The sequence below is a fragment of the Nuphar pumila genome, chromosome 1 (genome assembly GCF_984573655.1).
Source record: "Nuphar pumila chromosome 1, dmNupPumi1.hap1.1, whole genome shotgun sequence".
In the NCBI taxonomy this organism is placed as follows: Eukaryota; Viridiplantae; Streptophyta; class Magnoliopsida; order Nymphaeales; family Nymphaeaceae; genus Nuphar; species Nuphar pumila.
In genome coordinates this window covers 39,845,164-39,970,960 of record NC_143249.1, presented here as the reverse complement: position 1 = coordinate 39,970,960, position 125,797 = coordinate 39,845,164, and the positions used below count along the sequence as shown (strand labels likewise).

Below are 125,797 nucleotides of genomic sequence, written 5' to 3'. Positions count from 1 at the left end.
CTAAAAAATATTAAAGCTATTAATGATACATCACAAATATGGGTTGCCTCCCATAAAGCGCTAAGTTTTACGTCCTCAGCCAGACGGATCTCTGGAAACCCTTCATCGTCCATGAGATCAATGGACGTGAAGTCATGCTCAATCAAGCTCTCTGAGAAAAAGAGTGTCATCTGTGACACTGATCACTGTGTTCCCGCCCACTAGACCCCTAAATGTAATATCATGACTCTCACTACATGAAGAACGGAGGTTAGTCTCCTCTAAGAGACTACTCTCAAAAGGAGAGTCTAGGACCGACCAACTATGAATGAATGCAACTTCAGCCAAGTGGTGAATATGATTTGGCTTGACTTGATCAAGCACCTTCTGCATCTGTACCTCTTGCTTACTGAAAGCAATCGGTGATCCTAAAGACTGAGAAAATGAAGCTCGGTGAATATATAATGGCAATACGAACTGTGGGCCTTGCCCCTTCTCCTAAGGCCTAATGGAGGAGATCGACTGGTCAATGGGTACGATATTGGGGTCATGAGTCGATTCCTGAATGAAGTGATACACCTTCCCAACTTGAAGGGATGTAACAGATTTGACCTGCGCAGGATGTGAATCCGTGGGGTGTAGGTCAAATGACATGGAATCCTCTCCCTTGGGGATGACAACAGGCTGACTAGATAGGTTTCCCTTGCTTTGCCTGCTGAAGGCCTGTGTCAAATGTCCCATTTGAGTCTCTAGCTTCGCTATTGACTGCGTATGAAAACAAAGAGTGACCTTAATATCAGAAAAGACCTCTAACATCTTCTCCTGAAACGATGTGCTCGATGTGGGCTCCTGAGGAGAAGGCAGACTATACTGGGGGTGGACCTGTGAAATGACGGGACGTGAGTAACTTTGTGAAAAGTTACTCTGTCTATGCTGTGTCTGGGAGGGTTGATGGGGTGGGCTGATGGATTGGTTTCGCCATCTTGAGTTATAGGTGGGTGCAAATGAATCATGCCTGAGTCTAGCGAAACCTTGGGCAGCCTTCACCTGCTTCTGAACGAATTCAGGATATAGCGGTGCTGTCGGACACTCTGAAACACAGTGTGCAAGGCTAGCGCATAGCTCGCACACTCTCCCTACTGGGCTTCACAAAGAATTGGCTAGGAATTGATCTAATTTCCTAGTCAACAGGTCGACCTTAGTACGCAAATCTAACTCAGACCCTACCTTGGAAATCTCATCTTTCCTAGGACCACTAGGCACAGATGTAGTCCTATCGAGCCGTGAAGACAATGCATGATGCATCGCGTTTTCACTCAATGTCTCAAATAAAGACCAAGCTTTGTCCTCACTCTTGAGCATAAAAGTGCCTCCACATGATGAATCCACCATTCGCATGTCTTTTTCGGTCAGGCCATCGTAAAAATACTGCACCAGTTGCCAACGGGGTACCTGGTGGTGGAGACACTTGCAGAGAAGATCCTTCATCCTCTCTCAAGTCTCATGAAACATTTCCCCCTCTATTTGTGAAAAGCTGGTGATGGCCTTTCGATACTGGTTCGTCTTACCAATTGGGAAATATTTTTTTAAAAACTCTCTTTGCATATGTTTTCACGTGGTAATTCGAACTGTATCTAACGCCTTCAGCCAATGCTTGGCTTTATCCTTCAAAGAGAAGGGGAATAGGGTTAACCTCATAGCATCGTCTCTAAAATTATTGATTCGCACTGTCGAGCAAATCTCAAGAAATTCATCAAAATGATGATATGGGTCTTCATTTCTAAGGCCATAAAACGAAGATAGCATCTGGATCACACTGGCTTTTATCTCAAAATGGTTCGCTCCTACATTAGGTCTCGTGATGAAGGAGGCGGGAGTATAAGTGTTAGGCATGAAGTACTCCCTAAGGGAACGAGTCATCTGCTGATTCTCAGCCATGGTTGCAGATCTTTGGGCTATCCTAATAAGGGACTCTAGGTCCTCAATCAGCTCTACCAGCTCGGGGTCGAGCGAGCGTCACCCTTGCATACACCTCGAAGTGGACCGGTGTAGCACGCATCCTATTGTGAGGTTTTCTACCTAACTAACATGCTAGCGGCCAAACCACAAGCGAGCAAACTAAAAAAATAAGAACTAAACAAACACCATGCAGTTGCACACAGCAGGGATTATGCAAAGAAAATGAAATCTATGTGTACGGTACCAATCGAACACAGTCACCTCTAAGGGGACCCTAGTGGGTGGGCTGTGTAGAAAAGTAAGCTTGTCTCTACGGTATGCACATACGTGGTTTTAAAACCTAAATGCAAAACAAACACTAGGCAATAAAGTGAATACTCGTATTTCGCCGTTCCCCGGCAACGGCGCCAAAAAATTTGTGTGAGTTTTAGGAAAACCCTTTTCAAAACAATATTTTTAATGAAAATCTAGTGAAAGCAAACACCAAAAATATAAAAACCGGCTTGCACGAGTGGTGGAGTCCGGGTCGATCTCAGGGAACGGGAGATACTTGTATTCAACACACACAACTACACTACTCTTTATTGCCAAGAAAAAGAATTAATTAAATAAATGAATAACTAAAGAGTGTTGCCCTACGCAGAGGGCTTAAATGAATAAAAGAATAAAACAGCCTTATTACAACCCAATGAATTGAATAAATAAAATCCTAGTCAAAAAAAAGAAAAGAAAAGGCTTCAGTGCTTCAAGTCCTTTTGTCCCTTCTTTAGGTAATGTTGTTTTCTTGAACTTTTGCTTTTCTGAGGGGTCAAATCGCTTCTCTCGCACGTTTACCCGTCTCTGCAAGAAACACAAACAAAACACAGCAGAACGAGAAAAAAACTAACACAATCTAATACTTGAAAATTAACAAAATGAATTGAACTAACCTAAACAAATTATACTAAAAGACAAATTACAAACTAACTAACTAACTAATGTTGTACTGTACTTTAAACTACTAATCTAAAACAAACATGAAATGACAATGAAACTAACTTAGCTAATGATAAACTAAAAAGAACGATGCAACTGACTCCTATTTGCTCTATTTAATACAATAAAGAAACGTAAAAAAAAGAATGAGTTAATGTTAATTTGACTAAAATAGTTAAGAGTACATAAAAACCAGATATAAAAAGTATTCTAAATTAACTCTTAAACAAAATCTAACCTAAATAAAAATTACTATACTATGTAACAGCAAAAGACGTTGTTGCACCAAACAATTCAACAACCTAACCTCTATAAACATCAGCTTAACCTATTGACTCCACCAATCTAACTACCTTATTGACATTAATTGACAACACACACACATATAAACTCTAAACTAACCTATTGATTAATTAGTTATAAAAGACTATATAACTACTGAATTCTAAACAACTCTACTGGGTACTAACATTAATTTTGTGAACAACGTCTATTGAAATACCTAAAGAATCTAGGTAACTAAATCAATCAAAGCGTACCTAATTCATGACTCTCAACTAAGTCAGACGTGAGTTCATGCACATCCTCCTATTGTCTTGCACATAGCTACCTCCACACAATGTCAATGACGTTGTGGTGGCTGAACGATGTTTAACACAACGTCTAAAACAGAAAGATGTTGAACCTAACAAGAACGCTGAATGCAATGGAGAAACTAAAAGACACTACTGACAATAAAATGAAGTACTGTATGCAGAATGACTGGACAATGAATTAGATGCACAATACTAACACGCTAATGACTGACGACTGGATCTATTGCTGAAAGCATGCTGATCAATTAAAACACACAAACTAATAACGTATGACTGAATAGACTAAACAAAAAAAATAAACACAACGCTGGACCTACAAACATAACCACAACGCTGAATCTAAAAAAAAAAATGCAGAACCTATGAATCAACAAAACGCAGAGCCTATGGTACATCTTTTTTTTTCATTTTTCTTCTCTTCTATTCAGCAAAGACAATAATGAACTGATCTGAGATACGTAAAAAGAAAGGGGAGCAGAAGAAGAGATTACCGAGTGGCCCGGCTGGAGTGGTTGCAAAGAGAATGGTCTCTCTCCATGAAATCAACACGCTGCCTTGTTGTGCTGGAAAAATAGAAGAGGCTACTGGCTGGCTGGTGGAGAAAGAAGAAGAAGAAGAAGAAGAAGAGAGAGGGGGGGGGGGGGCGTGAGCTTCAAAGTGGGCAGACTTCTCTTTTTTTCTCAAACATCCTATTTATAATGTTTTAATTAGGTTTTGGAAATTTTTTTCAAAAAGAGTTTGTACATTTTTCAAATATTTCAAACAACTCCATTTTTTTAAAGTATTTTCCAAACACTTAATTAATTTCTTAAAAAGGCTCAGAAAGGATTCACATTACTCAATTTAATATTTGATAAAAAAAACTTTGAAAACCTTCACAAACAAGCATTTTTAAGCAATTATTGACATGATCATGCATAAAAAATATATGAATTGATGTGTAGAAACTATGCATAATCAGTTGTCGATGCTACTATTCCTACCACTCGTGCTCTACCTACAAGATGTCATAGGGAGTCTGTAGAGATATCATATTTAGATGATGTTGAGAATAACACACGTCATAGGAAGATGACTAGCGCAAATAAGATGATTGACATTCAAAACAAAATGTATGAGGCGATGGTTGATATACAAAGGAATACAAGGTTTAAATTTATAGGTCAAGTAATTGAGCTTTTGAAGAGGATAAAGGGTTTGGAGAGACAGAGTCCTCTTCACGTATTTGGTCATAGACTCCTTAGTAACAAGGAGAAAGCTAAAGTATTCTTGGCTCTTCAGAGTGATGAAAGTCAGATTGTATGGTTGAAGGATGAATATGACAATCGTTGACACATTGATTTATGGGCATGTAATAACTTTGATATTTTTATGGTTTTTGTTTATGATAACTTCAACACTTTGATAACTTTGATGTTTTGATACTTTTATTTGTGGCTCTTCACGATCATTGATTTATGGGCATGTAATAACATTGATACTTTTATGGTATATGTTTGTTTATTATCATATGGTTTGAAGATGTTTATTATGGAGTAGTTTGTGTTATAAGTATGCATTTATTAATCATGTGAATGCATTTAACATTGATATTTTTATTATGGTTTGAGCATTTATTAACCATATTAATCAGGTTACTGGACTTATGGTATCATTTGTAGTAGGTCTTTATGGATTCATATGATGAAACATTAGATGATGAGAGGTTTGAAGAAGATTTGTTAGCAATTTCATCAATAGGTTGTGCAATGACATATTTTTTGAATTGTATGATAAAAGAGTTTGTGCATAACTCGTTCATTCATGGTATTCATCATGTGTATCATATACTCGGGAGACCACTAGAGACTTGCTTATGATACCATTCACATGAGGAAGCATGTCTTCAAGAGACTGTGCAACTATTTTAAAGACAATGGCTTATTGCGTGATAACAGTGAAATCAGGGTAGAGAAACAATTGTTTATATTTCTCGTCACTATAGCTCACAATGAGAGGAACATAATGGTGCAATACATGTTAAGTCATTCAAAGGAAACCATTAGTAGTCACTTTACTAATATGTTGAATGCAATGATAACTTTGGTTAGGAGAATGATCATTCCACCATCATCTGAGGAGACACCTAGTTATATTTCTAGGTCAACAAAATATATGTCATATTTTTAGATAATTATGCTCTTATTTTATAGTTTATATGTGATCATCCCATCATAATTTGATTTAACACCTGGTTTATTTATATATATTTCACATAATCTAGAATTGCACCAGAGCACTCGACGACACACACATGCATGCCATTATATCAAACCATAAGCAGGTCTTATATATAGGACGGAAAGGGATATGCACCAAAAATGTGCTTGCAGCATGTGATTTTAACACGAGTTTTATATTTGGGCAAGCTGGGTGGCAAGAGACGACGAATGATTCTTGGGTTCTAAATAATGCAATCAATACTAAAAATATAGATTTTTTAAGTGCCCTTCATAGTAAGAAGTTATGCCTTATAAGTATACAAATATACATGATTTGTCATATATTATACATGTAATTATAATATATAATTGCTAGAGAAATATTATGTTGTTGACTTTGGGTATACCAACAAACCCAAATTTTTAGCACTATATAAAGGGGTTACATATCATCCATAGGACTATCAGAGACAGACCCCAATCATGAAAAAAGATGTTTATAATCACCTACATTCGTTCTTGCGAAATATCATAGAACACACATTTAGGATGTGGAATAATCGCTTTTCAATTCTACGATAAATGACTTCTTTCTCATATTGCAAGTAGGTGCAAATTGTCACTGCAACTATGACAATCTATAATTTCATTAAAAAACATACTCAGAAGACCTGTGGTTCAACCAATATGAGAACGATGAGGTCGTACCTGACATGAATGAGGATCTAGACCAGGGTACATGGGAGGTCCAAGTGGATGTGTCTCCAATAGAGGAATTAGAGATGCATAATATTCGAGAAGCGATTGCAGATGAGATTTCTCATGATAAAGGAATTGCTTGACTTGTTGTCTTTCCTTAAATATGTTTTTTTTTACAAGTTTTTCCTTCTATTTGTTATTAAAACAATAATGATCATCATTTGCAAAAGAATTTTCTATAGCCGTACTTCTGAACTTTACTCTATACACATCTTGTAGCATTGAAGCATTTGTATTTGTAGGATTGAATTTTTGTTAGTTGACCACTTCTCATAGCATATCTTATTATGAACTGCTATAAATAAATAAAAAATTTAACCCCACCATTGACATGTCGACCAATGTCAATCTCCAGTCTGAAAAAAGGAGGAAAAACTATTGACCATTGTCAGTTTACAATCATTCTTGTAACACCCACCCAACTGAGTGATCCTACCTAACTCTTTGTCAGGGAGCATTCTTGATAAAGTAATATGGAAGGCTTCTTCTACTGTAATGTGCATTTAACCCTTGTTTACAACTTGTACAGTCGGCCTTTGTATTTCTGATGTTCTTTTAATAAAAAGAGGGGGCCTTAATTCACAGAGCAAATCTAGTAATCTCGCCCAGATACTTTACAAAGTACTCGGGCCACCCAAAATATATAAAAAATTATTATGCGTGTGTCAATTTTTTGTGTTTTGTATTTCACACAGAAAATCATTGTACACCTAGCAATTTTCTCCGTTTGTGTTTTACAAGAACTGTGCAAGAACTTTAGTACAAAAAGAATAGTGAGGTTTAGATGCAATAATCATCTCACACTATAGTATTAGTGCATTCTCTTTGAAAATCATGCTATAATGAGCATGAAATTTATTGATCATAGTATAAAGTGCAATGCCCCAGGGTTTTAAAAATGCATACAAATTTAAAAAAATTCTTTTCCTTTCAAATAAACAGCGAAAATGGTTTTTGACTTTCGGTTTTAAACCTCGGGCACGTCACATTTCACAATGCATAATACGAGCAACATTAAATTTACATCAACACATAGCTTTTTTTACAAGGCTTAGAAAATAAAATATTTAAGATTAAATTTAAAATAAATCCTAAATTAATCCTAGGATCTTGAGAATCTGGGTTCTTCGATGCTGCTCTTGTTCAACATCCACTACATTATAGTCTATTCTATATCTAAACCTGTAATCCCCATAAAACAGGGTCAGACTTATGACAACCAGATAAGTTATTAATCAAAATCAAACAATTCAAATATTAAGCATGATTTTAATAATTTAAATTCAAATAAAAATGCATACATCAAAGAATACTTATGTAATTTAAAACATGATTATGTGTGATATTAACATGGAATATTTTCATATCAAATTTTGTGGAATAAAAGGTCTTTGTTTCGATGCTTAACCATCCTCCTGGTATGGTGGGGGACATTTACATTTTCAGACTAAGTATTTCGAAGATAGATTATTTTAATGTGAATTACCTAGATACTGACTGAAACAGACTCTCAAGCAAGTGGTCAATGACTGAGAAGAGTCTTGCAATGACGAGCAAAAAGAAGAATCGAATGCATTCATTGACTACGGTAGTATAAGGCTCGATGGCCTCGGCCTCCTCAACCCGAGTGACAGGAGGCCCCAGAAAATCTATCGCTCCAAAAAATCATCATCATAATAATGTCACTCCTTGGTGTACTACTACCCCTTCCAAGGTAGGCTAAGACCTAAATGGGCTTGAAGGGTTCTTTTATAGGACTTAACATTTTCAAAACTAGGCTCAATAGCCCAAATATTCATTTAGAAAAAATATTAAGGTCATATGTACCCAACTCATTCAACATTTACTTCAAAAGAAACGAGCACTCGCCTGTGAAGGCGAAACTTATTTAAGTTTGTATATAGATATGACTCATGCAGCAAATGGGTGCCTTATTGCTCCTTTTTGGTTTAGAAAGTCTGCACAATAAAATTAACATGCTACACATAATTTCTCTTTTTATCAAAATCGAAAATCATCTAAGACTTAATCATAATATTTATAAAAATTTGAACAATTTTAGTTCAAACTCATAAATTTCAAAATCTTGTCATTCAAAACAGATATTTAATTCATGCATATATTAAAATATGCATTTGATCATCAATCAAATTTAAATAATCATGCATGCATCAAAAACATGTCCAATATAAAGATTATAAAATTTTGATAGAATAACTTACCTTGATTTCTGATAGAACGAAGGAGAACAGAATAAAGCACTTGTGCTTTGATTTATTCTGCTAAAAATTTATTATATTAGATAATGTTTTTCTATTGAATTTTGGGCACTATTTGCCCTATAAAATCTAAGAAAGTTCTTTTTAAAATCTAAAAATTATTTAAAAATAATCTTAAAATTTTTATAGAAATTTTTAAAGAGTTCTCTCTAAAATAACTCAAATGTTCAAAAAAGGGTTCAAACTCGAATCCGAGTTATAAAAATTTGAGCATGACTTTGCGTCATAAATATTTTTATAAAGTTTTTCAAAAAATTTGACTTAGGTATTTAAAAATGATTTTGAAAATTTTGACAAATCTCCTTTATAAAAATCATTTTTTTCTAAAATAACTATAAAAATTTTGACATAATTTTTACTAAATAAACTCAAAATTTTTGAAATATCTGGAAATTTTTTGCCAAAATTCTGATTATAAATTTTCAAAAATTCAAAGATCTTTTAGAAAAATTTTGTTAGAACTACTGCTATACTAATTCTATTTTAAAAAATCTTTTCAAAAGATTTTGCCAGAATTTTTATTAAAAAAACTTTAATTTTCAAAAATCTTTTAGAAAATTTTTGCCAGAACTACTACTATAGTAGTAGTGAGTACTTAAAATTATAGATTTTTTTTTAACAAAACCTCCCATGTGTAGAGGCTGGGCTACATTGAATTTTGGAAAAATTGCCAAAATTTAAATCCAGAGAGAGAAGTCCTAGGGTTCAGAGGGAGAATAGGAGGTTTTATAATTAAGAATTTGAATCCAAAAGAAGAATTTGAGTACTTACCCGATTTAGAGAATTTGGGCAGTGCTTTCATGGTCTAAATTTGATTTTTCTGCTAAATTTAGCAGAACTTCTGCAAGCAGCACTCTTGAGGCTGAATCTAACTCGCCGAAGTTCCTACGAAGGAACATATCTCATCTGGGGTGTAACGACCTTAACTCATACCCCGTAAAAAGTACAGATGTTTTTTAAACCTTTGAAGAAACATTCTCAAAGACCCGGGGCCTTTACAGTTCCAATCACCATTGGATAACTCAACCAACCACAATGGATCTTACACTTATCATCCAAACTATAACAAACCAAATTTTATTAATTAAGAAATAGTAGTTTTGAGACAATTGCATAAAAAAAATCAGAGTGCATGAACAATTAAATATAAATAAAAAGCAAGGAAAAACAGAGCCAAGCTGTCCATCTGTGAAGTTGTCTAGCAAACATGTAGCACTCGTAGCTCTCCCAGAAGCGAGTCACTTTACTTATGTAAAAAAAATATTGTGAACCTGGGTCGGATCTGGATTCGATCCGGATCCAAGCCTGTCATGGGCTGACGGTGGGCCACCCGAGGCATATCGAGGGGCGCCCGCCCCCCTTCGTCTTTAAAAAGATACAACGGGGGAAGCATTCAAAATCCCCCCCCCCATCTTCTCTCTCTTTTTTGCTCGACTCCCCCGATTTCCCCTCTCCCCCTTTTTTCCTTCTCTGCTCCCCTCTCCGGCGAGCTTCCACTCCGGTGACCTCCCCTTTTTTTCTTTCTCTATTCTCGTCTCCCTCTCCTTTCCTCTTGCTCGTCTGACGATGTCGAAGCCAACAACCTTCTTCCCCAGGTGATGCTCTTCGTCTCTCCTCCCTTCCCTTCATCTCTCTTTCGTTCTACCCTCTGTCACCTAGCAGGCCAATGGAAGGGGTCGAGACCCCCCCGCCCTCCCCCCTTTCGCTTGTTTTGGGGTTTTTGGTAGGGAGACCCCTTCTCCATTTATTTTTAGGCTTCGGCAAGGGCCAATGGCCCTTGCCCCAATTTTCTTTGAAGTCGGTAGGGGCCATTGCCCCCTGCCTCGATTCGTTTCAAGGACGACAGGAGCCATTGGCCCCTGCCTCCTCCTTTTCAAGAGCCGCAGGGGCCTTTGGCCCCTACGCTCCCCCTTCCTTCTCGATCCGACAAGGGCATTGCCCTTCTTTTATTTTTTGGCAGGGGTTGATGCCCCTGCCCCTCTTTACAATTCGACAGGAACCAACTCCTACCCCTGTTTTTAAAAAGCTGGCAAGGGCCATCGGCCCCTGCCCCCTCTTTTATAAACTGGCAGGAGCCATAGACTCCTGCCCTATCCCTTTTCAAAAACCGGCAGGGGCCATCGGTCCCTGCCCTGTTCTTTTTCAAAGTCGGTAGGGACCATTGGCCCTTGCCTTGTATTTTTGAGAAGCTGAGCCTTCTCCCAGCTCTCTGTTCCTCGTTTCCTAGATTTCTAATCTTCGCGCATTTACAGTTGCACAATGGAGCCCGTTCGCGCCCCGCGACCCGAACGGACGATCACTTACGCTCACAGACGTCTTCTTTCTTGCGATACTCCGAGGTAGGGGAAGTTGCACAAGGACTTAAATAATTGAATCGAGCTTAAATAATTAAAGATCGAAAAGACTTAATTATATATTTATATACATATATAAGTACACATTTAATTTAAGGATGCAGTTTTGCGATCCTTGTCCTTTGCTTTCGCATTTCCTGTTTGCCACCGCGCTTTATGCCCAAGCTTTTGCTTTCACATTTACTGCTTTATGTCTTTTGCTCAAGGATGCGGTTTCGCGATCCTTGTCATTTGCTTTCGCATTTCTTATTTCCTGTTTGTCGCTACGCTTTACGCTCAGGCTTTTGTTTTCGTATTTACTGCTTTCTGTCTTTTGTTCAAGAATGCGCTTTCGCGATCCTTGTCATTTGCTTTTACATTTCCTGTTTCTGTCATTTTTCTTTGTAGTTGCGCTTCGCGCCCAGGCTCTTGCTTTTCGCATTACTGTCTTTCGTTTTCGCCTTGCCATCACACATGCTTCTTCCTGTTGCATTTCTTCACATAGAATTTCATGGTTATGACCTCATGGAATGTGCTTCGGCCTCCACCACTCTCACTCTCGCAATTGTGGTGGATTTGAGGCTTAAACGGTGCAATCTTGAAGTTAATTGGGTCCTTTGCGAGGTTTTCAGTTCTTCGATTACGCAGTTCTGTCAATAAAGATTGAGCCCCCTTTTTGTGTGATGCGTTGTTGCATCTAAGCCTCCCCTACTCAGCGTATTCGGGAAGAGTGCCTTTTCTGCTAGTTCGTATGCCCGATATGTTTTGGGGAATCCTTGATCTGGGGCAAGATCAAGTTGATGAGCAAGGGTTCTTTTGCGAAACCCATTTACTGAGACTAGTGTCGAGACTTGCGTAGCATGCAAACACTGCGTTATCGGATGCGATATTTGAGAAAATCGCATGCCATATGTAGGCAAGTTGTTGATCGTTTCGAAAGATTTAGAATGTTAAAATAAGTTTTTAAAACATTATATCTTTGCAAAACACACTGCTGAGACTCCTATTGAGGACCTATATCCCTTTCCTCGTAGCGTACTCTTGGACATGCGAGGCATGTAAGTACTACAATGATTGGAGGAGATGGTCTTATGACCTCGATTAGTGCTTTGTGCACATTGCTGAAAACACATAAAATGGGATTGCCTTCACAGGCAAGATGCTCATTTGGTCAAATGACTAGAGCATATAGAATGGGTCGTCGGTTAATTTACCCCTAACGCACTCATTCGCTTCTTGTAGTCTGTCAAGGGAGATGACGGATCAGTACACACACTCCAATGGACAGGTTGTTAACAACCACCCACGGGCAAAGATCCAGCTTCTCGAGTCATTGGAGTTAGGGGATGGAACTACCAGACATTATTCTAGGTGGTAGATCACATAGACTTCTGCAGAAGTAGGATGTATCCGTTGCCACTTTCCAGCCTTTGAAGAATCCTCTCTCGGCTGAAAGTTGTCCCCTTTAGAGCGGACTCAACTAGCTATTCGGGTTATTCAAAATACATGGAAAAACAAATGTCCGAACTAGTCTCAGTTGTTTCTACGATTCTCGTCTGCGCGTACCGCAAGCCAACTAATATCGAAACTTAAATTAACCTGTTCACACTTCTTGATAAATTGTGTTGTGTTAATTTTAGCACAAGACTTGCTAGTTGTTCAGTAGTTTTTAGCTTACTACATGATTATGATCATTCCTGCATATTCTTGCTAGTTCTTCACCTGATATGTATAATGTCTATATTAGTCTCAGATATTTAACTGCTTACTTGTTGCATTAATTATTTATGCCTTATTCAATTCTTTCTATTATTGTGCTCACCTACTAGTTTTTCGTGAAACTAACCCATTTCATGGGTACAGGTGATGAATAGGTACATAACAGGTGGTGACATAACTACGAGATGATCTCAGGATCCACTGTTTCTGCTCGTAGTTCTTCTCCTGAACATTTTGGGTTTTTGTTACGGTTTTCCCTAGAGGAATTCGAATTTTGTACAAACTTGACACTTTCTTTTAATAGAAGAAATGGTTTTCTAAGTATAATTGCATATCATACATGGTAAATCTTTGTTCTCTCGCTAACATGTCCAAAGTTGTCAAACTTGCCATTTTTCTTTTAAAGAAATCATTTCCGCTGATTTTAAAAATAAACTCTATAAAGATAAAGAATTTGCCAACTATTTCAAAAGGTTTATAAAGTTTGAAATTTTGGGGCTTTACAACTGATCCCCTGAGGCTGTAAAAAACAACAAAAGTAGGGTGTCAAAAATCTGAGGAATTCTGCGTACGAATCTCTCTAATGAACCAAATAAGCATAAAGAATACAGATAGGAATTCATGCAATAACTTAGAGGAAATGCAATTACGATAAATCCATAATTCAATTAAGCATTTATGCAATAGAGACAATTATTAAGCATGAGGGAACATTTAATATATAACAGTGATACCAATTTAAGCAGTACAACCATTTAACATGCATTAGGAAACATCATTATACACTCACCAACATTTAACAGTTAAGGGGACATGCAAGCATGCATGATCTAATGCATAGCAGGAATATGCATGGCTTCAGTGCAATGCATGAGTAAATTATTACCTCTTATTAGAATTTTCTTTTCATATGCATGTCCCTATTAAATGCTCACAATTTAAGTTTCTTTTTTTTATTGTCGTTGCCCACAGATACACCAAACGGGTAAAGTCTTCGAGGTCAAGTTAGGTTCTCAGGGTAGCTTAGCACACAATTTATATTTTATTACTGGGTTTCAAACTTAGCCCTCGACCTAAATAGCCTTCAAAACATTAGACCAGTCATCTAATATCGGAGACACCAGGGACCACCCATCTACAAGTGCCACTTTTCTTGGTATACTAAAACAACAGTTGTGTCTACACATCACCCCTAGGAAAAGCGGTAGACTGTCCCTAAAATCGTGGCCAGAAGAAAGAACCTCAATATCGGGTTAGGGGTAACAATAACGCACACGAAGTTTTTGTATCCTCGTGGTCTCTCAAAACTGAAACTCTAAGATTCTTATTCTGACGATGGGAGATCTCAGAACATCTATTACATTGTTCTTTTATTTTTATTAGATTATTATTATCTCATTTTTTAATTTGTAATTCAGCATGCAAAAAAAGGTAATAACTCGCACATTCCCCTGCGAGAACCATCACGGGACCACCGCCCGCGGAAAAGCATAGAACAATGCAATATAGTGCAACAACATTACTGTGAGTTCTGTGATGCATTTATAATAAGTCAAAGAAGAGCTAAACCAAGGCTCATCAGGCCTACGATGATTCATTCGATCATCGATGCACCGTATGCAAAAATCATGACAATGTGCAATATATGCAATGATGTCAACATGTCTTCAAATACACATCCATATATACCAATTTAACCAATTAACAATATGGATAAAATATAACATTCATATGCATGTGTACACCATTTAAGTACATGTGAACATTTATGCAGTATTGTACTTGCTAAACACACATCGATTTCATGTATGCACATGCGTTGGAATAACTTTCACAATAGCATAATGTTTTGTTACGTCACATAAGTTCAAGAATGTGAAATCTTCTACTTTTAGCATGATTTAGAATAAAAATACGTTCACATAGTAAATCTAGAAATCATCATGCATATTACTTTCAAATTCCATATTCAACAAACACAAGGTATCAAATATACATTTTTTTTTAAGGGCCACATGGCTGCCCAGCCGAGCCCGGCTAGGCTCCAAGAGCGTAACAGATCGGGTCAACTGAATGATTTCAGCTGGGCCGACGGCCTGTCAAAGTGTGACCAGACCAAGCCACACCTGCATCCCCAAGTTACTAGCAGACTGCCCATTCATGATTCACAACGGTGGATATTCATGCAACTACACCCATGTAAGCCCACATGAAACTCATGTATCCACATACATTATACTCAAGCTTGTAATTAGCATCCTACTAAGGCATGCCACACCCCATTAAAGCACGTGAAAGGAATTATGTTCATAAGGTGGATAAAGAGATCAAAGTGTATGCTCATAACAGAGTTGAAAACTTGTATACACATTCAAATCAATTCCCCGGTTTAAACCACATCTAGGGTTAACAACATACATATTGAAATTCTCTTTTTTTTTCTTTGAGTACTATACCTCTGAATTATGCCCAGCCGACTGTCAGTCGGTTGGGTCTAGAACTCGGCATGCACCCAGCCAACTGTCAGTTGGCTGGGGTTTAAATAAAAACAAAATCCTCATTTTTTTTAAGAAGGTTTACACCCAGCCGACCTAGTCGGCTGGGATCACAACATGACCAACCGACCAGGATCGACTGGGTCTGTTCTGGGCAGACCCTGGTCGGGCCTGACAGTGGACTGTCAGGCCTGTCTCAGTCCAGTCTCTGCCAGCCCTGGGTTAACCAAGCTAGCCCAGCCGAACACATCGGCTGGGCCTGACAACCCATGCACAGGCCCAGCCCGGGCCTGTGTGTGTGCTGTGAGGGCTGGACAACCCACCAATATATATATATATATGACCTGAAGCAGCTCAGCCGAGTCACTCGGCTGAGCCCTGTGGCTTGTCTGTCCTTGTCAGGCCGGCTGGACTGAGTCCAACCGAGCATGGCAGACCTGTCAAAGCACCGACAGGTCTGGCCAGACCTGACCAGCCAAGCCATGTTTGGCTGGTCTTGTTCTGCCAGACCGTGAGACAACAAAAAAAAAACAAAAAAAATCTCCTGCACTACCCAGAAAAATAATTTTTTTTCTTTAAAACCATGTATCGACAATGCATAGCTCATGAATAAAAACATATTGGAACCAAAATTAGACTTTCACAGTCATGCATCAACAAGATTTATAGCTCAACTATACATGATAAAGCATGATTACATCCACATATGCTTACAAAACAAATTGGAGCAAGGGCATGTTCAGAAATCTAACATGAACGTTAAGCTTGCTTGTGAGTACTTATTCAATAATGCATGCATATTCATTTTTTTCAACAAGCCTACCATTATTCATACTTCTTTCTGGAAAATACATGCATACAACATGGTTTCACATATATTTTCAGGCACCTACTCAGTCCATAGCATAATCCATTCATAAAATTCGATATTCATCAAAGAGGGTTCTAAAAGAACCACTCCTACCACCAAATAAAATTCTGTCATCACATGTATAGAATTTTATTTAATGGAAAGATGAAAGAAACATCAAGCATACAGCCATGGGGAAAGGATTCATGTATTTCTTTTTTAAAATCATCACATACACGTTTTCCATGGATTTTCATCCAAGATACAACATAGCATCGAACTGGCATTCGATTTCTCACTTGAATCCAAAAGAGGAGACCCGTACCTTTGCAAAAATCGGAAAAAATGATGAAGAACAATGGTGAAAAGGGACTAGTTGGCTGGAGAAGAAGGTCCTCCTCCTCCTTCTTCCTCTTTCCTCTTTCCTCTTTCTTTCCTTTTCTCTTCCTTTTCCCCTCTTTCTTTATTTCTTCTTTTCTTTGTTTAAATAAGCAAAGATGGGGGTTATGCCCTCCCCCTTCTCCAGCCCTCTTTAAAAGGGTTGGAGAAGGAGTGTTTCCAAAATTTTGAAACTCTCTCTCCCTTGTTTCCAAATTTTTAAAAACTCTTCGTTGTTGACTTTTTTTTTCAAGTTTGGTATTTTTAAAAGTTTTCCTAAATCTCTTTTAGGTAAGAATAAGGACTCTTTTAAGAAGTCCTACTCAGCCCTAAAATGAAATTCGAAATTAATATAATATAATTAATTAATTATTAAATATTAAATATTAAATATTAATTAATAAAAAATTATCTAAATGCTTTCAAAAATAGCCAAATTAACCCAGAAAGCTTCTTAACCTTATTAAACCCTGAATTAAAGTTTTTTATTGAATTTAAAGTCAGAAAAAATGTTGGGCTTGGACATGGATTCGGATCCAAAATCCAAACCCATTCCTAAAAAAAATGGATCAAGATCTGGATTAAATCCAGATTAAAGTATGTCTTAAATAAGATTCAAATTCATAACAATTCGGATCATATGCATCGGATCCAACTCGATCCAACTTCGGATCCATTTCGACAAACTGCTTCATCGATGGGACCTGGGCCAAGCCAAGACTCAAAGACATCAGTCTAAAAACCGAGCCCCAAACGATTTTTCTTTCAGACTTAGCCAATTTTTTGAAAATCTTCAAATTTAACTAAGTATGAAAATACATGATATTACATGGGAAGAGTGGGAAGAGGCTAGAAGGGGTTTGTCAGAAAAAATTTAAGTTTAGACGGAGGTGTGGGCTTGAATTCTAGAGAGAGAGAGCTTAGGGTTAGAGAGAGAAAGTAGGTGAAAGAGAGAGCTTAGAGAGGAAAGGGGTCTCTGAACTTGAGAGAGAGAGAGAGAGGGGGTGAGGGGGGTATTCATACGGGAGAGAGGAGGTGCCGCCCCCCTCTTATGGGCCCACTCAAGTGACATTTGTCACTTAAGTTGAATAAAAAAATAATTTTACATAACACTTGTCATTTTTGTATTAATTTATTATTTTTTTCTTACATTTGTCAAAAAGAGAAAGAGGCTGGGTGTCACCTCTTCACTGTGAGGTGACACATGTCTGCCCATGGTTTTGGGCCAATGGTTTTCCAAAACCATGGCCTTTTGAATAAAATAATATAAAATATTATATTATATTTGATTTTTTATTTTTTATACATAGATTGTCCCTGATCAAATCTCATCTTTTAGAAATGTCATATGAGAATTTAGAAGTTACTTCATTACCCTTATGCAGTTCAGAAAATTGTTAGGCCTGCCATTGGGGGTAGAAAATTATTGTTTTACCCCTAACAAGTTTATTAATTTCTGAAAAATGCCCCTAAGATAAAAATTATGATTTTACTTCTATATAGTTGAGAATTTTATCGAAAAATGTCACTGGTTTGTCAAATTACTATTTTGACCATGACAACTTAATTTATTATAAAAATATCCTTGAATTTCGGTTTTTGAGCAATCCTCTACTTAATTTTATCAAGATTTCAAATATAAGTTCAAGTCTTCATTTTGATCAATAATTACATCAGAAATCAGGGTTTGAAAACTATAACTCATATCCAGAATAGATCATAATAAAAAACTTGAATTTTCCTCAGAATTTATTAATCATTAAAATTTTTGGGTATTACAAAAAAAGCATGAAAGAATGGTGTGTGTATGCCAACATTTGCTTAAAAAGCATGCTATAAAGAGCAAATAAATGATTACTGAACATAGTATCAGTACATTATCTTTATATGATGAAACCCTCGCTTCTTTTTACCTGCAATGAATGTCACACATGTACCAATTTACTTATGTACTTATCCACTTATGTAGTACTCACTGTGAATAACTTTATAGAAATGGCTTCAACATTTTGTCTAATATGGGACATCACTTCTTTTATCATGTTGTAATTTCTATTTCCATAAATTGGTTGAACATTTTGGTTTTTAGCTTATGTCATTAATTTGCTTAATTGTCATATTTTACCATGGGATACATCCTCTTTGTGCATTGTTCCATGCATAGCATGTTGCTGTCATGCTTAGAACCCGTTATAACTTTGCATCAATTATTCTGCTCTTTAACACTGCCTTCCAATTTAGCTGTCTCTTTTTTTATTTGTCTAACTTATGGTTTATTTTTTTATGGATATGTAATAATTTTTATGCAGCTATCTTTCTTGGCTTATTTATGAACTTATTATGAAGCCATATTGTTAATTTTGTTATATCTTGATATAAGCATTGCAGGTACTATATAGTATTTGAAGCAAAATGAAAAAATGAAAAAATAGTTTTTTGCTATTGTGGTGCACGATCCTTTTTTAATACGGCAAAAATGGGACCACATCAGGGTGAACAATTTTATGGGTGTAGACTATAGTGCGAAAACAGATGCCACCAAAAATGCAAGTATATTAAGCTGATGGATGGTATTGGAGAAAGCAATGCCTACATTTCATCCACTACTTCTGACACTGGGATCCAACATGCATATATGTTTGAATCCCTTAAGTCAAGAGTGGAGTTGTTGAAAGAAAAAATAGACAATCCATATATGGAGAGGGCAAAGATGACGAGTGAAAAAACACCAAAGTTGAAGAAATACCATAAGATTTCTATTTGTCTCGCACATCTCATCATATTTTTTATCTGGTTACATTAGATATATATATTTATAACAATTGTATTTGATGTGAATCAATGTTAAAACCTGACATTGATCCACATCAAATATGTAATGCCTGGATAGAGAGACACAACCCTCTGGTAAAAGCGAGACAGACAGGGGCACTGCCCCTACCGGCAGGGAGGTCTCGCTTCCTCCCGTATCAATCATGAGGCAGGGGGTTCTCGTCCCCTGCCGAGGCAAAATTTCTCGGTAGGGGGATCTGCCCCCTGTCAGGCAAGGGGATTCACCCCCGGCCGGGCAAAAAAGACAAGGGGTAGGGAGGCTTCGCCCCCTGTTGAAATTATCGAGAGGGGGGTGAAGCCACCCCCTGCCAGGAAAAACAAAAGGGCAGGTGGCTTCTCCCCCTGCCGATCATTCTCCGACAACGGGCAGATTTTTTTTTAAACAACAGAAACAAAAAATATTATAAGGTTAAGTATTCCAGAACATTACAGTGGGGAGCAAGACCAAAACATTTATTTCATTTCATTATTAATGAATAATAACATCAGAGTTTCTCAAACTATCACTGGAACAGTAAATCCAAAATCTCGATACGACGCTTCATCCCGCAGTCGCTCATAAGCTCTACTCTTCACCTGAAAACTGATATATTTATAGAAATTAGACTACAACTGTCTAAGTAGGAATTACTGTAATTTTTCTTGCAGGTATATCATGTGTCAAGTATGTGGTGCGGGTGCCGAGTGTGAATTTCAGCATATACAAGAATAAGCAAAGGTCTACGCTACGACAATCAACAATTTATCAGAAGCTAACTGGCAGGTAACATCATTAGCAGCATTTAAATATCCTATAACCACAGATACGAATTCATGCAATAATTCAAAGGAATGCATTTATGACAATTACATAATTCAGGTAAGCATTCATGCAACATGGTGCATCTATTAAGCATAAAATAACATTAATCAATACCATAAATTACAATTCAAGTAGAACGGGGCAGTTAACATGCATTAGAAATTAAACATCACGCATCCACCAAACATATAACAATTAAGGAAATAGATAACATATGCATGTTCTAATACATAGCATGAATATACATGATTTATGTGCAATACATGAACACTTTATTATCTTTCATTAAAGTTTATTTTTCTATATGCATGCTCTATTAAATGCATACAATTTAAGTTTCTCTTTTTAATTAATTACCGTTGCCCGCGGATACACCAAACGGGTAAAATCCTCGAGGTCAAGTTAGGTTCATAGGGTAGCTTAACACACAATTCGTATTTTAATACTCGGTTCCAAACTTAGCCCTCGACCGATATCAGGAAACATCACCATCCATCGAAACATTAAACCTCCACATCTAATGTCGGAGACACAAGGGACACCCCACGTTCACAAGTGCAACTTCCTTAGTATACCAAGACAACAACAATTGTGTCAAACACACCACCCTCAGGCAAAGTGACAGACTCTCCCTAAAACCGTGACTAGGAGAAGAACCTCAATATCGGGTTCAAAGGAAAGGTAAAGCACACAGAGTTTTTGTATCCTCACAATCTTCCGAAGATCGAATCTCTAAGATTCTCATACTCCAGATGATATATCCCGGAACGTATATTACACTGTTCTTATTCATTATCTTTTTATTAAAAGCCAATTATTGAGTTTTGCAATTCAGCATGCAAAAATAAGGCAAAAGCTCGCATCTACCTTTGCGAAAACCATCACGGGACTCCCGCCCGTGGAACCACATAGAACAGTGTAATATAGAGCAATAAAATTACATTTGCAAATCAACATGCAAAATTAATAATATAGGCTTGCAAATAAACATGCAACCATAAGCTCACAAATCAGCTTGTGCAGCTCTTCACGGTCTACCACCCGTGGCAAGAATAGAACAACGCAATTACAATAATGGTATAAATGTGATTTTTGTGATGCATTTAAACAATTAAAGAAAGAGCAAAATAAAGCTCAATGCTCTCCAGGCCTGTGATGCTTCATTCAGACCATCGATGCATCGTATCATAACAATATGCAATTTATGCAATGATACCAACATGATTCCAAATGCACATTCATTCATACCAATTTAACAATGTGCATGAGCTACCACAGTCATATGCATGTGTTCACCATCCATGTGAAATTGTTTTCATGTAATCACCTAATACACATGCATTCATTCATGATTCATAAGTACATGAGAACATTTATGCATGATTGTACATGCCAAACACATCGATTTCATGTATGCACATGCACTTGAAACCAATTCATAAATGCACGATAATTAAACATGTTCTATAAATGTAGGCACATGAAACTTTTCATTCATAATATATGTTAACATCCACACACACACGAACATAACCCGAACCTAGGAATTGAATTTCAAGGTTGCACACATTCATATCATGTATGTACCTGTACCAAAACAAACTTTGCAATAACTTATTAACAGACATGCATTCATATCCATCAGGCTAAATCCAAACTAAAGCATAAGGAGAACTCCATTCATCAGATTAAGTCCACCATACTTATGTGCACATACTTCCAAAGTGCATAAAATTCATGACATATTTGACCATGTGTAACCGAAATTTGATTTCTATACAATACATTTAAAACAGAAATCAGAAGTTAAATATTGAATTTACACTACATGAATGCATGCCACACTTTTCAAAAATCACTTCGTAGGGGAAAGCACAAAACAAGCATATTAATTTAGATCAGATTTATGCATCTCAAATTTTTGGAAATTTCCCCCACAATACCGATTAGTAGTTCATCCAATTCATTCTTGGTTTTGTTTGGTTGTTCAATAAATTTCAGCATTCATACAGCTTAATAGGCATGTAAGCAATCAAAGATATCCTATAACCACAGATACGAATTCATGCAATAATTCAAAGGAATGCATTTATGACAATTACATAATTCAAGTAAGCATTCATACAACATGGTGCATCTATTAAGCATAAAACAACATTAATCAATACCATGAATTACAATTCAAGTAGAACGGGGCAGTTAACATGCATTAGAAATTAAACATCGCGCATCCACCAAACATATAACAATTAAGAAAATAGATAACATATGCATGTTCTAATACATAGCATGAATATACATGATTTATGTGAAATACATGAACACTTTATTATCTTTCATTAAAGTTTATTTTTCCATATGCATGCCCTATTAAATGCATACAATTTAAGTTTCTCTTTTTAATTAATTATCGTTGCCCGCAGATACACCAAACCGGTAAAATCCTCGAGGTCAAGTTAGGTTCATAGGGTAGCTTAACACACAATTCGTATTTTATTACTCGGTTCCAAACTTAGCCATCGACCGATATCAGAAAACATCACCATCGATCGAAACATTAAACCTCCACATCTAATGTCGGGGACACAAGGGACACCCCACGTTCACAAGTGCAACTTCCTTGGTATACCAAGACAACAACAGTTGTGTCAAACACACCACCCCCAGGCAAAGTGACAGACTCTCCCTAAAACCGTGACTAGGAGAAGAACCTCAATATCGGGTTCAAAGGGAAGGTAAAACACACAGAGTTTTTGTATCCTCACAATCTTCCGAAGATCGAATCTCTAAGATTCCCATACTCCAGATGATATATCCCGAAACGTATATTACACTGTTCTTATTCATTATCTTTTTATTAAAAGCCAATTATTGAGTTTTGCAATTCAGCATGCAAAAATAAGGCAAAAGCTCGCATCTACCCCTGCGAGAACCATCACGGGACTCCCGCCCGTGGAACCACATAGAACAATGTAATATAGAGCAATAAAATTACATTTGCAAATCAACATGAAAAATTAATAATATAGGCTTGCAAATAAACATGCAACCATAAACTCGCAAATCAGCTTGTGCAGCTCTTCACGGTCTACCACCCGTGGCAAGAATAGAACAACGCAATTACAATAATGGTATAAATGTGATTTTTGTGATGCATTTAAACAATTAAAGAAAGAGCAAAATAAAGCTCAATGCTCTCCAGGCCTGTGATGACTCATTCAGACAATCGATGCATCGTATCATAACAATATGCAATTTATGCAATGATACCAACATGATTCCAAATGCACATTCATTCATACCAATTTAACAATGTGGATGAGCTACCACAGTCATTTGCATGTGTTCACCATCCATGTGAAATTGCTTTCATGTAATCACCTAATACACATGCATTCATTCATGATTCATAAGTACATGAGAACATTTATGCAGGATTGTACATGCCAAACACATCGATTTCATGTATGCACATGCACTTGAAATCAATTCATAAATGCACGATAATTAAACATGTTCTATAAATGTAGGCACATGAAACTTTTCATTCATAACATTGTTAACATCCACACACACACGAACATAACCCGAACCTAGGAATTGAATTTCAGGGTTGCATACATTCATATCATGTATGCACCTGTACCAAAACAAACTTTGCAATAACTTATTAACAAACATGCATTCATATCCATCAGGCTAAATCCAAACTAAAGCATAAGGAGAACTCCATTCATCAGATTAAGTCCACCATACTTATGTGTACGTACTTCCAAAGTGCATAAATTTCATGACATATTTAACCATGTGTAACCGAAATTTGCTTTCTATATAATACATTTAAAATAGAAATCACAAGTTAAATATTGGATTTACACTACATGAATGCATGCCACACTGACATGTTTTTAATGGCATCGTTTTCAAAAATCACTTCGTAGGGGAAAGCACAAAACAAGCATATTAATTTAGGTTCGATTTATGCATCTCAAATTTTTGGAAATTTCCTCCACAATACCGATTAGTAGTTCATCCAATTCATTCTTGGTTTTGTTTGGCTGTTCAATAAATTTCAACATTCATACAGCTTAATAGGCATGTAAGCAATCAAAGATATGCAACATAACAATTAAAAACATCATAGACACGGTCAACATTACAGAACCAATTGTATATCAAGTCTAGGTAGAAAAAAGAACCAAAGATGTATTTTCAAAGCAAGATTTTCCAAAACTTTACAAAAAGGAACTTTGAAGATCAAAATAACACAGTCCCTCTCTGGCTGTCACTTAACACTGTAGCTAAAATGAACATTTTCAGTAATATGGAAAAATTTACATTTCATGACACCCTACTCTCGCACGCATTACTTAAATCAAAGTACCAACATAACCGACTGAACAAAGGCATCATGTATCAATTTTTATCAGAAACAAAAACCCACCGAATAGGGGTTTCCACGTATGAATCAAGGCCAAATCTTCATCTGATTATTTAACTTGTTACAAATTATTTTCAAGACTGGCCCTCCATATTTGATAGCATTTCAAGTATTGCTGACAGATTCTATCAACAATGAAAACCACACTATAGGAGTCTCAACCTATTATTCAACATACAAATATACATTGGGTTTTGCACCATGCATCTATTGACATTTAGCCATAAGTCCAGAAATAACAAAGTACAAACTTCTCATATCGCCAAAATATACATAAACAACCATAGATTCCACGTTCAGAAATTTCCATGGTATTCAGTTTATAACCTCCTTCCAGTGACCCGAAATCCCCAAATCAGTTGATTTGGGATTTTCATCACCCTCAGCCCCAAACCCCCTCTTTTTTTTCTTCATGGCAGTCAAAACCATGGCAAAAATCGAAACCCTTCTATTTTTTTCCAGAAATCCAACAAAGACAAAAACACTCCTCATAATGAAAATCCGAAACCCCCAAATCGTAGATTTGGGGTTTTAGGTTGACAGAACCCCCAAATCGTGGATTTCTTTTGGTTTCCCACACGCACACACCCGGCACACTCGATACTCCAGAAAAATTTACAGAATCCTACCTTTTTATGATGATCAGAGGTTGTTGTTGCGGGCGGAAGGTCGCCGGCTCCGGTGAGGGTGGCTGCCGCTGCGAGAAGTCGAGACCGGAAGGAAGAGGAGAGTGGGAGGAAGAGAGATGGGATACAGAGAGAGACGAGCGAGAGAGGGGAAAAGAGAGCAGAGTGAAGAGGGCGAGACCCTCTCCATCCCCCTTTTTATCGAACCAAACCCCCTCCCCTCTCTCCGAGAAAAACGGAGTTGGTTACACCTTCTATAACCCCCCCCCCCTTTCGATCTTTGCAAGAATCGTGCCCTAGGCACGATTCTTATTTTCGTTGTTTTATAAAGAGCAGCCCGGGTCCGAACCCCGTGACCCGCGAGTCGGGATCCGAATCGGGATTTAGATCCGGGCTAATTAGGAATGTGGATCCGGTCATGCAAATAACGGTGGATCCATGGGTTGGATCCAATTGAGTCCAACTGTGGATTAACCCCCCCCCCCCCCCCCCCAAATAATAAATTTCTTTATTTTATTATGATTATATATATATATATAAGGCGGATCTCAGACTCATCTACGCACTATTTTAAATAGTTATCACTTGAATAATTTAATTAGTTAAAATTATTGCACTTATATAAGTTTATACGAGATAAATATATACATAAGGATTTCTTTATGGGTCCTAGATCCGAAACTTGGATTCCAGGCCCAAATCACAATATTATGAAATTTGTATATAATTTTTCTAAATAAATGCCTAAAAAATTGCGGTTATTACAAAATACATCAAATACAGTTGCTATTATTGATGCATTGGAACAAGAAGAATCAAGATTTGTAGGTGAAATTGTTACATAATTCGACAGATTCAAATATTGATCTCAGAATTAAAACTTGTATAATGCAGATTTCAAAATTAAAACTTGTAGACTGAACCATTTGTGGTGCAGTAATCCTTTTCATTTTTAGGTTAGGCTAGGTGGGTTTAACCTATACCCAACCCACACCCGACCAATTTTAGGTTAGGTTTGGGGTAGGATATGGTTGGCTTTACCCATGACCCGACCTGACCCACCTCAAGTTGGGTTCATGTTGAGCTAGGTGGGTTTAACCTATACCCAACCTACCACAAGTTGGGTTCAGGTTGGCCCGACCTATGACCTTACCCAACCCGACCCACCTTGAGTTGGTTTAGGTTGGGTTGTGTGGGTTTAACCTATACCCAACCTAGATTTGACCCCCCTCGATATGGGTTCAGGTTGGTCTGACCCATGACCAGACCAGACCCACCTTGAGTTGGGTTCAGGTTGGGCTAGTTGGGTTTAACCTATACCCAACCCACCTCAAGTTGGGTTCAGGTTGGCCCGACCCATCTCGACTTGGGTTCAAGTTCGGTTGGGTGGGTTTAACCTATACCCGACCCACCTTGAGTTGGGTTCAGGTTGGGTTGGTGGGTTTAACCTATACCGGACCCATTTTAGAAGGTCGAGGGTAAGTTGGTCTTTTACTACAAAATAGTGCTTTAGAAGGACTTCTTAATTAATGTGACACACTCTTAATGTTTAAATTCAAAGTTATAGTTTTCAAACAACTTCTTTGTCCAGTAGATGAACTTCTAAATTTAGTCATTCCCAAGATGAACTTCTACATAAGTTCATCCACAATGTGGGGTGCCAAAGGAAACCCTAAACACCAACTTGGCTATGCTTGTCTGGTAGGAGCAGTAGTGCACGTCACCTTGTGTTTGGATGTTGAAGGTTCAAAACCCAATGGTATAGTTGTATAAGTGGTAGGGGTCTGCCTATGAGTACTCTTAAACATGTAAAGAAAATTCAAATTCTTACACTAAATTTAGTGCATTAGCTATAACCTTCAATTATTATTAAAGGTAAATGAACATATGGCATAAAATCCATCCAATGCAATAGCATGTTAAAACACATTCCATGTTTGGATTCTTCAAACGTACAATGTATGAAGAAGATCAACCATGCGGATTGGAGAATCGTACTTTTTTATCTTTCTAAATTGAACCCCCCAAAAAACTTCATGCGCTTACCCCTTGCCTTGCCCTGCTAGGACAATGATTGTAAGTAAGACAGACAGAGCCACCGCCACTAGTTCTTTGATCATGGGGGCGGTTTCTCAGTGTAAAAAAAAAAAAAAACCTCCATAAATCTTTAGTTTTGCTTATCTACATCATTTTTTTACTCGGAAAAACCGCCCTAGACACAAGGACATAGCTACGCTCAGCCTTCCATACTTATGTTGGTTGTCCTGTCAACGTAAAACTCCGAGGGCTTACCCCTCAACCCCGGGGAGTCGCCAAGCTTTATCTACATCATTTGCAAGGTTAAAATTTCAAAATATCTTGTTGTATCACGTGGACACAATTGATTTCAGCATTTGACACAGGACCTTGGATCTACTCAGACCCGACCCAAGTTAGCGTGACATGCCTTATATGAAGCAAAAACTGCTAGTTGCTTGGGACACAAGAGATGCTGGGTCAGATCCACGTGCATCTAAGTCTGGATCTGCATCTTGAGAGAAAACAACTTTCTTTAAGATCATCCTTTGCAGAGAAAATCAAGAAACTGAGATTTGTGACTATGCGTTGAATCTAACTACTCAACATTTACTTAGCCCATAAAAGCTCTGGTCACCCAGCAAGGTAACTTGTAAATGTCATCAAGTAGGGTTTTTCTTTTTTTGAGAAAAGGCATTGGATAGAAATGATTGGAGGAGAAGGATTCATGTGGAAGACCCAGAATGATTTTCTTTTTTGGTTCATATCGCCGACCCCAATTGTTGTGAGATGAAGGCGTAGTTGTTGTTGTTGTTGAGAAAAACCTTTTTCTTATTTACATTGTTTTATTGACCCGAAGCTGATACAGTTATGAGAGAGTAGTTGAGAGTTGTGGCGACCTGATACAGTTATGAGTATGAGTATGACAGAGAGCGTAGGAGGGAGATGTCATGAATTGAAAACTATGAGAGAGAAAGAGAGAGCATCTCTTGATGTAAGGTCAAAGCTGAGTGTAGTAGGCAAGGGTCAAATTTTACCAACCAGAAGCCTGTCAAGGTGCAATCAGTAGTGGTGTCAATGGGTCGAGTTTGTTCCGAATTGACCCGTGCCAAACCCTATAGGGTCCGAGTATGGTAATAAATAAGAAGACTTGATTAAGACTCGGATTTGGACCTGAAGATTCAATTAATATATGGACCCAAGTATAATTTATGAAATTTTATACCAGACCTGACTCAAGTTCCGATTAAGCCCTATAAAAAATATTGTTTACGGGGTATGACCCGTTTATAGTTTATGTAGTTCTTATGGGGTGTGGGTATGGTTTCTCTTATGGTGGGTCTGATTAGACTTAGGTCCAGATCCGATACCATATTAAAAAATCAAGTCCAGGTCTGGTTTTACATGAGTCTGAACCAAACCCGATCGGTTGACACCCCTAGCGGTCAGTAATGGAGGAATTTATCTTAGCCTAGCCGACCAAGAGAGAGAGAGAGAGAGAGAGAGAGAGAGAGAGAGAGAGTCTCAGTATATGTGTATTAGTTCGTCGGATTGAGTAATGCGTGAGTACATGTCCAAACCGATCCCGACCCGTTTACACATGGTCGGTGGGCTGGACAATTGGGATATGGACGATTGAAAAAGGAAAAAAGACGAACTTTTTTATTCTTTTCAACCTTCAGGTGCGCGTCGTCGATCAGAAGGCACTCAAAGGCGACGACTTAACGCGAGGTAGAAGAACAGAAGAAGAAGCGAGTAAAACAATCGGAGACGAGGATCAGAGCGCAGCCCTACGACGATTTTTTTTTTTTTGCACTTAATCGTTGCTTGCGTTTTAAGGGGAAGCTGTCAAGATGGTAACGCGCCCACTCATTTTAATTCTCAACGACGACGGTGAAAGTTGAAAGAGAAGGACGGTGGGATCTGAAGAAGTCAGAAGAGTAAATTCCACAGAAGGTCCACAATTTTAAAAAATTAGAAAAAAGGGAAAAGATTTTGGTTTGTTAGTTGGGCAGCAAGATTTGCATGTTGTTCACAATCTACAGAAGACCGCATTCGAGACAATTGATGTGTGTCAGCGGTAGAAGAGGGATTAAAATCTAGGGCACTGCAAAAAATTACGTGTGTTTCTTGATCGAATCGGATCATGTGCTTCTTCTTCGGCGGTGGGAATGGTTGGTAGAAGGAGAAGAAGAAAGCGGTTGTGATGTTGAGAAACGAGCGTTAAGTTTGCTCTATTTGGGGATTGAAGAGAGGGGTAGAGAGATGAGGGACATAACGGCGAGTATACTGTCGTACAAGGGTATGTCCTCGGACAATGTGAAGGGTTTGGTTCTGGCGCTGTCCTCCAGCATCTTCATCGGTGCCAGCTTCATTGTCAAGAAGAAGGGATTGAAGAAGGCCGGCGCCTCCGGTGTCCGAGCAGGTATGCCCTTCCTTTTCTATCCGATACGCCTCTTTTTTGTCTTTATGCGAATTAGGTATGTTTGGGATTACTGATCTGATTGGGATGAATTAAATTGTTGCGGATGGGCGGCTTCGATTGTCTGTCTTCCGTCTGTTCAGTGTTATTCGTCGGGAACGTGATTGGTTTGTTTTTTTAGTTTTTTGGGAAGGAACTAGTGCAGTCTTCGTTTTCACATACATTTGATTGTGCTTCATTAGTATGCGAGAATTTCTCATGCAATGGCTCTATTGTTTCTTTGTTTGTTATGGTTTCTCTGGATGCTTAGTTCAAGGTTTTTTCCATAGAATGCATTTCTCCCATTTACAAAAACGATACATTTAGGACTGGTCCCATTTAGTACGAGTGCCCCACCATATGGTATTTCAAATTTGTTGTCCAAATAACGAGAAAATGTACCATTTGTTCAAACTTGAATTGGTTTAGCTCCTTCAACATAGGTCAGAGAATGGATCTGGGACAACCCACAGAGCACATAAATCGTGATCTTTCAGAAAATTGATTCCTATTCAAAGAATGCGAGACCGCCCTTGCAACCCATCAAGGTATCATCTGCCAGTTTCTTTTGTGGGACCAGAGAGTAACTGCGATTTGTCACAAATGACAAATTAGATTCAGTCACCTGCTGGTTGTTGCATACTATTACTAGAGCAGCCTAGAGAGTGATTTGCACCAAGGCTGCCACACGAATGCTCCACTATATTCACATGTACGCTGCTCTAGATAGAGATGAATCGGTGTAATTTAGGTTTTTACATGGAATCCATTTAGATGATCTCAAGTCTTTGTGATCAGCAATTCATGGAGGAGATTGGAAGTAAAGTTTGTTAGTAATCATGAAAACATACTATGACATGAATGTTGTTTGTTAAGGTTGATGTCATAAAGGTTTGATTCTTCAAACCATTATCTGTCTTGTACCCAGAAGTAAGCAAGAGAAGTTGTGGATGTACTTGGGACAAAGACATACGGGTATTTGTATGCTAACCGCTTTCCGCTAACGACCACTTATTTGAAGCGCTATTGGGCATGGGTGTGAATAAATGATCTCATTGAGTAATTATGTAGGGAATCTTTGCGGTCAAAGAACTTTGCCAGGTGCGTATGCATTCCTGTGGCTTACTCTAACTGCTGTAATAGTTTCATTATAGCTGGTAGCTGCCAGAAACGAGTCTTTATGCACCAGGTTGTGATCTAGATAATGATTTTGCATATCCAACTAATCACTTTAAAAATAGTTTTCTAATAAATGGGAAACCATCGTGTTTTTTGACAAGTCATAAAGGATAGAAGAATTTAAGGTTGGGTTTCAATCTTCCATTTCTCACCATGCATATGTATTGTGCTTTATCTTGTTAAAATCTTGTATTTTAATTCCAATGGATCTCTCTGTCCGAAAGTAATCATTTTCTACCACATTTTGCAGGTGTTGGTGGATATTCTTACCTATATGAACCTCTTTGGTGGGCGGGCATGATAGCAAGTGAGTTGAGTCAATATGTTCTCTAAAAAATTTTAAGCTGGTTATATGATTTTTGCATCATGAGTTCATATTTTTCAAATATCAGTATTATAGTCTTACAGGAAAAAAGAAATAATATGGGCTGAACATTGTCTTTTTCTTTTTTCTATAAAATCCTTGTGGATGAATCAAAACTTAGGTGCTTGGCTTGTTATATGCACTTTATGCTATCCTCGATGGCTGTTTATTCAAGAACGCTAATCGATCTTCTGTTCTCACAAATAGATATTGTTTGTATACAAAGGCTTGGGCTTCAATTGGATTTATGAATATTATGAACAATGCTTCTTTGAGTTATTAGACTTGTATGTGGTCCTATATGCAAAAAATGTTTAACACAGGAGAGACTTCAGCATAAACTTTAATCTTTAGACTTTGGGTTTTGGCAGTAAGTTCCATGTTTATTTCCCAATAAAGAAATTCTATTTCAAGCTATTCATTGCCAAATTTAAAGCTATGCCAATTTTCATGATAGGAGGAGCATGATCTTTTGCATGCATTTTTTTTTGACATTGTGAAGTTGATGAGGGTGCTTGCTGTTGAAGGCTTCCATCAGTCACTTTCTTGTGTTTGTCAAGAAACATACCTTTTCATGTAATGCCTGGGAATGGTGCCCCACCATCTGTTCCAGTGAGGAGCTAACTCTTTGATTGATTCTTTCCTATTATTGTTTGTGAGGGCCTAACAGTAATGCATTTTTTCATGCATGAACATGACTGAACTGTGCTTATGGAGAACCATGGATGCTGTGTTCATATCCTCTTCTGGCTCATGAACACACTGTTGCTGTTTCCCACAAAAAGGACCATATCTTTTGATTTACTTGCAGGAGTGCCCTTTTATATAGCACTGTCAATCACAAAGAGGTGGTTCGGTTTCACAGGGTCTCTTGTTTGAAGCTGCTAGAAAAGAGTTAAAAGGATAATATGTGTTTGTGTATGCATGCATGTGTGTGTGAGATTACAAAGAAAACATGGAAAATAAACGTTGTGTTCATGCACACAAGCATGAGCGTGCGTGCATGTGCATGCCCAATCAGATTTTATACCTAGATTTTAGGTGCATATCAAATCAGATTTTGCACCTAGATCCAACTGGGTTAAGCTTGTGGACATGTCATGAAATCACTCATTTCTATATTTATATCAAAATGTAGCAAATATGGGTTCTGTACAACTTGAAAATTTATACTTACGTCGTGGTATTGTTTCATTATTTAATTCACTTTAGTTATTTCACAATCAAGTGATACATGTGATGCACATGCACACTTGATCATTTCCATTTAGGGCCTGCTTGGAAAGTAGTAATGGAGAGAAATGATGCCAACCAGAGAGAAATGGCTGATGTGGCCATCTAATCTGTTTGGGAAGGAAGAACTGGCAGATCCCATGAAAATAGGGAGGTAGTACATGTCTGCTATTTCCTTTTTTCCCCCTATTTTGATATTCTTCACAGAGAGGAGGTATTTGCCAAATTGTTCTTGGTGAAGATTTCGGTTGAGGCAGGAAACCTCCAGCCATTAAATAGGGATGGTAAATCCTGCTACTTAACAACTCTTGCCCTACCTACTTTGCCAAAATTTCTACCATGGATCCTACTTGAAACCAAATTTTCCATCGTGGAAAATATACCCAAATTATGCTATATGTGAAACACTCATTTTTATTTCATGTGTAACATTTTCTCAGTGGTGAGCAATTATAATTTATAAATCCACACATAGAAATAAAAATTGTGGTTGGATAAATCCTAATGCAGGCCCCAATGTGATATATATATATATGTGTGTGTGTGTGTGTGTGTGTGTGTGTGTGTGTGTGTGTGTGTGTTAGAATTGGTAGCCTGAATCCTTGGAGAATTGGCAAGGTGCTGTCGATGAATCCATTTCCGTTCAATACCTTCCAAATCCATTTCCCCATTTCCCTCCAACTCATCTTCATGGGTTGCTCTCAATTGCCTACTCCTAGACAGAGCCTTAGTGAAGTAGTATCTACAATTATAAGAACGAGTTTTGGTTGGCAAACAACATTTATTTTGCGTGATTGTAACCTATTCTCAGGTTATTTTCATCAAAGTTCCCCTATCTATTGTTTCTCCATTTTCAGTTACAAAAGATGTTGGGAAATGATAGAAGCTTGAAAACTTCACTTTGTAAGGGATGTTAGTATGAATAAAGCTGCCACTATATGTTTGTTGGCTGTAAGGACGGCAACTGGTGGAGTTTTAGGCAACGTTCTTCTGATTTAATTTGACTTGATACTCTCACTGGGTTGTGCCACTCAGGTTTGATTAATAGGTCCTGACCCAGATCCAGTCTGGGTGTTTTCCTGCATTCAACTTTGACCTACTAAGGTCCACCCTTTTTGCATAAACTTTATTAGGGAAATATAACTGTTATGATACTAGATTGACCCCGGTTCCTTCATACCAGAAGTTTTGGACCTTTCTAACCTGGATTCATCTGGATCTGGACCTGGACCTGGACCTGGACCTGGACCTGGACCTGGACCTGGGCTTACTGCAATTATTTATAGTCCTAGATGTTGACATAATACTTGATTATGCTCTTCGTTTGTTAACAAGCATGTTTCCTGAAATTTATTTATTTATTTTGTAATGGTATTTTCCCTCTATGTTTTCTTTAATTAGTTTACAGTTTTACATAGGGGTGTCAACGGGTTGGGTTTGGTTCGGACCCAGGTGAAACCAGACCTGGCTTCAATTTTCGGGAATGGTATCGGGTCTAGAACCAGGTCTAATCGGACCCATCATAAGAGAAACCATACCCCATAAGAACTACATAAACCAGACCCAGGCTATACCTGGTAAAATACTATTTTTTATCATTTTTACATTGAAAAAATGCAATTCTTAATCGGAACTCAGTCTGGCACGGGTCTGGTATAAAATTTCACAAACTATACTGGATCCATGTATTAATTGGACCTTTGGGTCCGGATCGGATCTTCTTATTTATCACCATACCCAGACCCTATAGGGTTTGGTACGGGTCAGGTCCGGGTAAACCTGACCTGTTAACACCCCCTAGTTTTACACTATAAAACGCTTCTCTGACTAACAACTAGTATTTTGAATCAGTGATTGTGGGAGAAATAGCTAATTTTGCAGCATATGCATTTGCACCAGCAATTCTTGTGACTCCATTAGGTGCACTCAGTATAATTATCAGGTATGTAGTAGTTTCATCAATCCTAACTTGTATGTGATCTTTTAGATTATGCATCTTCTTGATAAGCTTTACTTCTGTTTATATTCAGTTAATATTATCAAATTTTACAGTGCTGCGCTTGCACACGTTATTTTACGGGAAAGGCTGCACATTTTTGGAATCCTTGGTTGTGTTCTTTGTGTTGTGGGGTCAACAACTATTGTCCTGCATGCTCCGCCTGAACGTGAGATTGGATCTGTGACGGAGGTATGGGACCTTGCTACCGAGCCAGGTAATGTTTTCCCTGTTACAGTTTTCCTCTGTTGCATCTTCTCAATAGCCTCTTTTCCTCACTATTGATTTTGAATGCATATTCCTATGATCTGGATCATACTGTGTCTGATATTGTTTACCTTCTGCTTACATTAGTTCTTTTCTTCTTTTGCAGCTTTTCTATCTTATGCATTCCTGGTACTAGTGGCAGTCTTTGTACTTATATTTCATTTCATCCCAGAGTATGGGCAAACACATATTATGGCGTATATTGGGGTCTGTTCACTTGTTGGTTCCTTGTCGGTATGTTATTTGCAATGATTATTTACTATATATCGGTTCTGCCAAATATACTTCACTATAGCAGGGTTTTTTCTGATAGTGCTATTTTCCACCTGGCAGGTAATGAGTGTTAAAGCTCTTGGAATTGCTCTAAAATTGACATTCTCAGGAACTAACCAGCTTATATACCCTCAGACATGGGCATTCACTATATTTGTAGCTGTTTGTGTTGTGACTCAGATGAATTATTTAAACAAAGTAAGTGATTGTCCTGGACACACAATATTGTCAATTAGAAGCTTCATTGATAGCTATACCATTTCTGTTGAATTATTATTAGCATTTGCAAGTGGATGTTTGCTTTCCAGGAATGCCATATGTTTGTCTTTCTATATGTATATAACTTTGGGTTGTATGGCAGTGACATGTTGCTTATAAACATGGTAAATAACTTCAAGTATCAATCATGAGAAATTGTAGCAGGTTGCTGTGCCTTTGGTCTCCAGTTACTAATTATTCTTTTGCACACATTTTTATATAGTGAATAGCATGAAATTTCCCTTGGTGTTCTGCTTATGTTGTCAACTTCGGTGTTTGACACAGTTTCTTTTTATTGAACCTAATTACTTGATCTACCATCAATTCATGTATACCTGAAATACACAGACATATGTGTTTATATGTATGTATGTACATGCGTATATAAATGAGCACTTGTGGGTATTTTTGTTTGTATATTTGTGTGTCATGGTTTTAAAACTCGTTAACTCGTCACTCGGCTCGTCCTTGAATGACCCGTGACTCCTCCGGGTCAACTCGGTGACTCGGCCGCGTCATGTTAACTTTATATTTTATATAAAATATATAAATATATGTATATATTATGTATATTTTATAATATTTTATCAATATATTATATATAATATTACATTATGTGATATTTTTATAATATATTTAATGTATAATTTTATTAATATATGTATAATCATCTATATATAATATTTATATTACATTTCATATAATATATGTAATTATATATAATATATTATATATTAATATATATGCATGACTCATCCATGACTAGGCTGACTCGCCCCATGACTCGGTTGACTCGTCCATGACTCGGAGGGGTCAACTCGATGACTCGGCCGGGTTTTGTTCAAAACGAGTTTGTACTCATTTTTGACCCAGTGACTGGGCGATCCGGGCCGAGTCAACCGAGTCACCAGGTTGACCTGGCGAGTTTTAAACTATGGTGTGTGTAACAATTAATCTAACAACTTAGTCGGTGGCTTGTGTGTCAACATACTCTTCATTGTGCAAAAGAGTCTTAACATTTTAAATGAAGCCTGTCATTCCCTAGTCAGCATCTTTAACTGTGACATGGGCAGGTTTAAGGTGCTGTTTGATATAAAATGCAGGAATTTGGAGGCATGCAATATTGGGAGATATTCTAATAATATTTGGATACTAGTATCTTTGCCATTTGCTTTTCTATTTTTTGGACAACTATGATGGAGCTCTGCCTATTGGCTAAGATCAGGTGTAACTGGTGTTAGATTTGATCTTTTACTAGGAAGTTTTCTAGTTTATAATCATGTTGAGTGAAATCAGATTTAGATGCTAGTTGTGATTATAATCCCTCCTAGAGAAAGAATGGACGTCAATTTTTTTATTGGCTTAAAGGTTTACTACTGGGATCAACCTTTCAACCTTTGTTATTTCTTAACAGGACCTTCATACCAATAAAATTTCTTGGATGCCTTCAATTTGAATTTGTGAAGTTTTTATTACTTGCTTAAGATAAATAAAAGGACAGAAAAAGATGTAGGCCTGGTAATGGCAATATTGGCACTGCTACAGTTTGCGTATGAAGTAGGCAGAGTCATTTGACATGCTTCACTAATTGAATAAGTGATAGATCATAGATGTTTACAACATGAGAAGCTGTGTATACTTTAGGAAGATAAAAAATCAATTTCCCATACTCTGATTTACCAATACTCTAACTTGTATATAAATAAAAGAAGAAACTAGAGGATGAAGCAGCTGTGAACCCTGACCTCTTTTTTTATTTTTTGAGAGGCAGTATGTGTCCTTTGTTTATTATTAATAAAGGGTTAGTTGCGTAAACATGATTAATCAACAATCTTACAATATTGTTACTACTAAAACATAATAAATAAGACTAAATTAATTACAAATTGCAAGATTGTTACTACAGGAACATAATGAATTACAAAAAGTTACAATATGCTGTTAAAGACATATCTAATACTCCTTTTCGAGTTGTACATCATATTTAAATTAAATGTGAATTGCTTGTCCTTTAGAAAATTGAACGTGTCTATGGAAGCCCCTTTTTGAGAATAATGATGACTTGATGTGCAAAACTAACAAAATCAACTTCTTCAGCTTTCTTGTTATCAAAGTGATACTGTTTGAACCAGTGTTTTAAAACTCGTCGAGTCAACTCGTTGACTCGGCTCGGCTCGCCCCTCCAGCGAGTCAACCCGGCAAGGCAAACTCGGGCTTGACTCGGCATGACTCGGCCTGACTCGACTTGACTCGGCCTGACTTGGGCTAGTTTTGGGATGTTTGAATTTTTTTTTTTGAGTTTCAAATTACAGTTTTGAAATATATAAGTACATGTATTTTAACAAGGGTTACCCCCAGATTTTGTATAAAAAAGAAAATAAAAATCATTTAAAGATAAAAAAGCATTTAAATCCATAAAATAAAATCACCATGTTGTTCGAACTACTGTTCACCCTGTGTTATCAACTTATTCTAGCAAAATATTTTAAAGAAATGATTCTCACTATATATGGCGGGTCAACTGTGCCTATGGGAAGTCACATTTAGGTTTCACCATCCATTTGTTATGTGAACAAGCATTGTACATATTCAAATATTAGTAGTCTTTTTATAGTTGTGCCATTAATATATTTCCTGCATAGTTTTATACATGAGAAAATTGCTTATTTATGTTGATATTGGGCATTCTGTAAACTTTCAATATGCACATATATCCCTGTTTGACATTTATGGATTTGTTAGAGAGGGAATTAAAACTTTTAAAACAAGCTAGCATATATGATTGGCCATTTTAGGAACCTTAGGTAGTAGCAGACTGAACTCATGGTGACCAAATCCTCTAATTCAAGTCATGAATTAGTCAAAGTGCCTGTATAGATATCAAATTCAATTATTCAAGTAAACCTCTATAGCTCTTTGCAGTTGTTTTTATATTCTTACAGACATTTGGAGACTATGTTTACTCAAAAACATGGTTTCAGACAAATTATATATTATTTTTCTTTTAAAATCAAAAGTTAACAAAACCCGGTCCGAGTCATCGAGTTGACCCGCCGAGTCACGAGTCAATAAAGAACGAGTCGAGTTCCGAGTCACGGGTTTTAAAACCTTGGTTTGAACATGCTTTGAGTGATCTTAAAAAACAAGATTAGCAGCTGATGCCTACACATTTCTGTTATCACATTATACTATAATTCTCCAGATTTTCATTCCAAGAGCCACAAGAATGCTTTTAATCCAAAAAAATTCAGGAACAATTGTTGCTAATGCTTTATATTCGGCTTCTATGCTTGAATGAGTTATAATCCAAATATCTGTATAATAAAATAGGGCTCACGATCTTTGAACCAAATTTACGGCAGAATAAGAAGGAAAAGAAGGGAGTGGACAAGTTTATTTTTCTATATTACATTCCTCAAGAGAGGGAGACGTGTGGGCTGACCTTCTTTTATAATAACAGGCTTCACACTTTACAATATTGCCCCAATGTTTATCTCTAATATAATACAAATAAAAGGGCAAAAGAGTAACACAAAAAGTTTACAATATAAAGGACTCTCTATGACATGAAATGAATTTGGACTCTCAACCATATCTAGATCTGGATCTTCAGGTTCATGTCTCAATAGCCTCCCTCAAGTTGTACATGGTATTCACCAGAGTTACCAGAAGCATCATATGGAGTGCGGAAGCGCACTTCCCCGAAGTGCGTTTCGGAAGCGCGAAACGTTGCACTTCCAAAACACGTTGGGAAGCTTGCTTCCCCTTTTTTTATTTTTTTTTTATTTTTATTTATTTATTTATTTTTCTCTTTTTCGCTTCTCCCTTGCTTCTTAGGTCGCTTCCTAGGTCGATTCTGAGACGATTCCTGATGCACTTCTAAGTCATCTCATGCTTCCCACTTCCTAAAATTTTGAAAGTGCCTCGCTTCCCGCTTCTCGTATCGCTTCCCACTCCTGCTTCCTCGACTGGTAACTCTAGTATTCACCATGGACAACTTGTTCTTCAAATACCAAAATCTTTGAACTGTCAGGCTATTTGTAAAAATATCTGCAATCTGATCTTCAGTTCCAACAAACTTAGTTTTCAACTCTTTTTCTTCAATCTTCTGTCTAATGAAATGTTGATCAATCTCAATATGTTTGGTTCTGCTCTGTTAGACAAGATTTATTGATATTTGAATTACACTTTGATTATCACAAAACAAAACGAACCTTGAGACTTTTTCTCACAATTCTATCAGGAGAAACCTAATCCATGTCAATTTTGAAGTGACTGCAACCATAGCTCTATATTCAACTTCAGTGCTTGACCTGACAACTGCTCTCTGTTTTCAACTACTCCATGATATCACATTGCTGCCATTAAACACACAATAACTAGAAATGAATCTCCAACACAGTCAATATAAGAGAATGCTAATAACACCAACATATTTTCTCTCTTTTATCTTCTTTTATACACCAAGCCATCTCCCATTGTACTTTTTAAATACCTCAATATGCGCTTCACTGCCTCCATATAAGTGACCTTTGTCTCATGCATAAACTGAGACACTTGATTAACTGTTTATGTACCGCAAGCAAAAAACAACCAAAAGGAAACAAAGAACAAGAACGATCAAACAAAACAAGGAAGAACACACAGATTTACATGGAAAAACCTCTCCTCAAATCCGAGAGAGAGTAAAAAACCACGGTTGCCCAGAGAGAAATCTTATTACCCTTTTCGACAGTTACAAGATAGAGAAAGAAAAAAGAGAATATATACAAGGCAAGGGCGACAACCCTAACCCTAACCAAATCGGGTCTGATCCATAAGAAACTGGGTCTCAAACATAAGCCCAAAAAAAAAATTCTTTGGGGGGGGGGGGGGAGGGGGGCGCTGCCCCCCTATAACCCCCGCCAGGGGCGGCCCCCCTGGACCCCCCTTCCTGCAAAGGCAAAAACTATGAATCAAGCTCCACAACTCATCAATATTAAGGCGAGTAAAAGTATGGTATTGAAGCATACCTACTATGCTTCTATATTCAGTGGGGTCTCTATATAAGTCTCCATCTGTACTACTCAATCTTTGATGTACATGACTTGGCATTGATATTGGCTTGCAGTCTTTCATACCTGTCTTTCTTGTTAAAATATATGTACGTACCTATATATATAAGTAGGGTATTTTGGTCTTTTTACATAGTTGTTTCTAGAAACAACTATTTTAAATGGGGTAGATTTATTTTGTATTTTTTTTCTTTTTTCTTTTTTGTTTTTTATAATGCATTGGGGGTCCCAACATAGAGTCGTTGGGACCCCCAACGGTAAATATGACTGTTGGGGGCTCTCAACGACACTATGAGGGAGCCCCCAATGGCTCCTTACTTCTTTTTCTTTGTGTGTGTGTGTGTATATATATATATATATATATATATATATATATATATATATATATGGGACTTCTCTCCTTGTATTCTTAAGCTTTTAGTGAGCTCTCTTGAATAAAGTTCTTACATTTTTTACTTGTTTGTATAGCCTTTTTAAGGCTTTTTGTATTGTCTCCATAGTGGACTTCTTTCTTATTTCTCTCTTGTGCCTTCGTGCTTGTTCATTATTGGACGTTGTGAATGCATTAGCATTCTTGGGTTATATTTCCGCATACTTCATTACATGGTATGACAACCATAGTGTTCTTGGATAAAAGAAGTTGAAGTCGTGACAATGCCTTCCTTTTCTCACTCCTTCCATTATCTTGTCTGCACAATGAAATTCAAGATTGATCTCTCTTTTCAAGCTCAATGGTAAGAATTATATGATGTGGGCATCCGCAATGGAGAATAATCTTAAAGGGAAAAAGCTTTGGGGTTATCTGATGGGTTCTATTCCTAAACCTCAACTGAAGCTCACAAAGATACGAGGTCAAGAGAACCTCACGGCCATCGAAGAACATAAAAAAAAGTGGAAGATTCAGAGAGTAATCATGCAAAAATTCTTGCATGGTTCATAAAAAATGTAGAATTCAAGGTATGTGCTAATATTGCCAAATCTCGCAAGGCCAATGAGACTTGGTTCTGTACGAAGGGTACATATAACAAAAAAGATCTTGCAAGAGCATATTTGTTGCAAGAAAAAGTGAGAACCATCAAACAAGGTAATATGAGTATTCAAGATTACTATAGTGCTTTAAATCCCTTATGAGATGAATTAGCACTCTTAGAGCCTAAATGGGTTGCCATTGAAGATGTGGAACTTAGTCAAAGACAAATAGAACAAGAAAGATTTTTTCAATTTTTATTTGGGCTTCGTCCCGAATTTGAGCAAGGTAGATCTTCTCTTCTACATAGATCTATTTTTCCTCCTTTGAAAGATGCTATTGTTGAAATTATCCAAGAAAAAACTCGGCTTGGTATGAGTAAGAGTGTTGATGAGGTCTTAGCCATGTCTAAACCCGACAATCATGTTAAAACATATAAGCCTCCAAACTTTGGGAGGCAAAGTAACTATAGTAACAATAATAACTATAGTGGAGGTAGAAAGATGATTATTTGTCATCATTGTAATGAGTCGGGTCATATTAAACTCGCTTGCCTAAAGTTAAATGGAACCTTCAAACATAAGGTTGCTTCCATTGAAGAATCAACCACTAAAAAGGAAGAAGGCAAGAGTGGAGATCTTAAAGACACTTGGACAAATTTTATGGCTCTTCAACAAATTCTCAAAGCAACTTCCTCTATATCGGGTGCCGCTATTGCCTCCACATCCTCACCCGATACGTATTTTTGGATTCTAAATTCGGAGCATCTTTGCATATGACTCTCCATGAAAATGCTTTAACCGATGTATGCACCAGTTCAAAAGTATCTTGTGTTTGTACGGCCGATGGAACCTTTTTAAAAATTAAGAGTATAGGAACACTAGATTTCAAAAATTATCAAAGTTATTTTGTTCCAAAAGTTAGAGTTGTTTACAAACTAAATTTAAATCTTTTTTCGGTTTCTCAAATTGCCGACCATAATGTAAAATATCTTTCTCATCTAATGGTTGCTTTGTACAAGATCTACAGTTTGGGAAGCGAATTGGGCAAGACCATAGGAAGAGAGATCTTTACTTTATGAATTATTTGACTCTTCCTTTAAACTCATTTTGTACTTATGTCCAAGACAAGATTATTAAAACTTGGCTTTAAAGACTTGAACATTCAAGCTGCTCTAAAATATATCTTTTTCCTTTCGGGAACAAATTTTGTAATGAAAAATATATGACTTGCAAAGATTGTATTCTTGGAAAAATGAAATCCATTCCATTTCCAATTAGAACCTTTGTTTCAACAAGACCTTTTGAATTTGTGCACTCGGAAGTATGGGTTCCATCTTCGGTTATGTCTAAGGTTGGTTATTCATATTATGTGACATTCATTGATGATTTTACTAGGTAGGTATGAATCTACTTTCTTAATTTTAAATCGAAAGTTTTCTCTTTCTTTAAAGATTTTTTTATGAAAGTTAAAAATCAATTTCAAATCAATATATTTATTCTTAGATCGGATTCGATTGTAGAATATCTATCTAATGATTTTCAAAATTATCTAAAGCTAAATGAAATTTGTCATCAAAGATCTTGCCTTAGAACACCACAAAAAATGGGCTAGCGGAAAGAAAACATAGGCATATTGTAGAAACCGCTAGAACATTACTTATTTCTAAAAATATCCCCAAAATTTTTTGGGCCGAAGCCGTTTTAACCTCCACTTATTTAATAAATTGCATGCTATCATCTACCTTGAAAAATATCTCTCCCTATGAAAAACGTCTCAACATGACACCCGACTTCAATCGCTTACGAATTTTTGATTGTACATGCTTTGTACTTTTACACAAAAGAGATAAGTTGTCTCCAAAAGCGATTGAGTGTGTTTTCGTTGGATACAGTGAAAATAAAAATGGATATAGATGCTTTGATTTCAAGAATAACAAACTTTATGTTTCCAAATATGTGATATTCTTAGAAGATGAAAATGGATTTGAAAATCTTGATAAGAAAGAGAAATTTGATTATATGTTTTTGTATGATCTCTTCCCAAGGGAAGATATGCATCTTAATGATGATTCATTGAATCATTATGAAATAATAGATGATATATATTATGAAAATTCTAATATTAAAACATCACCAAGTAGTGATGACATCATTGATAATTCTAAAAACATTCAAGTTTATACTTGGTGTGAGCAAAATAAACCTATTAGTGCATTAGAAAAATCTTCTTAAAACAATTAATCTTTAGAAGAAACTTCTCTTAGAAGATCTAGTAGAGAATCCATTCCACCAAATAGGTTTGTGTCTTACGAAACATTATGACCTAATTATAAGACTTGCTTAATAACTTTACATTCACACCATGAGCCGTCACACTAATGAAGCCAAAAACATTTCACATTGGATTGAAGCCATGAACATAGAACTAGATGCTCTTAAGTTAAAACTTGAGAAGTAGTTAAGCTACCTCCCAACAAGAAGCCTATTGAATGCCGGTGGGTTTTTAAAGTTTAAACTAAGAGTGATGGAACTTAAAAACGATATAAAGCAAGATTAGTAGCTAAAGGATACTCACAAGAATATGGTATTGATTATGAGGAAACCTTTGCACCCGTAGCTAGAATGACTAGTGTTAGGACCCTAATAGTTGTTGCGTCAACTAGAAAATGACTTATATATCAATTAGTTGTTAAAAACATCTTTCTTAATGGAAAACTAAATGAAACCTATATTGATCCTTCGCCGAAATTTAATATTGAAAAGAAAAAATCTCTTAAACTTTTAAAAGCATTGTATGGTCTTAAGCAGGCTCCCAAGGCCTAGTATGATAGATTCAATGATGTCATGACTAGTCTGGGTTTTCGTTCAGGGTTTTCGTTCATGCTATACTGACACTGCTCTCTTTGTGAAAAATAAAGATACTAGCATTGTTATTCTTCTACTCTATGTAGATGATATGATTATAGCAATGAATGATAAAATTAGAGTTAGTAATGTTAAAAATGTGTTAAAAGATAATTTTGATATGTTTGACTTAGGATTCCTAAGATATTTTTTAGGAATTGAAGTTGCACACTCTCCCAGAGGGTATATACTTTTTCAAATGAAACTTGTTGCAGATATATGTGCTAAATCTGGAATTTCAGATGATAACAAGGTGAAAACTCCTGAAGTGGTCAATGCTAAATTAAGACTTGAAGATGTGACTCTTCTCGAAGATCCCACACCTTACAAACATCTAATTGGCTTTCTCACTTATCTGTCCATTACCAAACCAGATATCGCTCATACCGTTTACTCTACTAGTCAGTTTCAGCATGTTTCTACAACTGTACACATGAGCGTTGTGCTAAGAATCGTCAGAAATATCAAGAATACCATCACTAAAGGGCTATTTTTATCCTCATCCTCATCATTAAATTTATTTGCTTATATTGATGCTGACTGGGGAGAAAACCCTAATGATAGAATTTCAACTACTGGTTTTTGTGTCTTTTTAGGAGATTCTTTGATTGCTTGGAGATGCAAGAAGCAGTAGAAGATCTCGTTATCCTCTATTGAGGCCGAATACCGAGCTATGACAACTACAACTATGAAATTAGTTTGGTTACGAAATCTTCTAAAAAATATGAGTGTAGACATCTCCAGTCCTTCAAAGTTGTGTTGCGATAACAAGAGTGCAATTTACATTGCCAGCAATCACACTTTTCATGAGCGCACCAAGCATATAGAGATGGACCGCCACTATGTATGTGAAGAATATCTGAGAGGAACTATTACATTACCATATGTCACATCAGAGTATCAGTTGTCGAACGTTTTCACCAAAGCTCCTTTCTGCTCCTTGTTTTATTTTTCTTCTTAACAAACTTTTGGTCATCTCCCTGTAAAGTTTGAGGGGGTATTAAAATATATGTACGTACCTATATATATTAATATATATATATAGGTACGATATTTTGGTCTTTTTACATAGTTGTTTCTAGAAACAACTATTTTAAATAGGATAAATTTATTTTTGTATTTTTTCTTTTTTCTCTTTTTTATTTTTTATAATGCATTGGGGGTCCCAATATAGAGTCGTTGGGACCCCCAACGACCATAAATATGACCGTTGGGGGCTCCCAGCGACACTATGTGGGAGCCTCCACTGGCTCTTTACTTCCTTTTCTTTGTGTATATATAAGGGACTTCTCCCCTTGTATTCTTAAGCTTTCAGTGAGCTCTTTTGAATAAAGTTTTTACATTTTTTATTTGTTTGTATAGCCTTTTTAAGGCTTTTTGTATTGTCCCATAGTGGATTTCTTTCTTATTTCTCTCTTGTGCCTTCATGATTGTCCATTATTGGAAGTTGTGAATGCATTAGCATTCTTGGGTTATATTTTTGCATACTTCATTACATTGCAAAGATCCGTGGTGTACTTATGCTGAGTCAGAATAAGACCACCATCACCTGTGCTGTTTATCTCAACACCCAAAAAATATTTCAATTTCTCAAAATCTTTCATATGAAGCCTTACGCTCAAAAGAAGTTTGATGTTTTTGACATGACTTTTTGAATTTCCTATAAATATAATGTCATCAACATAAATGAGTAAGAGAGTAATTATCCCATCTGTCTTGAAAATAAATAAGGAATGATCCAATGAAGATGTCTGAAAACCATGTTTCTGGATTTCTAAAGAAAAAACTTTCAAACAAGGATCTTGAAGCTTGCTTCAATCCATATATAGTCTCTTTTAATCTGTAAACATGAGCATGTGGATCCATAACATTATATCCCACCAGTTGTTACATTAAGACTTTTTCATTCAAGTCACCATGTAAAAATGTATTCTTTACGTATAACTGATTTAGAACCCATTTATGATCAACAACAAAAGACAAAATTAACCAAAAAATACACTTTTTAACATGACTAAAAGTCTCATCATAGTCCAAACCGTATTCCTGTCTATAACCCTTCACAACGAGCCTGACTTTATACCTTTCTATAGTACCGACAGATTTATATTTTAATTTATATACCCATTTTGAACGAACAACATTTTTATCATTTGGTCTTCACACTATATCCCATGTTTGACACTCTTGTAAGGCTCTCATCTCATTCATAGCCTCTACCCATCTTTTATATTTGACTGCTTCATTATAAGATTTGGGCTCATCGTGTTTAACTATTTCAGTTAAAAATAATTGGTGTTCTGCAGAGAAACTGTCATAACTTACCCATCTTTCAACTGGATGTAGAATCCTTGCCGATCTCCTTGGCTCAACAATATCATTTAGAACATGTAGGGTTTCTCCTAAGGCTGGTTCTATGCTTGATCCTCTGGGCCTTATTGTATACACACCACCTTCTTTGTACCTTTGAGATTAGGTTGGTGGCTGTACATCATTAGGATCGCTATCCTGCACATTAGGTTGCAGCTCTTCATCATTTAAGTTAGATAAACCTTTAACACATTCCTGTGCATAATGTTCAAGGTTGGGAAAGGCAAAAAGTTCAGCATTCAGCCACAGTTGATAATATTCTATATGCAATGCAAATTTATGCGTATCTTGAATAGATTTATCTTTGGTAACATTCTGAAATAATAACTCATCAAATACGACATTTTGGGATATTCTAATGCACCTTGCACCACTATCATAACATCGATCCCCCTTATAGTTATCTGCATACCCAACAAACCTGCATACATAAGCCCTTTCATTGAACTTGGTCCTAAAGGACTTATCTATGTGCACATAGCACGTGCAGCCCCATGCTTTTAATTCATCATAATCTGGATTCTTCTCGTATAACTTGTAAAAGGGGGATTTATTTCTCAACCTTTTCTGTAACGCCCCAAAATTTCGACTTGTGATTTCGAAAACCTTATCGAAAAACCTTTCAAAGATTTAAAGTTTATTATTTAAAAAACAACAGCGGAAGACATTTAGAAAGGGACACAAGTCAACAATCCTGGGTACGTTAGCTGAAAAACCATCATTCACATGTACAACATCTTAAAGGAATTTAAGAAATAAGGCAATCGATTAAAATCTGCAGTTTATTACAAAATGGGTCTTTTATTCCAAAGTTCAATAAATCTAAGAAAAACTCCAAAAAGTCCCAGAGCCAATCCGCCAGCAGAAAGGAAATGAATCTTGATCCACGTTGCACCACGCCATCGGCCGCCAGTGAAGTCCTACTCCTCACCTGCCCATGAAATGGGTCAGTTTCATAACAAACTAGTAGGTGCACAAACAGATAAGTAGAATGAAAATAAAACAGGACATTCATAAGATAAGCAATTATGATATTTAAGCAGTTAAAGCAGTTGTATTCTATTCTAGCAAATGTAATAAGTGCCAAGAGAAGCAGTGTAAGTCTCAGTCATCTATATCTATTCCTGAATATATTCTTTAAGTTCTGATATTAACTGGCCTGTGGGTACGCACAGACGCGAAACGTAGAATCAGCCGAGACCAATCCGGGGGTTTATTATGTCAGGTGTTTTCATTAACCCGGATGGCTGACTGAGTCCGCTCCTAAGGGGACGGTCAGTGACCAAGAGAGTAAATCCCTAAAGGCATTCGTGGCCCATGGATGCATCCAACTTCTGCAGAAGTGCCTGGGAGTTACCACCTAGGATAATTTATGGTAATCCCAATTCCCCTAACTTCGATGACTGGGGAAACCGAGTCTTTTGCCCGTGGGGTGGTTGTTAACAACCTGTCCATCGGAGTCTTTGTACCATCCATCCTCTCCCTTGATGAACCGTGAAGATCGAATGGGTACGACGGGGGTTTCTTAACCGCCGCCCCATCCTACATGCTCTGGTCTATTAGACCCACTCGAGCATCTTGCCTGTGAAGGCGAAAGGTCACCATTTATGTGATCTCAGCATTGTGCCAATTGCACGCATCGAGGTTGCTACAACCTCATTCCCTAACCATTGTAACCCACATGGGACGTACTTGTCCAAAAGTACGGTTGTACCTCCCTAGAGATACGACTACGATGAGAGGGCAACATAAAATGTTCTATGATACTTTTGGTTCATGCATGTATTGCCTTATGAGCAAATGGGCCTGTGGAGGCCGGTATTATCTCATTGATATCAATAAAGGGTTGCTTGATCACTTCGAGGTACTCAATGTCCCCCAGTACTATTTGTATCATACCTGTCTTCAGTAATTTGTGGGTTTCTCGATAGATAACCCATCACAAAGTTTTATAAAAATCTGTATTATACTTGGCATGCTCGAATACTAAGAAACAAGAAGTCTCATACAAGATTCATCAGGCAATAACCAATAATGCATCTATAGTAACTTATAACAGTGAGCAAGGCGGAAATACAATAATAAGATCTTTCTAGCAAGGAGTCTACTCGTAGAGCTCACAATAAGCATGTAATTTCAAAACAAATACGGGAGCGGGAACACCATACAGACAATCACCAGTTAAGAAATTCTACGAGTAAGAATGCATGTCAAATAAACTATTCTATCACAGAATCCTTATAATTTATTTCATTCACACGAACCCTTCGTGCGACTTTCCCCTACCTCGGGATGTCTTGCAGCTGCGTGCGTCTACGCGTGTATATGATACGAGGCTCGGGCCGCGGAGCCAGAGCGAGGGTCCGATGCGAGGTCTGCAACAGTGCTACGTTAATTATCATGCGGAAAGTAAAAGAAACAATCCTGCCTACAGGAAAAAAGAGAGACAATAGGGGCGTGCCCCTACTGGCTGAAATCAGGAAAGCGACAGGGGGCGAACCCCTGCCTGCCGACAACAGTGGGGCGACTGGGACAGAGCCCTTGTCGAAAACAGCGAGGCGACAGTGAGGCCAGCACGAGACGGCAGGGAACCAGCCCCTTGCCGGTAGCATCGATGCGGCAGGGGGGCAGCCCCTGCCGACAACCCAGAAGCGGCAGGGGTTGAGCCCCTGCCGACAGCCAAAAGATGGCAGGGCTAGCCCCTGCCGACAGAGTGAGGGAGAAAGCTCGAGACGGGGGGGGGGGGGGTGACAGGGGAACAAGCCCCTGCGTGCCGAGAATCAAGGGGCAGCAAGGGAGTATCCCCTGCCCTCCCAGAAGCCAAGAGGCGGCAGAGGACGAGCCCCTGCCAGCCTAGCAAAACTAAGGGCGACAGAGGCATTGCCCCTGTCAGCCGAGCAAGACAAAGAGTGACAGGGGCATTGCCCCTGCCAACCGATCAGTACAAAGGGTGACAGGGGCATTGCCCCTGCCAGCCGAAACAGGAAGGCGGCAGGGGCATTGCCCCTGCCAGCCGAAACTTTAGAGGCAGCGGGGCTAGCCCCTGCCTGCCGGGAATCATGAAGCGGCAGGGGCACTACCCCTGCCTACCGATGATCGGGGGGGTGGCAGGGGGACTAACCCCTGCCAGAGAGAGTGAGGGCTTGGAACGGGGGTGACAGGGAGGGCACCCGACCTCCCGTCGGTTCCCTATCACCCACCGAGGAGAGGGAGTGTCGCAGGGGCCATTGGTCCCCTGCCGGCACTCCGGCGCACCCCCAGAGGGAAGAAGGGACGACAGGAGCCTTGCAGGTCACCTGTCGGCCCTTTGGTGAATACCGGAGAGGCAGGAGGGCACGGCAGGGCTGTACGCTGCCTGCCGGCCTCCCGGCGAGGTGACGGCGAGGGGGGTGAGGAAAAGAAGAGGGAGGAGAAGAGAAAAGGGAGGATGGCATACCTGGGAGCGGTGGCCGGCGTCGGCGACGTGCGCAGCAGGGAGGATACCGGCGTGGAAGGGGGGCGAGGGCTGCGAGAGGGAGGCGTGATCCCCCCCTCGCCCTCCATCCTTTCTCTTAAAGCCGCAGGGGGGCACCCGAAAGGGGAAACCCTCGATGGGTTTCCTTATCCAGCCCAGAACGAACGGGGAGAAGGGGGGGGGGGGAGTGCGGCGCTCGGGACCCTGCGTCGGGTTACGCAAAACCCTAAAATAAGGGGCCCGGGTCGGGTCCGGACCCGACCCGGCCCGGGTCCAAACAGTTTTTTTTTTTTTTTAAAATGGGATTTTACATTTTCATTGACAGCCTGTTTATACAAAAACAACAGAATGAAAGGCCTCTGTCTATAAAATCATGAGCATATTGCTAGCATGAATCATCACAAGACTACTTTACAATATGACGATGTTTCCTTTTGGCAACACCATTTTGTTGAGGTGTACATGAACAAGATATTATGCAATTAATTTCATTATCATTCAAATAGTCAATGAATTCCTTTGAGCAGAATTCTCCACCTCCATCACATTGAAACCTAAGAATAGGATTAAGGAAATGGTTCTTAACAAACATATGAAACTTGAAGAATATGTTGAATACCTCGGATTTATGCTTCATGAAAAATATTCAGGTATAACGAGTGAAGGAGTGAAGTCATCCACAAGTATGACATAATATTTACTTTCAGATAATGAATTCTTGGGTGCAGGACCCTAGACATTAGAATGAATTATTTCAAAAGGTTTGAAGGTATTATTACTAGGTGAAGGAAAAGGCAAAACATGATTTGCTTATTTGACAACTTGAACCTAAAAAACCTTTAGAAATTTGTCATAGACTGAACTTAGGAATAAGATGATTAGAAACAAGTTCCTCAACAAAAGACCTATTATAATGAGTTAAATGATTATGCCATATTTCAGACTAATTTGACTCATCAATACTAGATACATAAATAAAAGATGATGATAAGGACAGCAACTTTAGTTTGGGCAGCACTTTAGAGGTTGTTTTTCCAACTTGGTTCTCCCTAAAGACATATATATTCTCGCATCTCTCTCCTTCAATGAACGTCTTCTTCGTGGTATGATCCTTCACATAAACTGAATCATGGGTAAATGAGATGCTTGAATTTGTATCATCTACAAGTTTAGAAACAGAAATAAAGTTTTTCTTGATATTAGGAACATAAAAAACATTGGATAAGGAAAGGACTTTAGAACTAGAAATAAGAATGGAGACTCGACCAACATGAGATATGGGGTGTTGAGTTCTATCTCTAGTTTAGAAACAGAAATAAAGTTTTTCTTGATATTAGGAACATAAAGAACATTGGATAAGAAAAGGACTTTAGAACTAGAAATAAGAATGGAGACTCGACCAACATGAGATATGGGGTGTTGAGTTCTATCTGTAGTCACAACATTGCCTTTATCATGATAAGGAACCAAGTGAAAAAACTTACCCATAGCACCATTAATGTGGTTGGCTGCCCCGGAGTCGATGTACTATATCCCTTGCTCATTTTATTTCAGATTCAAACCATTGAGAGCCAATGACACATTTTTATCCAACGTTGCATTGCTGGTCTCACTTGATTGTGCCTTCTATTGTTGCCCTTTATTTCCACCTTCTGGCTTGTTTTGAACCATATTCAGTTGAGTATTATACCCGAGATCGTCCTTGAACCAACAATTTGCCTTTATGTGCTTAGGTTTCTTACACACTAGCAGGTAAGGATACCTATTCCTCATTGATTGTTTAAAAAAGACATATTTGGAGTAGGCAACAAACATCATCCTACTGCATTACTTCTTACACATCCTCTACCTCCTCGGAATCCGCGACCTCTTCCATGGAAGGATCCGGTATAAAGAACATCTTGGGAATCTCCCTATCCTCTGTTTACACTGTCTGATAGGCCCTAAGGGACATCTCATAAGTAACTTAGGCCTCAGATGTTCAAAAGTAGGGAGAGCTTCAAGACACTCCAAAGTGGTAGAAAATACATGGTACTCCGGTCCTAAACCATTTAAGGTCTATTGTACTTTGTCTTTGTCATATACCTCATACTCAATTTCGGCTAACTGATCGGTTATGCCCTTAATCTTGTTAAGGTAAGCCATGATAGATGTGTTGTTTTTCTTTAAATATTGAAATTCACGCTTCAAAAACATTACCTTGGTCTCAGATATCTGAGAATAAGTCCCTGCTAAATTCATTCATAACTGCATAGTCGTGCCTGGCACACCAATCAAAACTTCTTGCAAAAGGGTCAGGGTGATATACGCTACTAGGGCCTGATCCCTTTTCATCCAACTGGCGAACTCTGGATTCATGATCTGGGATGAAGAAATGACTTGTCCCTTCTCATCCTTTTTATCCTACAAAATAAACTCTGGTGGAACCGAGACAGACCCATCCAAATGTCCCTTTAGATCCTGACTCCTTATAAAGGGAGTAATTTGCCTTTTCCAAATCAGGAAATTAGAGTTATTGAGTTTTTTAGAAACAAGTTATGGAAGAAAATTGGAAGACAGATTTGGAGAGGGGGAACCCAAATCCATATCAAACAATCTTTTAAACAATAAGAGATGACATAATGGATAAAAGGAATATATATGCAGCTGAAAATATCAGACAAATGACCTACTTCAAACACCTATCAAGGCATAAACAAGATCCTTTTTTTAGGGATTGGATAAAGCAAAATACTTAAATACGCAATTACTAATTTCCTTTTTTTTTAGGAAAGCCTTGAACCAAGATACTCTGCATATATAAAAGTAGGTCAAAAGACTCAAAACAAGAAGTTGATATATATATATATATATATATATATGTATATATATATATATGATGTGATTTTCTGATCGAGATATATAGACATAAACTGATGATATCTAGAGATATGATGAGAAAGAAATACCCAGTTCAAATATAGACAGAAACTGATGATATCCAGATCTAATGAGACTTTATATCAGTATGAATCAAGAACAAGTTTTAGAATATTGAGAAAATCAGATCAAGTCCACCAAAATTCATGATATTCAGATCTGATATCAAGAAGAGAATAGCAGTTTTGCTGACAAACTACATAAAAAAATATCAGAAATTGATTTAACGTCAGATTTGATAATCAGATGCAAAGATCCAAGAAGAGAGGATTTATCATGGCAACCTGACAATATTTGATTAAGAAGAACAACAGATAAGACATATATAAACTAGATTGATTAGATCTGATATAAAGACAAAAATAAGAAGGAAGGAATACAAAACAAGAGAGGGACAAAGACAAAAACGTCTTGTAACGACGGTTGAGCAACAAAGTTGGTCAGACCCTTCCAAAAGTGCCTAGGTTGCACCCGAATATGTATCCAACTTGGTGTGGATTGGAAAAAGATAGAAAAGATTTAGAAAAGGTAGAAATGTTCCAAAATGGCAGTCGAGCACCTGGGTTGGTTAGACTCTCCCGAAAGTGTCTAGGTTGCACCCGAATACGTATCCGTCTTGGTGCAGATTGGGAAAAGATAGAAAAGATTTAAAAAAGGTCACCCAAAAGGCAGATCAAGTTCTATAAGAACATACCTGGAACAAATCGGATCAATCGGCCCTACTCTGATACCATAATAAAATATGGCTCACGATCTTTGAACTAGATTTACCGCAATATAAGAAAGAAAAGAAGGGAGTAGACATGTTTATTTTTCTCTAATACGTTCCTCAAAAGAGGGAGACGTGTGGGCTGACCTTTTATAATAACAGACTTCACACTTTACAATATTGCCTCAATGTTTATCTCTAATATAATACAAATAAAATGGCAAAAGAGTAACACAAAAAGTTTACAACATAAAGGACTCTCTATGACGTGAAATGGATCTGAACTCTCAACCAGATCCAGATCTGGTTCTTCAAGTTCAAGTCTCAATTCCCTAGTTGTAAAAGTCAGTTGTTCAATCACTTGGGAGAACAGAACACTAATGCTCATCAGTGTTTATCTTACTTGACATCCCTAGAATGGAGAAAAGCAGGCATTTCCAATTATGCCATGTAGTAGAAGGCCTATCCTTAATGCATTAAAGAAAAACATTAGTTGCTCTACTTCAGGGTTATTTTATACATGGAGGAGGAAACATAAATTGTTTAGGGAATCCAGAGTTTTTGAGTTGCAGTAGTCAAAACAAATTCTCTAGATAATATAACCTTGAATCTGTTTTCACTAACATCAGAACGGGTTGCAAAGGGCTTGTATACAGGGCATGAGGAAACAAGTACCTATGAACGAAGGGTCAGGGCAATAGCACCATATAGTATCTACTGCTTAACATAACATCAATTAATGTTTAAGTGCTTTACATTTTTGTAAGAAGTATTCTTACCGGCAAAGTGGATAGCAATCTTACAATACAAAAACTGAGATGGTGATTAAGGGTTTACCTACATTTGAGAGGAGGATTGAAGCATAGCAATCAAACTTGTAATGATGGGTATATGATGCACAATCTCAAGAAACATATTTCCCTGCTCTTACTATTCTATGAAATCAAGTAGTGGACTCAAGTAAACACAAACTTATAGAAGGGTAAGTGGCATATGCTCTCCAGTTCAGATTCTTATAGCTGATAGGTCTGGGTTAGAAGAAGATAATAGCAACATGATCCATGCAACGATATGTTCAAAGTATACTGCACGATATATAGAATGTGGGCACTTAAGCTAAAGCAGGGGCATGATGACGTGCTAAATTGTATGATTTGTGTGATATTAGAATGTGTTATTGTGAGGAAAGCACACCTTTATTGTGTAGGATCTGAAAGACCTTCCATATGAAACTTGATTTTTAACATTTAAAAGCTGCCAACAATCTTGTATTATAAGTATATGGTCTAGTCAAGTCAGTGGTCTGATACTCTAGAATATGCTCGTATGCTTTTGGCTTAGGCTCATGATCGTATTGCCAGAAGACAAAATATCGTGATATTATCATGATATTTTTGGGAAAAACTCTTTATTTATTTATTTTAAGTTTGCATTTCCTGTTTTTGTTTCTTTTATATTTTAAAACCTTTAAAACATGTTTCTTTATATGAAGAAAAATAATGCAAAATTTATTATTTTCTTAACTTTTTGGTTGTTATTTATATTTTTCCAATTTTTTAAATTCCTAAGATATTCCCGAGATTTATCAACTTTTGAAAATCTCTCCGACTCGCCGAGAAATTACCTTTAACGGTACAGATGACTATGATGTAAATATTATTTAAACTTATGTATGCTTTAATATAAGTGGAACTGTCGAAGGCTTGTGAGGTAAGGTCATGCACATGGACATTCACATAAACAAGTAACAACAAATAAGGTGAAAAGTATTGCAAGTGAGATACAACAACAACAACAAAAGTGTTTGTGCACATATGTGATTATATCAAAGTTACCGGAAGCGCCTAGCCTAGTGGGGAAGCGCGCTTCCCCGAAGCGCGAAACGTCGTGCTTCCGAAACGCGTTGGGAAGCGTTGATTTTTTTTGGGAAGTGCGCTTTCTATTTATGGGAAACATGTTTCCCATTTATAGGAAACACACTTCCCATTTATGGGAAGTGCGCTTCCCCCACGCTTTTTCCCTTTTTTCATTTTTTTTGTATGTTTATTTTTATTTTTATTTTTATTTTTTTCGCTTCCCCCTCGCTTCCTAGGTTTCTTCCGGTTCGCTTCCTAGGTCGCTTCTAAGACGATTCTTGATTCGCTTTTAAATCGTCCCACACTTCCTGCTTCCTAAAATTTTGATAGTGTCATGCTTCCCGCTTCCGCTTCCTCGACTGGTAACCATGGATTATATCATAGTGTGAGAGTGAGATAATGTTCTTTAATTATGAGAAATATATTATCCTTCTTTTGTGGCAAGAGTGACCTTAATCAAGTATGACCTGGAACAAAATATTTTGCCTGTCCATTTTCTTTCTCATGTCAAGGGCAACTACTAATAGGAGTTCAGAAGTGAACAGCATTTCTGTGGAAGTGATTCATCTCTTGGACCAATTTTCTTAAAACAATTTAAAGGTACTTCATGACTTTTGAAATTATCAGCCATTTTTCAATGTCATTATGATAGGATGATAAAAGCAATTAGTTGTAATTATTAATGTTTTCTACATTTTAGTTTGTTCCAAAAACACTGGGGAATTTTGTATAGTTTTTTATTTTTCTTTCCACCAAATTTCCAAGATTTTAAGATTTCACATGAAAAAATCATTGAAATTAGATTCTCTTTGAAAGTTGCCTCTCTGAAAATTACCTTAATACTGATATTCTGATTAGAAGAATGAACTGAGCACAACAACTGAACTGTAAGAGCCTTTTTTCCAAGAGAATATTGGTGGAAATCAATGCCAAAGTACCAGTTTATGAGTTTGCTTTGGCCTTGGAAGGAAAATATCATGAGTAAATGATTGATTCATGTCAAAAGGTGGTGTGAAAATGCTTGACATTTTTTTTGGCAGGCATTAGAATCATAGAAGGAAGTAGGTTGAACATTAGAACTTGGGAGTCCCATTGCTTTAGTGACCAACCCTACATGAGTTCCTTGCCCTACACTTGATATGGGACCAAAAGTTAGATAATATTTGATGAGATGAAGAGTGGGGCCCTACTCCAGTCATGGGTTAATGCATTTTTAGCTCTGGGAGCGACTGACAACATTGCTTGAATGCATGGAACCAACATCACATGCAAAAAGCAATGTTTTTTGGTAAATAACATAAGAGGTAACTTGTTACCTATCTGGTGATGTTCCCAGTCTATTCCTCTTTTCTTCTTCTGATCCTATGATTCTACTGCTGCCCTGGTTATTATGGGTTAAAGGTCATTTAGTCAACAAATGGTCAAACTGATTTGCAACATTTATTCCTCGTATGAAATTTAAACATGGTTACAATTCCCACTTTTAAGGAGTGGATTGACACAAATGGCCACTTGCTGAAGCTAGTTTCCTAGTGATGATTTGCAGTGGCAACAATATGACACTTTTCTGAAAATGATTTTTTTCATGAAGGAAGCTGAACATGTTGAGATTGATTGGCATTCTCATGTTTTTTGCAATACTTCGCCTTTTCTTTGTGTTGTGCTTATTTGCTTGCTCTAGTAAAACTTATGCCATTTTGATTGCTTGATGTTCAAATCATGAACTATATGATTTTCTAAGGTCATAAGCCATATTTGTTTCCATTATATTTTCTCAACTTATTATTGTATCTTAACCGATGCATTTTTTGCAGGCACTTGATACATTCAATACTGCAGTTGTGTCACCAATATATTATGTCATGTTTACCTCTTTGACAATTTTGGCTAGTATCATAATGTTTAAGGTAATTCAATTTTCTTGCATCTATATGTCCCTCTTCCTCCCATAATTTATGAACTGTTGTAAGAAAAAAAATATTTTCTAGTTCAATTCCCCATGTTCATATGATGTGATATGTTTATTTGCCATCAATCTGTTAACTCTTTAATTCTGGTGGATAGCTAATATCAGTTTGTTGTTCTGGATCTGAGCTTCAATGAAGAATATGGTGGCATGGATATCATCTGCAATGAAAAGTTAGGCATTTGATCTATCATTGCATGCTAAATTTTTTGTAGTTTATCACAGCCAATGGCTTCAAATAGTCAAACTCTTTCTTGGATACTTTAAATCACTGTCATCAATTGATTAGTTTTATTGTGTTTCTTCTATTCTGAAAATAGCAAGTTGACAGAATTGGTGACTGGGGACACTTTGATACAGGTTTGTTGGCGAAGTCATTTTGCCAGTTTCAAGAAAGATGCTAACTATTGTAAATTTGTAATTGTGTGACATTATCTATAATACACTGTACTGACACTGTATGTCTTTCACTCGCTATCATAACAAGAAGAAATGAGTCAAAACCTATATATAAGTCTTTGGTATTCACACCATATGGTATCAATGAGTTGAAACTCATACGTGCAAGTTGTTTCTACTCAATCTGAAACGACCTGTACTTGTGAGTTTAACTCACTGATACCGTATGGACATGCATACCGAAGACTTACCCAAGAGAGAGAGAGAGAGAGAGAGAGCATTTATCTCTCAGACCCCTTTAAGAAAGATACCTTCATGTGATTTTTGCTTAATCTAAACACATAAATGTCATCCGTATGCTTTATTTAGTAGAAAGCATGTATTAGCTTAAACATTTTTCATGTTCAGATGCGTTTTTAGCTCAACCAAAAAAAATCAATGGTTCATATTGTAATGAAAAGAGGCGGAAGCACCAATAGGTCAAAAAGTCACTCCTTAAGAGTGACTACAAGAGCCAAGAACACAAACACCAAATGTGCACACACAAAACTCACAAATATAGAAAATGACTTAAAGTCATAAGTTGGATTTATTGAAGAAAGGAAGAGAAGGGTGTAAAAACCCATACATTTACAAGGGGGAACCTCCTCTTTATATAGAGGAGGGAAGCACTAAAGAGGACCCATAAAGGGGGCTCCCTTCTAGTCGTTGGGAGCCCCAACGGTCATAAATATGATTGTTGGGGCCCCAACGACTAGATTGGTGGGGCCCCTTTATGATTCCAAAAAGCAAAAAGACAAAAATAAAAAGGAAAAAGAAAAAGGGGAAAAAGAGAAAAAGGTAAAAAAGAAAAAGGTACATTTGGAATTACCAAAACACCCCTATCGGGTTTTTGGTTTATACAAAACAGGAAAAAACTATATAATTATGTATATATACATATATACGTATATATACTTATATATATATACTAATGTATATATATAAGTATATGTATATATATATATATTTATATATACATAATTTAACATGCCCCCTCAAACTTTACGGGGAGAAGATCGAAAGTTTGCCAAGAAGAAACATGAATCGTGGAGTTGGGAGCGCCTTGGTGAAGAAGTCAGCTAGTTGATACTCTGAAGTGACATATGGCAATGTGATGGTCCTTTTGAGATATTTGTCTCGAACATAATGGCAATCCATTTCGATATGCTTGGTCCGCTTATGAAAGGTGTGATTGCTGGCAATGTATATCGCACTCTTGTTATCACAACAGAGCTTGGTGGGAGTGGAAATGTGAACGCCCATGTCACCAAGAAGACTTCTGAGCCACACAATCTCCATAGTTGTCATCGCCATAGCCCGATATTCAGCTTCAGTAGATGATAAGGAGACCTTCTGCTGCTTCTTGCATCTCCACGAGATGAGAGATTCACCTAAAAAAATGCAAAGACCCGTAATTGAGATCCGATCATTGGGATTTCCTCCCCAGTCAGCATCAGTAAAAGCAGTCAATTCAAGAGATGAGGAAGAGGATAAGAAGAGTCCCTTGGAGATGGTATTTTTGATATATCTCACAATTCTCATTACGGTCGCCATATGAACCGTAGTAGAAGCGTGCTGAAATTGGCTCGCTGCATGAACCACATGAGCTATGTCTGGACGTGTGATGGATAGATAGGTGAGGGATCCAATTAATTGACGGTAGGGGGTTGGATCTTCAAGAAGAACACCATCTTCAAGTCTTAGTTTCGCATTGATAACTTTAGGAGTCTCCACTTTCTTTTCATCAGATATTCCTGATTTGGTACAAATTTCTGCAACTAACTTCATTTGAGATAAGATGTACCCACGCGCTGAATAAGCCACTTCAATTCCTAAAAAATATCTCAAATAACCAAGGTCAGACATATCAAAAGTATCTTTTAATATAGACTTAACATCATTTACTCCCTTTTTGTCATTCCCAGTGATGATCATATCATCAACATACAGCAGAAGCATAATAATGGAGTCACCTGTCCTTTTGACAAAAAGAGCAGTGTCAGTATAACAAGAAGAAAAACCTAAATTGATTAATACATTACTAAACCTGTCATACCAAGCTTTAGGAGCTTGCTTAAGTCTATATAAAGCCTTTTTTAATTTTAAAACTTTTCCATTTAAATTCATACCTGGAGGTGGTTCCATATAAACTTCTTCGTTTAAATTACCATTCAAGAAAGCATTTTTAACATCAAGTTGAAAGATGGGCCATTTTTTAACAGAAGCTATAGCAATAAGGGCTCGAACACTAGTCATTCGAGCAACTGGGGCAAAAGTTTCATCATAATCTACCCCATACTCTTGGGCATAACCTTTGGCTACCAACCTAGCCTTATATCTTTCTAATGAACCATAACTCTTAGTTTTTACTTTAAACACCCATCTACATCCAATGGGTTTCTTGCCATTGGGAGGATCAATGATTTCCCAAGTTTGTGCCTTTTTAAGGGCATTACGTTCAAGCTCCATAGCTTCATTCCAATGATCATATTGTTTAGCATCATTGTAATGAGATGGTTCATGAAAGGAGTGAAGAGCAAGAAGACATGCTCGATAATTAGGGGAAAAAGAGTCATAAGAAACAAATCTATTTGGAATCTTAGGAATGCGATTTGATCTTCTTTGAGAGGTTTCTTCTATCGACTCATTTTGAGAAAATCTTTCAAGGGTACATGGAGGATTTCTTTCATTCCTTCTAGAGTAGACTTGTATTTGTCTTGAAGCATTTTCTTCTAAGTTTTGATCATTATTTGGATGTTCAACAAGATCTTCATTAAGAGGTTCATTAAGATCTATATGATCATCTATGATGTTTTCTTTAGGTAACAAGTCAAATAAAAAGGAATAGTCAATATTTTCATTCGGTTGATGCGAAAAACCATTTTCTTCTTCGAGGAATGTGACATCTTTTGAGATATAAAGTTTATTATTAAGTATGTCAAAACATCGATATCCTTTTTGTTTTTCGCCATATCCCAAAAAAATACATTCAATAGCCCTAGGAGAAAGTTTATCATTTTTGCGAGTTAAAACAAAGCATTTACATCCAAAAATTCTTAATATTTTATAATCGGGAGACATATTGTAAAGTTTTTCAAATGGAGAAAGATTTTTCAAAGAGGATGAAGGGATTCTATTGATGAGATATGTTGAAGTTAGAACCGCTTCGGCCCAAAAGGATTTTGGGATATTTTTTGAAATCAATAATGTTCTTGTAGTTTCTATTATGTGCCTATGCTTTCTTTCCGCAAGGCCATTTTGTTGCGGAGTGTTGGGACAAGAACGTTGATGACAAATTTCATTTTCTTTTAAGTAATTTTGAAAATCATTAGACATATATTCACCTCCCGAATCAGACCTAAGAATAGATAGATTTCCCAAAAATTGATTTTTAACCATTGCATGAAATTCTTTAAAGAACGAGAAGACTTCAGATTTGCGACTTAAGAAGTATATCCACGTAAATCTAGTGAAGTCATCAATAAAGACCACATAATACGAAAAACCTCCTTTAGATAAAATTGGGGAAGGTCCCCACACATCGGAATGAACAAGTTCAAATGGCCGAGTGGCAAAATAACTTCTTTGAGGAAACGGAGTAGCTTTAGATTTCCCAAAAATGCAATCTTTACAAGTCATGTGATTGTCTTTACAAGTATTGTTCAAAAAAGGGAAAAGAGACATTTTTACAAAATTTGGATGACCAAGTCTCTCATGCCAAATTCCAATACTTTTGTCTTTAACAAGATTGCAAGATGACTTAGATGGAAGCGTCAAAAAGTCCATAAAATAGAGATCACCCCTTCTATGGCCTTGCCCAATCAGCTTCCCTGACTGGAGATCCTGCACGATGCAATCTTTAGGTGAGAAAGAGACTTGGCATCCATGGTCAGTGATTTGGGAAACGGAAAAAAGATTTAAATTAATTTTTGGAACAACTCTTACTTTAGGAACAAAAAAGTTTTGAGAATTTTTGAAGTCAAGTGTTCCAATACTTTCAATTTTTAATGACGTTCCATCGGCCGTTGAAATATAGGAGGACATGGGTTCGGAAAAAACATTGGAAAGGGAGGTTTTATGAGATGTCATATGGAAAGAAGCACCAGAGTCTAGTATCCACATACCTGGAGGTGATGAAGAGTAGGCGATGGCGGCTCCGGATGTTGAAGGAGAAGACTTGAGAAGGTGTTGGAGAACTTCGGAGATATGATTAAGAGTTTCTTTGATATCTCCTTCTTTGGTACTTTCTTCCTTCTTTGGAGAATTTTCTCCAACCGCGGCAACCTTTCCTTTAAGCTTTGGACAAACCGGTCTAATGTGCCCCGGTTCATTACAATAGTGGCATATGATTCCCTTTCTAGGCCCATTGATATTTTTGTTAAAATGGGGAGGTCTATATGCTTTAACATTTGATCCGGGCCTATTAACGGCCAAAACCTCATCATTCCTAATGCTCAAGCCAAGTCGAGTTTCTTCTTGACATACCTTGGCAAGAGCATCTTCAATAGGTAGGGCTTTGCTTCTATGGAGAAGAGATGCCCTCACTTGTTCAAATTTCGGGCGAAGACCATAAAGGAATTGAAAAAAGTGCTCCTTTTCAATTTGCTTCCTTCTTAGTTCAATGTCTTGTGGAGCAACCCATTTGGGCTCAAGAAGGGCAAGCTCATCCCAAATAGGGGTTAGAGAGCTAAAATAGTCCCGGACACTCATATCCATTTGTTTGGTGGAACGAATTTTTTCTTGACAAAAGAATTGCCGAGCAAGATCCTTTTGGGTATACATACCCTTAAGGAAAAACCAAGCCTCATTGGCTCTTCTAAACTTGGCAATATTGGCACAATTTTTAAGATCTACATTGTTCATAAACCATGCCAAAATTTTGGCATGGTTACTTTCCCAATCCTCGATTTTGGATTGATGTTCATTAATGGCTTTGATGCGCTCATCGCCATCTAAAGCCTTTTCAACTTCATTTTCAATTTTGGTAAGAACAAGAGAGGGTTCGGGAGTAGTCCCCATAACAAAACCCCAAAGTTTCTTACCTCTTAGATGATTTTCCATAGCGGAGGCCTACATGAGATAATTGGACCCATTTAGCTTGAAAGAGAGCTCCACTTTAGAGTCACGTTCCATCGGCACCAAATATACTTCCTTTCTTCAAAACTTTGAGAGGCACGCTTTCCAAGATGACAAAAGAAAAGCCCAATCACCAATCGAGCTCTGATACCATGTAATGAAAAGAGGCGGAAGCACCAATAGGGCAAAAAGTCACTCCTTAAGAGTGACTACAAGAGCCAAGAACACAAACACCAAATGTGCACACACAAAACTCACAAATATAGAAAATGACTTAAAGTCATAAGTTGGATTTATCGAAGAAAGGAAGAGAAGGGTGTAAAAACCCATACATTTACAAGGGGGAACCTCCTCTTTATATAGTGGAGGGAAGCACTAAAGAGGACCCATAAAGGGGGCTCCCTTCTAGTCGTTGGGAGCCCCAACGGTCATAAATATGACTGTTGGGGCCCCAACGACTAGATTGGTGGGGCCCCTTTATGATTCCAAAAAGCAAAAAGACAAAAATAAAAAAGAAAAAGAAAAAGGGGAAAAAGAGAAAAAGGTAAAAAAGAAAAAGGTACATTTGGAATTACCAAAACACCCCTATCCGGTTTTTGGTTTATACAAAACAGGAAAAAACTATATAATTATGTATATATACATATATACGTATATCTACTTATATATATATACTAATGTATATATATATAAGTATATGTATATGTATATTTATATATACATAATTTAACACATATTACATCAAAAACTTGATTAACTAAAAATCTAGAATTCTTGTTAAATTGGTTTGATCCAAAGCATGATTTTTAGTGAATATGTAATGATAAACACATTTGAGTTTGGATTATAAAAAAAACACATGCAAATACGTTTTTAAAGGGGGTCTAGGAGAAGCTACAATCTCTCTCTCTCTCTCTCTCTCTCTCTCTATATATATATATATATATATATATATATATATATAGGGAGAATATTGGCTACACCTACACTATAGAGTAGAGTACTCTCTAGCTAAAACTCATAGGTGCAAGTTTTTTTCACCAACTTGACCTCATACACTTCATTGCCAAAAGCTATGCTAGGCTCAACCTAGGCAAGCTAGGTGTAGGGCCATTACCTAGGTTTATGGATCCTAGGTGGTAGGGCCTTGTCTTTTTACCTAGGCTGCCTAGGAGGTTCCTAGGCCGCAAGGACATGGTTGTCATTTTTTTTCTCCTTTCTTTCTTTTTCTTCTTCCTCCCGCCCCAAAAGATTTATTTTTTTGTTTTCTCATTTTCTTATTTTTCTTTTGTTTTTCTTTTTTACCTTCTTATTTTTCTTTTTTTCTTCCTTCTTTGACCCTCTGGCTTCTCTTTTTCTTCCTCTTCTTCCTTTTTCCTTTTTCCTTTTTTTTCTTCTTTCTTTTTCTTGTTGTTGTTGTTGTTTCTTTTTCTTCCTCTCGCACATTCACTCTTTTTTTTTTCTTCCCTTTTCTCCATTTCTATGTCACATGGGTGCGGGTGCAGGGATGCAGCACTTTAAAAAACCTTGGGTACGGGGGTGCAAGTGCGGGAGGGCAAAAATATAAAAAATTATATAATATTATTTATATATATAATATTATTTATATATATAATATTATATATATATATATAATTTTGAAGTTTTAACAGTTAACACCAGTAACACTAATGAAATAAAAAACAATTATCATAATATCATTCATCATGCATGCAATAAATCAAATTAACAATCTACAATTCTATTATATATCATAAAAACTAACACCACAATTAAATCAACCTAAATATATTATAGAAACAATTAAATAAGTAAAGCAAAAAAGAACTAAATTACATACCAAAAGTATATCCTACAATGTATATGACGATGAAGTAATGAATCTTAATAATTTTCTACTTTATCATCAAATGCATCATAAGAAGGAAGGTTGAACTCAGATAAATACATGTTTGCAATGTTGAAATCATGCTGTCCCTCTAAGTCACTCTTCTGGGTTTACATCCCAAAATTTGGATGTTCCTTGTCTACATTACAAACCCAATTTAAAAATGTTAAATACAATATAAGTATATTTAAATGAAAAACTAAGAAATAGTCAAATAACTAAGTGAGCGAATTAGTATCTGTATTTATCATTGGTTTGCGAAAGTAGTCAAAGATTTAAATGAACATATACTAAATCCTCAGCACACTTGCTGGTGAGTTTGTTTCTCTTCATGTTATGAATTTGAGAATATGTGCTCCAATTTCTTTCACAACAAGATAAACTAGTAGGTTGGGATAACAATCTCAATGTAAGACGTTGGAGAAGAGGTGTTTCTGATCTAAATGTTGACCACCATGTGATAGGATCTATATTATCCTCCTTTCTTGCGAGTAATACTTGTTCATATAATCTCGAAGATGCAAATTTTTTAAACTCTTGTGTGACTTGATTTAGAATATGTGCTTCTGGATAAAGTCTTGTCATACACATATTTCTATGTCTTGATAGCTCTAGGTCTAAATTTGGAGGTACACAACCAATACTACCTTTCTGCTACTTTTTTGCATAATATTTTGGATTAAGATAATGTGTCATGCAATGCAAATGAGTATTGCTCTTATCCTATCTTCTGACTAAAATTGAATGAATATGGTTAAAAAAATTTGAATCATCAAATGCAGGATTTTTTCCTTCATGATTGAAAACTACTTGTATTTTTTCAATCATATTATTCCCACATTTTATAAACTTTGTGAAGCATGGGTTCATCCCTATCAACTTCTCTCAACATTTCTCAAATAGGTTGCGTAAATTGAAGGAAATATACATCTCTGTCCCAAAACTCATCATCAACAATGAATTTTTTAATTTCTTGAGCCTTAGCATCATCATCAGCACGATAGAATGTCAAATTCTCATCAGTTACCATGCTAACCAAAGCATTCTTCACTTCATTAATCCTCTTCACCATCACAATGATGGGCGCAAAACGTGTTTTAGCGACCTTCAATAATTTTATGTTAGAATGCCTATTAAATATAACATTAGCATGATGGTGGTTAACAATAAAATTCCTAATGATTTTGACATTTTTTTTTAAATATTCAATCCATGAACATAAAGCATATGCTGGTGAATTTTCTTCTTCTTTGGGACTGCAGATGCTCTTGAGGGTCAGATTCAAGTTGTGTGTTACACAGGGAGACTAAAAAATATGAGGGTACTCACCGTTCAAACTCAATGTTGTACTTTTACAAACTGGAGTGTTGTCTGTAATGATTTATATTACTTTCTGATCACTCACTTCTTTTATGACTTCTGTAAACAATCCTTTCAAATACTCTGCATTTTTATATTCTCCAGATGCATCAACTGCTTTCAAGAATACTGGGTTACTAAGCGAAGAAGCAATGAAATTGATTAGTGGACGCCTTTGAATATCTGTCCACCCATCAGAAACAATAAAAACTCTATTTTGCTCCCATGAATATTTTTTAATCTCTAGCAACCTCTCCACATTTGCCTGTGTGGTTCATAGTTTTTCTGAGCTTGGAACTACATAGCCACTCAAATTACAATTTGCCAAAGAATTGACTACATTTTTCGAATAAAGATTTCTAGCTGCATTAAATGGGAGTGGACTAGAATAAAAATATCTCCCTACTTTTCTATCTATCTCCTCCCTTTCATATGTATTGAATGTTGCTGTTATCGTTTCTCTTTCTCCCATATCCACTTTTCTTTTCTTTTTAGCATCTTCTTGGTGGCTTCCAAATGACATACTAATTGCGCAAGAATCATTCATTGTCTTTCTCTTCTCATATTCTTCTTGTATTGTCTTCGCATTGCCTCATCAACTTTTCTGTATTCTGAAATGCCATGTCCTAGTATCTTCAACAAATGAGCCTTAACTCTTGTGTAAGACCCAACAAAATTTCTTTCACAGAGCTTGCATCAAAATCTCTTATTTTCACCACCTCCTTTAGTTTTTGCAAGCTTATCTACATGTACCCATAATGACCCTGCATCATCACTTCCACTACAACTATCAGCAACACTAGCAGCAGAACTCACATGTGGGGATGCGGATGACGCAAGTCCTTTCTCTTTATCCGTCATTTTTGTCCTAAAAATACAAAAAAAGTTATAACTTAATATTAAAATCAATCAATTATGCAGTATGCACACAATCAAGATTTATAATATTGAGTGCAAAGCAGGAATCAAAATACGACAACTGAAAATAAAGATATGTGAGAAATAGAAAAGATTAAAAACCACATTGAGTGCAAAGCAATAAAAGTCAGCAAAGTCAAATAAAGACCATGCACAATAAAAAAAATGATATGTTCACGTAGTTATCAATTATAATCTCCATCATCTCGGTTTTCAAAGGACTTAAAAGCGGGTCTAACCATGGTTGTCAGTTGAGGAAGCGGGAGCGGGAAGCGATACGGGAAGCGGGAGCGGGAAGCGAGGCACTTTCAAAATTTTAGGAAGGGGGGAAGAGTGGGACCACTTAGGACCGATTCGGGAAGTGTCTCGGAAGCGACCTAGGAAGCGAGCGGGAAGCGAAAAAAATAAAAATAAAAAATAAAAAATAAAAAATAAAAAAAGTGAAAAAAAAAAACAGGAGAAGCGAGGGGGAAGCGTGCTTCCCATTAAAGGGAAGTGTGTCCCTCATTAAAGGGAAGCGCATCCCCCATTAAAGGGAAGCGCGCTTCCCAAAAAAGGGGGACGCTTCCCCCCCACGCTTCGGAAGCGCGCTTCCCCTTTTAGCTAGGCGCTTCCGGTAACCCTGGGTCTAACTGCAGGGTTTGACCCGCACCCTCATAAAGTCAAGACTCGAGCCTCAAGATCAATCATGTAAGCATACTGCCTAATGAATGTTTATATTCAGCATTTTTTATTTTGTATAATTGTTGCAAATAGAAACCTCAATTCATGAAGAAACACTAAGTATGCACAAAAAATGAGAAAAACAAGAAATACTACAAAGAAAATTGCATAAACTCAACTAAAATAAGAATTTTTATTTATCAACTCTGAATTGTCTTCCTACATAACAAGTTTTTATAGAAAAATAAAGCTTTAATCTTACTTTTGGATCTTGAATAGATTCAATATCCAAATATAAAGATCCAAAAACTCTAAAATCTAAAATGGATTTAAATGGATCCTTATGAACCCATCTTTTGCTCTGCTCCTACATCAATAACCATCCAAAACATTTTCAACATGAGGTGTTCAAGTTTAGTTCATTTTTTGTAGCTAGTTGAATCGAGCTTGAGCTAAATGAGATTAATACGACCTGTTTTTCTTTTCCAAAAATGAAGAGAGACCACTATTTTTTGTTTCAAAACTGAAAGTAATAGCATTTGAACTCTGGACCTATTGAGCCAAATTCAAGCTAACCCGTTTACAGAAAAACAATATTTAAACTCTAAACCTATTTTGCAAGCCAACAAATCGCTGCACACATAATGATTTTCTATGTTTGTGTTTCATGCAGAAAATCACTGCACGCATAATCACGGAAGAGACGGAGAGCGAGTGAGAGTGAGAGTGAGAGACAGAGGTCGAGTGAGAGAGACGGAGAGAAGAGACACAGAGAGTGAGAGAGAAAGAGAGCGAGTGAGAGGCAGTGAGAGTGTCAGAGAGCGAGTGAGAGAGAGAGAGCGAGTGAGAAAGCAGAGAGAGAGATACCTGAGGAGTGAGGAGGAGAGGTCGGAAGGCGTCGAGAGAAAAACTCGGGCAGGAGGAAAATTAGGGCAAAAAAATTGCCCTAATCCTCCTCTCCTAAGCCCTTTTCATCAGTCTTTTTTTTGTCCAAAAATTGGACACAAATGACCCTAGGTGCGTTGACCGCACCCAAGGTCGGGTTGACCACACCAGGTGCCACACCCGCATCGCGTCGACGTGGGTGCAACACCTGGTTGGCCGAGTCCCTGTGACATAGCTCCATTTTTATCTTTTTTCTTTCTTTTTATTTTTTGTTGTTTACATGTATTCATGTGTTTTTGACACACACACGAACACATACACACGTATAAAATCAGTTTTTTTCAGGTCTCTCTCTCTCTCTCTCTCTCTCTCTCTCTCTCTATATATATATATATATATATATATATATATATATATATATATATATATATATATATATATATATATATATGAGAACGAGGTTCATCCTATCTCTTTTTTTTTTATGTAACCGTTAAGACCCTCCAAATATCAAAGTTTTAGGTGTTTAATGCTCAATTTGAACCATTAGATGTGTTTATCAATACTTATTTATTGAAAAACAAGCTTTGTTTTAAATTGATTTGATGTAAAAATATGAACATTTTATCATGAACCGATGATTTTTTACCTCTTTAAAATACACATTTGAGCTTAAAGATAATCAATTACATGTTGTCCATTCATCAACAGTTATAAACACATCTAACGGTTCAGATCGAGTATAAAACATCTAAAAAATATGATTTAACAGTGACCTAATGAAAGAGGGGCGGGATAATTCTCTCTCTCTCTCTCTCTCTCTTTATCTATTTATATATATGTATGTATGTATGTTTATAAAGTAATCTGATGGTGTGCCCTAAGTTTTGGTGTATGTTCAATATTATGCAATTTCATGAATTTTGCGACATGTTACATTGAGTTACACACTTCATCCATAGTTACAATCATATGTTTGTTACTAATTTAATTATTTATTGTAATTTTTTTTCTTTAAGCTTTCTTTTTTTTGTCTTGCCTAGGCCAACTAATCCTGCCTAGGCCTCAACTAGTCCTTTTAGAGGTCTTCTGCCTAGGCTCCGACTAGCACTTTTGACAACTAAGCTCACATATGCATTCAACATGGTCAATTTACTAGGGAATGCACTTTTAATTGAGCAAGTTCAACTTAAAAACTTGATTTTCTCAAATTTTTACCATTGTTGATTGTTGAATTTGAAGCCTTTAAAAATCTTTGCGTAATGCAATGCAATTGTATCTAAAACATGTTTTTTGTCCAAACAAACGATATACATCATATCTGCAATGCTTGATTCACAAAAAACTCAACAAGTGATGGGATGGGCTTGTTTCTACTCTTGGGTAGCCAATATATATATATATATATATATATATATATATATATATATATATATATATATATATATATATATATATATATATATATATATATATATATATAGTTGAGCAGGTTCAACTTAAAAACATGATTTTCTCAATCTTGAAATTTTTATCATTGTTGATTGTTGAATTCGAAGTCTTTAAAAATCTTTGCTTAATGCAATTGTACCTAAAACATGTTTTTTGACCAAACAAACAATATACATCATATCTTATATATGGGTTAATATTTGGTGTTATTGAAGACAAAATTATATGGAACTATTGAGCTGGAAATCATAGGATCAAGCTTTATCGACTCCATCTGACCATATAGATGTGTTCAAGATGGTTTGTTTGCTAAGAATCAAACCTTGGATCCTGTTATTTCGATCCAAAAATATGATTTTTTGAGTCATGAAATTTTAGTTCATTGTGGATCATTAATTTTTGAAGCCCTTAAAAAACCTGCTTATGTGTCAGAATCTTGTGATTCAAAACTTATATCCCACTAAAGAGAACTTGTAGATCACATCCATAGGATTTAATCTACAAAAGAAATCTAAAACCTATGATTTCCAGCTCAATAGTTCATTTAATTCCATGCCTTCAGTAGCATCAAATATTAACCCTATATATATATATATATATATAAGTCCCAATCAACAAGTTTCTCCTAGCAAAATGGTGGTGGACTTGCGATTACAGCCCTTGGATGAAAGCCATTATGCCTAAATATGGTGTGACTGGTTGACCTTGGAATTGGGAGAAAACAGGGAGGTGGGAAATGGATTCAGGTGTCTAGTCAGGTTAGAATGCCATCCTAAAGACTTTGAAGTTCAGTTAGAAACTAAAATGCGGAAGGGGAATTCCTTATTATTTGGAACACTAAATGGTGTGGTCAGTGCACTTCTTCTGGGTGGCTCCTGCTCTGTACAGAATTGCTAGGGATCTGAACAGCAAGGGTTATTGACTGCTGGTCACAGGGTGAATTCTGGAGCAGTGGAACATGATATTTGGAAGGAACTTCAATGACTACTATTTTGAGCCTTAGATATCTCTCATGAACTATTGGAAGCCAAATGGGTAGAAAGCTGAAGTTGTTTGGAAGTGTAATAGGTCAAGTTTATTTTTTATTATATCTCTCCATAAAGTCCTGCTGTAACCTGGAGTGTTTCTTCCCAAGGAAACCATATGAAGCTTAGGCCCCTCTCCTAGAGCAAAAATCTTTGCTTGGCTGATCTCCTTACACAAGATTAACATACAATGCGATTTGAATAAGGGAGGCATATTATTATTATTATTATTATTATTATTGACAAAGGAATAAGGAAAAATATGAAAGCCCTTAATGGGCCAAGAGTATCATAGAAGACAGAAGAAAGAAGCATCTACTTTCTCACACTCTTCACTCTTTTGATGTCATAAAAGAAGCTGTTATATAGTTTGGAGGCAAGGGCATGGAAGCAAACAGAAGAGAGACTATGATAATGTCAGTTATCTATCAAGGGAAGAATTATAGCCTAGCAAGACACTCTTGGTATGAAAAAATGACAGAGCTCCATAGTATCGGTCCTGTTATTACTAACCCTGCCAGACATAATAGAACCTGAGAACTGAAAAAGTGGAAGCAGCACAGATATTGATTGTAATAGGGACACCGTATTGAATGCATCCAAACACTGCTGTAGCTATGAATGGTTTTGGATCCTCCATACCAGGCTTCAATAGGCTATGGTACAATGTCAAGGCATGTAAGAGGATTTGTGTAATGTTGATGAACCTTCGATCTTGAAGATGCGAAGAGAGAATCAAAGGGAAGCAGAAAAATAATGAAAATTGCAGAAAATTCAGAAAAAATAATGAATATTCAATCATCCATCTCCCTAATCCCTCCACATAACAAGCATTTAAAGAAAATAAAACCCTAATCCTATTTTGGATATGAGATAGATCCGTTACATAAAAGATCCAATTCTAAACAAAACCTAAACTAAAACAGGATCCAAATGGACCATTCTGACCTGGATTGTCTTGCTGCTCCACTCCTGCATCACTCCTTGGGTTGGAAAAAGACTTGGCCTCAAGTCTGGTCCGCTTTCAATTCTTCCAGTTTCACTCGACTTTTAAAAATCACGAAGGTGACACCATCTCCATCAGGTGTGGATCTATCGAGCACTGATCCAGAGAAGTTAACGGTGGAAGGATGCCTTTTGTTGATGACCCAAATAGAGGGAGTATTGGGACTTTGTTGTTCCTTGGTGGCTAGTGCAAAACAATTCCAAACCGATCCACTTGTAATATATGATCCAAAGTAGAAAGGTCCAGTTGTAAATGCTTTTGGATCCAATTGGATTTAAGTAGATCCAAACAATCTATAATTGGGTTCAAGTTTTTGTTGGGTGTCAGAGTAGGACCTAGATCAAATGGAAAAGTTGAAATTCCTATTTGGGCTGGACATTTAGAAGTAGGACCAAAGATATGGATTTAGATTTGATCCAAGAAAGAGTTCAAACCAAACCCGACTGAATTTAAGTAAGGAGGTAAATCCGGGTCCAAAACTAGTGGCAACTGATTCTGGACCTGAGAACCAGTAAGAACCGGGTTTGAACCGGTCTGAGCCACGCCTTAACTGGTCCAAAATGAGACTGAGAGGGGTGCAAACAGGGTTTTGGATCGACATAGGGAGAGAACCGGTTCAAAGTGGAACCGGTCCTCCCTCTCTCGTGGGAATGGGTCAAACGACCTAGGGTTAGGAAACCCTAGGCCCTCTTCCGCCGATGGTGGGGTCTGAAGGGATGACTGTTGATGGCCTGAGGTGCCATTGGCCAGGAAGGTTCGCCAGATTCTTCCTGGCCGGCGATCAGCTAGCCCTTGGTTGGTTTGACCGTCCCACGTAAGAGAAGAGAGGTTGAGTGTTAAAATATAATGTATATATATATATATCAAGGGTATTTTGGTCTTTTTAGTCAACATAATAAATACAATCTAGTAGGGGCAGTATATATTTTTTTGTTTTATTTATTTTTCTGTTTTATTGAGTCTTAGTCAACATGACTGTTGGGAGGCAGTCCAATGACTGTTGGAATGCCTCCCTTCCTACCTTGAATGACTCTATAATTAGAGCCATTCTCTTGTATTAATTTATGCTTTTTACAAGCATATTTGAAGTGATATACAAAATTATATTTTACATTGTGTTTCTTGTGAGATTGTGATTTGTCTCCTTTGTGAGATTGTATTTGATCCATTACTGGTCCTTGTGTTTGTGATCTCTTGTAGCTCTTAGTGGCATTCCATTGTGATTGTTACACTTCATTTCAGAGAGACCCCTCCAATGTTGGTGGCTGAGGAAGAGGCCTTACCGCCGGTGAGTAGTGTTGTCGTAGGCGACCCCATCTGTCGACAGGTCGCCAAATGGCATGCCGCCGATGGCTTCTCCCCTTCCGATTAGGAGAAGCTGAGAAACAAGAGGCTGGAGGATTGTAAACCCCCGTCCCTCCCCTCCAGTTGCAGGCGGGCGGGAGTGTCCGGCCGGCAGGTTGGCTTCCCGCCGGCCTACTCCTTCTGACCACTTGACACTGGGAGGAGCAGGACCGACAAGGAAGGCTTCCCCTTGGTCTTTGGAGTGAGAGAGGGGTACAGATGGGGCAAACTCACTGCCTTCTGATGGGAGCTGTGTTGGGGGCATGGTAGGTTATTGCATACTCGCTTTCGGATCATGCACTGTTGATGAGATGTGGCTGGGGGTTGTAGGTCTGTCAATGGGCGACGACAGCAATTGGGTATCAATTGACAGGGAATCCACGATTCTCACCGTATCGTCTGGCCTTTGTTGCTCCATGTGCGCCTCAAACTGCGTCCTAAGCATTGCCATCATCATGTCGAACTTCCAATCCAACACATCGAATCTTTGTTCTAGATTCGACACCTTCACGTCCGTTTCGCACATGTAGGTCTTCACATAACCCACACACGCTTCTATGGATTCTCTCAATTTGCTTCTCGAACTATGCAACATTACGAACAAGAAAACTCTATGTTACCCTACTCCTATGTACGAGAATCAAAGGGAAGCAGAAAATTCAGAAAAATAACAATATTCAATCATCCATCTCCCTAACCCCCCCACATAACAAGTATTTAAAGAAAATAAGACCCTAATCCTATTTTGATTATGAAATAGATCTGTTACATAAAAGATCCAATTCTAAACAAAACCCAAATACAAAAAAAAGACCTAAACTAAAACAGGATCCAAATGGACCATTCAGACCCGGATTGTCCTGCTGCTCCACTCCTGCATCAAATGGTACATGAATGAAAGTAAACTATATTTCACATGAAAGCATTTACAAAATATATTGTAATGTAGAATAAAATGCCTGAAATATATTAATTCCAAAAGAACACTGGATCTATGTAACTCGGATGGTTTATAATGCCAGCTTATCTGTTTCAGTACTGGTATGCTTGGGTGCTAGTGCTGGCTACTTACATGTATATAAATATGATATGCACTATCTTCATATTTCTCTCTCTCTCTCTCTCTCTCTCTCTCTCTCTCTCTCTCTCTCTCTCTCTAGACTCTTGTGAAAGAGATCTGTTATTTGAAAATGGTGGCCATTATATCCTAAAAAAAATGGTGGCCATTCTGTCCTCAAAAAAAAAAAGGAAAAAGAAAATGGTGGCCATTATCATGTTGATGGTTCATCTTGTTAGAGAGAAATCAGATTTTTTTCAAATCTTTAGTATGAATGCAAATTGGTGCATCCAGAATTTTATTGATATGCTTTTATTGTTGAATTCTTGTTGCCTGGCGATCTACTGGTAATAAAATCTTTCACTATGAAAAGTTTACACACACATGCGTGCATGAATGTCTCAACCCCCCCCCCCCCCCCCCCAATGCACACGCACACATGTATTATATATGCCTTTAGCTGTAAATTCTTCTTGTTTGACTTTTGTATTAGTCTGAAGTTTTTTTCTTTTTTGGTAGTGTATTTTGCTTTGTGAGGCTGATCTATTTGGCCTTCCACTTCACTTTCAAATTGTGGAGATGCTTGAGGATTTATACATGTATATGTTTGTAACTATATATGTACATGCTCATTTTTCTTGAAAAAACACATATATATTCTTTTTGTTCATCAAAACTCGCTATTATGATTAAGATAACCTTTTCTGGATAATGTCTGCAAAGTTGAAATGTAAGTGTGCAACTTCTAAAATCATGCAAGTGAACTGATTATGGTCCTTCGTATTCCTCTGGTTCTGGGTTGGTCCAGCAGGTTCTCTATCACCTAAAGATGCTTGTGTATATCTGCAATTAAGGCAAAATGGAAACCAAGTGTCAATGTTTTTATGCATATAATGTGTCAGAAAATGAACGTTGTAGTACATTAGCAATTCAATACCAAAGTACTGTCACTGTCAGCTCATATAGATGTATGTGTATGTAAGAAGCTGCATACAAGGATTGCTTACTCTCGTTTTTCCTTTCTTTTTTATAAGTCAAATATGAGGATTGCATCTTTCTTATTTGGACGTCATTTGATTCTATTTACCAGGACTGGGATCGGCAGAATCCAACGCAAATAGTCACAGAGATGTGTGGGTTTGTTACAATCCTCTCGGGTACCTTTTTACTGCACAAAACCAAGGACATGACTGATGGTATGTGAATCAGTTTAGTTGAGTTGCTCTTGAAACTTATATGTGGAGGGCCCAAACACTTCAGGATTCTCTTATTTTCAGGTCTCTCTGCTTCTGTATCAATGCGCCTGCCAAGACACAGCGAGGAGGATGGGTTTCCTTCTGAAGGCATTCCCCTTCGACGTCAAGATTCTTCCCGATCTTCTTGATGTATTGGTTACACCTCTTCATGGTTCAAAGACAGATGCACACTGTGCAACATTGGATCTTGTCAACGTTTTCTGATCTTCATTATTGTTTGATACAAGGAAATGGAGAGCTATGTGCACATTCAGAGGCCGGAAAACGGTTGATTCTCCGTCTCAAAAAAGGGGCGTTTATCAGCCTCAGCATTGAGTGTGGTGCCCTGTAACATCAAGTTGGGAAGATAAAGCAGATGGAATTCAAGGGATTTCTTTGTTTGGATAGGCCATCCTTTTCCCCCTTTTATCAATGCTCTTGGAGTAAGCTTATAAACCCTATCAAATCAAGTGATTTTTTCACATTCGTTACCACTATTGTCTCTGCTGCATGTAGTTGTGTGTTCCAAGCATATTAGCACATGGGATCGCCCCCATGAAGTTTGGAGAAATTTGTTTAGGTTCCTGAACTATAACAAAATTTTCTTTATCTGCCTAACCTTTCAAAAATCTCAAATAGATGCCTAGTTTTTCATGAAATACCTCAGATAAGTGTATGATGCCAAGTTGAGGGAGGTGGAGGAGTTGCCAACAGGCCTAAAAGGTAGTAAGGGTGATGTGGGTGCAGTTGTGGTGGAGGGCAAGGTATTGGGTGACGGGGGTAGCAGGATGAGTGTATGATGGATTGAAAGAGGAGGGGGCTGAGGAACATGGGAGGAGCATTGGTGATCAGTGATCTCCCTGCGATCCTCTGAGCTGGTCGGCAGCTTGACCCATGATCCCGCCATGTCCATGAGGTTCAGCATCAATCTCTTAATCCTTGTAGTCCATCTTGATTAAGGATGCAAACAGTTCAGATCTGGATCAGCTAAATGCATGGGGATTCAGATCAGAATTGGATCTGGAACAGTCAAAAATTGCAAAACCTCCATCCTGAATGTGACCCATTTGCATCCCTAATCTTGATCTAGCATCAATATTAAGAAACTAAGATAAATATCAAGAATAGATAAGTGAGAACATGCATAAGGTGAAAATGTAAAGTTGCTTTCCACTTAATAGTTTTCGTTCAAAAAATTGGATGGAGATTGGGTGAGGCACCTATTTGAGACATTCCGTTAAAGGTTTAAGTATTTAATTTAATTGTTGAAAGAATAGGCAGTTAAATGTAATTTTTCTGTACTTTAAGCACATATGTGTAGATCTGGATAAAATTTGTTTTCATTGCATCTGTTGCGAGCATTCCTGACGAGTCCTGGTTTTTTCTTATTCCTACTTGAGGAAGTACTGTTTTCGACATAAGCCTATGTGCATGTATTTTCATAATATTTGCTTTCTCTGAGCCACGGAAGGATAAATGGCTAGATTCCTGGGGTTAGGGCTGGTAAATGAGTCAAACAAACAGAATAGAGTGTTCAAGCTCAGCTCGTTCTTGTGGTGAGTTGAGCTCAGATCAAGCTCGAGATGATGGCTTATTTACGGGATATGTATTAGGTGGTAGCTGCCTACCATTTTTCTGGACTATCGAATTTTTGAAGTATTTTTTTATGTTTTCTTTAAATCTGTCTGTAGAACTGTGTTTTACATGCTTGAGTTGATAGGAATACTCTTGGATGGTCCGATTCTGACATGCAGGTAGGTTTTTATAAGTTTTAAAAATTGACAGTCTAAGATTTAGATAAATATTCAAGGCTTCAAAAAACTTTTTTTTTTATACCTAGCAAATCAACCGTACCAAATACATCCGCAAGGTCAGATTTATGAAAACCAACCCATGAACACTCATTTGCACGTGGTAAGCTGGGGGTAGGCAACTACCACTTTATATGCTGCCTACCACTTTCTATCAGGATTTTTAAGGGTTTTTTCATGTTTTTCTTAAATATGATAGTACAAATGTGTTATTCATGCTTGATTTTATAGGAATCGACTCTTGGATCACCCAATTCTGGTATACAAGTAGGTTTTTATAAGGTTTAAAATCAACGGTCTAAGATTTACATAAATATACAAAGCTTAAAATTCATTTTTTTATCAAATAAGTATATTCAAGTATCATGTTTTAGGAAATCAACCATGTCGAACACATCCGCAGGGTCAGATTTACGAAAAACAATCCAAAACACCATTCGCTTGCGGTAGGCAGCTACCACTTTTCATATATATGTAAATAGTAGAATTTTGACTTTGAACCTATTGAGCCAAACTCAAAATGGCTCATTTACAAAACAAATACATTGTTTCAAGGTGGTAAGCAATAGGATTTGAACTCGAAACCGTTTACTTATAGCCAAGCACTTCAACCATCTACGTTTTATATATATATATATATATAGAGAGAGAGAGAGAGAGAATGTTTTTTACTAGTAAACAAGTCCAGCCGAGCCAAACACTTGTTCACGTTCAGCTTGCCAAGCCTATTTCACGAGTTAGGATGAGTTTTTTCCAAGCTGAACACAAACTCATGCCTCAAGCGGCTGGTCTTGTTTTCCAGTGCTAGGGCTGTCAACAGGTTGGGTCAGGGTCAACCTTGACCCTCCCACATAATTAATGACCGGGTTTGGGTTTTGCCGTGTCATAAAAATAGAATCCCAAATCTGGATCTGGATAATTTTAGAAATTTATTTTTACTGAAAATACATATAAAATATTCAGTACGGGTCGGGTACTCAGCAAAAAAGCCAGGTTGGGTTGGGTACCCAGCAAAAATCATAACCCAAATCTGGTCCGCATATTGCTTGAGTCGGGTTCAAGTTAACTCAAATATCATTCAGGTCAGCACTTTTCATGCCCATACCCATGAATTCGGGTCGGGTACCCAGTTCTACTTGGGGGCTGTTGTGAGTCGGTATGTGATAATACGAGAAGAAACCCTTTGGCGAGCTTTACGGAGCAAATCATAATACATTGCTATTGTCATAAAGGAAGCCCTCAGGTCTTCTTTGGAGGATTGGAGAAAGGAAAGGGAGGGAGAAAAGGGAAGATACCGTTGGCTTTTTAAACTTTCTTTTCCTGCTCAGTGTTTCGTCCAATGAAGTCCTAAGCACTAATTTAGGCAGAAATCGCAGTGAGTATGCATCCAAATGCACAAAGGCATCGATGCGACCTTTGTTTGGAGCAAATCATCAAACGAAAATTGTTATTATAAAGCTTCTGGAACCTAGGGAACCTGTTTTCAGAAAATCAAATAATGAACTTCCAAAACTTTGAAGACTTGCTTTCAGAGAATACAAAGCTTGCTTTCGTTATAAGAAATCCAAATTCCTTGATGTTTGAAATACACTTCCCATCTTAGAAATTTGCATTTTCTTCAAAGTTACGTAGAAATACCTCTCTCTCTCTCTCTCTCTCTCTCTCTCTCTCTCTCTCTCTCTCTCTCTCACACACACACACACACACACACACACACACATACACCGCCATGCACACATGCAAAAGCAAAGATGCAGTTGGCATGATGATGAGCGATAACTAACCAGTTATGATCAATGATAAACAATGTCCGATCCACCTTTTTTTTTAATGAACTGTAAGTAGTGATGTCTACGAAAAAAGAACTACATTGAAGATGATACTGACTTTCCTAACATAGTTCACTTGAAAGTTGAAATACAAAGCACACTAAAGCTTCAACACCTCTGAAAACGAACAGAGAACGTTTTCCGCTGCAGATATGAATTAAATAATCGATGTGGATTAGTACAAACAAAATCGAATATATTCCAAAATTAAGAGGAAAAACCCACAAATTTTACTAAAATTACATAAGCGTCCATCAGACAAAAAATTGCACACTCCGCCCCTGGTGTCTCATGGCAGCCCAAGAATTGCAAATGGACTCCGAACTCCTTTTATGGCTTAGCATAGGGGCCAAGTTACTCAGCGAGAAGCACCCCGCAACACCGTGTGGAAGACAGGCCCTTATCTTCAGATGCTGGCAAGTTCGGATTTACATGAACTGAGTGCTATAAGCATCAAGAAACTAAGAAAGAATATCTGGTTTTTTGTGTGTGTGCATGCATGAGAGAGAGAGGTGTACCAAGCTTGTCAAGTCCAGGTTGTCACCCTATTGCTTGCAAAGGAATGTTTCACTTGTTCTCAGCTCTGTGATGGTAAAGCTTTGCAATTGATCTTCTTTCACAGTCCTGAAAATTCCAAGGTGGCGTAAGTGGAAAAGGCTCTATTTTTCTTATTTATTTAATTCTTGCATGAAGCACGGCTATTAAGAAACCGCCCTTATGAACATCATGCATCATTTATATGGATAGATCAGTATAATCTGCAATTCAGATCGATGGTACTCTTTACTTCACCAGACTTTGCATGCATCAGCACTAATATAGAAACCTATGCTGTTTCTTAATGGAAAATTATCATTTTTCATAAACTGAGACAATGAACAGAACCTTGAACATATTGAGATAAAAAAATTTCCCCGGGTTCATCCTCCTCAGCTTCAAATAAGTATATGAAAAGCTTAGCTGGTCTCTAGGAGTAAAGCGATCAACTTCATTGAACCAAAGACAGGAGAACAAATTGGACATTGGTGTGTGTGCTCGCACTATGAAAGACCCCTCAGGTACATCTGCTTATGTAAGAAAACCAAAACCTGTTATACATATCCAGAAAATTGTAATATGAATTTATGAAAGAGATTAAAATTCATACTGCTGGGCAGGAGCTTATTGGGATCAGAGGCATTGAATCTTTTTAGCCCATCTGCCTGATAGAAAGCAAATTGCTCGTCAATTATGGTGTGATTAAACTTGTTAAGCTTCTTGTTTTGCATAACCTCCTCCCACACACAGTGCCGATCATAGTGGTTAGAAATTGCATACTCATAGCCTTTTCTGAAAAGAAAGTACTCCAGTATAAGGAGAGGATCACTTTGAAGGCGTAGCTTACTGTCTAACCATATAGAATACCTGCAGAACGTTATATGTAATATCAGCAAATGGAATAACTTTGGTTGAATTTTATAGAAGGATAATATTGAAAAGGAACAAAAGATTTTAGAATTGGCATTGCAAACTCTGTTAATTGTTAAATAGCTCTATCAATCCCACAGAAACTCAAGGTTCAAAAAGTAACCCCTCTTGCAACAAAATAAAGAGTCTCCTCATTTTAATTTAGTGCCTTTGCTCCAACAGATATTTAAACTCACTGCAGGATGACTGTAGATAACACGGGCATCCCTATACCTCTGTTGTCAAATGAAAATGAATGCCTTATCCTATAAGAAGGTTCTTTCCAAGTTTCAGGAATCTCTAAGAACAGAAGGCACAAAATGGTGAGACAATACCCAGGTAGACATAACTGAGTTCTCATTGTAGCATTCAGATCAACCACTAAATGTGGAAGTTCAGAAATGTGAATATGACCAGAAAACAAGTATCTGTGGGATGAATAAGCTACATCAGCAACCAGATATTCCATCTCGTGTTATGATTAGGTCCTATAAGAGCAACAAAGCTCTCCCCAAAGAGACAAACAAACTAGCAGCTGTACTGTAATTCCAAAACCAAAACCAAAATCAAATACAATAGTGATTTCAAAAACACCAAGCCTAGGCAGCATTCTTAAGACTAAAATGGCGTTGCGAAATAAAGAATGAAGCCTATAAATTTTTTTTCGGAAGAATATCATCCTATGGAATATTGTAACATGGAGGAGGTTGCATATATGCCTTCCCGTGAAGATCATCATCACAAAATGCATTCCAAGGCTGAATAGCAGCCATAGAAATCAGAGTACAGTCTGAAGTGTTCCTAATGCATGAAGCAAATTCTCCTCATGCCTAAACCTATGACCACCAAATGCACCATGTACAGACAATAGAGCAATTAGCAAAAGTCTTAGACTTAAAGAACCACCACTGGAAGACAAATATTCCAAGTACGAGTATGCCAAGAAATTGATAGCTTTATCAAAATATGACCTGCCCAACTTTTTTTCTTTCGAAAAGTAAATAAAAATTTATTAAAAAATGGTGATGAGATGTTATTCACAGTATAGTAAATACAATCAGTCCAGCTGCCTCCAATTCATTGACATTAAAATCACCTAAAGTATCCTCGAGAAATGTTTACCCGTTTTGAGTATCCACGGGCAACAATAATAAAAAGAACTAAAATTATGTGCATTTAATAGGAACATGCATATAAAAGCAAACTCTAATAAAATATAATAATTTATTCATACATGTGCACTGAAATCATGCATATTTCTGTTAAGCATTAGATCATGCATATTTACTTATTCCCTTAATTGTGTTAAATTAATGATTGCATGATATTTGTTTTCTAATGTATGATAAATGTTCCTTATTACTTAATAGTGATCTCTATTGTTTAATAATTGTTCTCTCTTGCTTAGTAATAATTCTCTATTGTTTAGTAATAATTCTTTAATGCATGAATGGTTAATTGAATTATGAATTTGTTATAATTGCGTCCCTCTAAAATGTTGCATGAATCTTATTTATGTTCTTTTTACTTATTTGATTCATTAAAGAGACTCGTACACATGATCTTTGAATTTGAGACCCTTACCTTTGTGTTTTTCACAGCCTCTGAAGCCCAGTGAAGGGACTTGTGATTACGAGGAACTACGAGGCTACGCGACTACTCAACAGATTTTTTTAAGGACAGAGTGGCTCCACCTTTTTTTTTACTATTTATATTTACTTGCATTGTTCTCAGATTTTATGTTTTTAACTAATAAAGTTTGTTTGGTTTGGATGATGGTAGTGTAAGATCCCTTGTGGTTGTGGATTGATTATGATTGTAAAGGCCCCGTCTCTGTGAATGTTTTCGCATATGTTTAAAAAAAAATTTGCCACTTTTTAACGGATATGAGTTGAGGTCGTTATAGTGACATGGAAGAAAAAGTGAAGCACTGAAGTGTCTTATAGGCTAGGATTCTTGACATCTACCTTGTACTCTAGATCTATTTGTTAAAACCTATGTTACATGGACACTTCACCTAGGCTGAAGTGTCAGTGTCGGATACTTCCTGACACTGACACTCCTAGATACTTCATTGACACTCCGTTTTTCAAATTAGGAGTGTCCAAAAAATTAGACACACGTGTCAAGTGTCTGACACCTTAAAAGGTGTCTTGACACATTGTGTCCAGTGAGTGTCATACTTGTGTCGAGTGTTGGGTATCATAGACATGGGTGTTTAGCTTTGTGGACACTTGTTAAGCAAGTGTCGAGTATTTTAGTGTTGGAAGATACTTCATTAGGATGAAAGTTGTAACCATCATGCATCGAGCATTCAACACTCTCATTAGTCTTTATGATTTGTATCAATTTTTTGCACTTAAAACCTTACATGTTCATATTACATCATTGACATTTGTGTAAATCATCAAGGATCAGGTTGCAAATGAGAAAAGAATGTGCATTTTATATTTTATAGTTTTGTTTGCATAATTCTCTCTCTCACACACACACACATATATAACCGTGTCCAGGTGTCCAGTTTTTTAAGACCTGCTATATTCAACACTTCTTCCCATGTTCTACATGTAATGAAATAAAAAAAGAGTACGAGTGTCACTTATGGGCATACAAGAACACAATAACATACACAATTAAGACTACTTATAGGTCAATACACAAACATGAACACGTAAGCCACTTAGGGGCTAAAACACATGTAAAAAATAAAAAATTTATTAGAGCTAAAACGCTCAAGAAAGCATTACATTACAAAGGGAAAAAAACCCTTTATATAGAGTTTAGAGAACTTAAAGAGCCGTTGGGAGCACCCCAACGGCTAGAAATAGAGTTGTTGGGGAGCTCCCAACCACTCTATGGCATTTGTCCTAAATGCCCTCAATCAAAAGCTGGAAATACAAAAAGAAAAAAATAAAATAAAATAAATGTAAAAGACAAATGTGCCCCTAATGGGCACAAACCAGAGTTACCGGGAGTTTCTTAGGTAGGTGGGAAGCTCGCTTCCCGGAAACTCACTTCAGAAGCGCGATACTCCTCGCTTCCGAAACTTCATGGGAAGCTCGATTCCCCCACACTTCTTCTATGCTTCTCATACACATGGTCTATGCATACTATATACTTTTCTCACGTTTCTTTTTATCTTTTTCATGTATTTTCTCACGCTTTCACTTACTTTCCATGTACTTTCTTTAAATTGGTAACCATCATTGTTAGATTTTAACAAAAAATTAATTCTTTTACAGAAAAATCATGAAATATAAGAATGATCAATTTTATTTTAGTTTTTATTTGTTTCTTGTTTGATTCCATATTGTTTCATTTTTTATTCATATTTCGTTTTTAAATTGAAACTTCGCTTCCCGCTTCGTATAAATTTTAAAATGCCTCGCTTCTCACTTCCACTTCCCGTATCGTTTCCCGCTTCCGCTTCCTAGTTTGGCAACCTTGGCACAAACTATTAGAAAAGGGGAAAAGACCAAAATACCAAAAATACATATTAGTATGTATATATATGTACATACACATATAAATAAGTCTATATAACTAAATATATATACTTATATTCTTAACACGACATTGACACCCATGTCAGCGTCCAAGTAACATAGGCTAAAATCAACGTTGTAAGTCGTGTATTGTTACCCATATCGGTCGGGCCCAAAAGTTAGATAAGTATCATAAAAAATCATAATTTTTCAATAAAAATTTCCAAAAATGCAAAAAATAAAATAAAAAATCAGAAAAAATAGCAAAAATTTTAAAAAATCATAACACATGAAACAATGCTGAATTGCACAAAATACAACCATAAAATCACATATGAAGTATTTATGTCTCTATGAGCGGCATAAGACATCATCAAACATCAACTAATATAGATAATATTGCATGCATATTGATAATGCATGAATATGCATTCATTTTATTACATAAATCATGCATTTAAGTGTATTTTATTGGTTTACATTTCGAGATTATGATGTTTCAGGGTTAAAGAAGTCACAATTCGAATCTTACAGAATTCGGAGTTAAAACGAGGAAGTTACAGTCATTTTACGATTCTGGACCGGATCCTAAGGCAATGCGGACCATGATCCAATCCAAAACACCTTAATTGGATCTTGGATCCAATTCTAAAGTGTTCGCAAACACTTAAAACCAAATCCATTTCATAACTTTTTAGAAAAAAACCTTGGAATAGGCGCCACCCTCTTTTGGCAATTTCTAGTAAGTTAGGTTCCTTTTGAAATTTGAAATAAGTTAGGAATTTAATTTGTAATTTATTAACCTAAGTTTGGGCTATAAATAGACCACTTTGGCTGGAGTGAAAAGGGTCTTCAGCCCTTTTACTCCAGCCCTCACTTCTCTCTGTTTTCCCTTCTTTGATTTTCAAGCTTTTTCTTTTTTGTTTCCCTCTTCTTTCTCTTCTCTTTCTTCTTCTCCCCTCTTTCTTCTTTCTAATTCAACAATGGAAGAATGCTTGGAGCCCAATTCGGAGTGAAGTTGCATATCTTTTTGGTTGAAGATCAATCAGATTCTCAAGAAATTGGTGAATCTTCTTTTTCCTCTCTCTTTTTGATCCATGCAAGAAATTGCATGGATTTGTATTTGTAGTTTCTTTTGATTTCTTTTAGTTAATCTCATGATTTTGCAATTTTAATTGTGTTAGAACTTTTAGATTTAGATTAGTTAAGTGATTAAATGATTAGATCTCATTTTCACGAATTTTTAATTTTAGCCTTTGATTTAATGCAATAGATCAAAGTGTGAAATTCTGGAATTTCATTTTTTTTTGTAGCTTTTTGTTTTATTATATCTGGAGATTTCGGAATCCAAATTACGACCCGTAAATTGGATTTGATTCGTGCTTGAGTCTAGTTTCTCTCTACAAAAATTCAGCATGATCAGAGTCTGATTGACAGGTCGTTCTGAACTTTTTTCGGCCATATATTCTGGCATCTTTGTTTTCTGCAACTTTTATTTCATCATTTTTTCTAGTTTTTTTTTGTTATATCTGGAGTTTCCGAAATTCAAATCCAAATCCGTAAAATGAATTGGATTCATGAATGAATCTAATTTCTGCTGTGAAATTTTTATTCATTTTTAATTTGTTTTGCTAGACTAAATCTGTTAAATTTCGGAAGTTGTTAGAACTTTTGACAGCAATTTCCAGAGTTTGGAAGTTGTTGTTCATTTGTTAATAAGTCAAGTTCTACTTTGAATTTTTCAATTCTGTAAATTGGATTCTCTTCATTAATGTTTTGATAACATATCTGAAAAATTTGAGAAAGATTGAAATCCAATTGCTATCTGATTCTGTCGAATTAAAGAAACATGTTCTGAAAGAAATTTCTGTAATAGCTAGTGGCAGAATTGTAATTTTAAGTAGAAGTTCAAATTAGTGTATATTTTGCATTTCGTGTGTTTTTGTATTGTTTTTGCAGGAGGTGGCACCATTTTCTGATTCTATATGATTGAAATGAAGCGGATTCGAAGTTAAATCCAAGAAGCAAAGGCGAAGAAGCTCTAATTTTTATTTTTATTTTAGCATTTTCAATTCCTAGTTAATTAAGGCCTTTTTTGCCACATTTAAGCATTGTAATTAATTTCAATTTCAGCATTATTTGGGGTTTGTAATAATCCTTTAATTCTCATTTTGTAATTACATTTAATTAGTTTAATTTTTCTTTTTAAGGCAATAAATAATTCGCTTTGAGTGAAATACGAAGTTTTATCAACCTGTTCCTCGAGTTCGATCTCGGTTCTCACTACTTGTGAGAGTTGGATTTTTAAAGTTTGGTGGCCAACTTTCATAAATACTTTTCGTCAAAATATCCTTTTAAAAATATATTGACAAAGTGTACACTACATATCTCACAAGAACAATATAAAACATTAAATATCTTGCAATTAAGAACATGTCACAAGACTCATACTTTCAAATTATCTTTAATGACCTCTTTTGCCTTACTAATGTCCTAATAGAGATAACCCATAGTTGGTATGTCTTCAGTGTCAACCAATCAAAGCACCTTCACCAAAGTTATAATGATTTTCAACAACTTCACGCATAAATCCGCAAAAAAGATGAAAATGCACTCTTACAAGAGAAATCCACAAAAGTTTTTTCTCTTGTACACGAAACAGCTCGCAAATCGCTATCACGCCTCTTAAAGTGTGTGGGTTCTTCTCTAAAGGCCTCTACACAAATGAGAGAATAGGCACTAGGGAGGTCTTTAAAATCCAAAATTAAAAAAGTCGAGTTTTGGCCCTTTTAAAGTGCATCAGACACGTATCGTACGATACACCCTGTATTGTACGATACAGTACGATACAACAATGTATTGTACAATTGATATGGATACGATACACACTCGTTTGAGCAATGGGGATCCTCCCCCTGAACCCCACGAGTGTGTATCATATCGAGTTAGGCTATTAGTTACGATATGTATTGTATTGTATCGTACGATACTTACAACATTAGTTAAACCATAATAATAGTGTCCCTCAACTTAGTGTTTTAGCGCCAACTGCAAGTGATGGGAATTCTTTATATTCCCATGAGCATGAAATGTTCAAGAGAAAAATGATAACCAAAATATCGAATAAATATGTCATAAAAGGCAAGGATCATGTATTCCTAATAAACATTATATTGAATAAAATAAGTACTGGATCACAATGTAAACCTGCAAGTATATGACTCATACCAAACATTTTAATGATGGTGTGATATTTTAGGGAACACTCAAAATTGAATCTTCCAAACAAGCAAAAAACAAGAAGTAAATTTTGCAAAAATGAGGAAGAAATTTGTACTCATTGAAATGCCACAATAAGGATTGTCTTGTGCTACTGTCAAAATTTCTATCATCCTGCCAATAACAGCACCTTACCTTGCAGATGTGAAAAGTCGATGAGCAAGAAATTTTGGTGTTTTTCCCACTCGCCGCATGTCTGAATAAGGTAAATTTTTAACCACCACAATCTTCCAGAAGCCAACATAACCCATTGCATCAGGTTTTTGGCCTTCCAAGGACATGGTTTGCAATGTATTCTCATCCACAAACATCACAAAGCAAACACTTTTTCTTGACAAGCGTGAAACCTATGCCAAAAAAGAATAGTACATAATTTTCCTCTGCTACATTCATAGGAAAAACACATTTCAAACAAAAGGTTGACAATGAATAAAAGTTACCTATTATATGGGGAATTTTCATAATAAGTGCTTAACATGGAATGTTCATATAGCCATAAATCAGAAAAGCAGACCCAAAACTATGTATGGCGGCAATTTTTAACAGGTAAAATAGAGACTATTTATGGAGGTAATTTTTAACAAGTGATAATTGTTCACTGCATGTGAATACTAGGAATTAACTTCACAAACTAGAACCTAAAAAGATGGGCTGTCAAAAGTACTAGCAAACAGTCAGTATCAAAACAACCTACAACAAAAATCTTGAATGAAATCTAATGATTGTTTGGCTCTATAGTCACAACCTAAAGTGGCACCTTTCTCAAAAAATAGGGGTTGGCAATGGGCCTTCATCCAGTCCCAGTGCCAACCCTTTTCCTGGGTGTGCCCTTTGGCCCATAAACAGGCTGTTCTTCAGTCTTACCTGGCCCATCAAACTGTCGGGCCAAACCTAAACCCACTCAGTTGGCTTGTGTCTACATTTTGGTGGGTGACCATCCAGCAGATGAGCCAAGAACCATCCAAGTTCACCCTGCCCTTTCACTGGGCTGAGCCTAAGCCTGGTTCAAGCAGGCCCAATGCCCTAAAACCCTGGTCCAAATTGGCCTGACCATGGGCAGTTCAAGGCAGCCAAGCCTGATTCTTGGCATTACCGAATGAGACATTAACAGTCGAACAAATAAAGAGGAAAACTATAGCCAGGATATGACAATGGAAATAATTAAATACATTATTTGAGGGAACTTTATTAACATTACATACCACAAAAAGATTCCCTAGAACCAAAATCTCATAATTCATCATTATACCATAAGATCATGAGTTGTCAGCATTGTCACAACTACAAGTGATATTATGAAAATATCTTGTTATTATTGTGATATAATGGAGATGATTAAAAAGGGAAACAAAAAATATTTCCAAAGTATCAGTAAAACTTAAAAAGTCATCATCATGATATTTTCATCAAACTATCACAGGTTCTTCAAATCTTTTTATTTTTTAGTATGTTAGATACAAGTTTTCTTAGTCCATCTTTTTATTTTTTTAAAACTTGTCTACCTTTTCTTTACATTTCTGAAAAAATATTAAAGCCCATTTCTTTTCTTTTCTTTTCTTTTCTTTTGCATTATCATTTATGTCTTTTTTTACTCAAGATTTATGAAAAAACCCATAACATCCCAATCTCTTGCTTTTCTAAGATATAACTGAGACAAAGATAGGTTACCGTGATTAACAGATCAAACATTTTATGTAAAATGCCACCTTTTCAATAAAATTTCTGGTATTATAATAGATTAGTGATTTTTATTTCAGCCTAAGAGCAGAAATGCAAATGTATGCATGTGCCTATATGATTTGTTCTTCTGAATATGAATACATGACCTCAGTCCAACTATCAACTTTTACTGTTTAATCAGATTTGACTCCTAAGGCATACTATGGCTTCATCTCATGATAGCCATAACTCAAGCACAATGTGCATGTGAATATGCAATTAGTGTTTCAGTTCCCTCTGGCCGCCCCTGCTTATTGTATGTTGTTTCTTCAGATACTGGATCATTGCCACAGTCCAGAGGAAAAATATATTAGACTGCTGCCAAAACATAGAGAAAACCAATTGTATATTACAGTTAGACATGTAAAATGCTAAAATGCACCAGCCTGCTTACATTATAAATACCCTATGATCTTTTTGATATCCTTAGTGGTTGCACCGCTAAGTGGAAGCATCATCAATAGGCACAGATTGATACGTAACAAATGTAATTTTCTTTGAGTTAAACTGGCAGAAAGATCTAGCCTTTCAGTTCATCATTTATCAAGTTGTCATCTCTCTTACTTTCATGTTCTCATTCAAGGGTTTGTTCAACTCATACTCTGAAGATTTTGGGCATAAATTGATGCAGAAATCATGAAGCAATATAAAAGAACACCATGAATCTTACTGTACTAACAAATAGATAACCAGAAATACTGAAACAGTGAAAAGTAAATGTCTTGAATATGGAAAAGATAAAGTGCGTCTAAGTACCACCTTATTAGTAGGTGCTCGCAAGTTATCAGAGTTTCCAAATATGCAAGATGATACGGCGATGTGGCAACTGCTCATGAACTTCAGATCATCTTCTGCCAAGTCAAATCCTGTACTTGGGAATCCTTTGGGACCCTTAACAAATCCACAATTTATTTTTTGATCAGCAGCATAAAATGACTGCTCTCTCTCCAGAAGACTTTGGTGCCCAGCAAACCTTGGCTCCCAATTTTCTACTCCATTGGGTATATCTTCTCTTTCTGTATACTGCAGTGAGAATCTCGTAAATTTCTTATTCTCTGACGGCTCTACAACGTGTGCTGATGAGTTTAAGAACTTCATCTCGCAGGAGGCACCTAAAGATATGAAGCCATGAGAACATGATGCAAAGTCATTTCAAAATTCCAATGCTACAAGCCAAGCAAGCATTTTTTGCATGATTCAAGATAATATAATTAAAACTCATATGGGTATGACAAGCTTGATGAACAGCATGCTGATACTTAAACAATCCAAGAATAAAAATGCCATTCAACATCATTCTGGCAGAGGCTTCAAGGATAATAAATAAACCCAGCTTTCCACAAGATGGAGAAATTTAGATCAATTGATGCTGCCACAAATTTCTAAATAATAAGATGTACGAAACTTCCTTATATTGTGGCAATAGCTTTCATTTGCATGACATATTGCTCATTCTTAGGAGAATATGTAAGTAATAAATTGAATAAGCATCAACATTATCATTGATTGAGGATGAACAAGAAGTTATACCTTGAAGCATCAAATCAGCTATTGAAATTAGCATTTTAATGATCTAAACAAATTCAATAATATCACTGAAAATCTAGTGAATAAAAATATTGTTGTCATTTCCTTGTGTACTTCTAATAAATTAATAAAACAGGGAATATTCTGACAGCCTCAACTCAACAAGTATATTTTCATTTTCTAAACTTCATGCTTGATAATGAAATATAGTGGCATATAGAAACCACATTATAGTTTTATCAACAATGTTCACTAATGGTGCCAAATATTTAGGTATAGAAGCAATTCATTCTGCCATGTTTTATATAAACCAACTCCCAATTGGAGCTTTGGATAATAAATTGCCTTACAAATTGCTTCTTTGAAAATATTTGAATTATTCTGCATTAAAGAGTTTTGGATATTTATGCTACTTAAATGTTGATAAACCACAAAGAAAACACAAAGAAGAAAAAGAAACAGCATTCCAGGATTTTTTTGCACGTTAGGAGTAAGGGTGTTTTCATGGAAGAGTTTTGGCTCAGAAAATAGTAGGAGACATGAACTTTCAACCCCGATACTGAACTGAACCAGCCTATCCCATGATCTATTATCCTTAAACATGTACGCGTAGTATTCTAGTAGCTTTTTTGGTTTTTCCATTTTTCCTTTTTATCATCAGATGCTACACCCTCGCTTTCTTCTTATAACAATCAATGAAATTTGGTTGTTTCCAAAGAAATACTTATTTAGGTTATGTTTCCAATTGGTGGTAATTATTATCTCGTAAGAAATTTGGGGTTCCCAGTTAAGTGCCCCACTTGTTATTCTTTATATAGCACGATGTCATCCATCTAGATGCTGGACTCTGGCCCGTGTGTTCTTGTTTACTATTTAGTGTGCTTGTCCATATGAAATAACCCCTTATATTGAATGACCCTTTATAAGGATACGTCTACTGTTTTATCAGCACGTGATTCATTAAGTAATTGATGTATGTGTGTGTAAAATTGCATCTTTTTTATGCATCTAATTGAGATGATCTAAAAGTGTATTTGCATGCGCTTTACAAATAACTGCTCTCTTATTTTTCATGGTCATCTTCTTGTTATATAACTTTTTTATTATTTTGTTTTTCATTTGCATTTTGCATTTCAAAGGGTTCTAGCATGAGATTATGGAACAAAAGTTCCATGTCTCAACAAAGACCTGAAACTCATAGGGCACATAATATGTAATTACTAGAAGCAGATAACCAAAGGTGGGGTTTCAAGGTTTAAACATCATTTGGCTGGCAACATTATCTACGATATTGTCCTGATGTTCAAGATGATATACACAGGTTTTTTCTTAATTATTTACATGAACGTAAGCAAATGAAGGAACAAAAAAAGTTTGGAATTGAGAGTGGGATGTATTTTGGTTCAACATCATAAGGAGGTGATAATGAATTCAAGGTTAATGTTGGTGCACCTAGTGGTAGTGTGGGAAAAAAATCCAGTTGGCTATACAGATCAATTTGTAGACAAAGAAGCACAACAATCTAAATAGTGCATTAAAAAAGGAAGAGAGAAATGATGTGTGTCATGCTATTGGTAGATTTTGTATGCTAATGCTTTGTCTTCTATGCAACAGTCCATATATTTTGTCCCGATGTTAGAAGCTGTTTCCTGTTGCTATCTCATTTTATATATATAAAACTACATATACTAAAAAATGCCATTGCTTTCAATGGTGTTTCAGTCTTTTCAATCAGTTGAGCAATGCTAACATTAATAATGACTAGCTCAAAGTTATAAATCCATCTCTCTCTCTCTCTCTCTCTCTCTCTCTCTCTCTCTCTATATATATATATATATATATATATATATATATATATATATATATATAAACAGAAATAATATAAGGGAACATAATATTTATATATGCACTTCTTATTTTTACATAAAACCCATGCACATATAAATATAATACTTTTCATTTTCTTGCAAAAGAAAAGTGCATATGCATTTATTGCATGCATAAAAATAAATATACTCCAATCACATGTAAGCCCCTTCAAAAGTACCAAGGTAACATGAGAAAAATAACATGACAAGGATGGAATATTGTTGCAAGGAGGTACCTTCAAAATCTTATCAGTAGTTTGCTTGCTTAAACACATAAAGAATATGCAAAAAATAATGCTATTAAATAGTGCAGTAAGAGGTGGTTTTGTTCTGAACTACCTGCATATTTGTGCCGCCGCTTTCCTCTCCTTTTTAAAGAGGACTTTGTTCCAGAGCTGCCCATCTTAGCAGAGCGACCTTCAACACCACCATTATGCACATTTTCAGCTTTATCATCATCAGACCGTTCTGATAATGCAGAAGAATCTTCCCTTGTAACAGTATTTATAAGATCCACATGTTCTCTTTTACTTGCATGTGTATGAGAGGAAGAATTGATGCCATCATCACTTCCATCTACATCATCATCAACATGAACATCTTGAACATCAATACCATCATCATATTCATCATCAACATCAATTGCTTCACTATGGGCCCTTTCATCCACATCCTCTCTATAGGAATGCTTCTTGTTATTTTTTTGCCTAGACTGAGATTCATTTGAAGAATGCTTTCCTTTGCCCTGTTCATTCTTTATAGATGCCTCAAACTCTGCTTCATAAAGTTTCAGTTCACTGTGTCCTGCTTCATTATACAACCCTTTACTTTTATAGTTCTGAGCTTGTTTAGTAAAAGATCCTTCAAGAGTATCCATTACTGGAACCTTCTCAGATATACCATTGACCACATGGCCTTCTCTAGATTTGGAATGATCCTCTTGACTGTCTTTGTTCTCTTGGATACCTTTCTTTCCATGATAAGTACTGGTACCATCCACATTATGGTGCTCAGCAGCATCTTCATCATATTCATCATCCCTTCTCCTGTCATCACCATCCCAGTACCTAGAGTCTCGTCCAAGTGAAACAGAACCACGACCAAACTTAAGAACCTTGAATGCTGCATTTTTTTTAGTGGCATTTGAAAAAACTTCCATATTGTCACCGCTATTTTGATCATAAAAGAGCCGATTTTCTGCAACATAATTGACATATTCAATCATTTATCTGTAAGATATTGCGATAAAATTACAATCATTTGACAACAGATTCTCATTAAACATGTTGAGAACCACCTATTCATCATTATTGGGAGAATGAAGTGATTAACTGATCCTTTATCACAAAAGGAATGAATTTATGCCCTGGCAATATAACATAAAAGCATGCTATGAACATCAGTGTTGCATTACAACTCTAGTTTCCAATGTAAACATGGTGTTACAAGGACAATATGTGTCAGTACCAAAATGATGGATTTGGCATAATAAAATGGAAAAATCATGGCCCAATGAAGATATACTGATTACTGTCATTACAAAGCAGCATATAATCAGAATATATACATATACATATACATATACACATATACACATATATAATTATATATAGATATAATATGGCAGTACCACATAGTAATTAAGGATGGAGTAACCAATATGATACCTTTGGTTCTTAAACTTGGTCAATTCATCATATTAAAATGGAATAATCAATTATAAGGAACTATTCCATATTTCTCTAAGATCTAACAATGGCCTTCCAGTCTTTATTCAATGAAGGCTTGATGATATCATGTTTATGTGTTTCCATTCTTTTATCTATGAGTTATCTTTGATACCTTTCACCTCTCCAGAATGTGTCTTGTTGAAGACGACTAGGGTTTCACGCATATCAGAAAAGAGAGAGAGAGAGAGAATCGTATATCCCATTATAATTAGGTCTAATCTCACTTAAATAGAGAGATTAGACACACCTTATTTACAATAATGCCCCTGTCACATATGAGTAGTTACTAAACTACCCATATGCGGCGACTACTTCTTAACACTCCCCTTCAAGCTGGAGCATATACATCAATAATGCTCAGCCTGTCACAACATTTCAAAAAATTTGAACTCGCTAAAGGTTTTGTGAAGACATCAACAATTTGGTTCTCTGAATACATGTGCTTGCTGCAAATGTACCCAGTCTGGACCAGGTCATGAACATAGTGACAATCCACCTCAATATGCTTTGTCCGTTCATGAAATACTGGATTATTAGCAATATAGGTAGCAACTCTATTATCACATATCATCTCCATAGGTAATGCGACTTTCACTTGAAGATCAGTCAACACAGATTTAACCACATCATCTCAGCAGCAGTTTGAGCCATAGCCCGATATTCTGACTCAGCGCTTGACCTGGCAACAACAGTTTGTTTCTTACTTCTCCAAGTAACCAGATTTCTTCCAACAAACACACAGAATCCAGTTGTGGACTTTCTGCCAACAACCGACCCTGCATAATTTGCATCTGAATAGGTAATAACATCTAAAGACGGGTTTTTTTTAAACCATAGTCCTTTACCAGGGGATAACTTTAGATATTTGAGAATCATCATAGCAACATCCCAGTGAGTCTTTGTAGGTTTGTCCATAAATTGACTTATCTTGCTCAGTGCGAAAGATATGTCAGGTCTGGTCACAGTCACATACAATAGCTTGCCAACCAAGGAGCGATAACGGCTACAGACCACATACTCGGATTTTTCATCAAACAGATGAGACTTGGGATCCATAGGAATCCTTGCAGGTTTGGCACCTAATATCCCTGTCTCCTTCAGCAGATCCAAGACATATTTTCGTTGTGACAAAACCAATTCATCTTTACTCCTTGCAACCTCTATGCCTAAGAAATATTTGAGTGGTCCTAGATCCTTAGTCACAAAGTGTTTCTGAAGATGGAGCTTTGTGTCAAAAATGTCTTTTTCACTGCTTCCTGTGACTATAATGTCATCAACATATACTATCATGACCACAATCCCTGTGCAGGTCTTTTTAATAAAAAGAGAGTGATCTGAGGCAGAGCGGACAAACCCAAATGCTGACATGACCTCAGCCAGCTTGGAGAACCACGCACGGGAACTCTGTTTGAGACCATAGATTGCCTTGTTCAACTTAGACACCTTCGGACACTCCCCTGAAACTTCAAATCCCAGAGGTTGCTGCATGTAAATTGTTTCCTCCAGGTCTCCATACAGAAAGGCATTTTTCACATCAAGCTGACATAGAAACCAACCATGGTGCACTGCGACTGACAAAACAAGACGAATAGTCCGAAGATGAGCGACAGGAGAGAATGTTTTAAAGAAGTCCACCCCGTAAGTTTGAGTGTAGCCTTTCGCAACCAGGCAAGCTTTAAACCTTTCAATTGATCCATCTGAGTAATACTTAATAGTATAGACCCTATGTCACAGGGACTCGGCAAAACAGGTGCCGCACCTGCGTCGACGCGACGCGACGTGGGTGTGTGTGCGGGTGCGGCACCGGGTGCGGTCAACATGATCCTGGGTGCGGTCAACGCACCCAGGGTCATTTTTGTCCACTGTTTGGGCGTAAAAAAAAAATCCCCGATGAAAAGGAGGATTAGGGCAAATTTTATTTTTTGACCTAATCTCTCCTCTCCTCTCCCCTTGAGCTCGAGCTCTCTCCCATCGCCGCCCCAGCTCCGCCTCCCAGGCTCCTCCTCTCCTTTCGCAGGTATGTACCCTCTCTCACTCTCTTCTTGGGTCGGCAGGGGAGGGGCCGAGCACCCCCTTCCCTTCTCGCTCTCTTGTTGGGTCGACAGGGAAGGGGCCAAGCCCCCCCCCCCTCTCTCGGTCTCTTGTTGGGTCGGCAGGGGAGGGGCTGAGCCCCCCCCCCCCCTCTCTCGGTCTCTTGTTGGGTCGGCAGGGGAGGGGCTGAGCCCCCCCCCCCCCCTCTGGCTCTTTTTTTGGGTCGACAGGGGAGGGGTCGAGCCCCTCCCCCCTCTGGCTCTCTTTTTGGGTCGACTGGGGAGGGGTCGAGCCCCCCCCCCCCCCCCCTCTCTCTCGGTCTCTTGTTGGGTCGGCAGGGGAGGGGCTGAGCCCCCCCTGCTCCCTCTGTTTTCGGCAGGGGAGGGGCCGATCCCCCCTCGCTCTCGCTCTCGCTCTCTTGTTGGGTTGGCAGGGGAGGGGCTGAGCCCCCCCCCCCCCCTTCTCACTGTGTTTTCGACAGGGGAAGAGGGTCTAGTATAATTGATTTGAAAATTTTAATGTATTTTTTTGTGTGTTTTCAGGATAAAAATGATGGATAAAGGGAAAGGACTTGCGTCATCCTCATCCCAACATGTGAGTTCTGGGATTGATGATGTGGGGTCACTATGGGTACATGTAGATAAACTTGCAAAAACTGGAGAAGGAGGTGGTGGAAACAAGAGATTTTGATGCAAGCTCTGCGAAAGAGATTTTGTTGGGTCTTACACAAGAGTGAAGGCTCATTTGTTGAAGATACCAGGACATGGCATTTCAGCTTGCAGAAAAGTTGATGAGGCAATACGAAGACAATACAAAAAAATACAAGAAGAATATGAGAAGAGAAAGGCAATGGACGATTCTTCTGCAGTCAGTGTGCCATTTGCAAGCCACCAAGAAGATGCTGAAAAAAAAAAAGAAAAGTCAATGTAGGAGGTAGAGGAACGATACAAGCAACATTCAATACATATGGAAGAGAAGAATTGGATAGAAAAGTTGGGAGGTATTTTTATTCTGGTTCACTCCCATTTAATGCGGCTAGAAATCCTTATTGGAAGGATTTAGTAACATCATTGGCAAATTGTAATTTGAGTGGTTATGTGCCTCCAAGTTCAGAAAAAATACGAACCACACTTCTTGCAGAAGAAAGGACAAATGTGGAGAGGTTGCTAGAGATTAAAAAATATTCATGGGAGCAAAATGGAGTTTCTATTGTGTCTGATGGATTGACAGATATTCAAAGGCGTCCATTAATCAATTTCATTGCTTGTTCGCTTAGTGGCCCAATATTCTTGAAAGCAGTTGATGCATCTGGGGAATATAAAAATACAGAGTATTTGAAGGGATTGTTTATAGAAGTGATAAAAGAAGTGGGTGATCAGAAAGTGGTACAAATCATTACAAACAACGCTCCAGTTTGTAAAAGTGCAGCATTGAGTTTGGAGAGTGAGTACCCTCATATTTTTTGGACTCCCTGTGTAGTACACAGCTTAAATCTAGCCCTAAAGAGCATCTGCAACCCCAAAGAAGAAAAAAATTCACAAGCATATGCTTTATGTTCATGGATTGAAGATTTAGAAAGAAATGTCAAAAGCATTAGGAATTTTGTTGTTAACCACCATCGTGCTAATGCTATATTTAATAGGCATTCTGATTTGAAATTGTTGAAGGTCGTTGAAACATGTTTTGTGTCCATCATTGTGATGATGAAGAGGATTAAAAGAATGAAGAATGCTTTGATTAACATGGTGACTGATGAAAATTGGACATTCTATCGTGTTGATGATGATATCAAGGCTCAAGAAATTAAAAAATTCATTCTTGATGATGAGTTTTGGGACAAAGTGGTATACTTCCTTCAATTTACGCAACCTATTTGGGAAATGTTAAGAGAAGTTGATAAGGATGAGCCCATGCTTCACAGAGTTTATGAAATGTGGGATAATATGATTGAAAAAATACAAGTTATAGTTTTCAAGCACGAAGAAAAAAATCCTGCATTGAATGATTTAGATTTTTTTAATCATATTCATTCAATTTTAGTCAGAAGATGGGATAAGAGCAGCACTCATTTGCATTGCATGGCACATTCTCTTAATCCAAAATATTATGCAAATAAGTGGCGGACTGGTGGTATTGGTCGTGTCCTTCCAAATTTAAACCCAGAGCTATCAAGACATAGAAATATGTGTATGACAAGACTTTTTCCAGAAGCATATCTTCTACATCAAGTTACACAAGAGTTTGGGAAATTTTCATCTTCGAGATTATATGGACCGACATTATTCGCGAGAGAAGAAGATAATATAGATCCTATCACATGGTGGTCAACATTTGGATCAGAAACACCTCTTCTCCAACGTCTTGCATTAAGATTGCTATCGCAGTCTGCTAGTTCATCTTGTTGTGGAAGAAATTGAAGCACATATTCTCAAATCCACAACATGAAGAGAAACAAACTCACCAGCAAGCGTGCAGAGGATTTAGTATATGTTCATTCAAATCTTCAATTACTTTCGCGAAGCAATGATAAATACAGGTACTAATTTGCTCTCTTAGTTATTTGATTATTTCTTAGTTTTCATTTAAATATACTTGTATTGTATTTATCATTTTCAAATTGGGTTTATAACGCAGACAAGGAACATCCAAATTTTGGGATGTAAACCCAGAAGAGTGTGACTTCGAGGGAGAACATGATTTCAACATGACAAACATGGATTTAGTTGAGCCCAGTATTCCTTCTAATGATGCATTTGATGATGAAGAAGATTATTAACATTCATTACTTCATCAGGATATACTTTGGTATGTAATTTAGTTCTTTTATACTTTACTTATTTGATTGATATTTAGGTCGATTTATGTAATTGCTTTACTTATTTGATTGATAATTTGATATTTAGGTTGATATACTGCATACATGATGAATCATATTATGACAATGTTAATTATTAAATGTTAAACTATTAAAACTTCAAAATTATATATATATATATAATTTTTTTTTACATTTTCGCCCCTGCCGCACCCGGGTTTTTTGGAAGTGCCGCATCCCCGCACCCATGTGACATAGTATAGACACATTTACAACCAACAATATCAGCCTTAGGTGGAGGATCAACTAAGTCTCATGTTCTCCGAGAAAGCAGTGCATCCATTTCATCCAGCATGGCCTTCGCCCATTTGGGGTCCAGAAGAGCGTGATGGTGATTGAGAGGAACTGAGGTAGCAGACAATGCTAATACAAAATTCTTCATATTTTCACCAAGTATGGCCTCGAAAACAAACTGAGAAGTAGGATAAAGTGTACATTGCCTTTTTCCTTTCCGAAGAGTAATAGGTAAATCACCATCAATAAGAGAATCGACAGTAGGGTCAAGAACACTCACCTCTGGAGAAGTTGATGGCTAAGGCATAGAGTTGGGTGGAGCTCGATGTGTGTATACCACAGGAGGATTTTTGTAACGAGACGGAGTCGGACCGAGAACAAGAGGCTCAAGACGAACAGACTCTAATAGAAAAGGAGGAACAGGAAGAGGGAATGAATCACCTTGACTAGCATATATTCTCGGAGAAGTACTAGAAAAATATGGAATAGACTCAAAAAATGAGACATCTGCACTGACATACTCTCTCTGGGATATGGGATCATAACAACGATATCCTTTTTTGTGTTTAGGATACCCAACAAAAACACATTTTATAGATTGAGGTGACCATTTATCTCGGTTGGGACCAAGTTTATGAACAAAACACACACAACCAAACACCTTTGGTGCGATAGGGAAAAGAGGAGCTTCAGGTCTGAGAATTTGAATGGGAATACGATCCCCCACCGAGGTTGAAGGCATACAGTTTATTAGGTATCCCGCAGTTAGAACCGCATCTCCCCAGTAAGACGCAGACATATTAGACTGAATCATAAGGTAACGGGCAACATTTAGAATGTGTCTATGCTTGCGCTCCGCTACTCCATTCTGTTGCGAGGTATGAGGACAAGAAGTCTGAGGTTGGATCCCAAGATTTTTGTAAAATTGTAATAAGGCAGAGGATTTGAATTCAAGAGTATTGTCAGTGCGAACAACTTTGACGCAAGAATTAAACTGAGTTTTTATTTCAATAATCAAGGATTTAAGAATAATGGGGGCTTCAGCCCTATCTTTTAATAAGAATACCTAAGATAATCTGAAAAAATCATCTATAATGAATAAATAATAACGACACTTAGAACGACTAAGAATTCTACTTGGACCCCAAACATCAACATAAAGAAGATCAAACAAATTCTGACTTGAAGGACTCTGACTGGACGAAAATGAACTCCTATGATGCTTCCCAAACTGACATGCTTCACACAGCAGAGTAGTGGACGACGAGATGTGAGGAATAACTCTACGCAATTTAAGCAACGGAAGATGACCAAGACGATTATGCCAAAGCAGGGGACTAGAAGAGGACTCAACTGCGAAATGAACAGAGCCAACTAGTTGGTGCAGATAATAGACTCCACCTTCCTCATAGCCTCCACCAATCGTCTTCCCCGTCAGCAAGTCCTGAAAAGTGCAACAGGCAGGATCAAATATTACTCGACAATTCAATTCCTTTGCAACACGACTAACAAATAACAAATTTTGAGGGAATGAAGGGGCATGGAGAACATTTGATAACTGAAGAGTAGGGGAGATGGAGATATTTCCCTGGCCAACAATGGAGAGGAACTCCCATCGGCAAGAACAATATTTTTATGATTAACAACACTATTCAACTTTGAAAAATCACATTCATTTTCACACAGATGGCTAGATGCCCCGAAATCAATAATCCACCTACTACCTTGGCAAGATAATTCATCACCTGCAGAGCATGCAATATCAGCCACGGGGGAATTAGACGGAATATGTGCCAACAAATCATCGTACTCAGCACGAGTGAGTGTAACCGAATCACTAGGAGGAACAGTGGGGAACTCAGGTTTGGCCACTTGTGTTGTAGGAACAACTTTAGCTGAAGATGCGGGAGGTCGTCCATGCTTGTCAAAACATCTATCTTCTAAATGTCCTAATCTTCTACAGTAGGTACACTGGAGCTTGCCTCGTCCTCCCGGGCCTCGACCACGTCCACGACCTCAAGAATTAGGAAGAAAACCTCGGCCTCGACCATAGGAAACAGACATAGCAGAAGTTTGTGATTCCGATTGGGATGAAGGAAGGGACATTGGCAAGCCTGCTTAGTCGATTATATGCCTCAGCGAGAGTGGGAACATCTGAGCCTGTCAACATCTGAACTTTGGCAACTGAGAATTCAGCCGACAAGCCAGTAAGGAACCATGCAACTATGGTGTGCTCCTGATGTAGTTTCTGTTTGTCACAGCACAGTGGTCTATGTGTGTTTAGTCTCTCAAAGGCTGCCTTCACAGAGGCATAGTATTGAGCTAGAGTTTGCTCTCCTTGTTGCAATTTATAGATCTCTTGCTCTACTTGAAGAATCTGACGTTAGTTTCTTGAGAGTAAGTATCTTGCAAATTATCCCACATTTGTTTTGCGGTGGTGTAATAAATTAGCCCATCGGCTATGTGAGATTGCACACTATTTATAATCCATGACATGACAATATCATTGTCCTCTTCCCATGTAGCATACTTTCCAGTTTTAGCCTTTGGCGCATCTTCCAACAAAATATATTTTCTACGATGCCTTGAGACAAACATCATGAATGTACGAGACCATCTAGCAAAGTTGGTCTCATCCAGTTTGACTGATGATCCATACGAAAAAGGGTTTGTAAAGGCTTTATAATCAGCCATTGTTTCAGACTTCATATCCAACTTCTGTATTTCAGCCATGGGATAAAATAATGGGTTTGTTCCAAAACGCAGGTACAACCACATGCACACACAACCTGCTGAAAGTCCAGATCTGATGCACACCAACAACCATCTATGAAACCGACTATAGCAGTTTTTTTTTAATTTCACTAATGAAATTTGAGATACACGACCACCGACTGTAACACAACGACTGTTCAGATCCAAACCTTGCAAATATAACTTTTGAATGAAACTTTACCTAAACCATTCACCTCAACAAAGGACTGCGACAGACTGCATACCACGACCACAACAAGCTGCATACCATGACCACACACCCAATCGAAGTTGTAGGCTTGCTCGACGTCCACTCTACCACCATTGACACGATCTGAAATCAGATCCAAAACAGTTGGATCACCATATGGGGGACGCGATCCAGACTGCAGTTGGGTCGGTCGTTTGATAAAAAAAAAACTTTTCCCCGCTCCTACCACGCACAACTAACTCAACTTCCATACGTACACCAGTCGTTGTGGACACTGCCAACGATCACCATCCGATCTGTGTTTCTGCTGGAGAAGGAAGACGTCAGATCAGACTCTGTACATGCTGGCTTCAGATCTGCGTTTCTGCTGTACACGCGCGACCAGAGGAGGAAGACGTCAGATCAGATCAGACGTTGTACACGCTGGAACCGATCCACAGGTGGGTCGATTAAGTCAGATGCCCAGAACAGCGTCCGACTTTGATACCATGTTGAAGGCGACTAGGGTTTCACGCATATCAGAAAAGAGAAAGAGGGAGAGAGAGAGAATCGTATATCCCATTATAATTAGGTCTAATCTCACTTAAATAGAGAGATTAGACACATCTTATTTACAATAATGCCCCTATCGCATATGAGTAGTTACTAAACTACCTATATGCGACGACTACTCCTTAACATGTCTTATGCTCGTCTTTTATAACAACACTCAATATGTTCCATTAATCTTCAGAGATATCTATATATATGGCTTCTATAGCTGACTTCAGTCCTACTGTTGAGATTAGCCTGGACTAAAAGAGACAACTAATGATTGAGCTCCAAGGTAGGTTGAATTTGAGATTGTACAGAGCACCTGTTTGTCAAGCAACCAAACCTTAATATGAAAAAGTACACTTTCATATATGTGATGGAAACCTAGCTTACCACAAAGATGGCCACTGATTCTGCAGTGATTAAAAAACCTTGCAGTCCTTGCCAATGATAGGAATGGATATAATTCTGCATTATTTTCAATGTGTAGGTTGGTCTAACATTAAAAAATAAAAACTACTTGTCATTTTCCCATCTATAATGGTCCGTTACTAAGCATTATATGGAAAGACCGTTTTGTGACTGTATGAACTTAATTTGTTGCATGACTTCAATTGTGTGATCGTATGAACTTAATTTCTTGCATGACATCTTATTCTTTTCTTTTTTGGTAATAACCTATTCAGTTACAGGGTTATGGTTATGTGATTAATTGATTTATCTGTTGTATTATACTATTTAATGTTCTCAAAGATTCAGTTGAATTTTGGATATGAATATATTACCTCATGGCATGGCTGCTCATCATCTTAATTAATTAAAAGTGCAAGAATATATTATGTATACCTAGATATATGATATCAAATTTAATTCAACAATGTATACAAAGACAAGCCAAAAAAAATACCATGTATTCTTTTAGAATATTTTCCTCTTATTTTTGTAAATCAATATCTAATCACCATATTCCAGAAAATATTTACCAAAACTACATACTTGTTTGAACTTATAATTCACATTCCCATGACTTACACCTTGACAATGCTTGAAGATTTAGGATCGACACTTTCAGGAAAAAAGATATTATCAGCAAAATATTGTGATATTCTCAAAATCTCATTAAAAATAAATATTGTGATAATATCATGATACTATTGTGATATTTTCACCAGCTTTTTTAAAAAAATGGTAACGTATTTTAAGCTTATGCTTTCTTTTTTCTTTTTGGTTTCTTTTGTATTTTAAGAATTTTCTTACTTGATTTGCTATATTTTAGCAAGAAAATTAATAGAAAACCTTCATTTCTTTTCTTTTCTTTTTTTAATTTTTAGAATTCCAAGCTTTTCCTGAAAATCACTTTTTTGAAAAAAAATCGATGTAAGTTGCAAAGAATAATCAGAACTTGTCATGATTATAGCATTTTTCGGAGTATCCACATGTCTTTACTCATCCATTATTGCAGAGATGAAAAGCATGGGCAGGGAATATGGCTGTGACCTGAGGAAGGAACCAGAAATGTAATGCTGCCAGACTGATTTCACCTTCATGCCAATACCCAATTTTGTTTTCTTTGTTACGGGCTCTCACCATCATTCACAGGTGATGTTATTCTATACCAAAATATGCCAGACACCCAAGCAGATTTTCCACAATAACCCATCCCTAGAGAATCAATCTTTCTTTTCTATTGTAGTTTCATGTAACAATCTTTGACCATCATCCCTCGGTCACGGTCAGGCAACATTCAACCCTCCAATGATACTGCCCTCACGGTCACATCTAAAGGACATCACACAATTACAACTACTGAAATGCATAAATCAAGATGCAGGTAATCTAAACGAAGAATGCACAGGTGTGCACACAGGCTCCTACCAAAATAACAATAATTTCCAACTATTGAAGTCCTAATGAACCTAAAAAAGGGATACATGCCCAGCAGAAGTTATTTTTCTAGAGCCCGTAATAAGTTTCTATACACATATGTTCCGATCACCGATTTCACTTATATAAGCACACAATGAACGTGAACCACTTGAAGAATGTTACTTCAACTGAAACAGAGTAAAATAAAAACAATCCACATTTATCTTCATTAAGATCTGTTTGGGAGCCCTGAAGCAGTGGTATGCTTCAGTTTCTCCCAGTGATCTTGTGTTCTCTGCTGTTTGAGAGCAGTGGTGTTGCCAAAACACTGCATTGGGAATGGAGTTGGCAACCCCATCACCATTCACAAGAAGATGCTTTTGGCAACTCCATCCGGAGACCACATTTTGGCAAAACCATATTTTGACAACCCATTGAAATGGTGTTTCCATCTCAATGCATGGTTCCCAACGAGAGCCTTACATCTCTCAGGGACCGATTAGGCGGGAATTGTTAGAAGCGTAAAATCTATTCCAATTCGCCAGATAAGATGCCATTTGTGAATTATCAGATGCAATTTGTTTATCTATTTTTCGCCGGATTTCTCGACAATTAATCAAGGAGTCGAATTGCACAACTAATCAGAATTAAAAACCCCATAAAAAAGAGAGAGAAACAGAAGTCAATGGAACAAAAACAAATAAACGATCAGTGGTAGCCGATCTGGGGGATTGACCGACCTTTGGTATCCGTGGAGAGAATGGAGAAGGCGAGAAAGGTGACTAGGATGAGGATGATCACTGAGGGGAGGATGAAGAGGAGGCTCCTTCCAGGGGAAAGCTTGAGCCATGCCTTGTCCGTCCGGCCGGAGCGCCTGTTCCGGAGACCAGCACCGCCCGTCCTGTGAGGAGGAGCAACGCGCGCACTGACGGAGTCGGGAGGCGGAGCGCCACCATCTTGGTGGTGATCGTTGCCGTTGTTGGTGGTGGTGGTGCCGCCGATACTTCCTCCTCCTCGGTTGCCCACTCTCTCCGCCCATCCTGATTGCCGGTACGTTGCCATTCACATTCCGACCGACCGACCGCTCATCAGTTTCAGCCTCTCTCTCTCTCTCTCTCTCTCTCTCTCTCTCTCTCTCTCTCTCTCTCTCTCTTTATTTTGATTTTTCGTAAATATTGATATTGTATTTTTGGTAATATAACGTTCTTAGGTCTTAAGCTTATAAATCTGATTTGAGAGATAATGAAGGATCACCAAGTTTTGACTATTTTTGATTGGGGAGTCTCTCTCTCTCTCTCTCTCTCTCTCTCTCTCTCTCTCCTTTGTTTTGTTTTTTCGTAAATATTAATATTGTATTTTTGTAATATAATGTACTTAGATCTTAAGATTTGACAAATGAATTGAAAAACTATAAATATGTTTTGAGAGATAATGGAGGATCTCCAAGTTTTGACTAATTTTGATTGGGGGGTTTCTCTCTCTCTCTCTCTCTCTCTCTCTCTCTCTCTCTCTCTCTCTCTCTCTCTCTCTCTCTCTCTCTCCTTTATTTTGATTTTTAGTAAATATTAATATTGTATTTTTGGTAATATAATGTACTTTGTTCTTAAACTTTGACTAATGAATTGAGAAAATTATAAATATAATTGGAGAGATAATGGAAGATCTCCAAGTTTGGACTAATTTTGATTGGGGAGTTTGTGTCTGCAACCTATTTTATCTTATCATGCCAACCCATAGTTTCTTTTTTGAATTGGCAATACGTAAAACGGCAAAAAAACGTTAAATAGTGAATATGTTATTTGAAAATTTCACAAAAATGATGCCAGCAAAAAAAAGAATTGAAAATCAGCAAACAATACATATGAGTTTAATTCGGTTTTAATTTTATAAAAACCCAGCAAAAAAAACGAACAGTGTGAGATTTTCTTTTCAAAATCAAGTCATATTCAATAATCATGATTCGGTCCAACTAGATCCATCATTCATTTTTTAAGTACTTCTTAAATATAATTTTTTCTTGTTCTAAATATTTCTTTCAAAAGAACATGCTGTTCGCCCCTTTTTTTTTTTTTAAGACTAGTTTTTTTCTTATTTTCAAAATTTTATTAAAAAACGTGTTTTAAAGGAAGCTTTGGTAACTGTATGCCAACCTTTCGAGCAATCAAAAGTCAAAACCATCCAACTCTAAATGAAGAATAGAGAATATATTTCTTCTTTGTAGATAGGGGTGTCAATGGGTCGGGTCCGGACCTGAAGGTCCGATTAGTACATGGATCCAGGTATAATTTGTGAAATTTTATACTGGACCCGGGCCCAACCGAGTTCTGATTAAGACCCACAATTTTTCAATGTAAAAATGATACAAAATATTATTTTATCGAGTATGGTCCGGGTCTGATGCATGTAGATCTTATCGGGTCTGGGTATGGTTTCTCTTATAACAGACTCGATTAGACTGGAGTTCAGACCCGATATCATACCCAAAAATCTGGTTCTACTTAGGTCCGAACCAAACCCGGCCCGTAGACACCCCTATTTGTAGACACCCAATTTGTGACATAGTGGGTAAGTTAAGCCAACCAAGGAAAGAACCGTTATGAATAATGTCCAAAGGTGCACCTAGCCAAAATTTGCTTAGAGGGTACTCCAAAAGTGGTCCCACATGATTGAGGGAAGAGGACAACCCAACACTTGCATCAGGTGACTCCCACATGGTGCGTTTGTGTTTCCAGCGAAATTTACAAACTCAGGCATTTCCTGGGGCTCCACCTAGGGGGCCATGGCTGCTAAACTCTCACCACTGGGCTCGGTTCAGCTCATTACAAACTCATTCGTGATCGGTTCATATAGCTGGCAAGCCAGCTGTGAGCCGCTCATTTTGCTTAAAAGAGTTGAGCCCAAACACAAGGTGTTATGCTTGGGTGAGTTCCTATAGATAAAATATATAATATATATTTCAAGTATAATATATAAAAGAAATACACAAGGTATTATGCTTGGGTGAGTTCCTATAGAACCAATATATATATATATATATAAAGAGAGAGAGAGAGAGAAAAAAAAGCTGCCTAACACTTTTTTTTGGCCTACCACCAGCCTATCACATGCAAAAGTATATATATATATATATATATATAGTTACTGTCCCACCCACTATAAATCATAGGTTATAGATGTACTTAAAACAGATTATTTGTAGGAATCATATTTTGGATCATGGTTTTTGTACATATAAATAAGATTTTTTAAGTCATAAAATTTTGATACATTGTGAACCGTTATTTTTTAAGATCATAAAAAACCTGCATGTATGTTATATTCACATGATCCAAAACTTATTTTTCACTAAATAATGATTGTAAATCAGTGATCAACAAAAAATGCTGATTTTTTTTGAAAATTTAAAGCTTTTGTTAGGTGGGAGTAAATACTCGCAGGCATCCTATCATTACTAATATATATACATAATATATATATATATATATTATGTATAAATAACATGAAATGTTTTTACACAAGTCAGTTTGTCTCGTTTAGGGATGAGCCCAGCTCAATTCACTGTTAAATGAGTCAAACCTGCACATGCCCTATTAGGTTCGTTCGGCTCATTTACCAGCCCTAGCTCCACCGCAGCAACACAAACACGGCCATGAAAAAGATGTCGGCATAGGACAATCTTTTTCCTTATAATTGCGCAATTTAAAATGAATCATGCGAGCATAGAAAGGCTCTGCACACTAGGTGGGTCGCCTTCAAGAATTCAACATCAAAGAGTTTGATATTTGGAGTGTGTGTCTTGGTGTGGAAAGAGGTGGCCCAGGGGGAGTAGGTTATATACGGCAGAGTGTCAATTCCTATCAGGCCTCACCACCTAAGCCAGGGTTTTCCCTTTATAAATATAGAATAATATATTAAACATCACAATACCAAAACAGGCATAGGTCCATTAGAGTGTTGAAAGATCCAATATCGGCTAAGCACTGAATTTGCATCAATGAATACCTAATATATAGTTTTATTAAAAACTTAAGGGAGTGTGTTTGGATGACACATTGAGAAACCTAGTTTTCTTAGAACTTGCTTTTTTTCAAAACCTGGTTTTGTAAACCCTAAAAATATAGTTTTGGTGTTTGGATGACAATTATGTTAACTTGGTGTTTGTTTTTTTCTTGGTTTTTTATATTAAAATGACTTATTGATTTATTGAGGTTTGGCCTTTTCTCATCACTGGTGTGGTGACTCATTTTGGCAAAAAAGTAAGGTTGAAAATAGAGAGGCATAGCCCCAAGGGGTTTGGTGTAGTGGGATGGGACCTAGGGCGTTAGGCAGGTGGTCTAGGTTCAAATCCCATGATTGTCATCACCCTCTGTGCAAGCCGAAGCGTGGTGACTTCCCGGGGCGAGGGGTAAGCCCTCAAAGTTGTATGCTGCCAGAACAGCGATCTTTAAGTATGGCAGGCAGAGCCAGCACAACTAGGTCTATAATATTGGGATGGTTTCTTCAAGTAAAAAAACACAAATAAATAAAAAAAACATGGGCATTGAACTTGATGGCCCGCACACCACGAGCCACCTGGCCTAATTGGATCATACTTGGACTGACCTTTTGGATCTTGGCTGGTTTTGCAAAATGAGTCAAAAACCCAGTTTTGTCCCAATATAGGTTTTTACAAAGTTAGGTTCAGGGACATCCAAACAACTCATAAAACTCGGTTTTGGTGAGTTAACCAGGTTAATAGCCAAAACCATGTTTTTTAGCTTGGTTTTGGGCATTATTCAAATTCAACCCTAGTTGCTGAATGGGGTTACTTTTATCATATATTGCTATTCATGAGCTCATGATTAAGTTAGTTTAATTGGAAAACTCTTTTGTTGGCCTACTGATTTTATTCTATAAATTCTCATCATATCATGTCAGGTTCTTTCACATATTAAACACACATTAGAAAGAGTGGAAAAAAAACAACCGAAATTGGGTTATAAGAGAGACTCTGTTACAGGGAACCAAAGTTGGGTTGTTCTTCATGTTAAGGAATGTGATCTGATAGGGTGTGTGACTTTGCAATTAGTAGCGTTTGGTTTGGAAAAAACACTTTGTTTGGTGTGTTGGCTGTTTAATATTAGCAACTTGATAACACAGGGAGAGATAAGAATAGACGAAGGAGAATGTGCTGTCAAGAAACATCAAAGTAAGTTTACGACGAATTGATATAGTAGACGCAGTTGAAAATAAAGTTTACTGACAATACCATACTTTGTAGACACCGTATCCCATAACATAAAAGCTCAATGATCTTTGAAAAAAAAGAAAGCGTTGTTCCATCTATTCAGATAAAAAATAGACAGCGTACTACCCAAAAACATGACAAGCAATTTATCTCGAATGAGATGGTAGCTTTTAGAGATAAACATATGCACCACTTAGAATCTCAAAGGGACGGGACTAATCAAGATAACCTCTCACTACAATGATGAAGATCAATAACGATGATTCTTTTCACAGCTATTGCTCTATTATTGGTCTATAACAGCTATAATTATCGTTGTTAAGTTACCATAAAGAAATGACCTTTGTTGACAAATAACAGTGACATTTATAGGTTGCCATTAAAGGTGACCGAATACCATCGAGATTACTCGTTGAAACAAAGAATACTAATAGCGGCGAGCATTAACTCACTGTTGTAAGATATAATAGAGATAATTAACTTGCCATTGTAAGCTGGTTATATCGGCGAGAAAGAGATCTCTCCTAAAATGGTGAAACAGAAATGTCGTCATTATAAAATATAAACCTGCAAATTAAAAACTACCAATTAGTTAAAAAAATATTACATTCAAATACATATACTTTAAATATACATTTCAACAAAAACTTTAAATACACTAAAATTAACAATTGAAACACACATTTAACAAAAAACATTACACTTCAAATATTCAACTTTAAACATATATCCTCATTCACTTCAAATATGCATCCTCAAACATTCAACACAGTTCATACATACATCCTCATATATTCAACTTCAAACGTACATCCTCAAACATTCACTTCAAACATTCAATATATTGACATACACTTCAAACATACATTCAACAAAAACTTCAAATATACTTCAAAAAACAAACATACACTACAAAAATACAAACCCCCTTCAAGCTTGCAACAAATAAAGGCAGTAATAAGGAGACTTATTTTTCAGAACAACCATAGGCAGTCTATTTATCGCATGTACGGCAGAATGAAAGGCTTTTGTCCACAAATTGATGGGAAGGTTATTGTCATGCAACATACTCATGGCACTTTCAACGATATGTCTATGTTTTCGCTCAACAATCCCATTTTACTGAGAAGTGTATGGATAGGACACCCTTTTTCCTATCCCATTATTTTGGAGAAAAGAAATAAAGTCACTAGATGAGAACTCCTCAGCTCCATCACATTGGAAAAATTGTATGGACTTAGAGAATTGATTTTTTACTAAGGAAAGAAAGTTTTGTACTTCAAATACAAACCTATTACATCATCTCCAAAGTTGCAACAAATACACTTTCAATACAAACCCCTTTCAATCCATTTTATAATTTTTAAGTCTGCAATACACATATGCATTTTTAATATTTACATAAATCAAAATTTAATTGTAGCAATCATAGCAAAGAGTTAATTCATCAAAACATATACATTTATCATATAAGCAAAGAGTTTAAAAATTTCAGATCCATGATGAAAGAGTTTCGTCTTTGCGCATCCATGAAGGTCTGTATCTCCTCTCTAAGCATCCTAGTTGCTTTTCTCTTACGTTATTTTATCTCTTAATTATTGGACCTTCATCTGCATCGCTTTTAGCTGAGTAGATGTCTACGAAATTCGAGTTTGGCTAGAATATGATGGTTTGGATGAAGGAAAAAATGTGTTTATCCCCTCACATATCAGTACCACTCTCCGAGGACCTTGGCAAAAACGTATTTTTGCATCATCAACGGACTTTCTTGTGAAGAAAATGTTGAATTTTCAATCTTCACATATTGCAACTCCGTTTACATGTCATTAATAATTGGTTATCTGTAACTAATGGTAATGTATAAAATAAAATGAATAAATGTGGCACTACAAAGTGTGTGTTACTTATAAAGGTGTCTTCTGCTTCGCTACAGATGAATGTCGTGCAGTCTGAATGTGCATGCGTCTCTTTGTAGAATGCACTTATCATCAATTTTTGCTCATCTATTTCAATATGTAAATAACAAATTAAGAATTTATTATATCAATCATATTTAGCACTATACTATATGAAAAAAATATAAACTTAAAGAATAAGAAACTTACCCGTATGACAACTCTAGAAGTATAAAGATGATCCACTGATATGTTGGACCATCTGTTTTGTTCTATTTACCAAACTTTTCTTTGATGCTCGCTATTAACTAGAAAAAGATCAATTAGTAGATGAAAATATAAAATGTTTAACATTTATTTACTTATAAATATGCATCTAATATTTACCATCCAATAGTCTTCGATAAAAAATATGCAAATCCTTTTCAAAACTTCAAATTTGACTCTCTTGAGAAGATGTTGTTCTACTATGTCATTGTTTTGAAACTTCTAATAATGCTTGTAGAAACCTTCTCACACCCTTGAGTAAGATAGTTGAAGTTGTTTCTTCACTCACCACTGATGTTCAGGTGTATCTTTATCTAAATCAAACTCTTCTTACGCCAAATTATCAAAATATAGTTAGTAACACTCATTTTATGGATTAATCTATTTATCAAAATATAATTAGACAATATACTTACATAAACTTTCTCATGCAACATCATCTTCTCATTGTCTGGAACCTTCTTTTATGAGTTGTGAATGAGTGTGACCTGCTCCCTGATGATGCACGAAAGCCTCATAGAGAATACAGAGGAGCCCTCACCCATAACTTATTATGTCCTAAGCTTGATAGTTGCTGATGACTTTCGTTGATTGATTTACCTTTAGTGGGCATACATTTTTTCTTCCCATGTTTGCGCTGGAATGATTCTGCATTTGCTAATTTATAGTAAGAAATAAAATAAATATTAATAAGAATAATAATAATACATTTATAATTATAATAAAAAAATTACTTAATTAATATTTAGATGAGGCCCTATGGATGACTCTGAAACTGTAGTGGCTTGTGGTATTGGGGAAGGGGGGGGGGTCACCTCTTCTGCACTTGAAGTATCACCCACCTATGATGCAAAGTCAATCCCAGCTAGGTGTTCACCTTAGCTGGCGGGTGGTGAATTGATCCATGGAGAGGAAAAATGCTCACTTTCTCATCATAAATAATATGTCGACATCTGATAATTTTATGCAAACAATATTAGATCATACTATAACATACAAAATTAAATCATATAAGAATATTTATTATCATACAAGAACAACATTAAATCAAATAAAGGGCAACAACAAGATCATGGAGTTAAGATGGTACATAATTATGAAATATAAATAAGAGTCATATATATTTTTGAACTAGATTTCAAGAGAAAAAAATAACACAAAGGCAAAAAATAGAGTAATAACACATGTGTTTTCATTACACTTCCTTTGTGACCCTAGATGTTTTGTCAACTCTTCAATTAGTAAATGTTCAATTGCACTTATATCAATTTCTGAGTCTAGCCATGAGTCTTCCAACCAATTAAGACTTTCTGGCAATACAGAATCTTCTTTCTCCACTTGTGATGGAGGCATAACTGCCCTTATGCTCAAAATGTTAGAAATGCCTAACAAGATAAACTTTGATCTAAAGATAAGGCAAATTATATCTAATATGAGTTTGTCCCAAAAATGGTGATGTTGATAAACTTCAAATCCCAAAATGACATGTTTTTCAAAGTAAGCATTGACCATTTCTTATATTATAAAGTTTGGATGTAGCATTCATTTTCAGGAGTTTGGAAAGCTTTCTATAATATAGAGTCGTTAGAATATGAGAACTACCATGTGAACTGAGATTTACATGAGTTTTTGTTATTTTCTTTTGAATCTAACCATATGAATAAAATCTACATGCTTGGTTTTATGGGAACCAAACATTTGGTTATGATGCATAAGCAGAACTTTTTAAGGCGTGAAAATCAATAACTTAAAATTTTCATAAATATTCAAGCACTAAAAAAATCATTCTTTTTCGTCTAAACTTGATAATCAAAAACTTGATAAAAAATGTTGTTTTAGTCAGAAATTTTTGATGTGTTTATTATCATTGATTTTTGCATTTTTTGGAAAACTTGAACACATATTAGATTCAAACAATCCAAAAGTCTATTTCTTCTAAACAAAACATATAAATCATATGTATGAGATTACATTTAACAAAAAAGAAAATTGCTAAGTCGATTTTAGGTACACAAAAAGATATAGTAGAAAACAGTACCTTTTTACTTCTCTCTCTCAAAAGATTTCGGCAGCATGTTTTATTATAGATGCTACGTGGTTAGGTGATCCGGCCCATTTCTTTGGTATGCTGAACCTAAATGAAACATAGAAAACCACTGCGCGTGTAGCAGTTACCTGTGTGCAATACAAAACACAGAAAACCGCTATACGCACAACCATTTTCTGTGTTTTGTGTGGCCTGAGTACTCAGGCCCAATCTCTGTGTACTGAATAACTCTGCGTGTGTGGAGATTTTCTCTGCTTTTTCTCACACTGCCCCCCTTTCGAATTCCTGCTTCTCTGAATCTTGTTCTATTTTTTGATACATAGGTATTGGAATGCTTGAATATCAATGTATCATGAGTTTATTATCGTTTCTATTATTTTCTGTCACTTGGAAACCATGTGGCATTGGTCATTTTGGTGTTACCCTAGAACCTGAGTGGAAATACATGTTTCTCCTATCGTCCATTTTGTTCTTGCTGTTATTTTGGTGTTTGCCAATAGAGTTGGTCTATTTTGTTCTTGTTGTTATTTTGGTGTTGGATAATGGAGTTGGTATGTGTATCTTGAACCTAAGTGAGACATATGAGCAGTTTGCCTGTGTTTGTTGCGACAGCCCCATATTAGGCATTTCAGGATTATGAAAAAGGATTCATGACCACGAATATGGTGCTCTAGCCAATTCATATGATAAAGTTTTTATTTTGTGAGCTTGGTGTTAAAATACCCAGACCTCCTTGAGGGTATACATGCATATATAAGGTCCCTGTGCAAATCTTTCTTCCTCCGGATTGCTCACTACATCAACCCCCATGTTTTTTAATGGGGTTTTCAGCACCGCTTATAATTCCTTTCCTTCCTTGGAGGAGCTCCGCGTTCTCAACCTCAGGGCGCAGGCAAGTGAGACAATGAAACCCCTATAAAATTGAGAGAGAGAATACGAACCAGAGAAATACAAAGAGGAAGAACTCGTCGACGATGTCACCCGAGAATGAATGAGGATTGGGAGCTGGTCATTGGTGGTGTAACCCGAGGAGGAGTCCGGTGGACTTGCGAGAATGCAGAGAGAGAGAGAGAGAGGGCCAATCAGACCCTTTTTAAGTAAGACTCTATAATGATGACATAATTGTCGTCGTTATCTAGTAAAATCCTATAATGACGCGATCTATATCCCATCGTTATTGATCTATAACAACGAGATTTTGTGGTTGTTAAATATTATTGTTAAAATATTTTAACGGCAAAGAATTGTTCTGTTATATATGTCTTTAATGGGGATATACAAATGCTGCAGCTATAGATATGTTTATAATGACAAGATGTGTGCAGGGGCAAGGCTCGATCGTACTTACCATTATTGATGAAGCAATAACGGCAAGATTCATGGTTGTAATAGAGTAATAACGGTGCAATATTTATGTTGACACTATTTTCTATCAATTAACCGGGACAAAACTCTCACCGTCATTACTTAATCAATAGCGGCAAGTTTTTTTCTCGTCTTAAAAAGAGTCGTTGCTATTGACCCTCATCCTTATAATGTCTATAAACCGTAGTGAAACACCACACACTTACAAATGACCAAGCAAGAGAGAGAGAATTGAAACACAAGCAACGTACTTTGAGAGGAACAATTACAGATGCATTATCCATAAGTGGATAAGTTTCAGTATACCATTTGCATTAAAGATTCTGATCCACAAAATACAAGGAAGGATACTAGAAAAAGAAAACACTTACAAGATCAAAGCCAGATGTTACGTCTGCCTAATCACAAGCAATTCTTCATTTACAAACCATCCACATTAGTTTTTTTTCTTCCATAAAAAAAATTTCAAGACGTATATTTTTTAAGATTTTTTTTTTTACTTAACCGATCCTTCAAGAACAACGAAACAACATTCATTTTTTTTACCCAGTGTGGTTGATATTTTGGAATGCTCTTTTTAAAACAATTATTTTCAATAAAACTTGGGAAAATCGTCAACCAAAAATTTACAAACCGACTTTCCACAAAGTGGTAAGTACGGGTCGAATCCTCAGGGAACAGGAATTAAACACAATATTTCTATAAAATTTAATTTATTAATGACAAATGTCAACCTACAATTATAAAGTTAATACAACTACAAATAATCACTAAAAGAAAATTAATCAAGCAATCGGTCTTCTGCTTCACGCCAAGGGTATTTCCGTCTTTTCGCCACTTAGAGAATCTTCTCACTTGGACAATGACCCTGGACACTAAACATGCTTTTCAACCTAAAAATGCAGAAAAATACAAAGTTAGTTTTCTATTCTAACAATGAAAACAATAACTAAAACTATTTCTAATTTTACGAAAATGTTAAAACAAATGCTATTTATCAAGCAAAAATTAAATCAAATAATAAATTAATTCTAAAATTAACCAACTTAACTCTACTAATACTGTATGATGATGATGCAACTCCTAAAATGCAGAAATTACTGAAAACAAGTCTAAAATGCCGAAACTAAGAAAATTACGAAACTGCCCCTAACTAGTGTGAAATAGCATTCTGACAGGTTATCGGAAAACCACTGTTTGACAGGGCAAACGAGGTCCGATTTTTCCGAAATTTATTCTGTTCTGCAGCTGACAGATTAAACAAACTGACAGTTTTTACAGAATTGAAAAAAAATATCTGGAACTCCAGATATAAGCGTTTCAAATCTGGGAAAAATCAGGATATCGCCAGTCCTGTAATTTAAAATCCAGAAAAAGCGGTTTTCGCAAAACGCTTAAAAATCAGACCAAATCAACTCCGAATGAGCTGAAATTTGGTCTGCAGTTAAATAACACGTCAATAAAGTGAATAGAAGAAAAAAAATTGGAAAACACAGAATTTTTGCACAGAAAATAATTCTGTTGCAACAGGGCAAAAATCTGGTTTTTATTTGAGTGCACTATTCACTTTATGAACCTATGTAAACACTATCAAATGCAATCTACACCTAATGCAATCTAAATGACACTGTATAACAGTGTATATGCAGATGATAATTATGAATACACTAAATGCACGACGAACAAAACACGACAAGCAATTTATGACTAGAACTACGTTAACTAACAATGGAAATGCAACTATGCTAAATAATAAAATACAATCTAACTACTAAGTTAACTAATATCTAACTATCATTCAAACCACAACAAAACACATTTCACACATACTAAACAAATACGCTATACGTATACACACTTCTACACTAAAACTAAATTAGATAAATAAACTAATTAATATAGAAATCAAAAGAAATAATACTAAATGAACTTACTTCACTAAAGAACGAAGGTTAAGGTTAGGGTTCACTCGATTGACTCGACTATGATCGGTTTTGGCTTGAGTAGGTTCGGATTGGGTTTGGATGCACTCGGGTGGGATTAGGTAGGCTCGATTTTGACTAGGTTGAAAGAGATAGGCTCGAGCTAAGGTTGACTCACTAATTGGGTTCGGTTTTGAGTTGCCTTAGTCAACTAGGTTCGGTTGACTTAGGTGGACTCGGTTTGACCTTAGCTAAGGTTGGGTTGGGTTTGGTTAAGGTTGACTCGACCTCGGGTTGGTCTTAACTTTGACTTAGACTAGGTTAGGGTTTGACTTAGTCTTGACTAGGGCTAGGTCTAGGTCTTGGACTTAGGCTTATTAAGACTAGGTTGAACTCGGTTTAAGTTTGACTTAGTCAACTAGGTTCGAGTTGACTTAGGCTCAACTAAGTTGGACCCAACTTAGGGTTTGACTAGACTCGAAGGGGCTAGGGGTTGACTCGACTAGGTTTAGGTTTGGGCTCGACTAGGTTTGGTTTCGGGTTTGACTTGATCAACTAGGTTCGAATAGGATAAAGTAAACTCGGTTGACTAAAACTAAGGTTGACTTGACTAGGCTCAAGTGGGTTGAACTAGGTTTGGTTCGACCTAGGCTCGGTTTGGGTTAGGTCTAGGTCTTGGACTAGGTTGACTGGGGTCAGTTAGAAGGATAGGCACCCAATAAAAAATCAAAGATAATTTTGGAAAAAGATAAGTTTCAAAAATCGTGTGGACTATTTGAAGAAAGATTTAATTCTTGAGTGCCTATTAATAGGGAGTTACAAATTGAGATTTGAAAAGCCAATTTGAAAATCAATTAAATTTCCAAAGTAGGTGTATGAATTCAAGAAAGAAGTAATTGCCCTAAATTCTTGGTTGGAAAGCTAAAATCGTGTGATTATCTAGGTTGGACGATTTGGCTTCTCAAAAAGGAATTAATTGCAATTAAAGGCTTTCCCTCACCTTGGTTTTGGAAATAGCATTACTCCTTGTTTCCCAAGGGGATTTAAAAGCTCTTTAAGGTTGTGACTCCCCATTAAAAAGGACGATTTTTGGACTTCCCCATTTCCAAAATTATCTTTGATTTTTTATTGGGTGCCTATCCTTCTAACCGACCCCAGTCAACCTAGTCCAAGACCTAGACCTAACCCAAACCGAGCCTAGGTCGAACCAAACCTAGTTCAACCCACTTGAGCCTAGTCAAGTCAACCTTAGTTTTAGTCAACCGAGTTTACCTTATCCTATTCGAACCTACTTGATCAAGTCAAACCCGAAACCAAACCTAGCCGAGCCCAAACCTAAACCTAGTCGAGTCAACCCCTAGCCCCTTCGAGTCTAGTCAAACCCTAAGTTGGGTCCAACTTAGTTGAGCCTAAGTCAACTCGAACCTAGTTGACTAAGTCAAACTTAAACCGAGTTCAACCTAGTCTTAATAAGCCTAAGTCCAAGACCTAGACCTAGCCCTAGTCAAGACTAAGTCAAACCCTAACCTAGTCTAAGTCAAAGTTAAGACCAACCCGAGGTCGAGTCAACCTTAATCAAACCCAACCCAACCTTAGCTAAGGTCAAACCGAGTTCACCTAAGTCAACCGAACCTATTTGACTAAAGCAACTCAAAACCGAACCCAATTAGTGAGTCAACCTTAGCTCGAGCCTATCTCTTTCAACCTAGTCAAAATCGAGCCTACCTAATCCCACCCGAGTGCATCCAAACCCAATCCGAACCTACTCAAGCCAAAACCGATCATAGTCGAGTCAATCGAGTGAACCCTAACCTTAACCTTCGTTCTTTAGTGAAGTAAGTTCATTTAGTATTATTTCTTTTGATTTCTATATTAATTAGTTTATTTATCTAATTTAGTTTTAGTGTAGAAGTGTGTATACGTATAGCGTATTTGTTTAGTATGTGTGAAATGTGTTTTGTTGTGGTTTGAATGATAGTTAGATATTAGTTAACTTAGTAGTTAGATTGTATTTTATTATTTAGCATAGTTGCATTTCCATTGTTAGTTAACGTAGTTCTAGTCATAAATTGCTTGTCGTGTTTTGTTCGTCGTGCATTTAGTGTATTCATAATTATCATCTGCATATACACTGTTATACAGTGTCATTTAGATTGCATTAGGTGTAGATTGCATTTGATAGTGTTTACATAGGTTCATAAAGTGAATAGTGCACTCAAATAAAAACCAGATTTTTGCCCTGTTGCAACAGAATTATTTTCTGTGCAAAAATTCTGTGTTTTCCAATTTTTTTTCTTCTATTCACTTTATTGACGTGTTATTTAACTGCAGACCAAATTTCAGCTCATTCGGAGTTGATTTGGTCTGATTTTTAAGCGTTTTGCGAAAACCGCTTTTTCTGGATTTTAAATTACAGGACTGGCGATATCCTGATTTTTCCCAGATTTGAAACGCTTATATCTGGAGTTCCAGATATTTTTTTTCAATTCTGTAAAAACTGTCAGTTTGTTTAATCTGTCAGCTGCAGAACAGAACAAATTTCGGAAAAATCGGACCTCGTTTGCCCTGTCAAACAGTGGTTTTCCGATAACCTGTCAGAATGCTATTTCACACTAGTTAGGGGCAGTTTCGTAATTTTCTTAGTTTCGGCATTTTAGACTTGTTTTCAGTAATTTTTGCATTTTAGGAGTTGCATCATCATCATACAGTATTAGTAGAGTTAAGTTGGTTAATTTTAGAATTAATTTATTATTTGATTTAATTTTTGCTTGATAAATAGCATTTGTTTTAACATTTTCGTAAAATTAGAAATAGTTTTAGTTATTGTTTTCATTGTTAGAATAGAAAACTAACTTTGTATTTTTTTGCATTTTTAGGTTGAAAAGCATGTTTAGTGTCCAGGGTCATTGTCCAAGTGAGAAGATTCTCTAAGTGGCAAAAAGACGGAAATACCCTTGGCGTGAAGCAGAAGACCGATTGCTTGATTAATTTTCTTTTAGTGATTATTTGTAGTTGTATTAACTTTATAATTGTAGGTTGACATTTGTCATTAATAAATTAAATTTTATAGAAATATTGTGTTTAATTCCTGTTCCCTGAGGATTCGACCCGTACTTACCACTTTGTGGAAAGTCGGTTTGTAAATTTTTGGTTGACGATTTTCCCAAGTTTTATTGAAAATAATTGTTTTAAAAAGAGCATTCCAAAATATCAACCAAATTTTGGCGCCGTTGCCGGGGAACGGCGAATTAATTACTTTATTTCTTAGAGTTTGATTTATTAATTTGTTTTAGTTAGTTAATTAGTCGTTTTATTTTTAGTTAGTAGGATTAGTAAGTGAATATAGGATTAACATAGTTAGTAAATAGAGGATTCACGTTCTGTTCTTTCTAGGATTCACTTAAAATTCATTCTGCAAGGAGCGATTAGACAGGTGGGTTTTAGAAAAACATAGTTTGTGATTTCCTGTATTTATTTGTTTTAGCATTTTAGAATAGTTTACTTTGTTACTTAATCATTTAGTATAGAATTCTGACATAGCTATATAGCATATTTGTTTGTTTTTAGTTACTGTTATTTGTTTATTTACATTTTAGTATTTGTGTTAGTTTATATTTCTTAGAGTTAGGTCGTTCGCTTACATCTGGTCTTAGTACCAGTGTATGCAGGGTCGACGAGGTCTAGGAACCCCATTACACCCATTTGTTGACAACCCAGAGAAAATTTTACATTCTCATCGAAGTTCGGCAACAATGGCTGACATGGATCCTCCACCTCCACCCCCAGTTTTTTCACGCCCTCTGCGGGAATACTTCATTCCCACAGACTATGTTCAGGCATCCTGCATTCGGAGACCCGATGTAGGAGCGCCTCATTACGAGATTAAGGCCAGCATTATTCAGATGCTTCCATCCTTTTATGGTCTTAGTCATGAGGATCCCTACCGACACTTAGATGAATTCCTCGAAATTTGTTCTACTGTTAAGATACAGAATTTCGATGATGATGCTTTGAGATTGACTCTATTCCCTTTCTCATTGAAGGACAAAGCCAAGTATTGGCTAAAGTCCTTAGATTCTGTAGAAATAGAGTCATGGGATCAATTGCAACAGGAGTTTCTTCGGAAATATTTTCCCATTGGTCGTACGAACCAATATCGTAGAGCCATCACTAGCTTTTCAGAGCTAGATGGTGAGTGCTTTCATGAGACCTGGGAGAGAATGAAGGATCTCCTCAGGAAATGTCCCCATCATCAGGTGCCGAAATGGCAACTGGTGCAGAGCTTCTATGATGGATTGTCTGACAAGAATCGTCAGATGATCGACTCTTCATGCGGAGGGACATTCATGTTGAAGAGCGAGGACGAAGCATGGAGGCTATTTGATACATTGGCCGAGAATTCACTCCACCATGCTTCGAGCTCTCAATCTGATAGAGCCACACCCAGCATTCAGAAGAAAGCTGGTGTTCTTGAAGTTGGTCCATCTACTGCACTACAGTGCAAGGTAGACATGATTGCTCAGAAGCTGGACCAGCTTCTCTCAGGACCACCCAATACACAGCAGGTGTGTACTCTTTATGCCAGTCCGGCACACGAGATCACTAAGTGCCCTTCGGCAGCTCAGTACCCTGAATTTGTTCAAGAACAAGTTCATGCAGCTCAGGGTTACGTCAGACCGCCGAATAACCCATTTTCATCGACATACAATCCAGGTTGGCGTAACCATCCCAATTTTTCATGGAAGAATCCACAGTCTTCCATGCAGATGCCTACATCCTCTCAGCCAGTTCGGCAGCCATCTTTTACTCAGTCATTTCAAAGACCGAACTATGCTCAGTCTTCTTCTTCTTCTGTTACTCCCCCGATTCAGCAGGAGTCTGCCCCGCAGACATCTTTTGAGGAGAGACTTCTCCAAGCATTCCAAGAGGTGAAAACCTCTAATCAGAACGCCTTCGAGAAGTGTAGCCAGATTTTGAGCTCGCATACGCAGTCCATTGCGAAGTTAGAGTCGCAAATGGGACAGTTAGCTGAGGCTATTAGTAGGAGACCCGAGGGTACATTGCCGAGTCAGGCTGTCATGAACCCGAAGGGTAAGGACCAGATGACTGGAGGCCTATTTCATACTGAGACACAGCAGCAGGCTAAATCAGTTATGGCCTTGAGGAGCGGATGTGAGTATCACGTCGAGAGCAGAGAGCGAGAGAGTAGAGAGAGGATAGAGGAGCCAAAGACCATTGTTTCACCTACGTCGGCTCAATCATCATCCCCATCCTCATCATCACCTTCACCATCTTCATCATCATCATCCTCAGAGAAGAAGAAGAAGGATAGGAGTGAGTCTTCTCACAAAGAGGAGGAGTCAGCAGAGTATATTCCCCCACCACCCTATCCCAAAGCATTAGAGTCTCCTGGTTATAGAGGGAAGCAAGGTGCGAAGATCCAGGACATGCTTGACATCTTCAAGCATGTGCAAATCAACCTACCTTTGCTCGATGCTATTCAGCAGGTGCCGGCATATGCCAAATTCTTGAAGGAACTATGTACGCAGAAGCGTAAATCTAGAGAGAGAGTTCCTAACAGGGTCCATCTGACTGAGCAGGTGAGTTCAGTACTTCAGCATCAGACACCACCAAAGCTCAAGGACCCTGGAGCCCCTATCATTGCTTGTACTATAGGGAACATCCGGATAGAACGCGCATTGCTCGATCTTGGAGCAAGCGTGAACATTCTGCCTGGATATTTCTTTGATTCTTTCGGGCTAGGTGAGATGAGATCGACTCCGATTACACTGCAGCTGGCAGATCGTTCCGTCAAGGTACCGAGAGGTGTCTTGGAGGACGTGCTAGTTAAGGTGGATGACTTTTATTTTTCAGTCGATTTCATTATTCTTGATATGGAAGGAGTGGATAGCCAACACCAGACTCCGATTATTTTAGGCAGACCATTCTTGGCGACTGCCAATGCATGCATCAACTGTAGGACCGGAGCCATGGATCTCTCATTCGGCAATAGGAAAGTAAAGCTGAATATTTTCAATGCCGCAATGGGACCAGCAGGAGACATGGACTGCTTTCATGTAGACATTGCACAGGAGTTAGTGGAGGAGCAGCCCGAGTTGTACATTACTGAGGATTCTTTAGATTTGTACCATATAGAGAAGAATAGTTGTGTAGATAATGTAGACGTGTCTAGAGTGTCGTCAGAGAGACCACCTTGGGGAGCTGTCAGGGAGCCTCTTCCACCACTTGCGGAGACCCCCGCCAAATCGTCGATCGAGTCGCCTCCGAAACTTGAGTTGAAACCCTTACCGGATTCACTCAAGTATGCATACCTCGGAGATGATGAGACTCTGCCTGTGATCATCTCGTCTTTGCTCACTGAGGAGCAGGAACAGAAATTGCTGACTATTCTTCGAGAGCACAAGGCAGCGATTGGATGGGGAGTTGCTGATCTAAAGGGGATTGATCCTTCATTCTGCATGCATAGGATCCATTGTAATAAGGAAGTCAAGCCATTTAGGGATATGCAGAGAAGGCTAAATCCCAACATGAAGGAAGTGGTGAAGAAAGAGGTGGTGAAGTGGTTGGATGCCGAAATCATTTACCCTATTTCTGATAGCCAGTGGGTCAGTCCAATTCAAGTTGTGCCGAAGAAGTCAGGACTCACTGTGGTTGAGAATGAGAAGGGTGAGAGAATTCCGATGAGGACCACTACAGGATGGCGAGTCTGCATCGATTATAGGAAGCTGAATGTGGCAACTAGGAAAGATCATTTCCCATTGCCATTCATTGATCAGATCTTAGAGAGACTCGCAGGACAGAGCTACTACTGCTTTCTAGATGGATATTCAGGATACAATCAGGTAGCTGTCCATCCTGACGACCAGGAGAAGACCACGTTTACATGTCCTTATGGCACTTTCGCGTTTAGACGTATGCCTTTTGGGCTCTGTAATGCCCCGGCTACTTTTCAGAGGTGCATGCTTGCTATTTTCTCAGACATGATTGATGATGTGATGGAAGTTTTTATGGATGACTTTTCAGTGTACGACTCCTCTTTTGAAGATTGCCTCCAAAAACTTGCTCGAGTACTGAGTAGGTGTGCGGAGACCAATCTCGTCTTGAGTTGGGAAAAGAGCCATTTTATGGTCCAGGAGGGGATTGTGCTAGGACACATTGTGTCCAAGCGTGGTATTGAGGTTGATAGAGCGAAGGTGGAATCCATTTCCCGTTTGACTCCACCCACCTTTGTGAGGCAGATTCGATCATTTTTAGGGCATGCGGGATTTTACAGGCGGTTCATAAAAGATTTCAGCAAAATCTCTCGACCGCTTTGCACGTTATTGGAGAAAGACCAGCCCTTTGTTTTCGGTGAGGATTGTATGAAGGCCTTTGAGATTCTAAAAGAGGCCTTGATTTCTGCACCTATTTTAAGACCTCCAGATTGGACTCTCCCATTTGAGATTATGTGTGATGCATCTGATTATGCTATGGGGGCTATTTTAGGACAACGCATTGATAGGAAACCCTATGTGATCTATTATGCGAGTAGAACTCTGTCTGATGCCCAGATGAATTATACTACGACAGAGAAGGAGCTACTTGCGGTAGTTTTCGCATTGGATAAATTTAGGTCCTATTTACTCGGTTCGAAGGTGGTTGTCTATTCTGACCATTCTGCATTGAAATATTTGTTGAATAAGAAAGACACCAAACCGAGATTGATTCGTTGGGTCCTACTACTACAGGAATTTGATCTCGAGATTCGAGATAAGAAGGGAAGCGAGAATGTAGTAGCAGACCATCTTTCCAGACTGATAGTGGAGACCACGCAGGATCAGAGGCCGATCAGTGATTCTTTCCCCGACGAGTAGATCATGTCAGTCAGTACATCGCAGTTACCCTGGTTTGCAGATATTGTGAACTATCTGGTTTCGAGACAGATACCTGAGCATTGGAACAAGAATGAGCGTGAGAGATTCCTATCTCAGGTGAGGCACTATTATTGGGATGAACCAGAGTTGTTCAAATACTGTGCAGACCAGATCATTAGG

At 37.2% G+C, this 125,797-nt stretch overlaps 2 protein-coding genes and 1 non-coding gene across 3 annotated transcripts; 1 reads left to right on the top strand and 2 right to left on the bottom strand.

The window, feature by feature from the left end:
* The first annotated feature begins 28,913 nt into the window (after positions 1-28,913).
* On the top strand, positions 28,914-76,312 carry LOC149848767 (putative magnesium transporter NIPA4). The gene is made up of 9 exons (XM_089997335.1): positions 28,914-29,665; positions 31,131-31,187; positions 34,329-34,419; positions 34,530-34,690; positions 34,847-34,974; positions 35,074-35,211; positions 57,321-57,413; positions 75,677-75,782; positions 75,864-76,312. Exons 1-9 carry the CDS (start codon positions 29,506-29,508, stop codon positions 75,968-75,970), a joined length of 1,041 nt encoding a protein of 346 aa, XP_089853461.1. The 5' UTR covers positions 28,914-29,505; the 3' UTR covers positions 75,971-76,312.
* Positions 76,313-79,435: 3,123 nt separating this feature from the next.
* Positions 79,436-106,190, bottom strand: LOC149848766 (uncharacterized). The gene is made up of 8 exons (XM_089997323.1): positions 105,761-106,190; positions 93,125-93,982; positions 90,150-90,502; positions 87,807-88,018; positions 80,609-80,865; positions 80,347-80,525; positions 79,980-80,085; positions 79,436-79,874 (listed from the first exon to the last, which is right to left on the bottom strand). Exons 1-7 carry the CDS (start codon positions 106,080-106,082, stop codon positions 80,029-80,031), a joined length of 2,238 nt encoding a protein of 745 aa, XP_089853449.1. The 5' UTR covers positions 106,083-106,190; the 3' UTR covers positions 79,436-79,874; positions 79,980-80,028.
* Positions 106,191-121,898: 15,708 nt separating this feature from the next.
* On the bottom strand, positions 121,899-122,001 carry LOC149848765 (small nucleolar RNA R71). The gene has a single exon (XR_016426504.1). It is a non-coding gene; the product is annotated as a small nucleolar RNA R71 (small nucleolar RNA).
* Positions 122,002-125,797: the final 3,796 nt, after the last annotated feature.

Excerpts from the sequence above, each read along its gene's own strand:
- LOC149848766 (XM_089997323.1), bottom strand. The coding sequence starts at position 106,082 with ATGGCAACGTACCGGCAATCAGGATGGGCGGAGAGAGTGGGCAACCGA. Across the intron at positions 90,503-93,124 it reads GCGGCGGCACAAATATGCAG|GTGCCTCCTGCGAGATGAAG; the intron begins GTAGTTCAGAAC and ends TCATATCTTTAG. Across the intron at positions 80,526-80,608 it reads CAATAAGCTCCTGCCCAGCA|ATGTACCTGAGGGGTCTTTC; the intron begins GTATGAATTTTA and ends TTACATAAGCAG.
- LOC149848767 (XM_089997335.1), top strand. The coding sequence starts at position 29,506 with ATGAGGGACATAACGGCGAGTATACTGTCGTACAAGGGTATGTCCTCG. Across the intron at positions 35,212-57,320 it reads AGATGAATTATTTAAACAAA|GCACTTGATACATTCAATAC; the intron begins GTAAGTGATTGT and ends CATTTTTTGCAG. Across the intron at positions 75,783-75,863 it reads AACCAAGGACATGACTGATG|GTCTCTCTGCTTCTGTATCA; the intron begins GTATGTGAATCA and ends TCTTATTTTCAG.